The 144,179-nt window shown below is 39.6% G+C and overlaps 2 protein-coding genes across 4 annotated transcripts; both read right to left on the bottom strand.

Annotated features, from left to right (window-relative positions):
- Window positions 1-105: 105 nt before the first annotated feature.
- LOC148032778 (uncharacterized) lies at window positions 106-5,004 on the bottom strand. 3 transcript variants are annotated; one of them, XM_087683451.1, is made up of 6 exons: window positions 4,657-5,004; window positions 3,971-4,064; window positions 3,789-3,855; window positions 3,210-3,577; window positions 2,983-3,105; window positions 106-2,890 (listed from the first exon to the last, which is right to left on the bottom strand). In XM_087683451.1, exons 4-6 carry the CDS (start codon window positions 3,552-3,554, stop codon window positions 932-934), a joined length of 2,427 nt encoding a protein of 808 aa, XP_087539577.1. In that variant the 5' UTR covers window positions 3,555-3,577; window positions 3,789-3,855; window positions 3,971-4,064; window positions 4,657-5,004; the 3' UTR covers window positions 106-931. The 3 variants fall into 3 exon arrangements, with proteins under 3 accessions (XP_087539577.1, XP_087539575.1, XP_087539578.1); XM_087683449.1 differs by having other exon boundaries at window positions 107-2,890; window positions 3,210-3,656; XM_087683452.1 differs by having other exon boundaries at window positions 107-2,890; window positions 3,210-3,855; window positions 3,971-4,052.
- A 70,436-nt stretch (window positions 5,005-75,440) lies between these two features.
- LOC148032777 (uncharacterized) lies at window positions 75,441-126,891 on the bottom strand. Its single transcript, XM_087683448.1, has 5 exons — window positions 126,441-126,891; window positions 119,126-119,308; window positions 118,926-118,995; window positions 118,743-118,814; window positions 75,441-75,903 (listed from the first exon to the last, which is right to left on the bottom strand). Exons 1-5 carry the CDS (start codon window positions 126,714-126,716, stop codon window positions 75,830-75,832), a joined length of 675 nt encoding a protein of 224 aa, XP_087539574.1. The 5' UTR covers window positions 126,717-126,891; the 3' UTR covers window positions 75,441-75,829.
- Between the last annotated feature and the right edge of the window lie 17,288 nt (window positions 126,892-144,179).

Raw genomic sequence — 144,179 nt, 5'->3', positions numbered from 1 at the left:
CTTGTATAAGTCGGTCACACCAGTCAATGCTAGGTGGGGAATAGTTTTAATCCTCTTGATGTGGGAGTTCTATGCTTCTACATATGCAAAAAGTTCTCATTGTTGACCTTGTCCCACATTAATCCTATTGTTTTTATATAGGGTGTAAGAGCCCTTGATCTAAAGTCTTTATTTTATAAATCCTGTTGACAACTGGAATTAGTGATTTAAGAGATTTTGAACACCGGCGAGATTTCTAATGGTCAAGAGAGGTGGCATACTATCTCAAGTGAATTTGCCCCTCAGGTCAATGTATATTTGCATCGATGATACTACTCGATATAAAACTTAAAATTTTCCTTTTCGTCAAAAGGAAAGCTTGAATGTTGTCTCTAGCCTTGGCCTGGCTACTTGCACTACTATTATCATTCATGATATAGCTTTCCTACATGGATTGTCAAAAAAGGAGCAACTTGGCAAACCTTAATAATAGAATTTATCCTAAACAATATCACCATATTTCCATAGCATAACATTATTCCATGCATGATGATTCCCTGATGCCATGATCCATCATTTCAAAGCTCTTGATGATCCAGCTTGTCTCCAAATGCAGGACTGATTGTTCTGACTGAAAGGCAAGGAATAAGTAAGAAGGCAACAAGATAGTTTTGTGTGTGTGTGTGTGTGTGTGTGTGTGTGTGTGTGAGAGAGATGAAATGAAATGAAGTGATTTATTAATGTCTGCAGAAAGCCAAATGGACCTGTGAGACCATAATGAGACCATAATGACCTATAAAAGAGAGAGAGTGAGTGAGAGCACCATTTGTATCAATGGCACACCAGTGCAGCATCGAAGAATGGGATATGCAGAACTACCTTATTCTGCTTGAGTTTCTCATCAATGTGGCCATTGAAGAGGAACAAATGCAGCAGATATTCCCCATTGTCACTACAGACCTCTAGCAATTCTCAACCGAGCTTGACTGTTCAACTTAGCTTCTGCAAGCCTTCCTCTTGTTCCAATCTCTTTGCTGCTTGCTTTAGGGATTTCTTTTGATGCCTTGGTAGCAGACCTTGACACAGGTTGGGCTCCTGAGTCTGGGCCAGACCACTGGCCCCATTGGCGTGTTGGGCTGGACGGCATTTTTGCAGCAGACAAGGCATCTGAGATAGAAGGCGGGTTTGCAGACTTCTGTATGGATGCAACCCCAGAGGCTTCTACTCGATCATCCACACCATCTGCTGTGCTTGGAAGGCCCCAGGTTCCATCTTTCTGATACTTCAAAGCATTGGCTGCTTCTTCAAAGTTCATCTGAGAGTTTTCAAATTCAGTATCACCATTCCTTATGATGTGGTCTATGCTTCCCTGTCTGCCCCTCTCCTTGGTTCTCGCAGCTGCAACATTATTTTGTGTATCCTTGTCAGTCACTCCCTCCCTCAAATCAGCTGATGTTCTTGCATTTGTGACACTTTGTAGGGACTCGTTACCACTTTGCCATGTGTTTGCCCCTTGGGATTCGTTCAACTCAAAGCCCTCCTCTGGGGACTTAACTTCGGCTTTCCAGTTCATCAAATCTCTCCCAACTCTTGATTCAACTGGCAATTCCCTGTCCATTTTCCAGTCTCTCAATTCATCTATATTGTGCTTGTTGTCGAACCACTGAGATTCAGACTTCAGAACCCAAGTTTCATGTATTTCTCTGCATTCCCCACTGGCAGCCTCAGCTTGACTGTTACTAATCTTCTCGTTCAATTGCCCTTGTTTACTTCCTTGGCTTGCCAATACTTCAATAACTGGACTTGCCTTTCCTTGAGGTCGCCTGTCAATATTTTCAGATCCTTGCTGCATAAGAATAGTCCGGCCCCATGGAGAGCCTTTAGCACCATCCAGAAAAGCATCCTTGTTTAACTCTATAGAGTGAAGGTCGTCATCATCTCCAGAGCCTTCCACTGACCCATCATCAACACTTGAACAGCTACCTTCATGATTCACATCCATCATCAAAGAATCAGTGGTATATAGCTTGTTGATCTCATTAGGATTCTCATTCTCAAGCATTTGAGGGTTGGGAAGTCTAGCATCCCTTATGTCTTTGATATCAATTCCAGCCCTTGCTGTGATCGAATCTTTATTGCCTGTTTTGCAGCTAGTTACACCATCATATGCTTCACAAGCCCTCTTTGCTTTGAGAAATGCTTCAAGCTCCGTCTGAAGTTTATCTAGAGCAGTGTTCTTTTCTTCAATTTCCAGCCTGGCTTCTGCAAGTTTCATATGGACTCTCTCCTCTCGCCAGACCTCTGCCACCTGAAGCATTTTTCTTTCTTCTTCTACCTCCTCTCTTACTTTTGCAGACTCTCTTTTCAGCTGCTCCACCTTTGCTTTGTCTTCCCCGATCTCTATTGCTAGCTCATCACAAACATCTTCCACCAGCTGTCGTGCTTTCTGCTCCCTTGCAAGATCCTGCAAAGCTTTCATTAAAGATTTTTTTGCTTCAATAAGCTCCTTAGTAACTTTCTGGTGAATAAGATCCAGTTTACGCTTTGACTTCCTCTCCTCTTCCAGCTCCTTCCTGACAGCCTGTAAAGCCATCTTTATTGCTTCTTGCTCTCGTTCTTGTCCCTTTGATTGCTCATCAGCAAGCTTCTTAGTTAAACTCTCCACAGCTTCATGGTGTAAAACCCTCTCATGAGTTAGCTCTTTTACTCGAGCTCGCGCCCCTTCTAAGTCTGCCTCTAAAGATGCCACCACTGATGCAGTAGCATTGTGCTGCTCTTCTAAAGTCCATACTCGATTCAACACCTTTAGCAACTCATTTGATGTGGTTGATCCATCACTTGTATCAGCTGGAGGGATTTTTGCATCAACAGGTACATCAGAAGCCATACTTGTTCCATTTTCCGCTTTGATCTGCATCTCATACCCCGGAAGCATTCTCATGTAGAACTTTCAGAGTACAAAATTGTGCCTTAGCAAACAATTACAGGGGAAAGCTGCATCACCTCTTGGGTATCAAGATGTGGATCTTGACAATATTGGACTGATCTTGCTCTTTCAAGTAACTTCAGCACTTGCAAATGAGTATGCTTGTTGCCTGGTGGATGCTTGCGATTGCTGTCTCCAAGCTGCAATTTTTGCCAAGGGATAAAAGAGATTTAGGGCAGAAGCCTCGCAAAATCAATTCCTCTTTGCAAATATTACCACGTGTCACTGAGAAACACTCACACACCTTGTACTGTACAGAAGGGCGCCTGGTAGCTCTCATGCTAACATGGCTTGAAGCAGGCGATGGGGCAGTTGGCAACATAACAGTATTCCGCCTTGTAGCACCACCATGAGTCTTGAGAGATTGCAGATGTGGCTGCTGCTCAACCATCTGGGGCTGTTGAGGAGACCCAATAAGAGTGCCAGTATTAGGAACTCGAGATACAGGTATCTCTTGCAGCTCCCACAAAGTGGCAGCAAGCTTGCGAGCAGAGACAGTGAAATGCCGATTCCCAGCTCGACCACCAGGGCGATTTTGCTGTTGCTGTGGAGCACTTGCCATGGAATCATAGATTGAGTTCTCAAACATCCTTTAGTCTGATCTCATTGAAACTGAGCTAGCAAGCATGAGGACATGTGAGTAAGCTACAAGTATGGCACAGTTTGAGCAGAAGATGGAATACGCTTCTTACTGCACACAAAACAAGAAAAGCTAATTTGCAACTACAATATGCTGATCATCGTAAATCACAGAGATTGTGACTCAAAGTCTATGAAACACTAAAACGATGTTCACAATGCCGACCAATGTCAATCTCTACACCTCTTTCACGCTTCTTCTTGTCTAATGATATTGCAGTCCCACTTCTTTTGCCTACCTGGTGTCCTGGCTGCGCATTTCAAATAGTGAACAGATGCCAACATGAGTTTCAATATGATAGCATTTGAGATGCGTCTTCATCGAACAACTGTATGAAGTAAAGCTAAGCCAATTGTTTCACTGACCTTTATGAATTGTGTGGATGACCAATTTTCCTGTTTGCAGATACGATCAGCAACCTAGTCCTTTATCCAGATGATAGTCTTCCTGAAAAGATGACTGCATCCATATTGATGAGGATGCAACTATAATGTAAGAGCACATACGTTCCACGAATACAATTTGAAGCAGCATATTTTTATGATCATAACCCTTCCTTTTGCACCAACCTTGGGACATGCTTGCCACCGCGACACATCCGAAGAGACAAAACTTTGAGACAGGCATGAATGCATCTCTTGGACTCTAACAATGTTATGACAACATGCAAGGAGGCTACCACTTAACGCCCTAGCCCCATTGTAGTGGGGGAGAGGGATCATAGGCACAGGCTAATGATGAGGGGTCCCGTCCAGGAGCTCATGATGTTGACACTACCACATCAGAAGTGGCAACAGTCACGATGCCGACATCACTGCACTAGGACAACATTAGCCTGTGCTGCACCTGCGATCCCTATCCCGCCACTGCAACAGGATAAACATGTGTGCTATTACACCTGCGATTGCCGGTGCCTCACTGCAACAGGCCGCTAGGCATATGATAGCTCCCTTGTAGGAACGTATGATGTTGTTGACAGTACTACTACGTGGAAATAACCATAGAGCTGCACGTTAGCAGTTATTCAGAAGCACAGAAATACTTATTCAACCTGCCATGCTGCCGCTTCTGCTTCTCCGGACTCTCTTTCTTTTCTTCTTCTTCCTCTTCTTCTTCTACTACTTGCAGCGTTTCACGAAATGGCTGATGATGACCTATAAACGGGATGGTCATGGTGGATGCCGAGACGAAGAAGGGAGCAGGAAGAGGGAGAGGAGGCGTAGGCGGAGCTGCCGACATGGCTAGGGACTCACACACGCGCTCGTAGCTCCAAACTCCCAGGAATGGATACCTTTTTTCTGAGACTGTCGACCATAATCTTGATGATGCGTTATCGTCGTCGTCATACAATCAAATCTTGCACGTATCTTGTCCTCATAGCCTCGCACAGTCTTTTAGTTGTTCACCATCACATCACGTAGCCCAACGCCGTCGTTTCAATATATTTCATAGTCGCATGAGAATAATAATCATTATCATTATTATATATATTATATATCTATAAATAAACACACACACACACACACACACACAAGGTGCTCTACGCCTAGTTCGTATTAAGAGCAAATTTGTGAAGCAAAATGCGCTTAGCAACATTCTTCATGGTAAGAGTTGTTGTTGGCCTTTCAATCTTTCTAAACTTTCTTTTACTTGAAACTAATATACGCAAATCACTTAAAGCTCGTCTCTCAAAGAGGAAATGAAATGAAATAGAAAATATAGTTTCAGTCACCTGAAGTAGAAGAAGGTGCGCAAATCTCTTTTCCATTGGATACAATAATGCCAATGTGTGATCTGTGCACCCTAACCAAGCACAGAAGATCCATGAACGCTCCCAACGTCGCAAGATACCAAAGAATGCATTTTCTGAATCAAGAATACTTCCAATGGGGCCAAAACATAGATATCAAATTTCCAAGGAAACTTGATATAATGCATCATGTAGAAACAAAACTTGGTACAATCTTTGTGCGAGATTTATGCAGTATATCAAGTACACCAAACTATTAACATAATATCTAAGAATCTTATTGTACTTAATCAAGTGAAACTACATATTATAACATATCTCTACTCAAACTTGATGCATTGCATCAAATTGGATGAGATATTGATAAAAATCAATATAATCCATCAAGTTGTCTTTAAGAAGTTAGAAGTTTCTCAAAACCTTGATGTAGTACATCAAGTTCTCTATAGTCGTAGAAATTTTTCTTTCTTAAGTGATCAAACATGTTTATTATATTCATTATAATTTGATGCATTGCATCAAGTTGACCTACTTTTATCAATCATTATTCTTAATCAAGTTGTTATCTAAATAGAAGGTCTATAAGATCCAACTATCTATATATCTTACAACTCAATTTCTTGCTTGAAAACTTTTGATAATTTATCATTTCAACAAGACGAATATTTTTGGAATATTTTAGCACTAGCCAAAAATCACTTACATTGGCATTTTTACTTGTTGTTACAAGGTTTATGCTAGATTTATGTGGTTTAGTCTTGCTCCTTCTATAATGCTCCTCTACTCTAGCTTGTTGATCTCTTGCTTGCAAATGAGAGGAATGAAGTATGCATTCCTTCTTATAAACAAACAGTTCCCAACTTAGCAAGTCCCTAATCCTAGGGTACCTTTACATCGAGCCCTATGCCTAACCTAACCCTAAACCCCCTTACCTCAACTACTCTCCTCGTAAAATACCATTGGGCCTATTATTTCACTCTACTTACTAGAATCTACACTATATCTTTTCTCTTGTATGAATGGATACTTTGTCTTTTGATTCATGATGGATCTAATGCTCCATCTTTTGAAATTTACTTTAAGGCACATTGTGAAGTTATGCCAACAACAACAAGGAGGTTGCATCTTGCATATAACTTTACTATAGGACTAAAGTATATACCACCTACAAGCAAGCTATGCTTCAAAATGCAAACAAGTTTGTTAGATGTCCACATTTCACTAGATTGTGGAAGTTGTTCTTTAAGTAATGTATTAATCCCAAGGAAAGTCAGAGTGGAAGTATGTAGCATCTGTGCAAATTTGAAAGCTCAACAAAAGAATGCAAGGGATGATGAGGAGCTTGTGATGGCAAAGGAAGCACTACAGATTCATTGGGAAGAGCAATCAACTAAGAGAAAAAAAGCCATGCACCATAGGTGTAAGTGTTTTGCTATACTAGAAAGATATATTGGACTTATCATTGATCGTGTGGACTAGAAAAAGCCATGTTTCCCTCATTTTTCTTGTCTTCCAAAGGATGTGAGTGAATAAACTCATGTACAAGTGCATTTAGTGGGATACCTTGTATACCATAGAAGAGTTTACCCTAGAGTGTTCTTTACTCATCCAAATGTTCATAATGATCCTAACCTTACGATCACAATTTTGAACATTATATTCTCTAAATGGGAGGGTACTTTACCACATGCTCTTTTATTTGCAGTCGGATAACACAACAAGAGAGAACAAAAATCAGACAGTTTGGGGCTACCTCGATATACTTGTACACATGGGGATATTTCAAAAAGTAAAAGTGAAAATTTTTATGGTGGATCATACACATGATCATATTGATCAAATGGTCAACATATTTGTCAAGCAACTATCTCAAGATAATGCTTTTAGCTTGTGTGAAATGATATGTATCATACATAAATACTTATATACCAAAACCAATTGTCATGCATCTAAGAGAAACATATAACTTCAAGATTTTTGCATATGGCTCAAAGGAGAAAAAGAAAATCTTTGCACAAGTTAAATGACCTTAGCTTCCGACATACACTTCTAATAAAGAGGAAAAAGGAAGGTGGTAGAGTACATCTATATGGATAGCAATTCTCTTTCAATAAGGAGTGGTTGCCTTCAAGGGGACTTAAGTTCTTGAGATATATCCTAGATACTATAATGCTTGCAGTATAACAAGAACCCTTGGATTCCATCAAAGAAGGCAAAGAAGTATCCAAGAAGGGATGAGAGATTGATCATGCCAGACGTATATAAGAACAAAGGTAGTTAATTGAAAAAGTATGGAAGTATGTAGGCACAAAGATGTGACTTGGTGGAAAAAAATTTCCAAGACCAATAGAAAATACTTACAAAAATACAAAATGACAATTGGCATCTATCAAAACCTTTCACATGGCTTAAAAGTTTGAGTACTACAAATCCTCTTGCTAGAAGCAATGTACAAATGCCAAAGGATATCCAAAAGATCTTACATCCTAAGGAGTGAGAAATGTATATTAGTAGTAGTAGATCAAGAACAATAAGAGAGAAGCTACAAGAAATATGGTAGGATGGGTGATATTAATAATATTAAGATAGGCTCACTTGTGGCAACATTGGATGAGAATGATGAGATGGGTCATCTATTTTGGATAGCAAAAGTTTTGAAAGTTAAGAAGGATGATACTTTAGATAAGATATGCTCCATAGAATTATACATGTTTCAAACAAAGCATAAGGATGCACTTGTAGGTCAATACACACTAGCCATGGACTCTATAAGACTTTGCAATAAAAAGAAAGCAAGCAAAGTCAAGCCAGTGCACAAGCATATTGCAACTTGATGAGGTGGATATATTAGTATATGAAATTTCCCTTACAACAACTAAACATCTTAGGAAGTCAATGATTGCAATTCTTAAAGAGAAAATTCTTAGTTTGCAGAATGACGACGATGATGATGATGATCTGATGAACCTAGGAAAACAATACATACTAGAAGTAGAGCTAAAAACTTGGAAAAGAAAGGTCAACATTTAGATGAAAGAAATGCTCTTATTGATAGTAGAGAAGAGGATGCGACATCTAGTTCAAAAGGTGAATGGGTAGAAGGTAGTGATATCGATAGTGCAACACAAGAGGAAGATGAAGAAGAGTGAATGCCTTAAAACAATGAAATTTATCCATGTTTCTTTTACCACTTCTTTTTGAAATATCTATCATTTTTTCAATTGGTATAAATTTAATAAATATTTTAAAATCTCACCAACATGTGTACATAGAGTCTTAGTGTGAATAGTAAGTTTTATATGGATAAAATTTGTGTACTTTTCTTACGGTCCCCTTTTAATTTTTCTTTCAAAATCTAGGTACTTTTCAAGATGACAAATATGATACTATTAAAAATTTTAAGCCATTTTTATATCATTTGTTTAAAATATTGATGTAAAAAAGTGTGTTTTTGAATAATAATCATATAAAAATAGTAAATTTTTATGAAATCTTTGAAAAGATTCCAAATGTTTCTCCTAAGAAAAATTATTATTCAAAACGTTTGCAAGTGTGTTTTTATGAAGAGTCTATTTCATGCCTCATTTTGAATGGAGACATTAACTCATCTATGTTAGCAATCCGTAAATCTAGCAACTAATATTTTTAATGATGCTACTTTATTATTCAAAATAAACACTTGCTCAACATATTTCCCAATGGACAATGTGTTTGTCTCACTTTTTGATCCCCTTGAATCACACCCCTCTTTCTTCAACATGCTATCTACCAATCACCTTATTTCATGCACTCCTCTACTACATCTTTCAATTCATAGTGCAACTCACTAATAATCCTAGGGAGGCAAAGATGTGCACTCCTTATCTTCTACTGCAAAACATCATGTAGGCATATAGATTACATCTGTATTTCTTTCGAAAACATTATATGACTTGGCCAATATGACCTATCAATTTCTCTACCTTTGCTTCAAATTTTCAAAAATCCCAAGATCAAGAAGAACTACTCATCATCTACATAGTTCTTCAATGCTTAGAGATGTGCTTCTCACTTGCCTCATTTATTGGGTGTGGGTATGTCAACCCTTTCCAATGCCATAAAAGACTTGGACCTAAGAGACATGGAAACTCTTGGTACAACAACACATTAACCTCTAGATGACTTTGATTGCAAAAAAACCACTTAGTCAAAAGTTATCTGTTGCATACTGGCATTAGAAACTACTTATCTTATATCATCACAATCATGGAATGTGACCACATTTTCCCTTGGCAAGTGCACATGCAAATGTATGATATCTCACTTCTCGTCGTGCAATTGGTATTCAAAAATCCCTCAACATGCCTCAAATGCAAAAGCATATCAAGCATCAAAGTACATATGTATCTCATCAATAGTTTCAATTGCTCCAAAACCATTTGTTGCAATCGACAGATTCCATCTTATAGATCAAAACCTTACTATCACATTGTTATGCCCTTCATACACATATTTAAAAAGGTATTTAATAGCCAAAATGTTAGAACACACCTCCACATTAATGTGCACTTTGTATCTTTTGGACAAGTAAGGATTGTAAGGCACAAGCCAATGGTTGTCAAGGTAGGCAACTCTAACCAAACCCCATCTTCCATCATGTCTTCTCATATAAACTAGGTAACCATGATAATCTTCTACCTTGGAATTTGCATAGATGTGTGGGTAATGCCTCAAGCATTTGCCATTCATCATGGATGGAATGTTTGTTCCAAGATGGCTACATGGGCCATGCATGTTGCAAGCAACAACTATCTAAAAAACTAGATGAATTTTTCTTGGTCTAGAAGCTTTGCACAAACCATCCTATCATAGTGATCAACATTCTTTGGCTTGAAAGCACCACACAATATTAGGAGTGCATGTGAGTGTGGCAAGCCTCATTTCTAGAACTCAACTACAGTCACATAGGTAGCAATCATGTTCTTTACCAATGTTTCTGGCATCATATCCTTATGTTTTTGAAAGAAGACTCTAGTGGTCAAGTTTGGCATATCATGCACTGTTTGACCAAGTAACAAAGCATTCTTAATATCTACCCACCTTGGATTGCATGTGAAGGTAAAGAAGAGATCAAGTTTACCCCTACTATGAACTATGGCCATAGTATATTTATATAGTTGAGACATGTTCCAAGGGCCTCCTACAAATAAGGATGGAAGAAGAATGTGCTTACCAATAATTTTCCTATAAGGAATATCTTGTCTATCATTAGAAGTAGTTGTATTGGTAAGGCCCAAATAAACCTTAGCACATGAAGTGGATTTATTAAGATGGCACCATGTTAACCTACAATGTTCGCTACTGCAATATGCATCCACCACAAATTGTTGTAGTAGTCTTCCACCTTATAGCATGTATGAAACAATGTCATTTTGGCACATGAAGATAGGCATAGTACTCCATTAGTCTAACACAATTTTTGTCTTGTTCTGGAGGTATACTATCATCCACTATGGAGTGAGGGATTTTCAAGTGCCACCCATCTTCTCCATTTGGAAACAAAAGAACATATAACAACAACATATAGCTTTGATACAAGTTCAACATAATGACACATATGTTGTTTGTTACATTCCTAAGCCTATGCCAAATGCATAACCAAACTGCATTATTGTATGAAGAATTATAGCAAACTATTGTAGGCATTGCAGCAAACTACCCTACTACTTTAGGAAATAAGCACATAAATTAAAGATAACATTATGGAACATGAGAAAAAAACTACACAATGTTCATTATAGCATTAGAGAGACAAGAAATAGAGAATAATATAGAAATAATACCCAAAAATAGAGCATGAAACAGGGTGCAAACTATGAGTGCATGTTGTCATTATCAAATATCATAATCTCATATAGCATGATCAACAAAACAAAGTGTAATCATCTCTCTTTAGGCCATGACTATTCTAACTACATAAAACTACTAATCATATGATTTCTAAAATTTATTCACATGAGAAACTAAATGAACCATCCAAGACTAAGGTAAAGAGACTAAGCCTAATACCCTTAGCTATAGATGAACGCATTATTTGAAATTTAGACAAATCTAGAGAGAGATGGTTTTACTTTACCCAAAGCATTGTGCTTCAAAGTGAGCCATACCTAAAATTTATGAATATAGCCTCTTTAGTAGGATGTTCATATGGTTGCATAACCCACTCTAAAGATAGCCATCAAAACCAAAGCTATACATGTATACTGATGAGATACAAAACCCAATGATAGTCATTTCCCAAGCATTTTAGGAGCTAGAGTGCACATGTACACCATGAGGAATCAAAAAGCAAACCTGTATGACATTACTCATTCCTACGTACCTCATGAACAACCAAAGTTACAACATCCACATCTTATATATTTTTAAAAGTTAGATTCATTATCTTCACTTTCTAATTAATATCCATCAAAATCTCATCTATATCTAATTTAGAACCATCAAAAGTATGTATTTCTTCACTATGTTCGACTAGTTTAACACTTTGCAAGGTAGAAAGTATCTTAACCAATTTATGATACTCTTTCTACAATACATCCATCTTCTCTTGCAAGTTTTCCTTCTCATTAATAAATGACTCTAAATTTTCTAATACAAACCATTGTTGAATAAGAGCATAAGGACAAGAAATAACTTATAACATCCCACCAACAATACACTTTTGTCTAAGGCAACTATAACTTACTAGTACATGCATCATTTGCATGATGAAGGCTTGAAGAAAATCCCTAAATTGACTTATGATATCTTCCAAAATAGCATTAAATGACTAGTTCTGAGAATAGTAGTTCAAAATGAGAAAAGACCACACTTCCCACAATAGAATTGTAGTAATGTTTTGAAAACTTTGCACTTCTTATGGTAGGGCTATAAGTTGTTTTTATAAATCCAAGTCAGTAAATTCAATTTTCACCACCAATGTGTTAACAAACTAAGGACAATTAATTATTTGAAAGTCTTGACAGTTGTTCCCACCAAACTTCTTACATAGTACATAAATATCCATTGAGTCTTGTAATCCTACTTACGGGATTACATTGGTCACTTGAAGGAAATCGAATTTCGCTTCATGTTGAACTTGTGAATTATTCTTGGGATCATCACAATCTAATTGAGTTAATCTCCTCAATCTAGAACCCTTTATCAAAAAGTTTGATAATGTCTCCTTGCATGATCGATAAATTGGGAGTATCCTGTCCCACCTATTTTGTAATCTCAACATGCCAAGGCTGGAAACCTATCAAGTAGAATGATCTCCACAATATATCATAGAGAATAAAGATGTAGAACCATGACTGAATAAGTAGATCACTACTCCAAGGGAAAAGAGTAGTCATATTGATCGCTTTAGCATATATATCATAATCTTCCATGACTTCAATCTACATTAGATCATTCACAAAATCTTTTTGAGCATCAATCCAAACTAGGAAAACCTATGTTTACTTATTTTGAGGTTTTTGAAAGTGTTGATCTTCAAGTTGCTATTGTACTTGTTGTTTTTTAGCTTGCAGTAGCACTTCTTGCTATTGTAGAAATTGTAGGAATTTATATTGCTATTGCAAGAACTATAGGAATGCAAGTTGCTGCTCTATAGGAATTGTACAAATATAGATTGCTCTTCTAGGACCTATAGAAATGCATGTTACTATTGCAAAAATTGTAGGACTGCCAGTTCTCACATGTCTTCTTGCAAAAATGTAGATCCTTGTAGTCCATCTTATAATCTTGACATTTTAAACAAACTAGAAAGCTCCTTAATTATTGAAATCTCCTTCAAACTTGAAAATTTACTTTGCAAGTAAAGGACCTAAAACTTTTTTTATACAAAAAACTATAACATTCTTTTGCTATTAGAATCTAGATGATTCAAAATCATCATTGTATTGCTCTAAAATTGATCAATATGAACAACATCAACAACCATTCTCCTATTATAAGATGAATTGTATTAATATCCACTATAGGCATCTGCATACTTCAAGTCACTCCAACTTTAGTGATAAATTGATTAGAGTTCTCAAATATTAATGAATATTGGTCTAAACTAAAACATCAACAACATCATCAATTGATGCATACAAATCCTCAATAATAACATCCTGACTTGAAATATGAGAAAATGCTAACTACTATGTAAATAAGAAATTTCATTATTCTTGTGCAAAACAAATCCCTCAAGAGTATTAATAACCTCAACATAGTGAGAACCTTCCAAATCCATTACATTATTCATTTCAAGAAACCTCTTATTGTAGCAATATTTTCTCTTTCTAAAGACGATTAGTGACACATAAAGCTTCAATACAATTTTTGTTGCATTCCTTTCCTTTTCAAGCTTTGAAGAAAGCCATTGAATCATCTCAATTGGAGATTGATTCATAGAACAAGCCTCATGAAAAACTTCAAGAAAATCATACAAACTAACTAGATTCTACAATTCTTGCATTTAGCTAACTCTTGCAATGGAAATGTAGTGCCAATCATGTAATCTTGCAATCTCCACATAGAGGAACACTAACTTATTCTTCTAATTGAATAATGCAATGACCTAAAATAGTATCTTGCATGCTAGATCCATGGCTATCTTGAACGAATACATCCAAAGATGGTGCATTTTGCAATATAAGTAGTGGCACTTCAAGTGCTTACAAAGCCTCTTCACTAAATGTGCAACTTACTAGTTGCTTTATCTTTCTCAAAAGAAATAAAAGAACCAATAAAAATTCATGATAATATATGCATTGAGAAAATTATAATGCTCAAGTTTGTAATCCATGAGAATAGCATCTTCTTGAATGCATAATTTATCCTCTTAATCACTTGATATATTATCTTCCTTGTTGACAATTTCATTCCTTCTTTTGTCTTAAGTAAAGTTGATTGGAGATTGATTATAATAGTTTACAAGATACCAAAATATGGAAAATACCATCAAGTTTTTAATGTAAGGCATGTGATGCTCCACTCTCTCATTGGTAAGCTCCTTTGTTGGGTTTGGGACACTTGAGGATCTTTGGCTTCTTCAACTCTTATTCTCGCTTCCTTTGTTTGCATCAACCTTCGATAATACCATGGGTAAAGAGCACCAATCATCATCCTCATCACTTAAACTTGAATTTGAATACAAATTCAAAACATCTTCATATTTTTCCTTGAGCTTTTCAATTTCTCTAAGTAATTTTCTAACGTGCTTAACACTTGAGCAAGACCTAACTTTCTTGCCTTTATGATCATCATGCCATTCATAAGCATCATCAAGAAAATTATTTAAAAAATTAACTCTCCCCATGTTTTACCCATGTTGGAACCTTAATCCTTCTTTGTTGTTGAAAATAACTTCTTGCATATACCATTGAACTCCTTGAAAAAACCCTATAGAAATACTTGTATCTTTTTCGTTCTTCACAAGGCACATATACATAAGGAAAACATTTTGAGGTATACCCATGCTTTGTCTTCTTGGATTTTTCTATTGTATTGAACTCAAAGGTTACATAAACCTCGATGCTTGCTAGGCTTTGCAAAATAAATTTGCTTCCATATGCAGTCTCTCCAAAACATATTGATGAGTGTATTGCATTAAAAACCATCCATAGAAATCATGATCATAAAGAAAACTGAGGTACATACCTTCAAGTACTTGTGAACAAGTAAAAAATTTATCCTTATCTTCTTCTTTCCAAGTTTTCCACTCAACATTGCACATATTCTTTCCACAATGCATTGAGCTATAATATGAGTAGTTGGGAGGTAGCACCATTAGCTAGAAGGCATATTATTTTTGTAGCCAACAATAGCATCATAAGGCGTAGGGATACAAGTTGTTGTTTTTTGCCTTTTTCTTCCCCTTCTTTTTAGATCTTCCTTCTACATCTTCTTTTCCATCATCATGCTTGCAAGATGCCATCTTCAATCTTCCACCTCTACTCCTCCAAGTTCCTTTTTGTAGGCATGAGTCACCATTTCTTTTTCTTCTATAGAAGGACATGTCGACTTTGGAAAGGAAAGAATTGTTGTTATGTGAATAGCTGCTAACAAGGCTAGACAAATAAGAACCTTCCTCATTCAAAATTCTTGAACAAGAAAACCAAATTCTCAAGGAAAATATGATTATTTAGGCAATCCATCAAACTAGTCCAACATTGCATTCCTTCCATTGCACTAATTTGGGCTTCCTATAGAGTAGGAAAAAAGGTTCTCCTTCCTCTTCTCGATTATTCCTGTAAGGATAATCCATTCTGAAAACTCTATGTTTGAAAATCTATCATGTTCCTCATCTAAGAATGAAGATTCTCCTACTTCTTCTCCTTCATTTTGTAGTGATTATTGATGTTGTTGTTGCCTTGCCCATAATTCTATCAATTCTATGGAATCAATTGCTTCAAGATTTGTAGGAAATTCAAAATTTTGCCATGAAATATGGTCATTTTTGTTGGACTTTTGAGCTAGATATACAAGCTAGCAATGATAGGATTGCTAAAGTGTTACAACCCTAAGTTTATGGCAAACGCATAACGGGACCGCATTGTTGTATGAAGAATTACAAAAAACTTTTGTAGGCATTGTAGCAAACTACCCTCGAGGAATAAGCTAATAACAACTTTAGGGAGCAAGCACATAAATTAAAGATAACATAATGGAACATGAGAAGAAACGACATAATGTTCATGATGACAGCATTAGAGAGACAAGAAATAGAGAATGTTATTGAAAGAATACATAGAATAGAGAATGTTGTTGAAAGGATACATAGAAATAGACATGAACAAGTCGCAAACTATCAAGCATGTTTTCATCATCAAATCTCATAATCTCATGAAATGTAATTACCAAATAGAGAATAATCATGTCTCTTCAAGACGCACCTATTCTAACTACATAAAATTACTAATCATATGACTTCTAAAGTCCATTCACATGGGAAAATAAATGGACTATCCAAGACTCAAGTAAAGAGACTAAGGTTAATACAAAGTACTAATGTCATAACTAGTTATGATGTCTAAAGCATTGGCCATCATCGTTCCTCTTATAAAGGTTAATGTCACTGTGCTGCAAGTTGTCATCATTACCTTCACCCATGACCTCTTGATGTTTGTACATCCCTATGTAATTGTCATCCTTATCTCTATTGTGGGATTTTCTAGAATTCTCTCTCCAAATATTTGAAAGGTTCTAGTGTAAACATTGCTAGTATGCATCATTCCTTCATAAGGAACATGATATGCCATAATCAAGGTTATGCATTACTGACATCCTACTTTGAAGTTCATGCTCAGTATCATAAACATACCTTCGACTTGCACAATAGTGAGCATAAGGTACCATTGATCCAATATGATGATAAATAGATCCATGCACTCAAAAGGTTTATCCATTTCCACCACCAAGCAATGACTCATCTACCTCAACACCTAACTATACAAAAGCAAGGGTAGCATTGTAGTCATGTATGTGTTTCTCACACTCCTTATTCTCATGGTTATAGCCAACTAAGAAACCATGCAAGGGATCAAACAGTTCTCGAAGGGGATTCAATGAAACCTTCCCATTCTGCAATGGCCCTTTTTCATTATCAATCCCCAAACAATAGTAGATTCAGAAATCCAAACCTTTGCATGACACTAAGAGCATAGCTTGTTCATTTGTGCAAGATTGTGTAATCTAAGGTCATGGTAACACAACACATGCATCGTAGGATGTACTTCCATTTGTAGTATCTCATGAAGAAGGAAAAGTGCTCCTCCATTATTAAGATAAACAATTGGTTTTGGCATATGCTTGTATCAAATCGTATTTGAGAAATGTAGAAGCCTATGTATTGCACTTCCTCTATTAGACCTGCACACATAGGTTCAAAGAACAATGCAAGATTATGAGCTCCATGAGGCTTTCCATTTCCAAGTATGGAGGGTACTATGAAAACTTGATTTAGTGTATACAATGCAAGATGTGCAGCATTAAAATCATCAAACCTAGCATTTTGATTTGTACCTTGCAATGAAGAAAGACATGATTGGAAGCTTCATAGTTGAGGTTTGTCTTCAACTAACTCTTGTTGAGTTTAACCATACTCTACACAACTATAGAGTTGGCTCCCTTGATAATGGATGTTAAGTTGATGCCACGCTTTAAGAACAATATTATTGAGGGATGTGAACAAAATATATGCAAATCTAAAATGAGAAAGAGAAAAAGATTTGTACATGCATGCATTCATGGGGGGGAATCTTGTACAAGGAGAGAGATGTGTATATAAGTATGCAAATACATATTTACATATATAACCATACTGTAGGAACACACACACACACACACAAGTATGCATCTAAATATATATATATGTATGCATATATAACCATACACTACATACATATGAGAGAGAGAGAGAGAGAGAGAGAGAGAGGGAACTATCTTGAACACTCCAATAATTCATGCAAATAAAAGAAGTTAGAAATGAAAAAAAGCCATAATTAAATATGAAAGGATAAATTACAAAAATAATAAAAATTTAACAAATAATAGTCAAGTAAAAGCATCCCCAAAGTTTACCCTTCAAATAAAAAGCTAATGTGGAAATCTAGATGGCCTATCAATCATGTTACTATTAGGAGCAATAGAATGGCCATTATGAATGATGCCAGGCATACCATTACCGAATATCCTAGTAGCTTTACCATTCTTAATTGTTACAGTAAATGCATGTAAATGCCGTAGATGCAACCTAAGATTCACAACCTCAATCGCACAAATTTATCAAGTTGATGCTTCAAAGATTGGGGCAGCAACCTGCAACCCGTAGGGCACACTATTGATCCTTGAGATCCACCCTATAGTAAGCCCCACATCTCACCATGCACCTTGCTAGTGTCCCTTTGTATGTTAGAAGTGGCATCTAGCCAGCCTTGAAGTGCAACATCAACTCTAGACCAATAATTGACTTGTTGTGCCATATATCGGAGATGAGTTGCATTGCTTTAGCCCATACAACATTGCTCAACCTATTGCTACAAGCATCAAATCTCATGCATGAGGATATGATCCACTCACCACACTTGTGTTATTGCAAAATGCAGTCAAAGCTCTGTTAATTGCTATGTGTAGAAATTACATGGTGCAGTGGATAGAATCTGACCAAGGAGTAAAGAATATACAACAAATACGAGAGGAAGAGAAATTGCTTCAATTTCAAATGAACTAATACAAATATGAATCTGTCCACCTGTGTAGTTCCACTATGAAGCTTAGATGGTGATCCAAATAGATGATAGATGAAGAGCTTAAGGCTAGTTGGAAGAACTTTGACTGGGTGAAAGATAAAATGATGATGGCTTTGGAGGGATCTTCCTTTTATAGCTTAGAAAGCTCGCGAGTCAGCCTATCCACGACCATATTATGAACCTTTCCTAGTCAGTGAGAGGAAATATTTCCTTTACTATTGTTGCCCTCAAACCCTCATCACAGGGAGGCCTTTGGCCCCCTTAAGACCCCCTAGCCAAGGGCCATGGAAAGGGGTCCTTGATAACTCCCACAGCCTACAACTTGATACATTGTGCCTTGAGTTGCTATACCAACATAGCTACTCTATCTTACACAAAGGCTACATCCGCAAATGTCACCTTTTTTTCCATTTATCACATAGACCTTATCTAACATACAAATTTGAACCGAGCTCACACATGGCTTCTCCTCAAATAAAAAAGGGAGCCTTACATTTTATAGCACTATGGATCATTAGTGACCCCTCACAAGGATGGGTCATTGAGCATATCTAACACCCCCCCTCAATGTCCACTCGTAGGTGAACTACATCCTTGGCCCAACATTGAGTCTTTGAAGATGAACTCGAAGCAAATCCTTTGTAAGAGCTCTAATGAAGATATTTGCTCTATTCTCCTCTATTGGAAAATAGACAAGCTCTATTTTCCCATCCTTGATGAGTCCTTGATCAAATCATGCACATAGTGATACTGGATCTTTGTGTGTTTGGTGCATGCATAAAAACTAGATTTTTGTCAATGTTGATGAAACTCTGATTGTCACATCTTAGCAATATTGGATCTTCATCATACCATAGGATTCTCCTTTATCATATTGCTTCACATGTAGCAAAACAAGCTGCCTTGTACTTTGCTTTCGTAGAAGACAATGCCACAATTGATTGCTTCTTACTCATCTAGAAGAATATTTCTAAATCTAAGTTGGAACAATATCCAAAATTGATTTTCTAGAATCATAGTCACCTACCCAATCTGAGTCACAATTTTGTACAAGAGCACTTCTGGGATTGTACGTGTGATACCATAGTCAAGGATTCCCTTCAAGTATTTGAACACCTGCATATTCCACCTTTCCAATGATGTTTGAGACTCATTTGAGAACATGCTCAAAACACCAATAGCAAAACTAATATCTTGCCTAGTGTTACCTCAGTAGATGAGGCTTCCAACCAACATCCTATACCTCCCAATGTCTATTGTGCTAATGTATCCTCAATGGCTAACTTCATATTGACCTCCTTATGTGTAGCTACATCCTTATAATTGGTCATCCCAAATGCTTTTAAGGTCTCCCATACATACTTCTTTTGAGAGATGAAGATTTTTCTACTAGAATTCAATCTCCAAAATAGTTAACAAGCCCAACTCTATCATTTCAAAGTTAGAGTTGAAAGCCTTTCGATTTTGATGGATCATATCTTCATAGTCACCTATAATAAGAAGGTCCTCCATATATAGAACAATCACTACAAACTTTTCACCATCCATGTAAACATATAAGCTAGCATTTGAGATGCATCTTTTGAAATTCAAGCCTGAAAAGAATTTATATATCCATTAGTATCATGCTTTAGGGCTTATTTCAGCCCATATAATGCATTCTTTAGCTTAAAACTTTGTTCTCAAAATGGGGGCCTTAAATCCTAGTGATTGAGCCACACAAATCTTCTCCTTGAGTTCTCCATTCAAGAACATTGATTTAACATCCATTTGGTAAATTAGTCACTTCTTATGAGTGGCCACTGCAAACTATTGTACGAATAGTAGTCATTCTAGTAGTTGGAACAAATGATTCTTGAAAATCAAATCCTTCAACCTATGAGAATCCATGTGCAACTAATCTGGCTTTGTACTTGACCTCCTAGACCCACTTGGTGTCAATAATGTTTCTCTTTTTTGTTCAATCCATTAGCTTCCAAGTATTATTCTTCATTATGTTGTCATACTTAGCTTGCATACATACTCTCCATGTTGGATCGGCAAGTGCTTCTTCCAAGTTTGTTGGCTCCTTTACTTCTCTCATAATCTTAGCCATCAAGGCCATATTAACTATGTGAGCAGAAGCCTTTCTTTTCTCCTCTATTCTCAGAGGCCTCCTTGGTCCATCTAGCTTTTTCTCAATTGTGATAGCTATAGGATTATTGTGATCATAAAGTTGCTTCACCCATTATAGGAATGGCTTTTTCAATGGCATGATTGCAGGTTGGTGAGCTTTTTCCTCATTATCTGAAGATGATGCTTCCTCCTCCTTGAGGGTAGGGATAGCTCTTGGTATAGCTCATAGTGGACTACTTCTTTTTCCAGATAATAAAGTGGAAGAACTTGTATTCTCCTCCTCCAATCTATGTGGCTGCTCCTTGAATACCACATCACAAGTCGCTATGATCTTCTTTGCCTCTCTTGGAGTCTTTTGCTTATCGCTATAATCCAAGAATATATATTTTGAGATTTTTTATTTTAACTTGTTTCTCTTATTCTTTGGAACATGTGCATAACATTTACATCCAAAAGTTTTGAAATGTGAGACAAATGGTTTCTTACTAGAATAGGTATTGTGAGGATTTTTGCCCCTAAGAGCCTTTATGTATTTGATTGAGAATGTAGACTGTAGTATTAATAGCTTTTGCCCAAAACTAGTTAGGCAATCCCTTGCTCTTAAGCATTTACCTTACCATTTTCATAATGATGTGATTTTAGTGTTGAAAAACACCCTTTTATTGAGGTGAATGAGGTGTCGTTGATTGGTAGTTAATCCCTTTGCTCTTGTAAAAGTCTTTAAGCTTCTTTGATTTGAACTTTCCACCACCATTTGCTCTAAACTTTTTCATACTTTGCTCTGTTTCATTCTCAATAAGTTTTAGCTATTCTTCAAACTTACCAAAAGCTTGAGCCTTATCACGAAGGAAGTATACACACATCTTTCTGCTGTAGTCATTGACAACAACATAAAATAAAGAAGATTCACCCAAGGCTTGTGCAGGAATTTTATCGCATAAGTCATCATGTACCAACTCTAGAGGAGCTTTGACCTATTCTTGCTTTCTTGTGGAAATACCTTTCTCTGTTGCTTGCCCATCATCCAAGCTTCGCATGGTTCTTTCCCTTTAATTATTATTATAGGTAGGTGAGCAACCATACATTACTTATGTATCTCCTTTAACACTGCAAAACTGATATAACAAAATATTTCATGCCAAAGTTTACTTGTGCCCACACCAATAGTGGTTGTAAGAACACTTAGCTCATACAAGATGTACCTTCTTTCTCCTTTGTCGACAACTTTGCTAGCACCCTCGACAATTTCTACACCTATCTTGGTGAACTTGACCTCATGGCTACGATTGGTTATAGAAGTAACTAATAATAGATTTCTCTTAATCTTTAGAACATACAACACATTTGAGGGATTTTTTAGCTCACCATTTGCAGTAACAAAGGAAATTGTATGTATGTCCTCAGTACGACATTTTGCATCATTTTCAACAATCATGGTGATGGATTCTTATAGAGGCTTCATAGATTTATATAGATGTTTCTTGTTATCGGAGGTGCCACTATGCAATACCCATGAGTCAGTGGTAGATATTTCTTGCACTAAGTAACATACTTCCTCAATGGTTGTGCCATGAATAACTCCAACTCTGCTTCGACTATATTATTTGTCTCCTTTCCTTTAGTCTTCACGATGCCCATTTTTTTCATTTGTCTTCTTGACATGACAATCTGCATTTGTATATCCTTTCTTCTTACAGTAGAAGTACTCTTCTTGAAACTTTTTCTTACCACCCTTTTTCTTTTTGTCACCATTGATAGAGAAACTACCTTTGCCTTTTGCATTGATGGAGAATGCAGCATCTCTATTGCTGCTACCTTCTCGGGCTTCAAATTGCAACTCCTCCTCCATTAATAGTGTATAAAATTCCTCAAACATCAAAGCTTGGGGCCTCATTGAGTATTTAGGGTAGTTACAAATCCATCAAACTTTGGTGGACAAATTCAAAGACATCTCCAAGCTAGCTCCTCACTAGTCTTTTGTATCCTAGTGCGAGCTGAGTGATGAGTGCTTGTGTGTCTCTCCTTTTGCAAATTTATTTAATACCAGTTGATTCTCCAAGTTTAGAATCTTTGTTTTATTTCATGTATTATATTGACTTCTCAGTATATTCCAAGCCTCTGACGCCTTGGTTGTATGTTGAATCAAGGTCAAAACACTTTCAGAAAAGCTTGTAACTATGGCACACAATTCATCTGCTTTTCTTTGTTTCCAAGCTTGTAGAAGATCTACATTTGGAGGAATCATAACACTCGAATTAGGGTTGTGGTTCTGGGTCACAGTCTTTAGAAGCTCATAAGAATCAAGGATAGTTGTAATTTTAAACTTTCACAAAGTGTAGTTTGTATCATCTTACTTGCCTTCATTGAAGGTTAGTGGATGAATCCTCAATGTTTGAATTGTCAGTACAACACCACCATCTTGTGATGTCTGCACCGTTACTTGATATAGCAGAGGACATTACTCTTTATTATTGAAGCCCTTGTCTCTCACATACTCTTCACTCCTTAGAGCTCTCTAGGCTTTGATACCATGTAGAAGTTATACAATGCAGAGGATAGAATCTGAGCAAGCAATAGTAGAGAATACATAGCAAATATGAGAAGAATAGAATTTGCTTCCATTTCAAACAAACTGGTACAAAGGTGGCTCTGTTCCTATGCACTTCCACTGTGAACCTTGGATGGCAATCCAAACAGATGATTGGCGAATAGCTTAAGGCTAATTGGAAGAACTCCAACAAGATGAAAGATAGATTGACGATGGCTTTGGAGGGGTCTCCTTTTATAGCCTAGGAGGTAGTCTAGCTAGCTTGTTTGACCATATTATGAACCTTCCCTAATCAGCCAAGGAATATTCCATCAAATATTTTCTTTAATGTCCTTGATGATTCCCACACCCCGCAACTCGATGCATTGTGCCTTGAGTTGCTATTAGCATCACTACTCTATCTAACCCAAACGCTAGATCCACAAAGGTCACCATTTTGCCATTTGGTCACATAGACCTCACTTGACATACAAGTTAAGATCCAAGGCTCACACATGGCTTCTCCTCTCATAATGGAGGCCTTACAACTTAGAGCACCATGGATCATTGGTGGCACCTTATGAGGGTGAGGCATTGAACATATCTAACACTTAGCACCTTGTTATTTGCTTAGCTCACGATCCATCTCTATAAAGTAGACAAAACATCTCTAGAGAATCACTATCACATGTCTCAACCATGGCATTAGGGTTTCAAACAATTATATTTGTTAAAAAGGTATACAATTGGACTTTTAAAAAAACCATTTAAACATTTCACAATGAATCATATATTTTTTAAAAAATCAATACTCGTCAAGTATACGAAAAGACTCATACATTACGAAAGATAGCTATACTAAAGCACTTGGATTATAGCCTAATTATAGTGTCCCTTGACTTGACTAAGCTATGCTTAATTTACCAATCGCTACTTGTGTGATTTAGATTCTTTGAAGAGGTTATATTTAAAACATATATTTAATATTTTAAAAGAAGAAAAACCTAATTGCAAGCTTCATACTTGAGTACAAAGCCTAGCATTGTGCTTTTTATCAACTCTTGTTGAGTTTAACATACTCTACATAACTATAGAATTAGTTCCCTTAACAAAGGATGCAAAGTTGGTGCCATCCTTTAAGAATGATACTATCAAGTGCTATGAAAAAAAGATATGCAAAGCTAAAATGAGAAAGAAAAAAGCATCTATATATGCATGAGAGAGAGAGAGAGAACTCTCACATCAATTGATGTGTGAGAGTTCTAGTCACTCTCATTTTATATGAGATTTGTGCCTCTCACGCGCATGCGCGCACGTACACACACACACATTCCCCTATCCCTTTCTTCCCCCCTTTCTTGGTTGGGATCTTTTGTCCCTCTTTCTCTTTGCAACTTTCCCTTGCCTCTAGCCTTTGCGTTGGCCCTAGTCTCATCACATAAACTCCTCCATCACTAAGGTAAGACTTGTGTACTAACTTTATCCACACTTTCTCCTATTGTACTCTGAATCTTAGTGATTTTTCAACCTATTCTCAATCCTATTATTATTCTAGCAAGCTAGGTACAACACATTATTTGGGGAAGCAAAGATAATAGCAATGCCAAGATTTTCAAGTGAAGGAGGAAACCTAATACATCATAAAGTGTAGACTCAAATCAATTCAATTGATAGTAGTGTTGGGCTTCTCTCCCCTTCTCTAGCTTTGAAAATTGGAGCCTTGACGATCATACTTCTTTCTCTCTCTCTCTCTCTCTCTCTCTCTCTCTCTCTCTCTCTCTCTCTCTCTCTCTCTCTCTCTCTCTCTCTCTCTCTCTCTCTCTCTCTCTCTCTCTCTCTCTCTCTCTCTCTCTCTCTCTCTCTCTCTCTCTCTCTCTCTCTCTCTCTCTCTCTCTCTCTCAGTAGCACCATTATACTTCTTGCAAGATAAGAATTTAAAAAAAAATCCTATGAGAGGAAGCCTTATGGGAAACATAACCTCTCTCCCTTTGAGTAAATGGAAGGAGACATGGGATCACATAGAGGGGAGAAAGAGAGTGGTAGTCCTTGTAAGTGGCAATTACATGACCAAAATAAGAGGAGAAGAAGGCTGCGATTTAATTAGAGAGAGCATTGGTGTTCTACATAGTAGGAAAAACAATGAACCTTTGAGAATAGAGATGATGACGATGAAGGAGAGCCGCATGCACATCATAGACCATGATTGATGGTGACAAATTCTCTAATCATTGTTAGGCTTTGATACCAATGTTGGAGAAATACTAGTTGTTGACTTGATTCTTCCAAATCTTCTTGAAGATTTCCCTTGCTGAAGAACATAGAGGCCTAAATGACAAAGATTTCAATAGGATAGGAAGAGTAAGTAAATGATGTGAGAGAGAGAAAGCTTGGTTTGAGACAAGCAAGCAATGGCTGTCTCTACTATCTACGCGATCACTGGTCTATCTGTGCCAAGAATCAATGGGAAGGTAGCTTATATGATAGGCTAAGAAATCCCTATGGTCACATAGTGTTTTCTTTCCATGTTGGATAACTTGACTGTACGACCAATGACAGGCACACATCTACAGATGACAATGAATTTTAGCAATACCAGGTGTTGCGATGGACAATGTCAAGCTTTATCATGCCAGACAGGTGTTCCCTAACCCAAAGGGCCAAATTACATTCTAGAACTCAAAGGAAGAACAAGTAACCACTTAGGGAGAAGCAGGAAATCCTAAGGTTCAGCTAGCTAAAGCCTATCGAATAGTAAAGTGATTGAAGAAAGGATTACCCATCTATCTAATTAAACTCAACAAGATTGAGCATGATAATGAAGCTAATGATCAACCAGCTAAAAGAATATGCTAATGTTTTTTCGGAAGACCTGACAGAGCTCCCACTCACTGCAAGGGAAGTAGATCATGAAATTCAAATCATTCCAAGTGCTGCCCCCATTGTCAAATGACCTTATCGAATGTCAATTCCTGAGGCCATTGAACTGAAAGAACAACTCAAGTAGCTATTAGACCACGGATACATTTGACCAAGTAATTCACCATGGGGAGCCCCAATTTTATTTCAGAAAAATAAAGATGGAACACTGCACCTTTGTATCGATTACCGTGGATTAAACTAGGTGACAGTGAAAAACAAATATCCAATTCCCATGATAGATTAGTTGCTTGACTGACTCCAGGGAGAAAAGGTCTTTTCACAGATCCGATCTCAGATTAGGATATTATCAAATGAGAATTAGGGAGGAAGATATCCCTAAAATTGCTTTTAACAAAAGGTATGGTCATTATGAGTTTATTGTGATGTCATTTGGGCTAACAAATGCTCATGCTACCTTCAACAGGTTGATGCAAGACATTTTCCGGCCCTACCTTGATGACTTTGTTCTCGTCTTCTTTGATGATATCTTGACATATTCCAAGGATAAAGAAGACCATGAACCATAGCTATGAAGAGTTCTTGAAACAATGAGAACCCACAAACTGTATGCTAAAAAGAAGAAATGTGCTTTCTTCAAGAAGCAGATTGAATATCTAGGATTCATAATATCGATAGATGGCATTTCAGTGGATCCTGCCAAGGTCTAAGATGTACAAGAATGGCCACCCCAACAATGGTCAAGGAAGTGCGAAGCTTTCTAAGGATAATGGGTTGGTATATAGTCTTCATTAAAGACTATGCCTCAATCATCGCACCTCTCATCGACATTCTCAAAAAGTAGGTCTCCATTACATGGACATCCACCAAACAATCTAGCTTTGAGAAGCTTAAGTAGAGCTTAGTAATTGCCCCTATCCTAAGGCTACTTGACCTCAACAAAGAATTTGAAGTTATAACTGATGCAAGATCTCTTGCTTTGGGCTGTGTGCTTATGCAAGAATGACATCCAATAGCCTATGCTTCAAGAAAATTAAAGATCCATGAAAGAAAGTATGCCACACATGATCTAGAATTACTTGTTGTAATTCATGCCTTTAAACTACGGAGACACTACCTGCTTGGCAATAAGTTTTCTCTAGTCATTGATCATAAGAGCCTAAAGTGGAATTTTACTCAGCCATATCTCAATATGAGACAACGCCAATGGATTGAGACCTTGTAAGAATTCCTTAATGCTCTAATCCTAGAAGAACCCTCTAGACTTGGAACTCTTGCCACAATGATTTCAATGCCTAGTAACCCTCTCCTAGAAATGGCTAAAGAAGAGGTGGCAAATGATTCAATCTATCAGGACTTGTTAAGAGAAATTTCCATCAAGGATTCAAATCCAAAACTCAAGACTAAGTATCAAGATTTTTCCATAAATGAGGAGCTTGCCTATTACTATGTATTCCTGCAAGTCAGGAACTCAAAAGGAAAACACTCTAGAAAGCTCACGATTCCCTATTTTCAGGTCATCCTGGTTATGCTAAGACTCTTAATACAGTCAGAAAAAGCTTCTACTGGGAAAGACTCAAGGGTAATGTACTCAAGTATGTCCCTGAATGAAGGCCAAGCATGCCAAGATGCCAGGAAAACTCCAGCCACTTGACATTCCTAAAATGAAATGGGAGTATATCAACATGGACTTCATAGTTGGATTACCCCCAGTACAAGGAGGATATAACTCCATAATTGTAGTCATTGATATGATGACAAAATTGGCACGTCTTATTCCTATAAAAACCAATTGCAAGGCTTTCAATATCACCAGGCTTTTCATTAAGGAATTTTTTAGGTTACATGGATTACCCCAAAGAATCATCAGTGACCGCGATTCTCTCTTCACATCAAACTTTTGGAAGAGTTTGTTTGAAGCTCTAGGAACCAGCTTTGCTTCAGTACTGCTTACCATCCCCAAACAGATGGTCAAACAAAGCGGGTCAACCAAGTTATTGAGGACATACCGAGGGCTTATTGTAATAGGGAACCCAAACGATGGATCCAATACCTATCCTTAGTTGAATTTGCCTACAATGCATCATACCATCAAAGTATTCAAATGACTCCTTTTCAGGCACTATATATGCAAGATTGTCTTATCCCATTAAATTTTTCCAATCCTACCCTATGAGTAGAAGCATCTAGGCAAATGGTAGAAGAAATGGATTAATAAGTCAAAGCTATAAGGCAAGATATTCAAGCTGCCAAGGATCAATAGAAGGCATATGCCAATCAATGAAAGCAAGAATGCATCTTCAAAGAATGTGATATGGTTTTTCTACGAGTTCACCTGAAGAAAAGTTCCTTATCTTTGGGGGAATTCAAGAAGCTAAGTCCTAGGTATTGTGGGCCATATAAGGTGCTAAAGTGTATAGGGCTAAATGCCTACAAGATGCAACTCCCTAACAACTTAAAAGTACATAATGTATTTCATGTTAGTCTATTGAAAGTATATGTCCCTAACCTAGACCATGTACTTAATAACCAACAAATTGTAATGCCAAGTTAGGGAGTCCTCGAACTTCAACCAGAAAAGACACTTGACATGTGAGAGAAGACTCTAAGAACCAAAACCCTTAGAGAATATCTTGTCCAATGGAAAGACTACCCTAAAGAGGATGCCACTTGGATTGATTATGAATCCCTATGTAGCCAATATCCCCAGTTTCATTCGAGATGAAGACATCTTGATTTCTCTAAGGGGGAGAGGATGTGATATCCTGACTTTAATTTAAAATTTTTCAAAATTCTTCGCAAATGGACTTTAAAATCATTAAATAGAGAATATCTCAAGCAAAACGACCCGAGAATCATAACTCAACATTTTCTGGATTGACAAGGACTGTAGCCACCTATCACAGAAGTTGTCGTGTGAACAAGAGTTATGAGTCATATTAGCCATTAGTGGTCCAAAAATACTAGATTTTTGGACAAAACCAGTATATTTTTTATCTTTTGGATATTATTTATTGTATTTCATAAACTCCTTAGGCTCCTATGAACTACCAACTACCCTTCGATTTTCAGACTATGTTCTAGGGGTTCCAATACTAGTTAGGGAACGGAACTTGGAGAGAATAATACTTCAAAGAGAAGACATTGTAAAAGTCATTTTTTTGAAAGGAACTATTAAGAAGGAATTGCTTTACTCTATTTTTGTATCATAAATTAAAGCTATGTAACGAATTTGTATCAGGAGATCATTCAAGAAAGCTTATTTTATATGTTGAGCATGAAGTGGTAGGTAATTAAATAACTAAAACTACTCTCTCAAGGGAAGCGGGAGGATGGACCCCCGATGGATCTAGACCTATGGCTGGGTGGTCTCAATAAGCTGAGAGCTTTTCTAAGAAGGAATAAGAATTGCACTTGATGGATCATTAGAAACTAGAAAGACTGTCCCACATCACTCTAGAATCTGCTAATATTAATTAGCCACTAGTAATAGATTTGATTAAAAAAACTCAGGTCGACCCTTGTGGGAGTGGCCTGAACTTCCATTGTGGATAGACTCAAGCAAGCCTAGTTAGCAAACTCTGAGGGTTTATCAAAATCCCGAACGGCACTTCCTATATTCGATTTTTAGCTAATTGACTTTGTAGGGCATTGAGTTCAAGAATAATCTCTCTCTCTTGTTCTTACTCTTGTGGCACTTCTTGAGTAATGGGATACTTTCCATACTACCATGTGTGCTAATATGCATAAGGATGGTTTGAAACTCAAGGATGTTGAGGGTGCTTTACTCACAGAAGAGATCAACAGAAAGAATGTGGATACCACCCATAGTAATTATGCATTGACAGTTAGGATAGACATGATAGTAAGTGCTATAATGACCATCGTGGTAGAGATTCATAGAGGCCTTACCCTAGTGGATAGTCTCACACTAAGCCTTGTAGTTGTATGTCCTCTCTTTCATGTCATTACTATGGAAAGTAGGGTCATATTTGGCCATAGTTTCATAAGATACATGATGATAAGTGTAAAGAAAAAGGCAAGGGCAAAGTGCAATAAAAATCTGATGCTCAGAGCATTGCCCCTAGTAAGTCCAATTAAAGACTAAATAGATAAATATAGTGCTGAGTTAGATGATGAGTGCATCTTGGCAACTTTTTCTATTGATACTTCTCAATTGACTAATGCTTCATCTACGTACTCTCAATGTTGGTTGCTTAATTTGGGGGGACTTGTTTTCATGTTACACTGCATAGGGATTGGTTTCAATCATATCACAATATGATAGGTTCTGTGAGATTGAAAAATGACTTGGCATTGGATATTATTGGCTTTGGGAATTTTACTTTGCATAATGTATGCTATATATTGACATTGACTAAAGCCTTCTATTTACTTAGTTGGATGATGTAGGCTATTATGTACATTTTGGTGAGTTCACATGGAAAATTACATGTGAAAATCTTGTTTTTTTTTCTCGAGGTGCTTAGGTTAGCAGTATCTATCCTTATTTGTATTTGGATCCCTTAACCATATTTTGGTTGTGGTTGATATACCACACATGTATCTTTATACCATCGTTACCTTGGGCACATCTTCTTAAAGGGAATGAAAATGCTTACTCTTTTGCAATATCTTTCACCTCTCGATTACAAATGTTTTGATTCTTATGACCATTATCTTTATGGCAACAAACATGTAGTTCTCATAAGAAGTCTTTATGTGCATGGTGAGCCTTTAGCTCTTATGCATTTTGATGTTTGTGTTTCCATGCTTTGTCGATCATTGGGTGGTGTGAAATACTTTGTTACAATGTGCTGTGTTCTAGCATGATAGACTGGGTTATTTGCCAAGTGTATACTGCTCATGTTGTCACAATAAATGACAATTGGCTCATATGTAGGCTGATGCATATCATAAAGTAGCTTATGCAACCAAGCTACCTCACATGCAGCCATTGCTGCACCCCTGTACTCAGTCTCTGTGCTGCTCGACAAGGCAACTGTAGGCTGTTTCTTGCTGCTCCAAGTGACTGCAGCACTCCCAAAAGAGAACACATATCCACTGGTAGATCGTCTATCAGAAATACTACTAGCCCAATCAGCATCAGTGTATCCATGCAACTGTATCTGAACCCTAGTCTCATAAAGTAGTCCATACTGCAATGTGGACTTCACATACCTGAGTATGCATCTAGCTGCATCCAAATGCGCTTTCCTTGAAGTCTGCATAAACTGACTTACCAATCCAACAGCATAGCTCAAATCTAGCCTGGTAATAGTCATATAAATCAAACTTCCTATGCGTATGTACATAGTAGGGTCTTCTAGAAGCTCACCTGCATCTACACTCAGCTTCACATTCTACTCCAAAGGAACTGATATAGGCTTATAGCCTATCATCCCATATTTGGACATCATGTCCAATCCATACTGCCTCTGCAAGAGCCATATCCCACTTGGTGATCTAATTACCTCAATGCCTAAGAAATAACATAGCTCTCCCAAATCCTTTATCTTAAACTTCTGCTTCAATAGCATTTTCACATGAAGGATATCTTCATCATTGTCACCTGTCATAATCAAATCATCAACATAAATGACAAGCAGCATAATACCTTTCTCTATTTTTCTCACATAAAGTGAGAAATCTGCCTTGGAAATCTGAAAGCCAATAGTGACAAGATACTGTCCTATCTTGTCAGACCATGCTCTAGGTGCTTGCTTTAAGCCATACAAGGCTTTCTTCAACCTGCAAACAAACTCAGGATGAACAGCATGCACATAACCTGGTGGCTGCTCCATATAGACCTCTTCTTGTTGAGATATCGAGCTCCACTCATGATATGCCAGGGTGACCGTTGTGCATTTATGTCACCGACTTGTCAGTTTGTAGATGTGGTTGGTACACCGCCCATGAATAATAGCTACATGATAGCTATCCTTATCTACTCTAGTTTGTGGCTCAGTTAGTATGCCACCTTAGTTAGTTGAGTTTGGTTTAAGACCCATATATAGGGTTCTTCTATTTCCTTATACTTAGGTTCTTTTGGCTTACACAACTAAGAAGAGAAAAACTGTTTTTAGCACAACTAAGAAGATTGGAAAAATTCCCTTGTCTATGCAGGATAGGAAAAAGAAATACCTGTCCGATGTATTTCATGTCCCGAATATCACCAAGAATCTGGTTTCTGTTGGTCAAATGGTTGAGCAGGGCTTGCAGGTCAGATTTAATCCTCATGGATGCTTTGTTGAGGATATGAGAAATAAAGGTCGCTTGATAGCAAAAGGAAAGAAGAAGGGCATAATGTTTACGTTGGATGCAGACATGTCTGAATTGAGTGCAGCAATGTTTGCACATGGGACCGGTGTAGTTGCAGATATTGATATCTGGCATAAACGCATTGGTCATGTTAATGTACAGCGACTTAAATCAATGCAGGCCCAAAATATTGTTGCTGGATTGCCTAAATTCAAGGTTGCAGAAATGCATAAGGTATGTGAAGCCTGTCAATTTGGAAAACAGGCAAGGAAACCATTTCCTAGACATGTTCAAGAGAGTAAGAAGCCATTGGAATTAATCCACTCTGATGTGTGGACTACTAAAGCTGCATCTCTTGGAGGGTGTCATTATTTTGTCACTTTTATTGATGACTATAGCAAAAAAGTTTGGGTGTATTTTATAAAAAAGAAAAGTGAAGTTTTTGGGCATTTCAAAACTCTTAAAGCTATGGTTGAAAAAGAAACAGGCCTGCAAATAAAATGCCTAAGGTCAGATGGAGGGGGAGAGTACCTCTCAAATGAGTTTGCAAGGTTCCTGCAGGAGCATGGCATAAAGCAGCAATATTTATGCAGTCATACCCCACAACAAAATGGAATTGCAGAAAGGAAAAATAGGCATATTGGAGAGGTATCTCGTGCCATGCTCAACGAAAAAGACTTGCTAGATTTTTACTGGGCTGAAGCAGTTGCTACAACAGTCTATATAATGAACAGGACTCCCACTGTAGCAATACATGGGATGACTCCAGAGGAGAGGTATACTGGTAGGAAACCAGATATTTCTCATTTGAAAATTTTTGGTTGCATTGCCTATGTACATGTGCCAGATGAGTTGAGATCCAAGCTAGATCCAAAAGCTAAGAAGTGTATCTTTATTGGTTACTCTCTGCAGCAAAAAGGGTATAGATGCTATAACCCTTCTACTCGTAAGTTTACAGTGAGCAGAGATGTTGTTTTTTATGAGATGAGTAGCTGGTATAAACCAGTAAATGTGATTGATGATGTAGATGCACAAAATGGTAATACTGCACAGAATTCACAGCAGCAGTCACAAAATATTAGTGGACCTGGAGCGTCCTCTAGCAGTGGTTCATATTCTTCGCCATGGACAGGCAGATTGAGATCAGGAGAATCTTCTCAAAGCAATGCAGATAGTGGTATGCAGGTATCACGAAAAGGAAAAGAGAAGGTTGATCAGCCCATGTTTGATGTGAATGCAGGTCACTCTTATGTGGATGGTGAATCGAGTGGCTCAGAGCAGAGTATTTATGATGAGTTGGGTATTCCTTCTATTGTTACACCTGGAGTAAGGAAGACCAGGGATGTTTTGAGAGCACCTGGGAGTGAACCTACTTTGCGCAGGTCTACGAGAGCTAGGTATCCTGTGGATAGGCTAAAATAAGATGGATTTACAGCCATTCACTATGCATATATGGTCAAAGTGATACAGGAACCAGAACCCTCTTCTTTTGAGCAAGCCATGGGAAAAGAAAAATGGGAGAAAGCCATGGATGAAGAAATGGATGCCTTGGAAGCAAATGCTACATGGGAATTGGTACCTTTGCCTAAAGGTAAGAATGCAATTGGCTGTAAGTGGGTTTATAAGGTGAAGCACAATGCAGATGGTTCTGTGAACAGATACAAAGCAAGATTAGTAGTCAAGGGGTATGCACAAACATATGGCATTGACTATGAAGAAACATTCAGTCCGGTTGCAAGGATGGCAACCGTTAGAGCAGTCATTGCTATGGCTGCATCAAAGGGATGGTCTTTACATTAGATGGATGTAAAGAATGCCTTCTTGCATGGTGATTTGCAAGAAGAGGTCTATATGGAGCAGCCACCAGGTTATGTGCATGATGTTCATCCTGAGTTTGTTTGCAGGTTGAAGAAAGCCTTGTATGGCTTGAAGCAAGCACCTAGAGCATGGTCTGACAAGATAGGACAATATCTTGTCACTATTGGCTTTCAGATTTCCAAGGCAGATTTCTCACTTTATGTGAGAAAAACAGAGAAAGGTATTATGCTACTTGTCATTTATGTTGATGATTTGATCATGACAGGTGACAGTGATGAAGATATCCTTCATGTGAAAATGCTATTGAAGCAGAAGTTCGAGATAAAGGATTTGGGAGAGCTGCATTATTTCTTGGGCATTGAGGTGATTAGATCACCAAGTGGGATACAGCTCTTGCAGAGGCAGTATGGATTGGACATGATGTCCAAATATGGAATGACAGGCTGTAAGCCTATATCAGTTCCTTTGGAGCAGAATGTGAAGCTGAGCGCAGATGCAGGTGAGCTTCTGAAAGACCCTACTATGTACAGACGCATGGTAGGAAGTTTGATTTATATGACTATTACCAGGCCAGATTTGAGCTATGCTGTTGGATTGGTAAGTCAGTTTATGCAGGCTCTAAGGAAACCGCATTTGGATGCGGCTAGATGCATACTCAGGTATGTGAAGTCCACATTGCAGTATGGACTGTTTTATGAGACTGGGGTTCAGATACAGTTGCATGGATACACTGATGCTGATTGGGCTGGTAGTATTTCTGATAGACGATCTACCAGTGGATATGTGTTCTCTTATGGGAGTGCTGCAGTCACTTGGAGCAGCAAGAAACAACCTACAGTTGCCTTGTCGAGCATAGAGGCTGAGTACAGGGGTGCAGCAATGGCTGCATGTGAGGTAGCTTGGTTGCATAAGCTACTTTATGATATGCATCAGCCTACAGATGGGCTAGTTGTCATTTATTGTGACAACATGAGCAGTATACACTTGGCAAATAACCCAGTCTATCATGCTAGAACAAAGCACATTGAGGTGCATTATCACTATGTGCGGGAGAGGGTTTTACTAGGTCTTATTGATCTAGTTTATGTCAGCACAGAGGATCAGGTATCTGACATATTTACGAAGGCATTGGGCACAGAGAAGCTGCGCAAGTTCAGAGACCTGCTTGGTGTGCAGGAATTGGGATTGAGCTCGAGGGAGAGTGTTGAGATATCGAGCTCCACTCGTGATATGCTAGGGTGACTGTTGTGCATTTATGTCACCGACTTGTCAGTTTGCAGATGTGGTTGGTACACCGCCCATGAATAATAGCTACATGACAGCTATCCTTATCTACTCTAGTTTGTGGCTCAGTTAGTATGCCACCTTAGTTAGTTGAGTTTGGTTTGAGACCCATATATAGGGTTCTTCTATTTCCATGTATTTAGGTTCTTTTGGCTTACACAACTAAGAAGAGAAAAACTGTTTTCAGCCTCCACCCTTGTGTGTATTCCCCTATTGTGCAAGCAAGAAAGCTACAAGTGAGACTCCTTCCTTCTCTCCCACAATCTTGACACTTCTTGCAAATTACCATGCAAGAAGGCATTCTTTACATCCATCTGATGTAAAGACCATCCCTTTGATGCACCCATAGCAATGACTACTCTTATGGTTGCCATCCTTGCAACCGGACTAAATGTTTCTTCATAATCAATGCCATATATTTGTGCATACCCCTTGACTACTAATCTTGCCTTGTATCTATTCACAGAACCATCTGCATTGTGTTTCACCTTATAAACCCACTTACAACTAATTGCATTCTTATCTTTAGGCAAAGGTACCAATTCCCATGTAGCATTTGCTTCCAAGGCATCCATTTCTTCATCCATGGCTTTCTCCCATTTTTCTTTTCCCATGGCTTGCTCAAAAGAAGTGGGTTCTGGTTCCTGTATCACTTTGACCATATATACATAGTGAATGGCTGTAAATCCATCATATTTCAGCCTATCCACAGGATACCTAGCTCTGGTAGACCTGTGCAAAGTAGATTCACTCCCAGGTGCTCTCAAAACATCCTTGGTCTTCCTTACTCCATGTGTAACAATAGAAGGAATACCCAACTCATCATCAATGCTTTGTTTTGAGCCACTCGATTCACCATCCACATAAGAGTGACCTGCATTCACATGAAACATGGGCTGATCTACCTTCTCTTTTCCTTTTCGTGATACCTGCATACCACTATCTGTATTGCTTTGAGAAGATTCTCCTGATCTCAATCTGCCTGTCCATGGCAAAGAATGTGAACCACAGCTAGAGGATGCTCTAAGTCCACTAATATCTTGTGACTGCTGTTGTGAATTCTGTGCAGCATTACCATTTTGTGCATCTACATTATCAATCACATTTACTGGTTTATACCAGCTTCTCATCTCATAAAAAACAACATCTCTGCTCACTATAAACTTATGAGTAGAAGGGTTATAGCATCTATACCCTTTTTGCTGGAGAGAGTAACCAATAAAGATGCACTTCTCAGATTTTGGATCCAACTTGGATCTCAACTCATCTGGCACATGAACATAGGCAATGCAACAAAAAGTTTTCAAATGAGAAATATCTGGTTTCCTACAAGTATACCTCTCCTCTGGAGTCATACCATGTATTGCTGCACTGGGAGTCCTGTTCATTATGTAGACTGCTGTAGCAACTGCCTCGGCCCAGTAAAAATCTGGCAAGTCTTTTTCGTTGAGCATGGCACGAGATACCTCTCCAATATGCCTATTTTTCCTTTCTGCAATTCCATTTTGTTGTGAGGTATGACTGCATGAATATTGCCGCTTTATGCCATGCTCCTGCAGGAACCTTGCAAACTCATTTGAGAGGTACTCTCCCCCTCCATCTGACCTTAGGCATTTTATTTGCAGGCCTGTTTCTTTTTCAACCATAGCTTTAAGAGTTTTGAAATGCCCAAAAACTTCACTTTTCTTTTTCATAAAATACACCCAAACTTTTTTGCTATAGTCATCAATAAAAGTGACAAAATAATGACACCCTCCAAGAGGTACAGCTTTAGTAGTCCACACATCAGAGTGGATTAATTCCAATGGCTTCTTACTCTCTTGAACATGTCTAGGAAAGGGTTTCCTTGCTTGTTTTTCAAATTGACACGCTTCACATACCTTATGCATTTCTACAACCTTGAATTTAGGCAATCTTGCAACAATATTTTGGGCTTGCATTGATTTAAGTCGATGTACATTAACATGAATAATACATGTGCAAACATTGCTGCACTCAATTCAGTCATGTCTGCATCCAACGTAAACATTCTTCCCTTCTTCTTTCCTTTTGCTATCAAGCAACCTTTATTTTTCATATCCTCAACAAAGCATCCATGAGAATTAAACTTGACTTGCAAGCCCTGCTCAACCATTTGACCAACAGAAACTAGGTTCTTGGTGATATTCGGGACATGAAATACATCCGACGGGTATTTCTTTTTCCCATCCTTCATAGACAAATGAATTTTTCCAATCTGCACAATAGGATGTGCAGTATCATCACCAGTCTCCATAAATCCTGGTTTTTCCATTTTCCTTGCATCCTGCATCCATTCTGCATGACCTGTCATGTGGTTTGATGCACCTGAGTCAACATACCACACATTGTTTCTTTCTTCTGTACTTGTCACAGAATTGGTCATGTGCTGCACCATAAACAAATGCTCATTTCTATTATCACCTTGTCTACTAGAAGATGCATAATTCCCTTATTGCAATTTTCCATTCATGATGTCATTCTGCTTTTTATAGCAATCTTTAGCCATATGACCCATTTTACCACGGTAGCAGCATTCAACATTGTTGTTTGCATTTTGGTCTCTTTGCCATCCACCACGACCTCTTTGGCTCCCCCTGCCTCTAGAGTTACCACGTCCTCCTTCACAGGACTAGTTTTCTTGAGTTTGCTGCATATTCTGATTTCTACCACGACCTCCAGATCGGCCTCCTCTACCTCTACCTCTACCTCTTCCAGCATTTGAGTAGAAGACAGCTTCTTTTGAAGTTCCTCCTGAAGAAGATGCACCACCATTTCTCTGCTCCTCAGAAATTAGAAGAGCAATCAACTCCTCAAAATCAAGAAATCTTTCACGGACAGAAATGGATGTTCGGAACTGTGCATAATCCTTTCCTAGACCATTCAAGGTCACAAAAACTAAATCATCATCTTCCACTGGCGACCCAATGGAAGCAAGTGCATCTGCAATCTTCTTCACCTTCATGTGGTAGTCATTGATGCTCATACTTTCTCTTTCCACATTGTGCAACTCTTGCTTGAGCTGCATTTTCCTAGCTTGCGTATTTGTGCTATATATTTTTAACAAAGTATCCCATGCCTCCTTTGGCGTACTTGCATCTTGAATATGCACAATCATAGAGTCTGAAATGCTGATAGACAGCCAGTACATAACTTTCCTGGATCTCTCATGCCATGCTTTAAATGCCTACATTTGCTGTTGATTGGGAACATCAGGAAGAACTGGTTCTTCTTCATTTCCTGCAACAAATTCCCAATATCCTTTTCCCATAAGGAAATTCGTCATTCTAAACTTCCATGCTTGGAAGTTGTTCTTGTCAAGCTTTTCAGTAACAATCTGTGAAAGAGAATCAGACGCCATTACAGAACATTGCAAAAAATTTTGTCACTGCAAAGAACACAGCTTCAACCTCACAAGGGCAAATCTGCAAAACTGACGAAAGTGGTATTTGACCACACAGTCACTTCCTAGTGACGATTTTGCATCAACAGGCAACAAGGATGATTCTGTAACTCCCAATGTCTCTGCACACAAGCATACGATGCAATTTATACAGTAACTTTTCACCGACCTATAGAACAGTGGTCGCACAGCATAAAACAGGGCCTTTTCCTGAGTGCGTGCAGAAAACTTCTGCCTCCAAAACAGGCCCTGAAATGGCCTCAAATAAAAAAAACAGAGCAACCAAGGGCTAAAGCCCTTGTCCCACAGCATATACTACCCTCTTGCTACACCGCGGAGGGCGTCTCAATCTGAGACAATGCACTCTTGTACTTTTCGGCTGTGCTACCTACAGAGACTTGCTCCCAAAATAGAAAAATGAAAGCAACACTAGTCCTCTTACCAGAACACCGCGAACTTGGTTTGCTTTCTTGAGCTCCTTACCACGAACAAGGCTCTGATACCATGTCAAGATTGTGGGAGAGAAAGAATGAGTCTCACTTGTAGCTTTCTTGCTTGCACAATGGGGGAATACACACACAGGTGGAGGTTGAAAACAGTTTTCCTCTTCTTAGTTGTGTAAGCCAAAAAGAACTCTAGTACATAGAAATAGAAGAACCCTATATATGGGTCTCAAACCAAACTCAACTAACTAAGGTGGCATACTAACTGAGCCACGAACTAGAGTAGATAAGGATAGCTGTCATCTAGCTATTATTCATGGGCGATGTACCAACCGCATCTGCAACTGACAAGTCGGTGACATAAATGCACAATGATCACCCTGGCATATCACGAGTGGAGCTCGATATCTCAACATCAACTACTCTTAGTATGATATATTATACTAAATAAATGTTATAACTACATATGTTTCAACTATTATGTTTTGTTATATTAATATCCATATTAATATGCTTAATGACATAATTAATATATTTGGTTCTTTATAGTACATTTAAAATGTTGACTATTATTAGTATAAAATAAAAAATATTACTAAATATATATTATATTTTAATGTTAAATTTACCCTAAAACCTCATGGCACATGTATGTAGGAGTTCTCCATGAGTGTAAATTCCATGTATAAAGTATTTTGTAGTGTGTGGGCCACAACAAAGTATGATCCTATGAGTGGTATATAACATTGACACATCCGTCATAATGTTCACTGATGAGCCACCATCAATTAGTGCATTTGTAATAAAGCAGCCTTCTATCCACACACCAGTCTCTGGGGTACCCGGATCTAGGAAGGCGTTAGCCACATCCACTTCTTTTACAGGCTCTGGAGCTTTGTTGGACTTTGTTGCTGTTGAGGGAGCAATCCTTAATCCACGTCTTCTTGTCAGTATACTTTTGAACCTTTTTCGGCAACTGGGAGACAACATCAACAATTGTCGGAATGTGAGGTTTGGCTTAAAGGTATCTAGATCTCTGACCAGATCGTATTCCTTAATAGGATCCACTGGCTTCTCTAACCGGTTAGGGAATGGGGTGACACCCATTTTCATTTTCCTTTTTTTATTCCAACAGGGGCATCATGGGGCCTTCTTCTACCACCTGTGGCACTTCCTCCTCATCTATCTCCTGGACCTCTAGTCCTGTCTCTGGAATTGTCTTTGTGACTCTCTGTGGCACTGTACGGCACTGTAAGGCTCTGTTTTGTTTTGTTCTTCTGTTGGAAGATTGAACTTCACTGTTCTGGCAGGAGGATTATTTTCTTTCTGGACAGGTGGTTCCTTCTTCTTTGCATGCGTGATGGCAGCAATTTCCAATTCCACTAAATTTGAGGTAGGCTCTTGGGCCTTGGCCGGACTATCAGTAGCACTGTTTTTCACTGGGGCTGAGCTTGGACAGTCTTTTGCAGTGTGGGCTTCTCCTTTGCATCGACTACATAAGGGCTTGTAATCCATTGAACTTCTGGGATTTGGACAATTTGGTGAAATGTGTCCCTTTTCTCCACATCTGTAACACTCCACTTTTGATCTCTGACCACCGCCAGACTGTCTTCCTCTGTAACTTTGGGATGGAAATCTTCTGGGTCCGAAATTAGGACCAAACTCCCTAGGCTTTGGTCCAATATCCTGTGTTGTCATTTTGGATTCCAGCAAGTTGAATCTTGCGTCTTCTTCCTTCCTTCTCCTATCACGCATCTCCTTCAGAGAGCAAATATCCTCTGTATGGTTCTTTCGCAAGCAGTAGGAACAGAAGGCTCCAGGAATGGTTGGTTTTCGTGTACATTCAGTGGCTAAATGGCCTGCTTGATGACACTTACCACACCAAGTATTTGACCGCATCACATCTCTTCCTGCTCCTGCAACGTTGGATATGCTAGCAGTATTCACTTTCAGCATCTGTAGCTGCTCTGTAATCACATCCATCAACTCCTTTTTTATATTTGCAACTGAGTTAGATAAATAATCCTTCAAGCTTTCTCCTCCTGAGGCACTGACAGTAGGGTTTTGAGGAGTCTTTATAATCACTGCATAAACAGGTTGGGCTGGTGCAGAGGGGTCTCTGTTCTGATTCTGATTCAGAGCTCCTGTTTGAACTGTTGGCTGTTGGCTCCAGTTGGTAGGGTTCCATTGTTGCTGCTGATTTGGCATTGGGGAAATTGGTTGGGACCATTGTTGTTGTGGTTGAACCATCATTTGAGGCATTGATTGTGGCCACTGTGGATTTGTGCACTGTACTGTGATACTGGGGGCATCTGTTGGTAGGGGTAGGGGACAGTCCCTGGGATTGCATTTGGTGGGTACATCATTCCTGACATCAGAGGAGGTAGGACTCCTCTTCCTGGATTCATCGCCAATCTAGCTTCCACTTCATCGTACAGTCTTACACCTTTTGCTGCAGCTTGCAGTGTGGCTGGTCTTTGCAGCTCCACAAACTTACGAACTTCTGGTTGTAATCCTCTGAGAAACACTCCCTTTTGAATGCCATCATCTAGATTATGGTTAGTCCATCTCTTCAAGATGGATTCCATTCGTGAGACATAAGCTTCTACTCTTTCTCCAGAGAACTGACTTAAATTCATGAATTCCTCTCGCATCCTCTCTTCAAAACCTTCACGCCTAAATTTAGTGAGAAAGGCCAACTTCAAGTTGTCCCATGTGCCAAAAGTTCTTGCTGCTTGTCTCTCATACCACTGAAACGCCACGCCCTTGAAAGTGGCGGGAAATATTACTAACCAATGCTTAGGGGTTCTAGCGTTGTTAGCCACACATGCTACAATAAACTCTGCTACATGAACATCGGGGTCTTCATTGTACTCTCCCTTAAAAATTGGCAACGGAACTACATTCGTTGGCATGTCATCAATATTTCTAGGACGGATCTGGCTTAGAAGTGGACCTCCAGCAGGAGGAGGAAGGGCTTGATGTGCCATTGGGACTTCTGTAAAGAGTTCCGCAAGGGCATCAAAGGCGGCTTCTCCTGCTAGCACGTTCTCAGCTTTGATTTTTGCCTTCTCCTTTCTCACGTACCTCTGGACTCGTTCAAACGCTTACCTCTTTATTACGTCATTCATCAGGGGGTTGGCTCCACTATGTTGTTAGTGCTCCATAGAGGGATAACAGAAGGCTTCAGTCTCTGGAGGACTCTCTTGCTAACATTTCTTCTACTTCTTCCTTTTCAACATCTCTGAATTTTGCTTTCATGCCACTGCACAGAGGAAGATATTCGGTTCTGAAGGTGTCAAAATGCATACGTCTAAGCATTGTGATGGTGCCATCATCATAGTAATGCTAGCTTTTGATGGTTTCAATAGTGTATGTTGTAAAGAACACTCTGTCTATCAAATTCCAATGGGTTGCCAATTGGACAAACAAAAGATTGTCAGAACACCAAGCATCCCACGTATCTTGCTGTTGAGCGTCTACGAACAAATTCCAACTCTTTTCCTTCTTGTCTTCGTGAACCTCTACAGACCAAGACTCCTGAAGCTTCTTCACAATCTCCCACTTGATGATGTCTGGAAACTTCTCAATGAATGCCAAATCTTCCATGGATGATCATTCTCTCTGTTTCTGCTCTTCAGTTTGTTCCCAAACAGTTTGCCACCAAAATGCAATTTCCTGTTGCTTCAACAGGAAGAGGAAACAGTCCACTACATAGAGCATGCATCATGATGGTGATGTGTTTCTGCCATTGTGGGATGAACTTCTTGTGGAAAGTGGCTTTGATTATGAGAAATTCCAACTCTTCAGTGGAAGAAAGAACTTTACAAACATCCATTGAATTCTCCTCTTCTTGGCAATGCCATTTCCTTCATTTTTAGCCTCTTCTGGTGCTTGTTGATGGCAAGTTTCCCCGGTTGCGCACCAAAAACATGGAGCCCCAAGAGAGACACCAAGGAAAAGGGAATTTTCTTGCAAGAAAATCTATCTTGTAACATCAACAAGCTTTCATTTCATTCTTTTGATCATCAAAACAAAGAAAACAACAATTCTTCACGCAGCATCATAGTAGAGATCTCCCACGGATTTGATAGAATCAACCACATTCTTCAACATCTTCACAAAATTCATCAATATAACAAAGAACACAAAAGAATACACCATCTTTTAATGGAAATACATCACATAGTATCCATCTTCAATATCTTCATAGTTCTCTATCTCTATCTCTCATATACAATTACACTGTTTTCATAGATTTTGACTATCTCTGACTCTCTCTCTCTCTCTCTCTCTCTCTCTCTCTCTCTCTCTCTCCCCATCAATAATACATCATATCCTCACTACAATCACTCAATAATAACCCTCAATAATGCTTCTTAGGTCATGGATACACCTTCCAAAAGGTATGTCAGATGTGAAGGGGCACCAGAGACTTCATAGTGTCCTGTGAGATCTGTCTTCTATCACTGTCCTTCTGTAACCTTCTGTGAATCTTCATCAGCTACTTTTTCAATTCTTTTGACTTGAATAGAGCTTCCATTCATCCTTTTCCTAAGACAAGAACACTTCCCAAAACATCCATACATCCATCATAACACTCAACAGAAACAAACAGAACAGTCCACAGAACAACAGAGCAACATGACTACAGAGCTACAGAAGCTTACAGAACTTCATAGAAGATCAACAAGACCCATAAAAATCATAAAAACCAAAACAAAACCAATTCAATCTTTCATAAACCTCTTCACACCACTTCAATCATCTCTCAAAACATTCATTCAACCATCTCTACTACCAAAACAGAACCAAAACAGACGAAAATTAGACCTTACAGAACCATACAAAGAGAATTACAGAACTTTTCAGAACAACATATTTCATCAAAAACCAACATAAACCCTTTCAAACCACTCCAAACACTTCAAAACATCTTCAAACTCAAACAATCAACCACAAAAAACAACCATTCAGTAACAAAAACAACAAAAAATCAGCCCAAAAACCAATCATTTCCACACTCAACACTCCCAAGCCTACATGGCCACCATAGATATGTCCTCAAAGTTGATGCTTTTAAAATGAAAATTTAACTTTTAAAATGAAATACCATGCATGCTTTAAAAAGGATGCAACTTCGTCTTTTTGCATTAAGAGAAACAACTTTCCTTTCTCAACTAGATTTTTATTTTCATCAAGGGATTTTAAAAAAGGGATGGCGCCTAAAAAAGGATGTTGATTTGTCTTTACAATTGAAGACAACCAAATGAGCTTAATGAAAGACCACTATATCTAGATGACCTGACTTCTAGAAAACATTAAAAAAATGGATACGAATTTAATGCAACCTAAAGCATGCTTAACCTGAATGGTGACTTCATGAGCCAACACAAGTATGAAACTGGAGGACAACTTCATCCCACCTATAAAATGGAAGAACCATGCATGCTTATGCTTTCATAGTTATTCCTCACCCATCTTCTTTTGATTGAAAAAGGGAGGGGTCTTTAAAGCTTCACCAAGTCTAATAAGGCTTACATTCTACTACCTTAACCCTTTACAAACCAATTTTTAATCACCCTCCTTGTTGCTCAACATGCCTATTGAATGCTTCATGAAGTCTAAGGCCTTTATTGCCCCTCCTTGTTGCTCAATACACCTATCAAGTGATTTATTCATTGTGACGTCTATTTATTCAAGTACAAGAGGACTCAAGAGCTTTGAGTACATGGAAAGTGATCTTTCCCTTCAACAACATAAGTTTGCATCCTAAAATCTCATTAGTTTGTTGATTGTGGCACCACTTCTACTAATTGTAACAAGTTCATTAACAAAAGTTTGTCTATATACTACCAAGCTATGAATCCTAATGACAATGAAAATTGTTTCCCTTTGCCCAAAATTACCTTTCAGCACAACAAGTGAATATACTTCAATATAATTTAGTTGAGCCCATATGTGCCCTACAAAAATACAAACGACAACAAACCTGAGCATCCTAATATGAAGAAGATCATAATCACACATATCCTTCATAGCCTTTTCGATGTGTAGCAAGCACAACAACAAAGTAAAGAATTAGCCACAAGTTCTTTTGATTTACGAAATTTGATGGCCTCAAAGATAAATAATTTATTTTCTCATGGCAAGTTTAATTTGATGATTATGTTACTCAAGAATCCTTCACTGAAAATAACAAAATTAAGTTTGCTACTAACTATTGGTTCAGCAAAGCTTCTCTTTGGCAGGATGTTATTTGCCAAAATTTCAATAAGCCTTACTACATGGGACAACTTCTAGTCCGAAGTAAAAGAATCAGACTTGCCTCCACAATTCCACCTACAAGATAGATGCAACTATGCTAATCTCTTGTGGCAAGACAAAGATACTATCGCCACATTCATATCATGAGAGATTTTGGCAACATCTCCTTTTTCTACACATGTTGAAAGATGTTGCTAGGGATAAACTATAGTAAAAATATAAAGATGGATTGCAACTAGGAATTCAAGCAAAATTGAATACCCTTTAGCCTTCTTCATTTTATGAAGCTATACCCTATGCTCACAACACAAAGAAAGAATTCCAGACCATAACTTACCTTGTCCAAAACAAATGAGGAAAGAATGAATATCTTGTAAGTAATAATTAATTCTTCAAAAGGTCTTTCAAATCTTTTCATAATGGCACATGCACAATTCCACATACATGTAATGTACAAGCTAAAAATGGACCTGAAACTAAACCCTTTGAAGCCAAAGATAAGCCCCAAAGTACTAGTTATTGGTGAACTTAATCATAGATATCATGAGAATGTTTTGCAACATCACATAATTCACTTGATAAGATTAAGCATATTTACTCAAATCACATTTCTATTATTGAAATTTAGACTTTTGGTTAATGATTCCTATAAATGCATTTGACAAATATTTTTTTCATGAATAGCGACAATTTCTTCATACAAGTACCATTTCTTTTAATGGTTATATCTATGTAAATGGATTTTTGTCAAGAGAACTAATGTGGTTTGTGTTGTTGTTGGTGGACAGATTGAGGAATTGAAGAAAGGCATGAAATTTATGAAGCATTGAGTGGATTGCGAATAACTAGTCTTAACATAATAATATATTTGTGTGCATCAAGCACTAAACATTTTATTGTATACCTCTAAAGTTTGACTTTTTTTAAAATATCAAGATATTGTTTAGATATTTGGGAGAATGAAGAAATTCACAAAAAGGAGAATAAAGCATGGATGCAATATGCTATTTTGGGCACAAGATCAATAGAAATTTATACATTATGGGAGGAAGATTGCACCCAATTTGTGTCATGCTTCTCTTGCATTTTTTTTTTCTTTCAATTTCTCACTTCAGTTTCATCAAATTTTAATTCAATTCTATGAGTTTCTAGTTTGATTTCTCCAACACTGTCCCCTACTTCACTTATTCTTTTTCTAATTGCTTCTTATTCTTGAGCTCCTCACATTCTCATTTCTTGCAATTCAAGCTTTGATACCATGACAAGAATATGAAAATAACACAAGATTGAGAAGAGAAGAGATGAGACCATGAAGAAATTGGATGGAGGAAGAATTTTTTTCCTATCTCATTTTTCTTTTTATTATTCTTGAAAGAACATAGATTGGATAATAAAAGACTATACGTATTATGAAAGTATAACCACATATCTCTAAGTGTAAATAGACATGGAAATAAATAGGTTTGCAATATAGCTATGTGAGATGCACTAGTTTTACTTTACTACTAAAATAACAAAGAATCACTAGCAAATAACAACATGATACCCATATTGGATGTAGCTATAATTTTAGGATGGTTAGTCTCGTGGTTCCTTTGTGCATATTGAGCTTATATCGTTTTGAGTTATTATTGACCACATTACTTGTTTTATATCGCTCTCATTGAAAATCTCCCATAGAGAGTGGAAAAGCATGGTGCTTCTTTTCTATTTGATTATGGGTTGGGATGTAATTAACATCATCATATGTATCCAATTGAAGTATATGATTTGTCACCTATTTATGCTCTTGTAAACTATTGAATAAAATGTATTATGAGGTCTCCACGACTTTTGTTAGAAGGTTTTGATAATTCTGGAGACTAGTTTATCCTTGTTGATGGAACTTCTAACAAGTGGTATGATTGGAGTCACTTATAGTAGTTTCCAAGAAAGAAAGGGAAGAAGGGCTCAAGTTCATCCTCATTAATGGAGCTTCTAACAAATGGTATGATTGGAGTCACTAATAGGAGTTTCCAACAAAGAAAGGGAAGAAGGGCTCAAATGCATGTTTACATGTTAGTGTCATTCTTACTTTCCTTCTACAAACTGAAGGAGATAAATCCCAAGTTTGTGTTATTCAACCACTCCCTTCAAAAAAGAAAGGGAAGAAGGTCTTACATGCATGTTCACTTTCCTCTTGCAAAAAGGAGGTGAAACCCAAGCCTATATGGTTCAACTTTTCTTTTATTATATCAATATGAATCTTTAAATTGAAAAAAGCATTGATCATTGCTACAATGTGTGCACTTCTTTTCATTTGTAAACGAGTCATCTCATGTCACAATTTACCTTGCATTCAAAACCTTATGGTTTTCACTTCATGATATACCTAAGTACTTTTATATTGGAAATTTCTTTGGGAGAGGGATTTTTGGGTATTTGTATCAAGAATTTCTTTTTTGGTTTGAGTTACTAAGGTCTTAGTAATTAATTGTATTATTTCCTATCTTCTTTATCTTTTCTTCCATTTTCTAAACTATGCAAGGAATAATTTTGATATATTGCTACACATGGTTGGTAATGATGTTGTCTCATGCCATTGGGTATTGGGCTTCTCTTACTCACTTCCACCCAATAACCATCCTTCAATTATTAAAATCTCTCTCTCTCTCTCTCTCTCTCTCTCTCTCTCTCTCTCTCTCTCTCTCTCTCTCTCTCTCTCTCTCTCTCTCTCTCTCTCTCTCTCTCTCTCTCTCTCTCTCTCTCTCTCTCTCTCTCTCTCTCTCTCTCTCTCTCTCTCTCTCTCTCTCTCTCTCTCTCAATAGCCATTCCTTTATAAAAAGATTGGTGCTAAAAACCTTGAGAGACCTTTATAGTTAGCGATAGTCAAAATGAATAGGTGAAAGTTAGCTAACATTTTTGTTTTTTTACAAACTTTTTGCATATCAAGGCTAGATTGTTCTTTTCTTCATGGCCATCAAAAGGATGTAAGTATTTCTAGTGTAAAGCAAGCTAGCATTTTCTTTTCCAACCAATAGAGTATCATCTATCAATCCCCCGTTATAATTTTCTTTTCCAAGTCACTTACATGAATGTATTTTAACAATAAAGGTATATATACTGAATAGAGATTTTTAAAAGAGAATTTGGGGAGTTTTGATATTTTTTTCAAATAGACCTAATTATAAATTATGAGTTTACAAAAGAATGACAATCAAGGGCCAATCTAGTGACACTCAAGGATGCATTGTCTTAAGGTTTTACAAAATCCAAAATATTTTTTAAAAAATACATTGATCAATAATTTGACTCAAGTTAAGTTTATATGTAATATAAAAAAATTGTATTATAACTTTGAGTGGCTAAAAAACTGCATCATTTTCAAAAAATTGTCACTTAGTTAGCATGGCGTGCATTTTGCTTTTGGGAGGCATCACTTTATTGGCTCCTTCACCCTAAAGAAACTTGGCAAGAGTACCATATGGCAAGCAAGAAACCACCCTTGTTGTTAGAAAACAAATTTGGAATGAAGAGAAAGATATGCCCACGTTAGGTGATGACTTGGAAAGAGTAGCCTTAGAAAGTTGTTATATGATCCATGCATGTGATTTTTATGTAGAGTATTATGCAAAAAGCACAATTGAACAATGACTACAACTTTCTTTAGGTTTCATAAAAAATTCAAGATTAAAGAGAAAGATATATTTCACCTTCTATCATCTATGATTGGAAGACGGAAAGGAACTGTTAGGTAGCACGCAAATATTCGTGAGAAACTTTTAGAAATCCCAATGTAAATATCTTGCTTAAAAATGTGAAGCAATGTTGACATTCAATCCAAAGAAAAGTAGTACAAAGTTCCAAGGATTAACACTCTTATGTGCCTCAAATAGTAAAGACATAATCATATAAATGAAAGTATGATGGTAGTGGATTGTTTATCAATATTATAATAATTTCTTTTTTGCTTGATCTAGTCAAAGAAACAATCTCGAGTTTATATAACATCTTATTTAAAGTCGTGAAAAATCCATTAGTCAAATAAAGATCTAGAAAGTGCTAAAATATAGCTTTAAACATTATAAATATATACAAGATACTGTCCCAAGATGCTTGGTACTATTTCAAAAGCTCATAAAGTTCTCACTTTCAAGCCAATGAGATTGAAGATATTTCAATACTTGGAAGTTGAAAAATCAACCAAACAATCTATTAAACCAAGGCCATTGTATTTTAGTGATACAAAATCATAACCATGAAAGGAAATACAAGACCTCTTTTTTTTAATGTAGGAAAGAATGCCTATGAGGTACCTCTTTCTAGAAAATGCATTATGAGCTTACATGCATGTGGGTTACAAGGGGTAGAAAAAATAAATTGTAATGCGATTTCATTTAATATTATGGTAAAGTATGTACATCACCAAAAGGGATGAATCAAGCTAAATCGAACACTAAGTATTAACAAAAGGGGCCCAGCTCTAGCATCATGCCATGGCCTTTAACTTCTTACAAAATAGCTTGAGGATCCAATGTTTGGGTGCCAAAAGCTTGAACATGGCTAAGCACTCATTTGCTAGAAATGCTAAGCACTCAACAAGGGGTCTTTTGTTTTTTCCACCAAATGCTAGTTCATTTTTCATATTCGAAAAATAACTACCAATATCAAACCAATTAGCTTCCAGGATGCCTAGCAATACAAAATTCTATCCTCAAATTAGCCTCCTTGAACCATTTCCTAACATTGCACCAAACAAGGATCACACATGGGAAATTCCAAAACAAATGCTTCTCATCCTCTTCATGCCTTTTGCAAAATACATAGAGGGGAGAAACGAGGAATTTATAAGACACTTTCCTCTAAGAGGGAGTTTCTCTAGATAATAGTCTATATTTTAGAAAGCTTAGTTTGAGGGATGATGTGACCTTCCAAACCCACTGTAGCCTACATCACCATTTTGCCATCCTAGCAAGAGGGCAGCAACTTCTCCACTTTTCAAATAAGTTGAGACGGATAGCCAAGGATAGGGAATTGAAATCTCTATGCTTACTACATTTGGTTAGCTATTTTCCCGTTGGAATTTCCCAATTACTTCAACAATGCCTTAGACTATGGGATAGTAGAGGTGGGCCAATTGACCGCATATACATTGTGATGCTCTCTAGCTACAAGGCTTCATTGGGGATCAAATTGATGTGAGCACACAAAATTGAGGGGGGGATCCTAAAAGAGGGTTCCCTATCTCACATATACTCCTAGCTCCTCAATCCCTTAGTATGTAGTCTTTTGAAAAAGGCATAATTATTTGCTAGTGTTGTTGCGAGAGGATCAAATGCAAATGGATTTGTCTAGATTTTTAGGCACAAGGCCATGTATCCATTCTTATTGTGAGTAGAAGACCAACTTGATTGGGCAATGATCTACTACTCATTCCTTACCATACCTTGTGCCAAGTTTAACTAGGGGAGTTTGATAGGAAGCTAATAGTTTCCATGTAATGAAAGAAGCTAAGAGGAGAGAGAAGAAGAGCTGAGGAGAGAGAAAGAGAACAAGAAGAAGAGGGAAGAAGTCTAGAAGAAGAGAGAGAAAGAGAGAAGGGAGGAGGAAGCCATGGAAGTTGAAGATAAAGGTGAAGAGTATGATCTTGATAATAATTGGTTGCCCTAATCTAGGGCTCTTACACCTTAAATACCCCGGTCAGTGTGACGAGGTGTCTAAACCCTAGTCGGTGTGTATCCCGCTTGTTACAATCCATCCCCACTCGAAAGGTTTTTGCCCTCAAAAACAAGGAGAAATAGAGAGGCGTGATAGGTGGGCTAAGGGAGGGTTGCAGAGTACTACTCAGAGCCCTTTGACAATGAAGATTAGGTGTGGAGAGACTAGGGACAGCATGCAGTCCGGAACCTATCTGCTGAATTAAACTAGTCATAACTTTTGATAGGATGCTCCAAATAGGGTGCACCATATGTCGAAACGGAGCTTATGACGAGTACTTTCAGCCTATGTAGAATGCACATGCATGTGATTTGAGTAAGTATAAAACTATTCTAAAACAGTGTGCAGTCTGCGGGCAGAGGGTGGGCAATTTGGAGCATGACCGGCTAGTCTTCCAACCGTTGGGGTTCACGGAGCTAGGGAAATTCATTAAGGATGGTTGCTGGGTGCCAAGAGGCTTCTTCCAAGGGTAGGCTTTGCCATTTTATGAGGTACTCTTTGATGGATCCGGATTGTAAGTGCTTATCTCGCTGCCCAATGATTGCTTCAAGGACATATTGATTGATGCCCTCTGCATCTGTGGGGGAAAGTTCTTCCACATAGTCCACTGAAGAGTCTACAAAGGGTTTCAGCTGACTGACATGAAACACATTGTGGATTTTGGTGGTAGGGGGGAGTTCTAAGCGGTAGGCCAAGTCACCAACTCTCTTGAGGATTCGGTATGGGCCATAGAAGCGATGAGCTAGCTTGTTATTGCTGCTCTCTTTGAGAGTTGAGTAGCGGGACCTAGGCACTTTCAAAAGGACCAATTCCCCCTCTTGGAATTCCAAATGCCTTCATTTTTCATCAGCATAGAGTTTCATGTGTGTTTGGGCCTTCTGAATATTCATTTTGCATTGCTGAAGTAAAGCTTGCATGTGATCCAATTTAGCTTGACTTTGAGGGTTGATCTTATTAGTAAACAAGACTGTGGGAAGGGAAACCTTATACCCATATAAGGTCTCAAAAGGGAAAACTCCAATGCTAGAGTGTGTGGAGTTATTATATGCAAACTCAGCCAAGTGAAGCCACATATCCCAACTGTGCTGTACATCATGGCAAAAGTGCCTCAAATATGTCTCAAGCCATTTGTTCACTCTCTCAGTTTGGCCATCAGTCTAAGGGTGGTACGCAGTGGATGGAGCAAGCTTGATCCCCATGGAGGTGAAAACTGTCTGCCAGAAGTTGCTCATAAACTTTGCATCCTGATCATGTACTATGACTTGTGGTAAGCCATGCAGCTTGAAGATATTTTCCATAAACTGAGTGGCCACCTGAGAGGCAATATATTAGATCTTAGTGGGGATAAACTGAGAGGTAGTATATTGGATCTTAGTGGGGATAAAGTGGGTAACTTTGGTGAGGCAATCAACTACCACATAGATATTGTTCCACCCTTTCTTAGTCGCAAGAAGGCCAGTGATAAAGTCCATTGTGATGTGAGTCCATTTCCCTTCAGGGATAGGGAGATGCTGCAAGAGGCTAGCGGGCTTGAGTGTACTACCCTTGTTCTGTTGGCATGGAACACATTTGGTCACAAAGTCCTTGATGTCCCTCCATAAGCCTTTCCAATGAAAGCTCTTGGCGATCCTGTCATACGTTTTGAAAACACCCAAGTGATCAGCAGTGGGGCAAGAATGCATTTCTTCCATGATCTTTTGCATGAAGGGGGAAGTATGCGGGATGACAATCTTGCCATGGGACCAAATAAGGCCATGCTTGAGTTGATATTGGGAGTTTTCAGCCATAACCCCATGCTGTAATTTCTGAAATGTGTGGCTGAAATGATCATCTAACAAGTAAGCCTCTTGGAGCTCTTCAACCCAAACACTGTGCAATTATGAGATAGAGGACACTCTGCATGCTCACATTAGAGAGAGAGAATCAGCCAGAATATTATCCTTGCCCCACGTATGTCAAATGTCAAAGTCATAGTTCTGTAAGGTTGCCACCCATCGCCTTTGCTTAGGAGTCAAAGTAGACTGAGTCAAGAAGTATTGGAGGACTCGGTGATCACTTTTTACTTGGAAGCGGCTGCCCTACAAATAGTGGTGCCATTTCTTGATGGCATGGAGGATGGCCAACATCTCTTGGTCATATACATTCATTTGCATCTCCTTCCCATCAAGCTTGCGACTTTCAAATGCAATCACACCATGCTCTTGCAACAATACTGCACCAATACCCCGGCCACTGGCATCACAATGAATGGTACCTTATTTAATTGCAAAACAAATATTTGTGAGCATTTCTTAAACTCCCGTTTGAGTTGCTTTGCTGTAATGAGATGAAAATCAGCATGATCTCGAACTCCCTCTAGGTGGATAGGTTGTCCATGCATCATAAACTCCATGTAAAGCTGAGAGAAGTCCATAGCAATTTTTCCCAATTGTTTCAGCAAATCACAGCCCAAGACAACATCAATGGGGCCCATATCTAGGGCAATCAGATCAACCATTGCCACATAATTTTCAGCGAGGCATAAGGGAACTGCGGGACATACATGTGTGCTGATTTTTTCTTCTCCATTTGCTACTTGGACCTTCAAGGGGTGGTGTAATGCCATAGAGGTACATTTCAACTGATCAATGGCTGATTTATTGGCAAAACTGTCAGTGCTTCCACTATCCACAAGGATAAAAACATGCTTTCCATTGATACTGCCTTGAATGCGAAGGGTATTGGGGCTGCGGGAACCCATCCAAGCATCCAAGGAGATCAAGCAAAGGAAAGTGGGAGGTGGGTGGGATGTTAAATCAAGTATATGGTGAGGGAGCACCACCCGGGTCAAAGGGAAACCTATCCTCCGGGTCATAGAACTACTCATGATCAACATCCTCCGTGGGCTTAGCCTGGTCAATGGCCAGGTCATCCTCCTCATTATGCCAATCTTCCATGACATACATGCTATGAACTTTGATCTTAGCTATCTTGTATGGGCATTTGGAGGTATGATCAGCAGTGTGCTTATCTCCACATTTAAAGCATAGGCCCTTTTCTTTTTGTTCCTTCACAACATCTGGGGAGATGAACCATTGACTACTGGATCCATGGGAAGGTGATGTAGTGGACTGTTTGTTTTCAGCATACCTATTTTCAACAGTAGAGCCTAATGTTGTCCCAAAAGTGCCCATTTTTCTTTCATCATGGAAGGCGGGGTAAGTGGGTACTTTGGGGCTTATTAGGCATATAAGTGCCTCGAAAACCACCTCCCTATGGGGCTAATCATGAAGGAATGCAGGGAGGTCCAACACCTTGCTAAAAATGCACATTCTTACATTACTTTCTTGCATATCTCTTAGCCAATTCGATTGCATCAAACAATGTGGTAGGTTTTTGGGCCATGACATCAGCCGATAGACTTGATTCCAACCCATAGATGTACTTGTACAATTTAGCATTGTCACTAATGCTCTCCACATACATGGTCAAGTTTATGAACTAATTTGTGTAGTCACGTACATTGAGGTTACGTTGGTCAAGAGTGTACCATTGTCTTGCCAACCATTCTTTTTCCATAGGGGACACAAAAACTTGGACCATATGAATTTTTAAATCTTCCCAATCAATGAACTATTGATTCTCCCAATTGATATAGCACCACCAAGTGTGGGCAAAACCTTCCAAATGAAGAGAAGCAAAAAGTATTTTCTGATCATCAGTGCGGGGATAGATGTTGAAGTAGGACTCCAACTTGGACGTCCATTCTTCCAGGTCAGATGGTGAGGGGGATTGCCCATTGTACTTTGTTAGGATGACCTTGCCACGCAGATCATAGGGGCCATGCTGCCCATGAAATCCTTGTTGTCCATGCAACCCGTGATGGCCATACATGCTCTGCTGTCCATACATCCCGTGTGGTGCATTAAGCCCATGTTGTCCATTATAACCATGCTTTCCAGGATTGCTAGGCTGGCCATTTGTACCATATTTTCCTTGATGGGGCTAATTCATATGGGGTGCATGGGGGCTCCTAGGTAGAGTAGGTGAAATTCGACCCAAGGTGGGAGAAGGCCTCAAGTGGATGTTGCTGGCATGGTGGACGGGGGAATTCAATAGGGGCTCATCATGCGTATGAGAGGGTTCCTCGATCTCATAGGTAGAAGGGGAAATTCCCTTAGCGCCAAGTATACCCTATGGGCCATGCGACGGTTCCTAATGTGGAGGACGCCTAGACTCATGTCTAAAGTCATTGTTCTTCTCTTGGGATGAAGCGGCCGCTAATTTAGCAACAAGAGCAGTGAGCTACTCCAAGGTTTGTTGAGTCTTCGAGTTTGAGATAGCCATGTGCTCGATCGCTTCATCAAACTTGGACATCATTTGGTGGTGATTGGTGACCATATCATTGTGGCATTCCATATGACGGAGCTCATGTTGGCAAAGGGTGTGATTGAGAAGGGTATACGGGTCCGTTTCAGGCATTTCCTCTTATATGTCACTATGGTAATCTTGCGCTGAGCTTGGTTCCTCATTCATGGAGGTCCAGGAATCTCTAATCTCCCTCTAGAGCTCCTCTTGGGCCTTGCTTTTGCCTTTCTGGCCAGCCATCTAGATGCAATCCACATGACCTGCTGTCAGTAAAACGAGCGTAACTCTTTGTAGGAAACTCCAATTGATGAGGTTTTGGGCTCAAGTCGAAGGGGACAACGGCCTCTTCAAGATGAGCTATTAGGCTTTATGACAGAAAATGACCAAAATTTTCTGTAATGGATTTACACTGCCTATCTTGGAGCGGTCTGCATCCTATCCATAGTGACCCTAGTGCACAAAAATGGGCATAACTTTCACACCGTAGCTCCGATTGGGGAGATTTTTTATTCAAATAGGAGGGGGAAAAGCCCTCTTCAAGGTGAGCTATAGGGTTTACCCCCAAATTCAAAATAGAATTTTTTGCAATGGGATCTTTGTGACAGTCTTGCAGGACTGTGACCAAAAACACTGCATGTCCCTTAGTACCAAGGTCTTACGTGAATAGATCATAGTTCAAGGGGCCTAATCTGCCACATCAATAGCATCTTGAGAATGTTGAACATAATCCCGAGCATCATTGCATACCTATCAGCTCTGCCATTAATGCATATGTACATTCACTGCCATACATCTCCTTTGACTGCATGTACTTCAAGTGTCATACATGGGTGCCATTAGCATTATGGGGTATCCAAGAAGGATCATTGGGGCAGGGGAGTGGAGCTCATGGAAGTACCTACACCTGCATACAAGTATTGGGCTCCAGATCACTGGGAGGTGGGCAAAGTTCCCCCGGGCCGGGTTGTGCACCCCTTCAGGGTCTTAAGTGGTAAGGGAGGGTCACCTCTCTTTTGTCTTACCACCTTGCCTGGCATCGGCCTTTTTCCTCAGCTAGCGTATACATGGCAGACATTTTTAATAAGCAATCAGCATGAGATACATTGGAAAGAAGACGTTGGGCCTTTTCATGAGATGCAAGGAATGATAGAGGTTGGGGTAGGGTTTACCTTGGCAGTTCAGTGACTCACTGGCTGCTACTTACCCACTTTACAATGGCTATTATTCATCCAAGATCACAAGACAAGATAGGGGGTTAATGTCAGCCATTACAATGAATTTCAAGAAGAGGTATGATGCTTGTATGCAATCTTGAATCTCTCCAACAATGGATTAAGCTCAGCAAGTGGCTAAATTGAGAGATTAAGATCAGAATGGCATACCTCTTTAATGCTTGGGAAGATCGTTGAAGCATGAATCATCATGATGCTGCTTGCTCCATTGATCAAGTCCGGTTGTTGGTTGGGCATCTGTGGAAGAGTACTTCAGCATTTGAATGCTCCTGCTGATGAAGAAGTCTCCCATGCTTATCCCCTAGATTGAGCTTCAAGAATGGGAAGCTTCAAGTGAAGCTTTCATGGCTGCCCACAAGGCTCCCATGCATGCTGAACTCAATGTCTTCATCCGGACAAGAGAAATCGTTCATGGGTTGAATTTCTTATGGGATATGAGCTCTCAAGGTCAGGGATGGCTTTAGCTTGAAGAATCCATGGTTGCCCCAAACTATGTTAAACAGTCCAGTTGTTGTCCACCCTAAAAGTTGAATCCCAGGATCAAAAGTGCCAAGGGGGAACATAGAGATTAGCTGAATCAATGCCCGGAAGTGGCTAGGTAGCAATGGAAGAGTGGCAAGAGGACTGGGGAGGGGTAGGGCAGCCAGCGCAAAATGCACCAAAAATTGTGGGGCTGTCCTGCAGGCCTTCTGGGCAGCAACTCTCCCCAGTCCACTACTTGATCAATAGCTTGGGGGGTCAGTGAAAGAGTTTCAGGGCTGGTTGATGTTGGGAAGCACCCTCAGGTCAGATCTTGGGTTGGGCTAGTAGCCATGGCAGCTTGCAGGAGAAGAGAGAGAGAGAGAGGGCTGGGGCAAAAAGTGATTGAGGTTTTGCCCTCTTCCAACTCTTGGGACTCTAAACTTGGCCTGGAACCCTTAAAATTTGCATGAAAAGAAGTGACAACCTACTATTTTAACGGTTTTAACTCCAGATATGTCTGAGTCTCTAGCCATAGCTCCTGCTTGCTCCAAAAAGCTGAAGTTAACCGCAGTCCTTCTTGCTGTACCTGTACCTGTAAGCTGAGTAACTAGGGTTTTGGGATTTGAAAAGGGAGAAAGGGGAAAGAGGAAAAGGACCAAAGAGACTGAAGCTCTGATATCACTTGTAATGAAAGAAGTTGAGAGGAGAGAGAAGAAGAGCTGAGGAGAGAGAAAGAGAACAAGAAGAAGAGGGAAGAAGAGTAGAAGAAGAGAGAGAAAGATAGAAGGGAGGAGAGAAGGGAGGAGGAAGCCATGGAAGTTGAAGATGAAGGTGAAGAGTATGATCTTGATAATAACCGGTTGCTCTAATCTGGGGCTCTTACACCTTAAATACCCCGATCAGTGTGACAAGGTGTCCAAACCCTAGTCAGTGTGTATCCCGCTTGTTACATTCCAATCACATCTTGCCAATTGGTACCAACCCAAGCATTGCCCACCTTAACCAACTATGTGGTGCAGGCCTCGAGGATGGTAAACTAAGGCAAGTTTCAATCCATCCAGCTCATTATATGAAATGATATTTTACTTGCCTTATTAAGTAGAGACTCAAGGCTTGCCCCTTATTCCAATTTGTTTGTAGTGAGAAGGTCCCAACTTAACTAGCATGAGTTCTTCTTCAAAAACTCAATTAGCTTCCATGACATCTTACTAAAAGAGAAAAGGGAAGACATGTAGGCTAGTGTTGAGGTTAACATAGTCTTGGGTATTGTTACTTTGCCATCAAGTAGCAAGGGTGCACCCATCCACTTGTCAATTTTAGCCTTGATTGTTTCACAATACCATTGGATTCTCTATCTTAGGGAGAGTCCCACCCCAATTGGTGCACTCAGATACCTTATCGTCATCCCCAGTCTAACAAGCTTGAAGCCACATTTTAACATCTATTCATGGGGATCATCCAAAGAGAGAGGGAAAATCTTAGTCTTCACTTGGTTGATGACTGAGGCTAATAGATGTGCAAACTCTATCAAGGTTTCTAGTAGCCCTTCAACATATGTATCCTACTAGCCCATCAACAAATGTATATCCTACAGCTACTATTGAAGCACTATCAGCAATAAACAATGGCAAAGCCATTAAGGAACCATCAAGTAATGGCAAGCCCTTGATGACACCTTTCTAAAATTTAATATTAATATTATGTAACAAGGGTCAATAAACCAAGGCAAAAAGAAGGGGGGCCAACATGCATCCTTGTCAATTCGACCTTCTAAGAGAAAAGGGATTAGACAAACTATGTTTTATATTGTCAGAAGTAAAAATGTTGGTGAATACAGAGTTGGCCAAACTTGCAAAGACAAGCCCAAATTGAAAGGCGGTGAGGATTCTTCAAAAAATTTCAACTAACTCAATCATATATTTTGTGGAACTCAATGTTGACCAAGACAAACTCAAAATAGCGCTTGAGAGCCAAATCAATTGGGAAGAGAAAGTTGACAACTACATCATATATCTTCCTTCCATTTACAAAGTCGCACTGCTTTGGGTGAACTATCCTTCCCAAGAAGTGCTTGATCCTCATGGCAAGTGTTTTGGAGACTATCTTGTACATAAAATTCAGCATTGTTAGGGGGTGCTAGTTGGCCACTTTGGTGTGCATCGAGGATTTCGGGACCAATTTGGTCATACCCTAATTTTAGCAGTTTCCAGCATCACACTAGACTTTCTCAAAGATCAGTACAACAACTATCCCATAGTTTCTAACAATGTTCAACATGTAGTCCATCAAGACCTAAAGCTTTCCTTGTTTTCATCCTCATCATTGTGAACCAAACCTCATCCACCAGGGTGGAAGGGAAATTGAGGGTAAAGGCTTCGCATGTTGAGATATGTATCACAGTGTCCCCTAAAGTCAAAACACAACTGCCTAATAGTACACTAACCAATCCAAGCTATAAAAACCAAAGCCAAGATTGAAGGTGTATCTAAAAATGAAAAAATCTAAAAATAGCATGAAAGCATCAATCGCTCTGGGACAAATTGGAAAATTAAGTTTAATACCTAGGAATCTTGAATATTTACTATAAAATCATTCTCAAGTGTTGAGCTCATCTCCATGCAATTTATAATTAAAAGATTGCACACACATAAGGGCATCCAAGTTAATGGAAGTAAGAAGAGATGCGCTCAATGGGTCAAAACCTTGAAACTTGCAAGCAACAAAATACGCAAGCATGATGCCTAAGAGTAAGAGGATACCAACCTAGCAAAAACCCAACCATTTTTAAGGTGCAGAAAATTGAAATTGTGTCATTTTTTAGTATGGGTGTTAGGATTAAACTAGAGAGCTGCAGCCAATATTAATTCTTTACATAAATTGTACATTGGTTAGTTGTTCTATGGATCCTAATTATAAATAGCCTATATTATAAATGTTAGGATTAAACTAGAGAGCTGTATCCAATGTTAAATTCTTTGCATAAATTGTACATCGGTTAGTTGTTCTGTGGATTTTATTTATAAATAGCCTATATTGTAAATGCTTTAGAAATGTACTCACCCCCATTGTCAAACCTTAGACATTTCAATCAATATCTAGACTAGTTCTTAACAAGAGTAAGCCGATGCTAAAATGTAGATAAGACATCCAATTTTTCTTTATAGGATATGCCCAGACATTATGTAAATAATATCAATGAACATTATAAAGTACTTCATACCACTCAATGATGACTAATAGGGCATGAGACATACATCAAAATTGCACAAGAGCCAAAGGCTCACCCATACATGTAGTGACATACTTTTTATGAGAAATGCATGTCTACTTGCCATAAAGGCAATGGTCACAAGAATCAAAACATTTACAATCAAGAGACAAAAGATACTACAAACGAGTAAGCATTTTCACTCCCTTTAAGGACATGTGTCCAAGGTGATGATGCCATAAAAATACATGTGGTATGTTGGCCATAGCCAAAACATGATAAGTGTTTTAGTAGTTACCATTTTATAAGATGTGGTTCATCTTAGAATTATGCATGTCAAATTTCATGCTATAATAGATTTACGTATTTATTGATTTAGGGGTAAGAATATGGACAAGTATCGGTCTCTAACAAATTTGGGTCATCAACTACAAGAGTAATTGGAGTTGTTCCCCTAAATGGTTTCAAAAAACAAATATGAAAGGAATTATGTACTTGCCAGTGAGAAGGAATGTCCAATCTAAATGTATTCTCAATAATCTTATGAAGAATTTTGAATGGACCATAATATCTAGGTGTGCTAACTTAATTTTTTGCTCCTTTTCAATGGATTGAAGCATTCTCTTTTCAATTCTTAACAAAATCTAATCATTTTCTTGAAATTCAATAGCCTTGTGCCTTTTGTGAGCCTAGATTGTGTACCTCAATTGAGCTTGCCTAATCTTTCCAGTGACTTAATATATAATAATATTTAATAATTGATTATTAATATGTTAATCAATAACATTAACATATTAATGACTATAACAAATATGTATATTATTGAATTAAAGTACAATTATATCATATCTATTATTATTATTTTTATCATTAATGTCATTGTTACTATTATTATTTATATGTATATATATAATTATGATATTTATTTATGTAATATCATAATTAATATGAATAATAAATTGATGATAATTATATATAAATAAATTATTAATTATAAATATATGTATTAACTATAGGTTAAGTATCATTTATATAATAATATTCAATTATAATAATAATAAAATATATCAATGGGTGAGAGAGAGAGAGAGAGAGAGAGAGAGAGAGAGAGAGAGCACCCCCTTTCTTATTTATCAAGCAGAGAGGAAAAAAAGTAGAAAAAATACATTAAAAATTTAAAAAAAGTTTGGGGGTGATGAGAGGATGCCATGTGGTGCCCTCAAAACCTTTTGTGTGTGTGTGTGTGCGTGTGTGTGTGTGTGTGTGTGTGTGCGTGTGCACGCGCGCATGTGTGTGTGCATGCATGCGTGCGTGAGTGCATGTGTGTTTGGGGGGGGGGTGTATGTGTAGCAAGAAAATGGAATACAATAGGCAAAGGTAGCAATGACCGACCATGTTATTTGTAGTGACCATAATTATGAATTACAAGAAGTCATAGGGCTAAGCACTCCAACAATCAAGTGAATAGCATAAGGCATAAACAAAGTGATTAAGTTCACAAGGGAGGAGTACCAAGTGTTACTTGTAAAATCAAATGGGGAGAATATAAGTAAGGACTAAAAATTATATCCTATGTTGTAGGTGTCGTCAAGTGCCCAGTTGTTGCTATTCGGGTCACCCAAGTTGAACAAGATTACATTGCTCATGTCCATGAAGCTATATGAGGTAGTCCCTCGATCTTGCAATATCATAACACATCCTTTGTGGAAAGAGGTGAAGGACTAAGGGAGGTATACATAGGCCCTTATCATAATGGGTAGTCATATCAAGAGATAGACTCTCTTGTATGTATATGTGATTTAGGTCATGTTGACCAAAGAGGGAAGCAATAACAATGACAAACCAGGAACCATAATTACATCCATTGAGTTTAAGTAAATGAATATCAAAGAGGATGGAGGAGTGAGATAGTTATCTAGTATTTAAGGCATAACTAAAATTTTATACCAAGAAAACCAATATATAGGTATTACTAAAGGATATATATCATATTCTTTCCAAGAACAAACCAACATCATGTCAAAGGTTTTCATGAAGGTATACAAGGACAAGTTAGGTTAATAACATGTAAGGACTTATCCCATATAAGCCAAAGACAATCCAAATGCTTATGTAGTCAAAGACTTATCACATAGGAAGGGTATAAACCCTCTACTTAATATCATCATAAAATTAATGCATAAACTTCAGTAACTAAACCATAGGTTATCCACATGAAAATTAATTAGCTCATTTCAACCATAAAACTAATTATTACATTAACAATAGAACCATAATGTTAAGCTGAATTGAAAGATATTATATCAATAGCAAGGCTCGAGTTGCATGGGAAATTTTGCCAATCCTACACCTTCATTGCCATGGAATCATATTTAGGATAGAAACCTATTCATTAAAGAATAGGAGAAGAGAACTAAGTTATCTTATTTGAAACATCCACAAAACAATCCAAAATTAACCAAAGAGTTAAACATGTTTATAGAAATTTCAAATTATTTGTCTTATGGGTTAAAGATACGCTAGAATACAACTGAGAGTGATCATAGAGTAATACTACTATTTAAAAAATTAAAATCAACAAATTGAGCACCATGCTAAATCCAATTTAGCATAGTATGAATTTCAAATAAATGACAATTCCACCATAGAATAGTGAGTGAAAAAGGGTGCATAGAACAAAAAAAAGTATGGAAATTTTAATACCAACAACATCAATGATATCCAAAATTTGCATGAGGGTGAAATAGAAGCATTGAACAACAAGATAATTGCCAACCTATATATGATAAAGCTGAGAAAGTAGACCGTCAACAACAATAGGGTAAAATTGGCAAGGTTTGCCATATCTTGCATGATAAATAACCGATAATGACTTGAATATATGCAATCCCACCATGTCAATGAATCCATGGCTACTACAGAGGAGGTGCAAAATCAATGACAGTATAGGCATGCTAGTAATACAAATTCTGTACAACACAAAGAACCAAATTACATGCACACAATCATGCTTCTTCAAAGAGCATTTCAGCATATGAATCAAGTAGACTTGCCATACTAGAGCAAGCAATGAGGGTTAAGAAAATGCACGTGTAGGTAGCATCCAAAGTTGTGACCAACAAAGGAGGCTATATCCGTAACTTTTTTCATGTCAATTGTACAATAGCTCAATATAGATTGTGATAGGTCGATATAGACTTCCTAAGTAGAGGAGGCCAACCAAAAGGATGCAACAAGAATATATGGAGACAAGGAATATGTGGTTATTGAGTATGCTCACATATTGCATCATGTAATCCTTGCACGCTTCAAGGATGATGGCAAGGATTAAAGAACAATCAAAGTAAATAGAATTAGCAACATTAATAAGCCATCTAAATTCATTTTTTGTTGAATATCCCCTACTAAGGCTATTAAGTTGAGGTCAATTTGGCAAAAATCTAAACCATTAAACCTTTCTTCTACAAGCAACAAAATTAGCTTTTTACAAAAGGAGGGGTTATTAATGGCCTTGTCATTATTGAAGATGAAGAAGTCCCTGAGAAGAGTATCCAAATATTTTTATCGATCATCAATTGAAAGAAACTGCAGTTCAACAATAGGAATATTATGAAGTTTGTGATCAATGAGGCGTTCAAATTTGTGGATATAACTATCCTTGTCATCGAAGTTGAGGATCTTGAGGAGATCAACAAGACCCAACATCAAAGAATGCATGGCTTCCTCAAGGTTGAAGGCTCTAGTGGGCATATGATTTAACCCTTTCTTAAGACGGCTTCTCAAATACTCATTACTAACAATATCCTATGAGGATGTGCCAACATGACAATAATCAAGAAAGTAAAAGAATCACCATAATTATTACAAGTACATGTCTCATGAGTGGAGCCAAAGATCGTATGAGGCTTATATAAGAGAATCTTTAAAGTAGGAAAGAAACTCCATCCAAAGATTACTTCATTTAGTACAAAAGTTGGCAAAGGTTTTCCAATAAGGAAGAAGGATTTCTTATAGCATCTTTTTGGGGAAATTCTATCAAGTAAACCATTACAAAAGAGTAGATGGATAGCAAGGAAAGAGCTTTTTTCTACTATCAATTTAAGTCCACCATGCTGCTATTGAACTAATACCTACATTAATAAAGAAGGAGTTGCTTAACAATGGAACTATAGTAATCTAGATAAACTCCTTTCCTTTTAAGACTAAGGGAAGTAGATCTATTGGAGGCTTGTGCCAAGAATGATTGTTGTCTATTCCCAAAATGTTTTATCTTGAACTAACCTTGTGGATTCTCCCCCTAAAAGATGAGTCAGAACTTCTAATCAAAGAAGTACTATTGCCAAAAGTATGAGACTTTAGTGGGTTGAAGCATTTTTCAATAAGTTTAACTACTTCACCTTTTTTTATTAGGTACCAAGTTGGAGCCATTCTTAGATATCATGAGCTTTTTAGTTGTCATAAGAACAATCTCCCTAAAAAATGAGAAACTTGATGTTTTTATGGCCTCATATTCTTCTTTAGCAATCCAATTGAAAAAAAGTAGCATAGACTTTTGTGTGTGTCTGTGTGTGTGTGTGTGTGTAACACGCATATGTATGTGGGTATGTGTATATGAATAATGATACACACACTTTTTTCCCCTCTTATTATTTTTTCTATGCTCTATGTCCATACACGTACATGTGTGTATGTGTATATGTATGTATATGTGCATTTAATACATGTGTATCTATTCATGTGGTCTCATAAATGTGCTCTCTCTCTCTCTCTCATCATTTTTATTCTCTCCTCTTTTTCTTCCTTTTGTATCTCATCTTTCTTCATCACATATGTGTGCATGTGTGTATATACATATGCATTGCATGTATATGCACATGTAATATTTGTGTGTGAATGTACCCATACGTCTCATACGGCGACGAGGCATAACACATGTATCTTTATGGTATTATCACCTTGTGCACATATCCTTAAAGGGAGCGAAAATGATTACTCATTTGCAATATCTTTCGTCTGTTTATTACAAATGCTTCAATTCTTGTGATATTGTCTTCATGGGAGGCAGACCCATAGTTCTCATAAGAGATTTGGTATTATGTGCATAGATGAGCCTCTAGCTCTTGTGCATTTTGATGTATGTGATCCTATGCCTTGTCAATCATTGGGTGGTGTGAAGTACTTTGTTGCGTTCATTGATGATTATTCACATAAGGCCTAGGCATATCCTATTAGGCAAAAATCAGATGTCTTATCTACCAGTATTCATTCTCTCCCCTTTGTTCTCTCTCTCTCAATTTTGAATCTCTCATATATGTTTAGATGTGGGTAAGTATATATGTATTTTACACATGTATGTCCATTTGTGTTGTCTCCTAAGTATGTGTACTCTTCTCTCATTTCTTTTCTCTCCTCTTTTTTTCTCTCGTCTCTCTCCTCTCCCATCTCTCTTCTTCTTCTTCTTCTTCTTCTTCTTCTTCTTCTTCACATACATGCATACATACACAAACACAAACACACACTATGTGCATATATCACACACACACATTTTATTTTATTTTGCCACTTCTTGTGATTCTTATGTTGTATATATGTGTACACACATGCATGCATATACATGTGTATGTGTCTATTTATGTGGTCTCCTAAATGTGTCCTCTCTCTCATCATTTTAATTTTATATCATTTATTCTCATCTCTCATCTTTCACCTCATATGTGTACACGTGTACGCATTTATACATATATGTGGGCACATGGATGTATGCATTGCATACATATACATGTATATATTTATGTGTGGATATATATATATATATATATATATATATATATATATATATATATATATATATATTCTCTCTCTCTCTCTCTCTCTCTCTCTCTCACATATATGTTTACCTATGTATGAGCATGTATACATATATGTATGCATGTGTATATATGCATACATGTGCACACGTGTTTGCACATATATGTACATGTGCACATGTATGTGTATATATATTGTTCATGTATTTTTATAGTCCGTGCATTTGTGTGTGATTTTAGAGTATGTATACATTGCACGAATATGTTTGATCATTAAAATTATTCTCTCATCCCATATGTTCCATTTTTTTAAAAAAATCAACACTTTTTAATATTGTATATACATTTGTGGATGTTTTTAGAGTATGTATACAATGCATGCACACATTTAACCATTAAAATATCCTATCATTTATTTATTTACTTACTTACTTCAAAGACTCACCTTTGAGAGAGAGAGAGAGAGAGAGAGAGAGAGATATATATATATATATATATATATATATACTTAATATAACCCCCACTCGCCCTTCAGGAAAAAGCTGTCTCTATTACTTGAATACCAATCTTTTCCTCCTTGTGCCATATAGGCTTGGAAGCCTTATAGTTGGTTCAAAATCCCCAAGGCAAAGCTCTAAATAATATCTACAATAGATATCCAATTATGTCATCTTGAAACTATTAAACTAAGAAAAATAAATTAATCTCGCATCATCTCATTGTTATTTTGGCAATTGTCTACCCATCCACAATATAAGAATGGTAAAATATTGGCTTCCATGGTTTTGTGCAAAGAAAAGAAAATACCATGATAATATTGCATACATACATTTGGCAAAGAATATACCCACTATATAAATGAACTTGTGTTAGATTATGTGTATGGATATTTAGTAAGCATTCAATTCATGCATGTATTACATACTATAATAGATTACACACCATGGCAAAGTTAGGTTTTGGAGGATGTATGAAGATGGCAAAGCTTCTATTTTAGGTGCAAGATTTGTCTAAGGTGTTGCATTTGGAAATGAACACATGGTTTTCTAATAATTACTTTGCTATATTTAGTTTGATGGTCAATACAAACTTGAGTGGACTATAATAACATATGATTCATCTCTCTCAACACAAGGCCCCATCGACATATTTTTCGTGCCTAGAAATGAAGAATGGGATTAGGACACCGACTTCGAAAAGATCTAGTGTTGTTGCTTTGAATGTCAACTTTTGAACCTTCATTAAATGTTAGAGTGAATAGTGTTCATTGAATGAGTCCCTTCGCCATCATTATCCCTAAGCAAACATCTAATTCGATTATGTAAGTTACACCCTAAATGTGACAATTAGAATTTATATATATCACCTTCGTACATGAGGCCTTTGAACAATACAATCAACAATAATAATTTATATCTAGTATATTCTCACTTATGATTTGGCAAAAAACAATTCTCTTATGATTTGACAAAGAGCATTAGCAAGCTCATGTTTAATGAAGCCTTCGGGATTGAACCATTCACACTAGAAAACAGTTTTTAAAATCATACGACAAACAATGATGGATGTCCTTTCTCAACCAAGTAGATAGTTTCTTGAAGATTAGGCAAGTAATGTCAATGCATATCCTTTCTTGACTCGAGTTGATTATTGTTTGCAAGTCCTTGAGCTTACATATGCCATACTTTAGAAATACGTTACAAAACCTATTTGAAGAAGAATCAAAGTACTTATTAAATATTTTGGTCTTGGCATTTCACATGAGGTCCACAACTAGACTTGTTTCAAGTTAGTTAATGGAATTTCTAGACAATCTATCCTGGTTGGGAACTTCATGGCTACGAGTCTCCATAAAACAAAGTTAAGGTAGGATGCAAAGTTAAATTCCACACCCTCTTCAAACTGTTGGGAATAAAGGCCTCGTGCCTTTTAAATGTGCTTGGGTGTGAACACACCCTTAGCACTTGTACTTACACATATATATCTATCTAAAAACCTAAAGGTACACACTCGTCATTGTACCTAAAAACGTGTTCTCTCTCTCTCTCTCTCTCTCTCTCTCTCTCTCTCTCTCTCTCTCTCTCTCTCTCTCTCTCTCTCTCTCTCTCCGCGTAGGACAATCTGTCTCGATCTTCGTGCCTAATCGGCCCCTACAAATTGATATCAGAGCTACAGTTGAGGTGTTTGTGCCTCTCGGAGGACAGGCGAGCAAGCTGTGAGCTGCACAAGGTCCAGTGTGGACCACGGTAACAGCACATGTGTGATAGGCTGGGCGAGTAGGCAATGGCCTGATACAGTAGACAAGAGATGAGTAGCAGTCGGCCAGAACCAGGCGACAATTCCAAGGTTGCACGCAAGTCAAAACATTAGGCGACGACTGCTGCAGGTGGAAGGGAGTCACGAAAGAACTGCATTGCGACGTGCTCAACAAGGCTTCAGTGGGTGTCAAACAAACGTGCAATCAGCAATGGACAACAGCAGTTGGCGCTCGAAGGCTGTTGGTGTGCAATTGGGCGACAAGCGGCGTGCAAGATTGGGCGAGCAAGCACCTTCAGTGTGACGCGACCACCAGACGGCGGCTGCACAGCGGGTCCGTTGACCAATGACCCGCCAACCAACGGACCCGCCGTTCGATTTTTTTTTCTTCTTCAAAATTTTTTTTTTAAGTTTTCCTACCCAACGTTCACGTATGGAGGCACAACTTCCAATTTTCATGCATTATTGGCTGAGAAATTTGGGACTTTTTCCAAATTTGGGAAATTTAATGCAAGACAAGCAAATCTTCTCAAAAGTTGCAGGAATTTGTAACATTTTGTCCCCAACATTTGGGGCTTTTTATGTACATGCATAAATTAGGCTAAAATTTACCCAATTTCTCGACATTGATGCACATTGGACCTTGTGCAATTTGGGGCTTTCGCAGTTTTGACAAAATTTGTGTAGCATTTGTCATTTTATGTACATGCAAGTTGAATATCAACACTTGGTAAAATTTGGGGGTTTTATTGAAATTGCTTTATTTTAGCAAAATTGGACTCACATATGCATAACAGAGAAAATGCATATGTGTGTTTGATGCTTTGAGCACAAAATTTTGGGACTTTTAACCGTTCATGTCAAAATTTATGCCCGTGGGTACATGTACAATAAAAATTGCGGTTGATATTTTGGGATTCCTCATGTAATGTGATACACATGCCCTTGGAACAACTGTAATCAGTTGAATAATGTTGTAGCACATGGTTTGGTGCTTCTGAAAATTTAATTACAGATCTGAAATCTGTGCTTCTATGTGGTCATTTATTACTGATTGATACTTGATTGTACCTTGGTCACTTGGGTGATAGTTTGGGCTTGCATTTGTTGGTTTTTTTGTCACATTTGGGCTGAAAATCATAGCTGACAACCATGACAGCAATAATCTTATGCACATAAAGAAGTTTGAAGGCCCACACAATTTTGCAGTTTGGTAAAAGCATTGCTACAATATCATGTTACAAAAGAAGCAGGCAAAGCCGATCAAAACCAAAGGAACAAAGCCCACAGACATGGATCAAAACGATTGGGATGAGTTAAATGAGCTTACATACTCAACCGTAGAGCGATCGATTTCTGATGCCTTGCTCTTCAACATTGAAGGTTTGGATTCTACATATGCTATATGAACTAGACTGGAAGAACTGCATGCACAAAAGAGTCATGCAAGCAAAGTGTATTGGTTGAAAAAGCTTATGGATTTGCATATGAAAGAGGGTACAACAATGTCTACTCACTTGAGTGAGTTTAACTCCATCTTCAACCAGCTGGTTGCCTTGAAGTTCATAAATAATAAGGAATTTCAGGCTACTTTCTTGCTTTGCACTCTACCAGAGAGTTGGGATACATTCAGGACTGCTATGAGCAATTCTAATGTAATCCTTTTATATGCTAGTGTAGAGAGTGCTCTACTTATGGAAGAGATAAATCGGCAGAACAATGCATCCAGTAAGTCTTCCAATGCTTTGCATACTAGGGACAGATCACAACAAAAGGGCAAATATGATAGCAAGGGACGCAGTAAATCATGTGGCAAAGATGTTGAATGCTATCGTTGTGGCAAGAAGGCCCACTTTAAACGTGACTGCTACAAATGAAATAAAGAGAGAGAAAAAGGCAAGAAGATAGATGATAGTAAGGAAGAGAAGGACAATCAGCCTAAAAATAGCAGTGTAAAAATTGAAGAGGTGAATATAGTCACTCATGACAGTGACAATGGGAGTGATGTACTCTGTCTCTTCACACTTTGGTGCACATGCTTTACTTGCAGATACAGATGATGACATGCATACCTGGATTCTTGATTCAGGTGCTTCTTTTCATGTCACCCCTCATCATGAGTGGTTTTCCGTCTATACAAGGGGTCGACATACTGTTGTCCATCTTGGAGACAACTATGCATGTGAGATTGCAAGTATTGGCAGTGTGCAGTTACAGTTTCAACATGGCTCTGTCTTTACACTTCAGCATGTACGACATATACCTCAGCTCAAGAAGAGCTTGATTAGCACAGGCCAACTAGATGATAATGGTTTTCATACCACCTTTGGTGATGGAAAATGTAAAATCTGTAAGGGATCTAGGGTTATTGCCAGAGGTTGCAAGAGTGATACTTTGTATCCACTTCATATATTTAATGTGCATGACCATGTTGTTGCCGTGATCGAGCAACCAAGTGTTACTTTGTGGCATGGCTAGTTGGGACACATGAGTCAAACAGAAATGAAAATGTTTTCTCGTTTGGGTTACTTGCCTTGTCTTCGTTATGCTGATTTTGAGCATTGTGATCATTGCATTTATGACAAACATGCACAGACGTCTCACAAAAAGTCTCTTTCTTTGAAATCTTCTCCTCTAGAGTTAGTACATTCGGATATATGTCAAATGTCAGGATTATCTTTAGGAAAAAAAATATTTTGACACCTTTGTCGATGATGCTACACGAAAGGTAAATGTTCATTCCATTCGTAGCAAGATGAAGTGCTTGATAAGTTTCAAAAATTCTTGATATTGACTGAAAATCAAACAGATAAGACACTTAAGTATCTTGGCTCTAACAATGGTGGAAAATATGTATCCAAGGCCTTTCAAGCATTTTGTGACAGTAAAGGGATAAAGAGGAAGCTCATTGCCCTCATAATCTGTCCCAAAATGGAGTTGCAAAGCGTATGAATCAGACCATACAGGATAAGGTCCGTACGATGCTATCTCATGCTGCATTACCCCATCGTTTTTGGGCAGAGGCTGTTATAACAATCGTTCACTTAATTGATCGATCACCAAATAGATCTTTAGGGAGGGGGAGGGGGGGAAGGGGAGGGGGGGGGATTTCGAGCAAGCCACCTTCATATGCTCATCTGAAAGTATTTGGCTGCGAGGCTTTTGTGCACATTCGTAAAGAAAAACGCAACAAACTCAAGTCAAAGTCTTGTAAATGCATTTTCCTACGATATGGTGACGAGGGTGAAATGGGGTATAGATTGCGAGATCCCGAGAAAATGAATATATTACGCAACATTGAGGTTATCTTCTGGAAAGATCGCTTGCACAAACAACCCGAAAAGACTGAGGAGGTCCATAGGGTTGCATTCCGAGAAGAAATACCTTTTGGACAACAAAATGTGCCCATTATACAGCAGCAAATACCTGTTGTAAATGAACCTATAAATGCAAAAAACGATGCTGAAAATGATCAGCCAACTATTGCCCATGAAAATAAGTCATAAAATATACAATAACAACCATGACAAGTTGTTAATGTTGATTTGCATGCTAAAATACCAAGACAATATGCTGAAAATGAAAATTTACATAAATAACCAGTAAAAATTGACCATTGGATTAGGAGATCGTCTAGGACTACTAAACGACCTGACAAGTTTTTTCCTGGTGCAATTAATATAGATGATTATGTCATATTGATAGATTGTGGTGAATCATCTTGCTTCAAGAAAGCAATGAACAGACCGGACAACAAGAAATGATATAAAGCCATGCTGTCAGAGATGGAATCTCTTGAAAAAAATGACACTTGGGACTTAGTGCAGTTGCCTAAAGGGCAGAAAACTCTTCCATACAAATGGATTTACAAGATGGTTACTTTTAGTTCCTCACCAAAGTACAAAGCAAGATTGGTTGCAAACGTATACAAGCAAGAGCATGAAATTGACTTTGATGAAATTTTCTCTTATGTAGTCAAGATGACTACATTGAGAACCATTTTGGGCTTGGTTACAATTGAGGATATGGAGCTCATACAAATATATATAAAGACTCTGTTTTTACATGGTGATTTGCATAAAGACGTATATACGCAGCAACCTGAAGGGTGTGTTGAACAAGGAAATGAAAAAATTGTATATAAACTCGAAAGGAGTTTGTATGGGCTAAAACAAGCACCAAGAGAATGGTATCATAAGTTTGATACAATCATACAATCCCAACGCTTTTATAAAAGTCAAGTGGATCACTGCTTATACACCAAGAAGGCAGTAGATGGCAACCTGATTATCTTGGTTTTGTAAATTGATGACATACTGATTACTGACAGGGTTACTCATGCCTTGGATTCATTGAAACAAAGTCTTCATGACAGCTTTAACATGAAGGATCTTGGTGATGCAAATCACATTCTTGACATGCGAATACTCAGAGATGGATTGAAAGGCTTACTTACTCTATCTCAACAGGAGTATATCTCCAAAGTTTTACAGCGTTTCAATATGAAGGGGGGAAAAACAATTGGGATTCCATTGCCTCCATATATGAAACTTAGTGCAAAAAACAACCCTACATCTGATGATAAGAAGGCTGAAATGGCCAAGATACCATATGCTTCAGTTATTGGCAGTTTGATGTATGTTAAGGTTACTACACGTCCTAACATGGCCTTTGCAGTGGGATTGGTTAGCATATACATAACAACCCCTGGCAAAAAGCATTGGAATGCAATGAAAGATATTATAAGATACTCAAAGGCACAAAGGAGTTGTATATCTACTTTGAAAAGCAAAAGGCATATGTTGTTGGCTTTACAGATGCAGATTATGCTGGTCATGCGAACTGCAAGAAATCCACTTCTAGATATGTATTTATTTTCACAGAAGAAGCAGTCTCTTGGATCTCCAAGCTACAAAAGTGAGTTGCATTGTCTACTACAGAGACAGAGTACGTGGCTGTCACTGAGGCATGCAAGGAGGCTTTATGGCTTTCACGTCTAGTGGGAGAGCTTAGCATTACAAAGTTACCTATTCTCCATTGTGATTGTGCTATTATGCTAGCACGGAATCTTGTCTTTTATACAAAACAAAGCACATACAAGTGAAATACCACTTCATTAGAGATATACTTGACAGCAAAAGCATTGAGCTTGTCAAAGTGCATACAGATGATAATCTACAGACCTTCTCAAGAAGGGTCTTCCAACATAACAGTTTGCTCATTGCTGACAAATGATGGGAGTCGAATAGATATATGTATTTCAGCTTTGTACATACCTAGACTTAGCTGATTCTTTTCTCCTCTTAAGGCACATTGCCTTTAAGTTGGAGGTTGTTAGGAATAAAAACCTCGTGCCTTTTAAATGTGCTCAAGTGTGAAAACACCCTTAGCACTTGTACTTACACATATATATCTATCTAAAAACCTCTCTTTGACTCTCACTATGCGCAGGACAGTCTGTCTCGATCTTCGTGCCTAATCGACTTCTACACAAACTCTTTTGACAAGGCATCATTTTAAAAAGGAGAGAGCTTTTTTCACTTTTAAGAGAAACTATGAATCATCTATTCTAAGATTTCATTTGGGTCAAAGCCGAATTGGAACTCACGAAGGTGGTTGGGAGGGGCTAATCTTCAAAGCACTCTCTCTCAAGACTACCTTCTTTAGCGATTGTGGGCATCTTGATGATGAAGTGGTGAATCATAAGGGGGTTTGTCCTAAATCTTATTTGAAAGCAAAGGAACAATGCTAGCTTTTGTAAACATGCTTTCAAGTCATCCATGGATGGCGTCATTGTACTTGGGGATGATATTATTGACATGCTACAAGGTCCATTGGCCCCAATAAGGTTCTACATAAGAAGAAGTCAAAGACAACTTGTACATGACATTTTTAACATATTAAGCAAGCAATAATTTAATAAAAGAGTCAGTCGAATGGAATCCACCATCTTACCACAATCAACTATCTTTGCAAAATGTAGCATCAAGATATTGTATATCCTTGGTTCATTGGTCATGCAAATGCCCTATGGTATTTCACCAAACTACTACATTCAAGAAAAATGCTTTAAGAGGGCATATGAAAAAGTAAACTTCTCCTTAAACTCAAATGTTTCTTATGGCAATTTCCAATTAATGTTCAACCTTTTCATACTCCTCTTGCCAAGATGATTGCAAAGTTACATTTGCAAAATAGGTTGCCCATAATTTATGGTAGTGAACTAGATGAAGTTCTTTGAGGGTGCACCCTCAATCGCATTAACTTCACAAGTACATTCAGTTATTTGAAATCATCAGTAAGCTTGTGTAATATTCTTACTTCATTGCAAGCACTTCCAGCCACATGGTTCATCATACATTTATCAAGAGCTCTCTGCGGAGCTTTTGAGAAGAGTATGCTGTACCATATGGTCAGTTATTGATGATTTCATTAACCAACCATTCTTGTCACGTCGATGCAAAGGACAGAGCACTCTCAAAGAACTGAATATGGCAAACACCATAAAATATGGGGAACCTATTTACAAATTTAACTTTGCGATCCTCTTGGCAAGCAGTGTATCAAAAGGTTGAACACCGACCGGGTTCAGCAGTAAGGGAAAGTTCACTTTTTAAGACACCCTTTTAAATATTATTTCTACCACTTAGAAGTTTTACGAGTGCTTGTACTGATCCTTGCAACAATCAGCACAAGCACTAATGCAACCGCAGCTAGTACTTAGACATGCATGTCAATAACTATATAAAATATGCAGACTTGTCAATGAGAATATGCAGAGAAGCTAACATGCACAAGCTGTTAAACTCTGCAAGCATGCACGACCAGCTTTTTTTTTTGGTTTGATGGTTCTGTTTGTGTTTCTTTTTTCCCCTTGTTTTTCTGTGTTTTGGAGACCCAGGGTGGCCTTTTTTTTGGGGGAGAGAGAGAGAGAGTGTGTGTGTGTGTGTGTGTGTGTGTGTGTGTGTTCATGTCCATTCCAACATGCCACTGTATATAGACTGACACAAAACATGTTTGCTTGGTGACTCCTGAACTGGCTAATGTCAGATGGTATTTCGAATCCATATTATTTCCAGCTTCTCAAGACTGATTTCAAGAGGCTACAATTTCTTAACAGATGCTTTGGTAAGGAGGTGGATGGACTTATTGCTGTGTAACAATTTCTATAAAGCAGTCAGTACTCTGCCTCATCCTGAGATGGTCTGCTTTTCTAAAGGTTTCCCTTCCAATGCAGAGAAAATGTCTGTCCTGGTGACAATACCTGTGGATATGATTTTAAGTTACAAACACTATACAAACAGGGGAAAAATGAAGTAAAATCAAAGTTAAAACTAAGTAAATACTATCACCACAAGACATATTTTATGTTAAGAAATTACTTACAAACAATCATACAAACAAAAAAAAGGATCAAAATCAGCACTAAAACTGAGTAACCAAAACTCACAGTCCATTTCAATTATTTATGGGCCTATCAAAGGACCTCTGTAGAGACTTCACTGGAATCTGAAAGAGTATTGGGAAGAGAGGAGCTACAAGTCATCACTTAAATTGGCACAGCGCAGTCCCAAAGCATTTGGCTTGGTCATGACAAAGCATTTGGCTTGGTCTGTTGAAGTTTCCCCCTGAATCGGCTGTGCATCAAACTGCTAAATGAAAGACAAAGCTTTCAACCTATCTTGTGCATCATTCATGGACTCAAACTTCACTACATTTCTACCCTCATCATAGTCTTTTGCTGCCCATTTGGGTGTCAAGTTGTCATACACTGGCTGTTGCAAAAAGGGTGCATTCGCTAAATTTACATCAAAACCAATACCAAACGGAGCATCAAAACCAACACCAAACGGAGCATTTGCATGACCAGCACTGATTCCTTGAGCCCCATAAGCATTCGGGGGTGTAGATGCATTACCAAACATGCTATTTTGTGCCCCAAGCATCAAGCCAATATTGCTATACATAGGTGTTGGTCGGGAGATGGCAGCAATCAGCTCAGCTCAGCTTGATTGTGTGTAGACAGTAGAGAGAGAGTGAGTGAGTGAGTGAGAGTGGTCACTACTCGACACTTGATTAGTTGGGTAGTGTGTTACTCAAAGTACAAAGTACAAACCTTAGACTTTGGGGTTGTGTAAGTAGCTTAAGGTGCGTTTACATATGAAAGTGTGTAATGTGCAGTAAGTGGCTGAACTATGTAACATAAATACACAAATAAAAATTAATGTGATTGGGAAAAAAAACCTCTCTTATGGTGAGTAAAAAGTGCCCCAATGTCCTACGTGCAGATCACCGACACTCTTGTGTAAGCGTAGGCATGAGTAAAACCCAAAAAATCCCCCTGGAGTGAAAAGTGATCAGCATACAAGGATCATCCACCAAAAAAGATCAAATTTAAAGCATTGCAAAATGTTTCAAATTTGTCGCGAGGAAGAGCTTTGGTGAAGATATCTCCCACATTGTTGGCGGTAAGACAATAGACAAGGCTGATATCCCCTGCATGTAGTCTCTCTCTAACAAAGTGATAATGTATCTCAATGTATTTCGTGTGTGCATGAAATACTGGGTTCCGTGCCACTGCAACGGCACTTTGATTGTCAGTAAACAAAGGAGCAGACTTCATGACAGATACATCAAGATCAACCAACAAATGCCTCAGCCATACACATTCAACTATAGTAGTGAAAGCTGCCTTGTATTTAGCTTTACAAGACAATGTGGCAATAGTGGATTGTTTCTTGCTAAGCCAAAAAATGCAAAAAGAGCCAAGAAAGAAACAATTTCCACTTATAGAGTAGAATCAAAATCCCAGTCCAATCGGAATCATTGTAAGCATGTAACTACAGCAGTCCCCCCCTTGTCATAAAGCAATTTAAGAGTCCCAGTGCCCTACAAGAAAGAAAATACGCTTCACAACTTGCCAATGTGACATGCGTAGGCTGTGCTTATATCTGCTCAAAGCTGAAACTGCAAACTGAATATCTGGCCTTGTGTTGCATAAATAAATGAAGCATCAACTGTTGGAGCATATGTATGAATGTCAAACATGTCACTATCATCATGCAAAGACATCTTAAGTCCAATCTCTATCAGTGTACTTGCTGGCTTGCTCTTGGAAGCCAAATCTCTGAAGGAATTTACCAATATCTGTGGACTGTGACAATCCAATGCCTCTAGTATCATGAATAAAGGCCCCAAATCTGACATTTCAAAAGTTTGCTGCAAATTTTTCTTAAATGCTGAAATCTGACCAACATGCGTCCCTGTGAGTAGAAGATCATCCACATAAAGACAAATGACCAACAAGGATCCCCCCTCTTTGCATACGTAAAGAGAAGACTCTAATGGGTTGTTAATGAACCCTTTGCTGAGTAAGAAGGCATCAATTTTGGTATATCAAGCTCACAGAGCTTGCTTCAAACTATACAAAGCCTTTTTCAGCTTGCATACCAAGTGTTCAAATCCTTCAACTGTAAAACCCATGGGCTATTGAACATACACTTTTTCCTCAAGTTTCCCATGTAAAAATGTAGTTTTAATATCAAGCTAGTACACAATTCAACCATCATGGGCAACCAATGCAATCATGCACATGATAGTAGCCATACAAGATGTAGGAGCAAATGTCTCCTCATAATCAATACCTTCCTTTTGCGCATAGCCTTTTGCCACAAGCATGGCCTTGTAATTATCAATGGATCCATCTCCTTTTCGTTTCAACTTATAGACCCATTTAGTACCAATGGCTTTCTTTCCAACAGGCAATGTAACTAAATCCCATGTTTGATTCTTTCTGATAGAATCATATTCAGCTTGCATTGTTGCCATCCAATGCACGCTTTGATGTGCATTCTCAAAATAATGGGGCTCATCATCATCAAGTGTGTTTGCTGCCATAACAAACTCCATAGCATTAGCATGATCATACAGACGTGTTTATCTTTGAGTATGACCAGTAAGAGGAGCATCCAAATCACTATCTTGTCGGGTTTGCAAATACCATTTAGGTATTTGTCTGGCCTCTTGATTATATACATGCTCTTAATGAACCTCAAGTTCAGCATCTTGCTGAATATTCAGATCAGTCATCGGCTAAATTTCTATATTATTTAATGGAGCAGTTGGCTAAACATTTTGTTCATTTAATGAAGCTCCAACTATATTACCAAAAGAAATAGGCAACAGCCCTTCAAACACATCATTTGCAGCCTGATATGTGTCATAACCAATGAGATAATTCTGATTTTTCATCAAAAATCACATCTCTATTGACAAAAACTTTCTTGGAAATAGGACCATACAATTTGTATAATTTGCTTTCACTATTGCACCCCACAAATATGCACTTGATAGTCTTATTGTCCAACTTTTTTCTCAATATTTTGAAAATATGAGCATATGCAAGACACCCAAAAGTAGGAAAGTCACCAACTGAAGGTTTACGGTTGTTCCAAGCCTCAAAAGGCATTATATTTTTTAGTGTCTTAGTAGGGCACCTGTTCAAAACTTGATAGGCACACGTAACTGCTTCCATCCAAAATCCATATGGCAGTTTTCTAGCTTTTTGCATACATTAGGCCATCTCCATGAGTGGTGGATTCTTCCTTTCTACAACCCTATTTTGCTATGGAGTATATGCAGTAGTATATTGATGTGCAATGCCTTTTTGCTTCAAAAAATTATTCAGCGTGGAAGACATATTCCCCCCATCAATCCGAATGGAGAGTCTTAATCTAACAGCCATATTGATTTTCCACAAGTGAAATAAAAGCCAAAAATACATCATACAATTCTAACTTTTTCACCAATGAACAAACCCAACAAAAACAAGTCATCAATGAAGGTGATGAAATAATAACATCCACCCAATGACTTAGTCTACATGGGTCCACATACATCTAAATGCACAATTTGCAACCTGGCCGTACCTTTAAAAGCAACATCACACGGAAAAGAAAACCGATGCATTTTTCCAAAAATGCATCCCTCACAAATGTGTTCAAGAGGTCTCTCGAAGAGAGATGAGTCTTCCAACATTTGAGTACGCTGCATAAGCACCAAATTGCCATAGTTCACATGCTCCATGCAAGCATATCGTAACTCTGCATGTGACATAGAAGTACCAAAGTCAAGAATTCCTTATCCCTAACCATGCATTTATCATCATTAAATGTGACTTGCATTCCACATTTTGCTAAAGAATAAATGGATAGCAAGTTCTTTATCCCTCGCATATATAAAGCATCCTGCAAACGGAGAGTAGAGCCATCAATAGCTTTCAAGACAATCTCTCCAATACCTCTAACAAGATAAGATGCATTGTTGGCACATTGCACTGATTTGCCAAACAGGAGCTACAACAACAAAGATAAACAAATCCTTGCGCGATGTAATGTGCTTAGAAGCACCACTATCAAAGAACCAAGTGCTGGAAACCTCTGTAGAGTTGAATGCTCCATCTGCCCAAGAAGAATCATAAACTGCAAATGTAAAAACTATAGTCACAATCAATAATAAACGACGCAAACTCTGTAGCGGTAGCAATAGAAGGTACATTTGAAACTAACATCCCAAACTCGTTTTTCTTTTTGGCAACGCATTTCTTGCATTCTATGATATAATGACCTGTCTTTTTACGCTAATGACACTTGCCCTTCATGGCTTGTGTCCCTCCCTGCTTCTTGTTGTTCTATAAAGTTCCTGAACTTCCAGAACTCTGCAGAGCATTCTTGGACTAATTGCCCTTGCCCTTCTATCTTGCCATAAAAGCCTGTTCAAAAGCTACAACATCCACTCCACTATTCTTCATTATTTGCTCTTCTTCCAATAACAAGATAACCAATTAAATAAAGGTAAGTGGCTTCATAGAAATTTGCATTGTAAGATTCCATGCCGTATGAAATGCCAAATAAGATGGTGACAATGAATTCAAGGTTGTAGAGATCATTTGAGCATCAAAATAATACTCATCTACATTCATCAACTACTCACACAAGTCCCAAATTTTATTAAGGTGATATTGCATAGCATCATCTTCTTCCATCTTCACATTTTCAAGCTCCTTCTGCAAAAAAGAAATGTGAGTATCATTTTTTCCAACAAACAAACGTATACTCGAGTGTAAGCCATGCTACTCATGAAGTAGCAGTAGACTGGACATGCGGGATTATAGACCGTTGAGCTACCAATGCAATAAGTGACAATGCTTGGGCATCCCTAGTGTCACAAGCCTTCTATGCATCTATTCTTTGGGGTGGTGGCTGAATGGGAGCTTGCCTTTGACCACAACCTCCTAGTGGAAGAGTTGCAGGAGCCAGATCACCAAGATGGACTTCTTCTCCACTAGCATAATCCCACAGATTTTTTGTTACAAGCACATTCTTCATCATGAAGGACCACAAAGAATAGTTGTTGCCATCCAATCTATCCTTTTTTGATACATAAGTGAAGACATCACTCTATCCTTGATTTGGTATGATAATTGTTACTCTTCCAAATGCACAAGAGCGATAACAAAAGCTGGACTGACCTGGAAATCTGCAAATTTCCAGAAATTACAGCAAATGCCTAGCTGTAATCAACTAAATCGTGTGACACTTGATAACTACTATCTCAAAGCGCTGAAATTTTTCAGATTTCAGCAAACAACATGCTGCCCAATGCAAGAACATTGATCAGCAGCACTAAAAACACAAAAACCCCAAAATTTGACGGTCAAAGGTGCAAGATTTCAGTCAATTTCAAACTGAAACTTCAGTACATAAGCCAATGTTTGCCAAATATACAAAAGCCCCAAATTTCCTGACCCAAATTCCAACAAATTTCTGCAATTTGTGCACTAAAGCACCCACTGAAGTAAAAAATGACCTTTCCCTACAAAAGCCCTTTGCTTTGGCTCTAATATTCTGAATAAAATAATAAGATATACCTATGGCAGCTGAGGACTGTTGGGTATTTCACTTACGCCCACGCTCACATAGGAGTGTCGGTGATCAATAGGACATTGGGGTACTTTTTACTCCCGGTAGGAGAGGTTTTTTCCCCCAGACTTATGGTATTATTTTATATGTGCTTATGACACACACTTACGGGCACTTACCGTGTTCGGGTGTGAACACCCGCTACAACCCTAAGGTTTAAGGGTTGTACCTTGTACTTTCTGTTTACACTCTTCAATCTATTGCATTGGGTGACATGCTTCACTCTCACACTGTCTAATGATTTTCTATGCTGAGCTTCGATCCTGCCTTCTTCTCACGTTTGATATCAGAGCAGCATTAGCTCTATTCAGCTGAAGCTCAGGTTCTCCTCGGCTCCACTCAGTCTTTGGGAGCTTCTGGCTCTGTTCAACTCTGCCCCGTTAGATTCGCCACAACTTGCAACAGCAGCTCGATTGCTTTTTGTGCCACACGCCAGTCTGCTGTACTGGCCACGTCCTGACAACACGCCCGTCAATCACAATATGAAGCGCTAGACGTCAACTGTTGCCCCACCAATCCAATTTGCCACGCCACCCGCTAAGCGTCAAGCCCGCCAATATCCAGCTCGCCAATGCTGCCCGTCAACAGTCGCGAGTGCCGCCTACCTACAGTCGTCACGTCCAAAAGCGTCGTCTATCATACCTCTTGCACCGCCCATCAACAACCTTGTCAACTGCGATGCCTCTACAGACTGGTCCTTTGTGCCACCTGTTCGCCACTACGCTAGCTCGCAATAGCTCAGACGCCGGCTCGCCTGTGACGTCCAGCCTGCCCGACTGTCCTCACGTCACGTCACCCCCCCAACACCCGCCTATCGTCAACGACACCCCGTCATCACTAACAAATTTTTTTTAATTAATCTTTTTATTGCAGACGAATTTCTGGAAGAGGGTTTTCTACGCAGCAGGCACAGCATACAGGATACGTGTCTGGGACAAATTGGATGCAAATTTCTGGACACGTTCATCAAAAATTTTGGGGCTCAGAATTTTCAGATTTCCAATTTGGCCCCGCTTCGACATTGTCTTTTGCCTCTTTTATTAATTGATTATCATGGCAAATCAGGGAGGAGATGTCTTCACCTATGTATCCAAGGAGGAAAAATTGGATGGAAATAACTATTCACTTTGGTTCTTCGTGATAAAGAATGTACTTGTGACGAAAAATCTTTGGGATTATGTCAGTGGAGAAGAAGCTAGACCTGGAGTTGTGGCTCCAGCTACTCCTCCTCCAGGAGGACGTGTACAACGGGCACCTCAGCCACCTCCACTTCAGCCACTTCCACAAAGATCAGCAGCTCAAAAAGCATAGGATACACGGGATGCACAAGCGTTGTCGCTGATTGCATTGGTAGTTCAGCGGTCAATCATTCCCCACATTCGTTCAGTAGCTTCTTCACAAGAAACTTGGCTAACTCTGGAGCAGGTGTTTACAAGCAAGAATGAGACTCGTATCTCTTTCTTAAAGAAAGAGCTAGAGACATTGAAAATGGATGAGGGTGATTCTATTCAGAATCACTTGAACAAAATTCAGGACTTGCGTGCCCATGCAAACTGAGAAAACGTTTTTGGGGGTTGGATCTCAACCATTCAGTTAGTTTACAGCTTGGCGGAGAGAGAGAGGGAGTTGCTGGTCCATTCTCTGATTAGAGAATATCAATTTGTTGCAAAAGATAGTCATCAGGGGGCCTTAGCAAGTAGGGGACAGCATGGAGACACCTTCTAGGGGCTAGCAACAACATTGTTTATCAAGTGATAGCATTTTGGAGGTGCGTGACAGTAGGTGACTGCATTAAACGCAGGTTGGAGCAAGCAGCAAGTAGATTTTAGGGTTTCCTTGCGAGGAAAATCAGATTTCTCTTTCATCTTGGCTCTCTCTCACCTTCTCATATCAACATTTCTCATCCATTTGGAGCATATCTCAGCCATATTTGGTGGACAGCAGGAGGATTTCTATTGTAAACCCTAATTTTTTGCAGAAATTAGGGTTTGTAGCCACCTCGGGTCTTGGGCCATAGGAGAAGGCACCATATGCTGAATTCAGCACTAAAATTTGTGTAATTGTTAGGGAGTTGAGATGCCAGCCCATTCAGTGTAAATTGGGGCAGCATTTGACCCGTTTGTGGTTCCAACTGTGTAAGCCTTGGGTTAAAAGTCAAGGGGCAAATGGCCCGAATTGCTTACTAATTGTTATTACAGCTAGGGGCTTTGGGAACAGCAAAGGAGATTGTGGAATCTCAGCTTGTGATCATTTCATTAGCTATCAAAGTTAAAGAAATATCGAAAGGGGCGCTGGTTTTGGGGCCAACAGGGTGTCCAATGTTTAAGATTATTAAGTTAAGTTATGCATTTGAATTTATGTTTATTTGCTGATTGCTCTAATTAGGTGCTTTATTAGGGATCACCACCCTCTCCAAGAAGGAAGGCTAGTTTCATGGTTCCATTGTCAAGACACCACTCAATCCCTTGATTTGCTAGGCATGAGACACTTGATTGGAAGGCAAAGCTTTGTGCTAGTGCTGATTTTTTCTCTCAGCTGAGAAATTACAGCAATATGTTTTCATATAGTGAAATGCAATCAAGCAATGATGATGCCTCTTGATATGGACACTCACATGGGGAATAAGGAAATGTAATGCCTAATCTTGGACAAGGCTTAGACCATGGACGACAAGCTGAAAATGTTGCTGTTGGGTAAGATGCAAGGCCTTCAAGGCATAACAAGGCTGATGACCAACAAAGTGTTTGATGACCAATTCAAGAATTGGATAAGGACAACAACAAACATCTTTGTTGGATTGGTAAAGGATCCTCAGTTCACCCGATTTTTTAATGATTTGAAGGACAACAAGGGCAAGAAGAAGAAGTCATCTTCTACACCTTCGAGACAACAAGGTGCATCGAAGAAAATGCCAAAGCCTTCATTCGAAGCTCCCAAAGACGTTATATAAGCAAAACCTTTTTTACCTACAGGGCAAGGAATGCAAATGCAAGGCCATCATGGAAGTGCCAATCCAATGGATTTTGGATAGTCAGACATGCATGCTATGATGGGGCAGACAGGATACTTTGGGGGTAGCACGATTTTTCATGCTATGGTTGGGTAGGGACAGCCTACGGGAATGTATGGCGCAAATCCCTATGGTATGCAACAACCAATGCATGGTGTGCAAGACCCAATGTAGTTGGGTATGGCTGGAAATATGCAAACCCTATTGTTGGGTTTTACTCACGCCTATGCTCACACAAGAGTGTCTGTTATTCGAACGTAGGACATTGGGGCACTTTTTACTCTCGGCTAGAGAGGTATTTTTCCCTAGTCACATTTTTTTAAATTTGTGTATTTATGTTACACAATTTGGTCACTTACCACATATTACACACTTTCATGTGTAAACACACCTTATCCTGCTTACGCAACCCTAAAGTCTTAAGGGTTGTACTTTGTACGTTGAGTTACACACTATCCAACTAATCAAGTGTCGAGCAATTACCACACACACTCTCTCTCACTACTGTCTACACACTCTCAAGTTGAGTTGCATTGATCACTATTTTCTCCTGACCAACAAGTAGTGTCAGAGCGAGGTTATCTTGGCAGCCATGCTCACCTCGACCACTCGGTACACCCGTAAGCAGCTGCAGCAGCCACCTCATGTTGCCTGTAGCTTCTACGCCTAGCCAGTTCTCCCACTCCAACGGCCAGCCACCCCATCAGTGAGGGGTGCCTAGCCAGCGGCTCACACCGCTTTGCTAGGTGATGCTAGCTGTGCTGCCTGCCTTTCAGCTTGTCTAGGCTGCTACTGCCACCTTGTCCACCGGGCTGCGCTGCCACCACCCTGTCCAGTGGCCACTTGTAGCTTGTTTGCTGCTAGCTGCCAAGCTACGGTGCTAGTTTTACGAGTCCTACTAGTCCTACCTAAAGTGACGCCAATGGTTCCATTTGCTTGTGAGCAGTTTGACAGCTCCGACTACCACATTAGTATTCAACTGCCTTGTCCTTGTGAGAAGAAGGCAGGATCGAAGCTCAGCACAAAAAATCAGTAGACAGTGTGAGAGTGAAGGACGACACCCAATGCAATAGACTGAAGAGTGTAAACAAAAAGTACAAGGTACAACCCTTAAACCTTAGGGTTGTAGCGGGTGTTCACACCCAAACACGGTAAGTGCCTTTAAGTGTGTGTCATAAGCACATATAAAATAATACCATAAGTCTGGGGGAAAAAACCTCTCCTACTGAGAGTAAAAAGTGTCCTAGTATCCTACTGACATTGACACTCTTATGTGAGCGTGGGCATAAGTGAAATACCCAACAAACCCCCCTGGAGTGAAGGGTGATCAAGGATACAAGGATCATCCGCCACCAAAGGAGATCAAATTTAAAGCATTGCGAAATGCTTCAAATTTATCACGAGGAAGAGCCTTGGCGAAGATGTTTGCCACATTACTGGTGGTAGGACAATAGACAAGGCTGATATCACCTGCATGTAGCCTCTCTCTGACAAAGTGATAATGTATCTCAATGTGTTTCGTGTGTGCATGAAACACATGGTTCCGTGCCATTGCAATGGCACTCTGACTGTCAGTGAACAAAGGAGTAGGCTCCGTAACAGATACATCCAGATCAGCTAGCAAGCATCTAAACCATACACATTCAACTGTGGTAGTGAAAGCTGCCTTGTATTTAGCTTCACATGACAATGTGGCAACAGTGGACTGTCTCTTGCTAAGCCAAGATATGCAAGACGAGCCCAAAAAGAAATAATTGCCACTAGTGGAGTGACGTGAATCATAATCACCAGCCCAATGAGAATCACTATAAGCATGTAATTGCAATGGTCCCTCCTTGGCATAAAGCAATCCAAGAGATCTAGTATCCTACAAGTAATGGAAGACACGCTTAACAGCTTGCCAATGTGACATGCGTGGCTGATGCATATATCTGCTCAGGGCTAAAACTGTAAATTGTACGTCTGGCCTAGTGTTGCATAGGTAAATAAGACATCCAACTGTTGAAGTATATGTGTGTATATCAAACAAGTCACTGTCATCATGTAATGATAACTTTAGTCCAGGTTCCATTGGTGTACAGACTGACTTATAATCCTGTAAACCAAACTTCTCAAGAAGTTTACCAATGTATCTTGATTGTGATTGTTAGCCTGCTCTATTTTCACTCTCAGTCTGTCATCTCCTGGTTGTGAGCTCCTGTCAGAGTCTGGCAGGAGACAGAGGAGCTCTGTCAGCTTTGTATCTGCTGTTTTTGTCTGCATTCCCTTTTCGGGTGTCACACAGCCCAAAATGGGCCTTTTGGTGTGCAATCGGCCCATATTTGGGCAGATCGGCCAGATTTGGCAAGTCGGCCAGTTTTTCTGGCCTGGGGCTATTTATAGCAGCCCCCCAGTCATTCTCAGCACATTCTTCTGCAGGTTCAGTACACTCTCCCTCCTCTCCCACTCCGGCATTGGTGCTGCCATTGCTTTCAGTCTGTTCTGGTGAGGGTGTTCTGGTGCCCTCACTGACGCTCCGGGCTGCGTGCAGGGACTGATCAGTCCACTTTGGTGTATTCAGCATTTAATTTCAGTCAGTGCAGATTTTCTTCCTTCATTCCCTGCTTTCTCTCTCTCCTCCTCTGTGTTCGTGTTCTTCTTCCGTTGCACACTCTCACATGGTATCATCGCCTGACTGAGAGCACGGAGGACCTAACCTTGTGGAGAGATACCTCACCCCTCTTCTGCTGCTGTCACCTCATCTCCAACTGCCTAGGCGGCCCCTCCAAGTGGCCATTCTTCTTGCGTTTGCTGCAAACGTCTCCGCCAGAGGCTGCCACGTCATCCATCGACCCCTCCTGCTTGCATTTTCCATCAGGTGACCCCTCCTTCAGCTGGGCGACACATCATCGGGCTGCATTTTGCAGATCTGATGGTCGTTTCCACTCCTGGCGGCTCATCTCCTGCTGGCGACCCACTTGCAAGCTGCGTTTTGGTGCTGGCGGCTTCTGTTCTGGTGATTTTCATCAACTACCTTTGCGTTTTGCAGATCCAGGTGTTTGTAGGCTATCACAGCCTGCGTCTTGGTGGTTGGTGACCATACTGCTGGTCATACTTCGGCTTCGGCACAGTTTTCTTAGGTGTTTGGTATTTTGCAGATTGGAAGATGTCTTACCAGTTTTCAGGCTTTGATGACTCAGAGGATGAGCTCCTTTCTCATCATTCCTCTGAGCGGAGGCGGAATTATCAGGAGTTTCAACATCGGGAGGAGCCTCCTCGCACTCGTCCCTCTTCAATCCATGCATCTCAGACGGTTCCATCTACCGTGAAGGTGTCTTCCGTGAAGACTGCTTCAGCTTTGCAGATGCCTTCCTTGATTCCCTCTATTCAGGTGCCAATTCTCCCTTCCTTTCCGAAGGAAGATAAGTTGGAAGGTTCCAACTACTCCCTCTAGTCGTGCAAGGTGGAGTGCATCCTCGATACATTGGACCTATGGGAGCTTGTTTCTTCGCCCATCGACCGTCCCCCCGTGGATTCGTCAGATGGCACCTCTATGAACCGTGCAGCCTTGTGGGATAGGCTCAACTCTCGAGCCCATTCCTTTCTTTTTATGAGTCTAAATGATTCCGTTCTTGTACATATTCACAGGTTACAGACCGCAGCGGAAGTGTGGAAGAAGCTTGCATCTTTGTATCAGCACAAGACGTTTGCCCACAAGATTTCCTTGGAGAAGAAGTTGCAGATGCTCAGTCTTGATGATTCTTCTTCCATGAAGGAGCACATCACGAAGATGGAGGACATGCGAGGCGAGCTAGCCTCTCTTGGTCGTATGATATCGTCCGAGGATATGGCGATGATTCTGTTGACTCAGCTGCCATCACCCCACTATAATGTCTTCTACACCAGCCTCATCACCTCGAGAACCCGTGAGAAACTCCTATGGGAGGAACTTTCCCCGCTTGTCTTGGAGCATGACGAGCGACTCAAAGAGGTGGGTGCCAGTGGCTCCACCAAGGCTTTTACGGCAGGTACAGGTGGCGACAAGAAGAAGAAACAACAGAAGGAGAAGGCCAAGGACAAGAAGGAGGAGGACAAGAAGGATGCGAAGGAGAAGAAACCCAAATGTCCCCACTGTGGGAAGGGTACTCATCCCGAGGAGAAGTGTTGGCAGAAGTACCCCCATTTGAAGCCCAAGGAGAAGGACTCGAAGGCGGCTCCAGCCATGACAGAGTCTGCGTTTGTGCATGTCTTTGTTGAGGAGGATACAGCCTTAGCCTCTACCACTCAGGAGAAGCCTTGGCTTGTGGACAATGGAGCATCTTCTTTGGGTGCGATGTTTTTGTCCATTTGGACAAGAAGAAGAGGAAGACGAAGTTCGACTCTAAGTCGAGAAAGCTTATCTTCGTGGGCTATAGCACGACCACGAAGGGATATCGGCTCTACGACCCGACGACACGGAAGGTTGAGGTGAGCAGGGATGTGATCTTTGATGAGGCTTCGGCCTCTGAGGATCCGATTGATGATTCTATTACAGGTGCTTCTTCGACATCGCCGGACCCTCCCCCCCCCCCCCCAACCTTCTCTTCCTTCCAGGATACCCCTTAGCACCCCTCCCATTCCTCCTCCTACTACGGCTTCCCTTTCCCCTTTGGCGGATGTGACTCCTTCTACGAGTTCTTCCACCCCTTTAGACTCCCCTCAGGAGTCTTCTCGGGATACCCAGCCTTCTTCAGGTGAGGAGGATCTATCTTCATTTGGTGAGGGTGAGTCCCTCTCCAATATGGGTGCTTTGCAGGTTCCGAGACTACTCGGTCTCCCTCGCAGCAGGAGTCTCTTAAGATTCCCTTATGGTATCGTCGGCTCATGCAGGATTCAGGTGTTACTCACTTTCCTGCTTCTTCTACAGGTCTACGTAGATCAGCCCGCTTACAGGCCTAGCGAGATAGTTCGCTATGTGTGAACTATGCTCTTATGTCTCACATTCTTCAGGATTTCGAGCCTTCCACTGTGGAGAAGGCTCTTGCACAGGATATTTGGAGACAGGCTATGCAGGCCGAGCTCGATTCCATCGAGCGAAACCATACTTGGGAGCTTGTACCGCGTCCCAAGAAACGGAAGGTGATAGGTGTGAAATGGATCTTTAAGACCAAGTATCTTGCAGATGGCTCCTTGGACAAGCATAAAGCTAGGCTTATTGCCAAGGGTTTTGCACAGCGCGCAGGATTGGACTACTTCGAGACTTTTGCTCCTACAGCTCAGATGTCTACCATTCGAGTTATTTTGGCTCTTGCAGCTCACCACCGTTGGCCTGTTTATCAGATGGACGTCAAGTCAGCCTTTCTAAATGGCGTCCTTGAGGAGGAGATTTATGTTTCACAGCCTCCTGGTTTTCTTGTGCAAGGGAAGGAGGATCATGTCTACAGGCTGCGGAAGGCTCTTTATGGCCTGAAGCAGGCTCCTCGTGCTTGGTACCAGAGGATTGACCGCTTCTTTCTACAGAGTGGCTTTCAGCGCTCCGCTCATGATCCCAACCTCTACTTACGGGTTGTGGATTCTCTTCGTGTTTTCCTTATTTTGTATGTCGATGATCTTGTCATTACAGGAAGCGACACTCCGCAGGTGGAGCATTCTCGGTCCATTCTTCAGCGGGAGTTTGACATGACGGATCTAGGGATCCTTCACTTCTTTCTAGGACTGAAGATCTATCAGATGGCACAGGGCATCTTTATCTCGCAGCACAGGTACATCTCTAAGCTTCTTTCGGAGTTTGATATGGTCTCGTGTCGGCCTATTTCTTGCCCCATGGACCCTGAGTCCAAGCTTTTGGCAGATGGAGTTCCCCCTTACAGATGCCACTCGTTACAGGTGCCTTGTAGGCTCTCTCATCTGGCTGCTTCACACTCGACCGGATATCTCTTTTGTGGTGGCTTTGTTGTCTTCTTTTATGAAGACTCCTACACAGGATCACTGGAAGGCAGCCTTGCGTGTTCTTCGGTATTTACAGGGGACTCGATCCTACGGGATCATGTATGGAGATGGGATCACCCTTTCTAGTTGGAGTGATTCTGATTGGGCAGGTGATGTGGATTTGCGACGATCTACTACAGGTTATGCTTTCACCCTTGGATCCGGTGCTGTCTCTTGGAGCAGCAAGAAGCAACCTACTGCGGCACTTTCTTCTACCGAGGCTGAGTATCGGGCCCTCTGTTCGACCGCTATGGAGGCAGTTTGGCTCCGTCGCTTGCTGGCGGAGATTGGCTTTTCCCAGACCGGACCTACGGAGCTGTGCGTGGACAACCAGAGTGCTCTTGCTCTGGCAAAGAACCCGGTGTTTCATGCTCGCATGAAGCACATTGAGGTTCAGTATCACTTTGTTTGAGAGCGGATCGTGAATTCGGAGCTGGTGGTGACCTATTGTCCCACGGCAGCCAATGCAGCTGATCTCTTCACGAAGCCTTTGCCTCAGGCTTCTTTGCTTCATCACATGCGGTTATTAGGTCTTCAGACCCTCCTAGGATCTGAGAGGGGGTGTTAGCCTGCTCTATTTTCACTCTCAGTCTGTCATCTCCTGGTTGTGAGCTTGTGTCAGAGTTTGGCAGGTGACAGAGGAGCTCTGTCAGCTTTGTATCTGTTGTTTTTGTCTGCATTCCCTTTTCGGGTGTCACACAGCCCAAAATGGGCCTTTTGGTGTGCAATCGGCCAGATTTGGTCAGGTCGGCCAATTTTGGCAGGTCGGCCAGTTTTTCTGGCCTGGGGCTATTTATAGCAGCCCCCCAGTCATTCTCAGCACATTCTTCTGCAGCTTTAGCACACTCTCCCTCCTCTCCCACTCCGGCATTGGTGCTGCCATTGCTTTCAGTCTGTTCTGGTGCCCTCACTGACGCTCCGGGCTGCGTGCAGGGACTGATCAGTTCACTTTGGTGTATTCAGCATTTCATTTCAGTCAGTGCAGATTTTCTTCCTTCATTCCCTGCTTTCTCTCTCTCCTCCTCTGTGTTCGTGTTCTTCTTCCGTTGCGCACTCTCACAGTGATAACCCAATACCTCTAGCATCATGTATGAATTGAATGCCCAAGTAATAATACAAAGACCCCAAGTCTGACACGTCAAAAGTTTGCTGCAAATTTTGTTTAAACGCTGAAATCTGATCAGCATGTGTCCCTGTAAGCAAGAGATCATCAACATATAGACAAATGATCAGCATGGATCCCCCCTCTTTACTTACGCAAAGGGTAGACTCAAATGAGCTGTTTATGAACCCTTGGCTAAGCAAGAAGGCATCTATCTTTGCGTACCAAGCTCTAGGAGCTTGTTTCAAACCATATAAAGCTTTTTTCAGCTTGCAAACCAAGTGTTCAGATCCTTCAACTGCAAAACTAATGGGCTGCTGGACATATACTTCCTCATGAAGTTGCCTATGTAAAAATGCAGTTTTAATATCCAACTAATGCACAATCCATCCATAATGAGCAGCCAAAGCAACCATAGACCTTATGATCGTCATGCGGCAAGTAGGAGCAAATGTCTCCTCTCATAGTCAATGCCTTTCTTATGTGCATAGCCTTTTGCTACAAGCCTTGCCTTGTATTTGTCAATGGATCCATCTGCATTCCATTTCAGCTTGTAGACCCATTTTGTTCCAATGGCTTTCTTCCCAAATGGCGGACAGTAAATCCCATGTTTGATTCTTAGTGATAGAATCCAATTCAACTTTCATTGCTGCCATCCAATGCACACTTTGTTGTGCATCCTCAAAACATTAAGGCTTCTCATCATCAAGGGTGCTTGTTGTCATAACAAACTCCATGTTTTGTGCAGTATCATGCATACGAGCTTGCCTTCTAGTACGACCAGCCATGGGTGTATCCAGATGACTATCTTTCATAGTCTGTAAATACCATCTAGGCATTTGTCTTGCCTCCTGACTCTGCATAAGCTCTTGTTGATTTTCAGCTTCAGCACTTTGCTGAATATTCAGATCAGCTAATGGCTGATTTTCTGCATTTTCCAAAGGAGTAGCTAGCTGAACATTGAGTGCACTTGCTGAAACTCCAGCTGAATCACCAAATGTAATGGGCAGCAGCCCTTCAAATACATCATGGGCAGCCTGATATGTGTCTAAACCAGCCAAGGACAATTCTGATTTTTCATCAAATAGTACATCCCTACTGACAAACGCCTTTTTAGAAATAGGATCATAGAGTCTGTAGCCTTTGCTTTCACTACTATAACCCACAAAAATGCATTTGACAGTCTTGTTATCCAACTTTTTTTTGAGTATCTGTGGAATGTGTACATATCCAAGGCACCCAAAGGTACGAAAGTGTCCAACAGAAGGTTTTCGGCAGGTCCAAGCCTCAAAAGGTGTAATTTTCTTTAAAGCTTTGGTGGGGCATCTATTCAAGACATGGCAAGCACACATGACAGCTTCCATCCAAAAACTGTGTGGTAAGCTATTTGCCTTCAGCATACATCTGGCCATCTCCATGAGTGACCGATTCTTCCTCTCTGTAACCCCATTCTGCTGTGGAGTATAAGCAGTAGTGTACTGATGGACAATACCCTTCTACTTCAAAAAAGAATTTAGCATAGAGGACATGTATTTCCTTTCCCCCCCCCCCCCCGGTCTAAACGAAGAGTCTTAATTTTACAACCAGACTAGTTTTCAACAAGTGTAGTAAAAGCAAAATATGTATCATACACTTCTAACTTTTTGGCCAAAGAGTAGACCCAGCAAAATCGAGTAAAGTCATCAATAAAGGTCACAAAATAGTAACATCCTCCCAATGACTTTGTCTGCATAGGGCCACATATATCTGAATGCACTAACTGCAACCTGGCTGTTGCTCTAAAAGCAATATCACGGGGAAACGAAAAACGTTGCATTTTTCCCAAAATACATCCTTCGCACAAGTGCTCAGGAGGTCTCTCCAGTAGAGGTAATCCATCTAGCATCTGTGTACGTTGTAAGAGCATCAAGCTTCCAAAGTTCACATGCCCCATCCTAGCATGCCATAACTCTACCTGTATCATAGCAGTAGTAAGAGTGGATGCCAAGTACGCTGACTGATTGACTGAAAGAGCATCCAACTCGTATAACCCATGACATAAAGTGCCTGTCAAGACCAAAGTCATGTGTTCTTTGTCTCTCACCATGCATCTGTCATCATCAAATGTGACCTGCAATCCACAACGTGCCAAAGAAGAAATAGAGAGCAGATTCTTATTTATCCTCGGCACGAACAAAGCATCTTGTAAGGAGAGAATAGAGCCATCACTGACTGTGAGCACAATCTCCCTAATACCTCTAACAGGGTATGATGCATTGTTGACACATTGTACAGACTTGCCAATTGGAGCTGCACCAACAGAAGCAAATAAATCTTTGTGAGATGTAATATGTCTAGAAGCACCACTGTCAAAAAACCAAGTGACTGCATCCTCAGTAGAGCTAAATGCTTGATCAGCCCAAGAAGTGTCATAATTGTATGTGTAAAAGCAATAGTCCCTGTCTGCAACAAAGGACGCGAATTCAGTAGCAGTAGAAGGAGCATCAGAAACAGACATTCATGACTCCTCCTTGGCAATGCATTTTCTGCACTCAGTAATGTAGTGGCTTGGTTTCTTGCAATAATGGCATTTGCCCTTTTTCGCTTGCGTGTCCCCTTGTTTTTTACTTGCCTGTGATGTGCCAGAAGTCCCATAACTCTACGAAGCATTCTTTACTTGGCTGCCTTTGCCTTTTTGTCTAGCCATAAAAGCTTGATCAAAGGCTATGGCATCCACACCACTATTTCTTCTTGTTTGCTCCTCCTCTAGAAGCAGACTCACTAATTGAAGAAAAGTGATTGGCAGTTTGGCAATCCTCATGGTGAGGTTCAAGGCCGTATGAAAAGCCAAGTACGAAGGAGGTGATGAGTTCAAAGTGGTAGATATCATCTATGCATCCGAATAGCCTTCTAAACCCATTTTTCAACATTATCCAGCCATTTAATTTAATTTTCAAGATTAAATAATCTTGAAAATTAATTTCAACCCTTCTAATGCTACCCAAAATTGAATGTGCCCATCCATAATTAAATCGGCTAGGCCATTTGCAACCTAGAGTGGTCCCCAACCTCTGTTGACCCTTAGACTCGCATTAATTAATTAATTAATGCTAGTCCCTAGTGTCACCACTGATACTTATTGGCCAAATAATTGTGCTAGGGTCAAAACTAACACCAACCGACCCCCAAAGCCCAACTAGCATAACATATCGCATCTTTTACCTTTGACACCCACTGCATCCTCGGGGTTCCTTGGCTTGTTACCATGGAATAACTATCATGTGTATCAGATGAGCTAAACAACCTTACACATTGTTAATGCAAGGGTTATTATGAGAATTCCACTCACAGCTCTAGCTCTTTTGGGCTTGCGTCTAAGCATTGGAAACACTTGACTAACCACTATGCGGCTAAAGATAGGACCCGTCGTATGGATCTCAATCATGAGCTCCAATAGTTAAGAACTACAAATCGAGATGACCTTAAGGTCAAGTTACCAAAGTACTAACTATTACTCGCCAAGTTTGCCATTACAAGGACTCCTAAATTCCTAGATGACAAAGTTATATTGTTCCTGAAATGTTACCAAGAAAATACTTCAATTTTGTTCAACAAGTCATCTCACAACCAACTATCCCTATCTTTTACGAGTGTTAATTATTGTGTTGCACTCAATGTTCGACCAATTCCATAAAACAATCTCTCTCTCACCTTTAGAGAGGGCTCTTGTTACCACTTCTCAAAAGGGGTATTTAAAACCAAAAGCAAAATCAAAATCAAAACCAAAAGAGTAAGTCGTAAGGGAATACACATTCTCAACATTGAAACGGCAAAATGTACCCAAGAAAAATAAGTACTACCAACAATAACAAAAGGTTGGTCATTGAACGGTGAGGGTCGTCAAAGGCAAAGGGCACCCAACCAAAACTAAACTAAAATCATACTTTCATTCCTCAATCTTAAGGTAGCCCCCAAAATGAGAGGCAAGGTGGTGGCTACCAAAAAAATCAAGGGCAATGGAGATCTCAAAACCACAATACCATCAGTCAACAATCACAATCAACACCTTTCTCAACTCTAGAGGACATGTCTAACTGGTCTGTTGTACCATTGATGGATTTCGGTCCTCGAGCACACCTCATCTCTATAGAGACATCCAAGGTTGAGAGCTTGGTCCATAAATGCTAGTTGTCCAACGAGATGAGGGTACGGGCCTGCCCTACATGACCTAGTGCTCTCCAACTGTTTCGATTGTGCACACTGGAACCATACATCACGTGACCCCCATTAATGACATCATCTCCCAAGCCTCTGCAACCAGAAATGTGCAATATAAAAATAACTCCTCAACCAAGATACAGGGTCTAGTTGCATCAAGTTTAAAACTAGCATACTCACTTAGTTGAATGACGTCTACTATGTTCCTTAGCTCAAGATGAATCTTTTATCCGTTTAGCAACTCTACTGTTTGAGGCAAGCAATTTTCTTTACAGCAATCACAGTCGAGGTACTAGATGCCCAAACTAGTCTAGTGATTGTTTGCAGTGAGGTACAATCTAGTGGCCTCTATATGGTGACATATTTCCTCCCCTAATCAACATCCAAAGGCTCCAAGTTCCATCGGCTTCATACCTTAGTCTCTACTAGGGAGCCTATGAATGATGAGCATCTCTGGCACTTTCCCTTTGAACATCTTGGGTATGACTCTCTTTATGAGTCGTTATGCCATCAGTTGGTTGAAAGCCTTCCACACTTAAAACTATCCAAGGATGTCTCTAAATCTTGTCAACTAGGGAAACAGCATCGCATACCATTTCCTCAACAATCCATTCATAAATCTGAGAGGCCCCTTAGGTTGATTCACGTTGACCTTTGTTGGTTAGTACTCTAGGCTGGTCTGGCATTACTTAGCACTTTTAGTTCCTTAGGCTAATGAGTCCAGCCCATATGTTAATTTATCCTTAAGCTACTTTGCTTTAGGATTCTCTTCTATTTGTCTTTCGATGTATCCACTCGATTTTTTACTATGTTCCTTATTCAATTTAGCTTCTCTTTACTTTTGTTTTGTTTAGCACCAAAGCATCTTACTATTAAACTCTTGTATTTTGGTACTTAAATGCTGTGTTTTGTATTTAAATTTAGGTCTCACATGCAGGTTTGCACCAACCCTTCCTGGGCTAGAGACATGAGATGCTTGACATTCCTTTGTGGTTCCATCTTACTTGAAAGATTGCTCTTTTACCAATGTGGAGGCTTGCCCTGCCAAGGTGGATCTTCAAGGCATCTCTTGATGCATCCACAGCAACTAGCATTGTCTTCGCTATCGACCTTCCTTCTTTGTGTACTCACCCCTTGGATTGCATGATCATTATCATCAAAAGGGCACCTAGGCATGTGAACAATTTTCCCCATGAGGGACACTATCCAAACGACATCTTACTGCATGTGCATTCCCATCATATAGCATTCATCTATACATCTCAATGTGCAAAGCACCCATGAGCTGATTCCAAGTTGTCTCCACTATTGAGCTAACATAAGCATTACATGCTGAATTAACCACTTAAACAGCCCCAAAAATGCTTAGTTAATGAAAACCCTAAATTGGTGCACGGCTTGAGAGAGTTTTAAAACAGAGGGCAATATGAGGTCCCAAAACTTTCTATAAATAAGTAGGCAGCCCTCCATTCAGCCCCATCTCGTTTTTGCAAGTTTCAAGCCCTCTAGGTTCGTTGGCCACAAACCGTTCACAAAGGACATCTAGCTGAAGCTGCCCGTTGCAATCCACATCCATCAAGCGCCTAATACCAGCCTCCCACATTGGTTTTCTGCCTTGTTTGCTACAGACATCTGTCAGCTCACCTCTAGAAGGCTGCGTTCAGCTTAGCAGTCCGATCAAAAGCTGCATTTGCTGTTTACACCCCCAGCAGGCTGCATTTGGGCAGGCCACCTGCTGCCCTACATGCTGATGTCATCATTGCTGCTGCATTTGGTATTTCCAGCTGCCGCTTACAATCCATCTCATCATCAAATCTATGTTTGCTGTTTTCTCTCCTCTCTTTGTATCAACACTAATCCGGCACCACACAATGCTGTGTTTGCTGATGTCTGACATCTAGAGGCTGCCTTGCTGCGTTTCAAGATCCGGCACGAGTATGACACACTCTCCCGCTCAGCAACTCTACCTCAGTCCTTCAGACACGAGAGTTTGGGGTATAGTTTTCATTCATGCACGGTTTGTTTGCTGCATAAGCATTGTATATTCAGCATTCAATCATTGATTCAGATTTCCACTGTGTTCACTGTCTTTGAGTTACCCTAACTATGTTCCGTTGAGTTTATACTTTATCGCACGCTTTTATTTATGCTTCTACATTAGGGTATTTGAAACCGGTCTATGACTCACATAAAGCGGTAGTTCCTTCAATAAACACCTAGTATTTTCACACACACACAAACAGAGACCTCACTCCCTCGCTCAACACCAGATTAGCCCCGAAGACCAGCGCCCCTCTCGGTATTTCTTTATCGATTAAAAGATGGAAAGTTACAAAAAATGAAATGTTCCAAAATACATAACCTCTGAACAGTTGGTTTTCATCTTTTCTGAGTAAATCTCGGCTACATAAGGACAGTACAACATGACCAGATCAACATCCCTTTTAGGAAAGCATTTTCTGTAACCAAAACTCAATGATTCATGTGCAGAATTGCAATCTGCAGAACTCTGTATTCACTGTCCTTACTGTCCAGTATATCCAAAAAAACATCCCTTTTACTCTGGCATCATTCCAACAGTAAAATAGTCCCACAAACAGCACTAAATCAAAGCTAAAAAACCTTGTTCCTGTGTGGCATGGTCATCACTTTCTTTAGTTCCTGCATTGTAGAAGCCAACAGTTGCTCCTGAACCTGGACAGTGAGGCTCTTGCCTCAGCAAAAGTGCAAAGAAAACACAGAACTGTACCTTCAATGGAATCAGCCCATCATCAGAGCATTTCCTCTAAGAATAGAGAGAGAGAGAGTTGACCAAAGGGAGCAAGTTCTACCTCCGTACATGAGTCAGAGACGAAAAGTACTCTCCATGGCTAATGACACTACAGCAATCTGCCCTCAGCTCCTCAAAACTTAATTCTCAGATCTAACCCTTATGCCTATAACGTTTTTTTTTAATGCTCTTCGACGACTGCTACTACATCCCAGGATAGTATATCTCCCTGCATCTGTTACATATACACATCGCACCACTTTATCACAACCGACAGTTGTTCCCCTATCACAGCCGACATTTGTTCCCCTTTTGTAGCCATTATCTGGAGTACCAGAGCTACATACGCACATACACATACACGACACTTATCACACTCACAGCACCGTATTTTCAGTTTCCAGTTTTTAGCTTTTCATTCAGCACTTTTATTTTGGATAGCTGGACCTCATCAGTTGTATCACAGTTTGTCTCATACGCCAGTTTTGGTCTTTAGAAGACGTTAATATAACTTTCTCTCTCTCTCTCTCTCTCTCTCTCTCTCTCTCTCTCTCTCTCTCTCTCTCTCTCTCGGGAATTTGTGCCACATGGCATACATGTAACAATTTTCCTATTTAAGCCTTCCAGTCTAAAATTCTCCATAATCGATGCAAAATTTGACCTCGGCACAAACCAAAGAATTAATCCTCGTGCAAAAACGAAGGTAATGATGAGAACAGATTCTGGGATCCAAAAATAGTAACTCCCTAGATTTTAGGGATGGTGACCCCTACATTCCTCAAGTTGTTCTGAGCAACTTTTATCATTGCAACCACATCAAAAAGTGTAATGTGACTCGGTTACAATGACTTTTATTCCGTGAGCATTCTTACATGTGCATCTTCTGTCTTGGCCAGGCTCACTGTCCTGCACCATCTCCAGTGGCTAAGCACAGAGTCCCAAACCACTAGCATTCTATCCTTCAATGCCCATTCAATATGGAACCAGTCCTAAGGCTCAGACAAACCATTAGTCCAATTTGTCCCACTGGATGACTCTTCTAGCCATGCAAAGATCCCGACTTATTCCAAGAGAACTCTGGGGGGTAAAAGCAACAACAACTAAAGAAAAGAAAAATAAAATATTTATATAAGTAAATAAGGAAGCAACTGCAAAAAGTACCACCACCTGGTGACATACCCCCCTACTGAAAGAAACAAGCGACCTCGATTGCATGCCACACATGCTAACGGATGACACAGGACGATAACAAGATTCTCCATGTTATTAGTATCATCGCATGTATCACTTGCTAACAGATGACACGGGGTATAAACACCCCGAACAACGTAGTATGCTTAACAATTATGATATTCACTTGTTTTCGAGATTTAATATAAAAGAGAATGAACACTTAAAGCTGAAAATGAAAATTACTCACAAAATTACAGCCATGAAAATGTAAAAGTAATGGAGACAAGATTGAGGGTTGAAGATGGGCAAACCCCCCCCCCCCCCCCCCCCCCAAAGGAATGTATTTCTGCTCAACCCAAGTCCCTTAGGGAAGAGCTCAGTTACAATCAACCTAAGAGTGAGGAGACGTAATTCTCACTCTCACAAGATTATGCAAAGATGTACAAACACACATGCATTATCTATTATGCAATGATAAGAACTGATTTCTTTACAGTATGAGAGAAGAAAGAGGGGAAATCAGTCTTTCTTCATCGTTGATCAACAGTACATGGATAGGGCTTGCTTTTTGTTGCTAAAATGGAAGAAAGAGCTCGAGAAGGAGGTGCTGCAATGAATTTACAGGCTTGCTGTCCTGTAAAACAGCAGTGATAGAAGAGGGAATATGGAGGAATTTGATAATGGAGAAGTAGGGGATGATGATGGGGATGGATGGGGCCAGTTTCTGGCTATCTGTGGGTGGGTGCTGTACATGAGTTTACAGCAAAGAAAAATGATGCTGAATGAAGAAAAACAAGCTCTTATTTATAGGAGAGGGAAGAGTTAGTACAAAAGAGGAAAGTGGAGTAGCACAAGACAAGTGTCCAACCAAAGTCATGAGATGTGACAAGTGGTGGGACACTTGGAAACTTGTATGACAAGTGTCTTGATACTTGTCTTTTCTCTATGGCCTTCCTTTTTGGACTGAATACTGTCAAGAATAGGAACAACCAAATTTAGTAAGCACAGTCAGAGTACAGAATTTACTATTTTTAGAATGACATCCCTATTTTTTAGGACTAGCATTTTTAGGCTAATTCGAGGCTCCTAAAATTTAGGGACCTCCTAAAATTTAGGGACCTCCCCTCCCCCCAATATGGGTGTCATATGAAAGCTTTTTCCGTGTACATCGCAAAAACGGTATCAGAATCTTCATGTGACTTTCCTATGCAAAGAAATGTGTATTTCAAGCTTTCAGCCCACACATGTACATTGTACAAGCATTTCATGATCATGCCATCTTGTTGATTGTAACTATCTGTTCTGGCGGATGTAGCCCACACTTCAAGGCATCAATCCTTTCTGTGTGCGAGTCTAACCCTGATATGCGTGAGTTCTGGTCACAGGCGCCCAATCAGGACATATAGGTCGAAGTGTGAACTATCTTTTCTCTAACCCACTGCGTGGGTCCACCATAACCTGTGACCACTCATCAGTGGTCAACTCCAATGCACTTTTCTTTATATCTAATTAGTGCAAAGGAAACAAATTAATAAATCATTACATAGACAAATTAATGAAAAAGGATACAAATTCTGTTTCTATAGAGTTGTGACAGCCCTCTGGCTTTTATTCAGCTGTCCTCAGCTGAAAAGCTTCTTAATATGGCTGAAGAATGTCTAGGTAATCCTTCATAAATTTTTCATCTACCCACTATGCATCTGTTATGGGTAGATTCTTGAATTTTAGTAAGAATTTTCGTGTCACAAGGCCACTTCTCGTGGTTCGATCCTTGTGAAACAAAATCTGTTTAGGTTCCAAGAGTTGCTCTATTTCTTCAACTTCTGGGGGATCTTCAGTAATGGGTTCCTTTGGTTCTGGTCCTATGTAAGGTTTTAGCAAACTTACATGAAAAGCATTGTGTATTTTCCAATGAGCAGGAAGCTCAAGTCGATAAGAAACTTCATTTATTTTCTCAATCACTTTGAAGGGTCCAAAGTATCTACGGGAGAGCTTTGAAAAAGATGAATTTTGACCGGATCCTTGTTTAAGCCTGCTTTTATCAAACTTTAGCAAGACATATTGACCTTTTTCAAAAGCCAAAGGTCTTCTTCGTTTATCTGCTTGCTTCTTTTGTTGCTCTTGGGCAACTTTGATAGTGGCTCGAACTTGATCCATTGTTGTTTTTAAGTCTGAAGCAAACTCATCAGCAACAAAAATCTTATCTTTAGTGCGAATAATTGGAGGAGGAATCACTTTACCCTTTACTATTTCATTTGGAGCTTTCCCTGTGGATGAGTGCACTGTATTGTTGTAAGCAAACTCCAATAATAGAAAATATTTCTCCTATTGTGACTTATGTTCACTAACATAAGCTTTCAACATATCCAAAAGAGTGAGATTCATCACCTCTGTTTGGCCGTCAGTTTGAGGATGAAAAGCTGAGGAGAACTTTAAAGTGGTTCCCAAATTCTCAAATAAAGCACGCCAAAAGTTACTTGTGAATTTGGAGTCTCTATCTGAAATGATCTCAGAAGGCATATCATGTAATCTGAAGATATGTTGAATGAAAAGTCTTGCAGCTTGTGTGGATTTCAATGTTTTATGACATGGAATAAAATGTGATTGCTTGCTGAATCGATCAATTATGACCCAAATCATATCATGACCTTGAGGTGTTCTTGGAATACCTGAGATGAAATCCATTGTGATAGATTCCCATGGATCTTTGGGCACTATAAGAGGTTGCAACAATCCTGGAGTCTTCTGTCTATCATACTTGGATTTTTAGCATACTAGACGCCTCAATGAAGTTATGTGTATCTCTTCGTAATGTTGGCCAATAAAAGTAGCGCTCCATTGCACTTAGAGTGGCTGCCCTCCCTCTATGCCTTGCATAAGGGGGTTCATGACTTTCTTTAAGCACCTTTTGTCGAACAGGAAGAATGACACAAAGGCGATTGTTCATGAGAAGGTAACCGTCTTTGATGGAATAATCTGGATGAGAACCTCCTTGCTGTAAATTTGACCAAATTGCTACAAAATCAGTATATGCATCATAAGTATTCTTCATCGTTTGAAAATCTTCATGATGAGCTACTGTAATAGTTGCAATGCGAGGCACTCTAGAAAGTGCATCAGCAACTACATTTTGTTTCCCTGGAGTGTACATAATTTGAAAATGATACATAGACAAGAAATTTTCCCATCTTGCATGTTTCTCCTGCAAATGCTTTTGAGTCTTGAAATTCTTTAAACTCTGATGGTCAGTTTTAATAAGGAATTCATTGCCTAAAAAATAATGTTTCCATATCTTCAAAGCATGAACCACTTCTAAGAGCTCCTTTTCATAAATGTCATACCTTTTCTCCACATCATTTAGACGGCGACTCTCAAAGGCTACGGCATGGCCTTCTTGATTTAGCACTGCACCAATACAATCACCGCAAGCATCTGCTTCCACCACAAATGGTTTTACTAAATCTAGAATGATAAGAACAGATCCAGAAGTAAGAGCTGTTTTCAACCTTGTGAAGGCTGCCTTCTCTTTTTCCTTCCATTGAAAAGAGGTCTTCTTCTTTGCAAGGTCATGAAGTGGAGAAGCCATATGTGCAAAATGCTTGATGAAGCGGCGGTAATAAGAGCATAAGCCAAGAAACGATCACACCTCATGTACATCATGAAGATGAGGCCATTCTTGGATTATCTTGATCTTTTCAGGATCCATCTGAATCCCTTCAGAAGAGATGACATGCCCAAGGTAATTTATTTTATGCATGAAAAATTCACTCTTTTTACCATTTACCAAGAGTTGATTTTGTTGAAGTAATTGTAGAACAATCTCCAAGTGTTGATGATGCTCCTCTTCATTCTTGCTAAAGACAAGAATATCATCAAAGAAAATACCGATATATTATCGATGCTCTCTAAAGATGTACTCCATCATTCGATTAAAGGTGGCTGGTGTATTGGTTAATCCGAAAGGAACCACCAAGAATTCATAAAGACCGTATGAAGTGCGGAAAGCAGTTTTGTGTACATCTTGTGGTATTACCCTAATTTGATGATAACCACTCTTTAGATCAATAAGGCTGAAAACCTTTGAGCCTTCTAGACGATCCAAAATGTCGTCAATTCTGGGAATAGGAAACCGATTCTTCACAGTGATTTTGTTGAGGGCTCGATAATCAATGCACATCCTGAATGTGCCATCTTTCTTTTTAACAAGAAGAACCGGTGAACAAAATGATGAGCTACTTGGCCTAATTAGCCCACGGTTGAGTAGGTCTTCGACTTGCTTTTTGATTTCTTCTTGTTGAGGACGGCTCACACGGTATGGTGCTATATTAGGAGGAGAACTGCCCGGAATAATATCAATATGATGGTCTTCTGGCCTTTCTGGGGGAAGATGATAAGGAAGATCTTCCGAAAAACAATCTTTATACTTTTTCAAGAGCTGAAGTCGCTCTTGGTTTTTAGCATTCATATTATCTTTTACATTAGTGACATAAAGCAAACAACATTGAACACAATCCTTAATTGCTTTAGAGACTTGCATATGGCTTACCATAGGTATAGTGTCTCCATAAACTCCAGCTTGGATCTCGTACTTCTTGCCTTTGTTGGTGAGTTCTACCTTCTTATTCTGAGAGAAGATGGTTGAATTTACTCTATGATTCCAAGGCATGCCAAGAATCACATCGCAACCATCAAGGTCTCCGATACAGAAGGTATCTTCGTCACTGTAGCCTTGAATTTGAAACTTGAGCTTGCCAATGTAGGGTGTCACAGTCTTCACTGTGTCACCTTCATCGGCATTTAAAGCTTGGCGAACTTCTGCCGAAGTGTCCATCTCTTCATTCTTTAATCCAAGCTCTTTAGCTAATTGTAAGGAAATGACATTTTCATTCGCCCCAAGATCTATCAAGAATAGTACTTGCTTACCTTGCAACTGTCCCCAAGCTTTTAATAATTTGCGCATCTCTGGAGTGTGAGTTGTGTTTGCAACTACATCACTGATAGCATTGATTTTCACTGGTGACTTAGGCTGCTTGTCAGAAACCTTGCTTTGTCCTTTGTTTGGACATTGCTTCGCTATGTGGCCTGTTTGTCCACATTTAAAGCACTTCCCTCCTTTCATGAAGCGCTGCTTTTCTTCTTCGGAAAGTTGCTTTGCTTGTGGATATAGATTGGAGCGAAATTGAGGAGCATTAGGAGGTGCATAGGGCTTCATCTTCTTTTGATTTCATGGCTGCTTTTGCCGTTGTTTTTGTCCTTCATTTGGGGCTGAATACTCCTCATCATCAGCTACTCTCTTCTTATCATTCTTTTGGAATGATTTGTTGCCATTGTGCTCCATTTCCCATGTCTCAACATGGTCAATGAGTTCCCTGAGACTAGAACAATGATAATGATTAAGAGCAGTACGAAGTTTAAAATGCAAACCTCCTTGAAACTTCCTAAGTTTTTCTGAACTGCTGATCTTCTTGAAATGTTGGACCTTCAAAAGTAGCTCCCAAAATCTCTTGGTATAGTCACCAAGTGACTCATTTTTCCTTTGCCAAAGCCGATCCCATTCCATTTTTACATCTCTTTTGAAATGAACAGGAAGAAATTGGCTTTGTATCATGCGAACAAAGGACCGCCATGATTTTGGGGCAGCATGATCATATTCCAATCCCGTCCACCAAGTATGGGCTAAGTCGGTCAAATGTAAAGCTGCAAACTTAATCTTTTCTTTTTCTTTATACTTGTCACGACCATACAAAATTTGAAATTGACGAATAAACTTCAGAAGAAGATCAGGATTTCGGGAACCACCATACATACTGAACTTGATCTTCTTTTCAAGTTGAGATAGTGACTTAGTATTCTTCTTCTTCTTATGCCTTCGTCCATGCCCGGATCTTAAGGTTGAAGATGATGAAGTGCTTGATGGGGATGAAGATGGAGACGAGGGTGAAGAATGTCGACGCCTTTGACGATGATAAGGTCTTCCACGAGAAGGGTGTGACTCTTCGTCACTAGAAGAGGGTCCATCAGAGTAGGCGCCAGATGACTTTGAAGAAGAGGATGAGCTTCGACGCGATCTCTTTCTTTGTCTTGAAGTAGAATGGGACTGCCTCTTAGAAGTAGTTGGGCTTCTTGATCGGCTCCTTTCATTGGTATGGCTTTGTCTCTTCCTCTTAAACCATATCTTCTGGCACTTCACCAATAAAAAGCCTCAATAGGCTCACATGGAATGCACTATGAATTTTCCAATTTTCTGGTAATTTCAGCCTATATGCCACATCATTGATCTTCTCTAAGACTTGAAAAGGGCCATAGTAACACATACTCAACTTTGGAAACAAACGTTCCTCGCCCTTTTGTTTTCTCAAATGTGCCTTTTCAAAACGCAATAAGACCCAATCATCCTTTTTGAACAAGAGTCCCTGACGATGACCATCAATAGCTCTTTTCCGTTTAGTTTGTGACTTTTGTAAGACATACTTGACCTTTTTATATGCTTCTTCCCAATCTTTTACATAACGATCTGCTTCAAAAATATTATCTTTTGTCTGCAAAATGGGAGGCGATTTCTTTTCACCTTCCACAATCTCAAAAGGTGCTTTGCCAATAGATGAGTGCACTGTATTATTATATGCATACTCAACCAATGGCAAGTAGTGTTTCCAAGAAGTCCTATGATCTGAAACATAACACTTCAGTAGATCTAAAACAGTCGAATTCGCTTCTTCTGACTGTCCATCAGTTTGTGGATGGAAAGAAGATGAAAATTTCAGCGTAGTGTCTATGTTTTCAAAAAATGCTTTCCAAAGCAAGCTAATCATTCTTGGGTCTCTATCACTCACAACTGACTATGGAATTCCATGGTACTTAAAGATATTATGCATAAATATATCTATCATGTGTTCTGACTTAACCTTTTTCCTTACAGGAATGAAATGTGCCTATTTGCTGAATCTGCAAATGATAGTCTAAATTCCATCATTTCCCTGAAGAAGTTCTTGGAAGATCAAAAATGAAATCCATGGCAATACTTTCCCATGGCCTTTCTGGAATAGGCAGTGGTTGCAATAACCCTAGTACCTTCTGTCTATCAAATTTGACCTTTTGGCATACGAGGCAAGATTTGACATATACATCACCATTAGATCTCAAGGCTGGCCAATAGAAGAAAGTCTCTACCGCTTTGACTGTAGCATCAATACCACGATGTCCTGCATACGGTGGAGCATGAATTTCTAATAAAACTTTTGGCCTTAGCTCTTTTATAACGCATAGTCTTCCATGTATCATGATAAAGCCTTCTTTGAACACATAATGATCATGATGTTGGCCATTGATCGACTGTTCATAGATTTCAGAGAAATCTTCGTCATTAGCATACTACTCTTTCATATCATCCAATTCATGGTGATAAGAAATTGAAACAATTGACACCTGTGGTTTGCGAGATAAAGCATCTACAACTACATTCTTCTTGCCTTCCACATGCACTATTTGATGATCCATTTGCACTACAAAATCAGCACCAAGCAAATAGTGCTTCCAACTAGAAAGTGCATGGATCACAACTAATAACTCTTTCTCATAAATTTGTTAAGTCCTCTCAACAACAGAAAGTACTCTACTCTCGTATGCCACAACTCGGCCATTTTGCATTAATACAACACCAATGCTATTTCCATATGCATCACACTGCACTACGAATGGCTTAGACAGATCTGGCAAAATAAGTACTAGATCTGTAGTCATTTTCCCCTTCAAATATCTAAATGTTGATTTCTCTTTGTCAGTCCATTGCCATTTGACATCCTTCTTTTCAAGCGCATGTAAAGGAGAAGCAATCTCTGCAAAGTGTCTTACAAATCTTCTGTAGTGGGAGCATAGGCCAAGGAAACTGCGGACATCATGAACGGTTTTCAAGTCTGGCCAGGAGACAATTGCTTCTATCTTTGCAGGATCCATCTTCATACCATCTTTAGAAACTATGTGCCCAAGGAAGTGAATCTCTTCCAAAAAGAATTCACTCTTCTTACCATTAATGAGAAATTTGTTATGCTTAAGCTCATTAAAGACTGTAACTAAGTGTTTTCTATGCTCCTCTTCATTCTTTGAAAAGATAATCATATCATCAAAGAATGTGCCAACAAAACTTCGAAGGGGCGGAAAATTCTATCCATCATCCTGTTAAACATAGCAGGAGCATTGGTCAATCCAAACGGCATGACTAAAAATTCATAGAGACCAAATGTCGTTCTAAAAGCAATCTTATGGATATCCTTTGGCCTAATTCTGATCTAATGGTACCCACTTTTCAAATCCATCTTGCTAAACATTTCTACTCCCTGTAATCGATTAAGAATGTCATCTATTCTCGAAACCGGAAACCTATTCTTGATTGTGTTCTTATTCAAGGCTTTGTAGTCAATACGCATTCGCCAAGACCCGTCCTTTTTTTGAACTAGCAACACAGGTGAACAAAACGAGGAACTACTAGGCTGAATTAGTCCCTTCTCTAAAAGCTCATTAACCTGTGTCATAATCTCTTTCTGTTGCATTGCACTGACCTTGTACGGTGGCCTATTGGGGAGACTAGTCCTTGGAATAAGACCTATGGTATGATCTTCAGGTCTCTCAAGGGGTAACTATCCTGGTAACGAATCTGAGAAACAATCACTGAATTTATCCAAGAAACCCCTTCTACTTTCATCTAGTACAAACACGTTACTGTCAACTTTATTAACTTTGCAAAAACCAAGTATGCAAAAATATGATTTTTCATTACAGAAGTAATTGCAGAAGCGGAAACAACTGGGACAGACTCTCCTTTAAGCTTCACATCTAACACATGAGTCTTGCCCTTATGTACAAGAGTAATCGTTCTGTTGTAAGTATCCAAGATAGCATGCTTCCTGTGGCACCATGGAATACCCAACAGAACATCACAGCCCTCTAAAGGCATAATATGGAACTCCTCTGTGTCCACATAGCTTTGAATATGCATATGGAGTTTGCTAAGAATGGGGATGACAGGTTTAGTACGTCCTGGGCATGCCAAATCAACCTATCCAACTGGTCCCATTTCCTCGGGATGTATACCCAGCTTAGCTACTAATGCCGGTGAGATAAAGTTTGCACGAGCTCCAGGATCAAAGAAAATAAGCACTGTGAAATCTCTGATCTTTCCCCAAGCTTTGCACAATTCTGTAGCATCATCAACTGATTGATGTCCCACCATATCAGACACTAAGCCAATGTTGGGCTTCTTTTTACTTAGCGTATCTTTATCCTCCACATCTTTAGAAGATTGATGTGGGCACTTAGAAGCAATATGGCCTCTTTGTACACATATAAAGCATTTCCCAACCATCATTAAAGCCTTTCTTTCTTCAAATGATTTGCCAAAAAGTGGCCTCTTCACTCCTTTGCCCTGTTTAAAAGAAGTCTGAGGTTGTTGCTAAAATCTTTTCTTCCAAAAAGACTTCTTTGTAAAGCTGGTCTTTTCTGGAAATTGCTTCTTCTTCTTGCCAATATCCTACTTACTAAGAATCCTTCTTTTCAATGCCTTTAAAGCTATCAGTTTTTCCTTTCAACGATGCATTTGCCACACCAACATTTTCAATTAACTGTACCATATTTGTAACCTTAGTCTTGGTACAATAATCCCTGATGGCTTCAGGCCAACAGTACTTTTCAATTTGTTTTGACAGGGGCACTGTCCTATAAGAACTCACGCGCAAAAGTGCTTCCCAAAATTTCTTATTGTACACTTCTAAATCCGCACAATTTGTTGCGTCCAATTTATGCCATGCAATCATGACAGCTACTTCAAACATGTTAGTTAACCATGAGGCTGCAAACAACTGTTTAAAATGGACCCAAGTGGTAGGTGCATATCCTTGCATCAACAATATGTTCCACCACTACAAAGCATTACCTTTCAAAAAAGTTGCAGCCTTCAGCACCGGGGCAAGAAGATAGTACGCAGTCGAGATGTAGTATTTAATGAGGCAAAGTTGCTGAAAAATGCTTCACATGGTGATCTTGACAAAAAGAAGGTCAAATTTCAGCATGAACAGCCGGCCATTCAGCAGCCATTAGCTGAAAATTATGTCCCTTTTGATGCTGAAAATGAGCAGCAACCTATTGTGCTACAACCAGAAGATCATAGATAGCAAATAGATGCATAGAATGAAATAGGACAGCAAGAAGAACATGCTGAAAACAGATTACAGCAACAAGAAAATGCTGAAAATCAGCCACCTAGTGATGGTGTGCACATTCCTCAAGATGTAGGCCCACTGCCTAATAATACAGATCATTGGGTAAGAAGGTCTACACGTGTCAGAAGGCAACCACAGAGGTTTCAGCCATCTTTGAATTACATTTTGCTGACTGATGAGAGTGAGCCTCTGACATTTAAAGAGGCACAATCAGAGAAAGTGGAAGCTTGCTATGCAGGAAAAGATGAAGTCTCTATATGCAAATAACACATGGGAGCTTGTACCTTTGCCTAAGGATAGGAAAGCTATTCCTAATAAATGGGTTTACAAAGTGAAATGTATTGATGGGAAGCCCAAGTACAAGGCACAGCTCCTTGCTAAGGGCTATACATAGAAGGAAGGCATAGACTTCCAAGAGGTCTTTTCACCAGTGGTGAAGATGACTACGCTCCGCGTTTTATTTGCTCTCATTGCATTCTTGGATTTAGAGTTGGATCAGATGGATGTGAAGACTATTTTTCTTCATGGTGACTTGGATGAAGAGCTGTACATGAAGTAGTCGGAAGGATTTGTTATTCCAAGAAAAGAGCATTTGGTTTGTAAGCTGAAACACAGCTTATATGGCCTGAAACAAGCCCTTGGACAATGGTACAAATAATTTGATACCTTTATGCTCAACCATGGATTTAAACGCAGTCATGCAAATCACTGCTTGTACACTAGAAAGGCTGATGATGGAAGCCTTATTGTGCCAGTTTTATATGTGGATGACATGCTGATTGCAGGACAGCACAAGAGTACTTTGAATGCTCTTAAAAGGCAGCTGAGTTCAAAGAGACAAAGGGCAACGTTTGTTGTCTCTCTCACAGGACAAGTACATTAGCAAAGTACTTGGCAGGTTTAATATGGCTGATGCTAAGCCTCTTGGTGTGCCTTTATCGCCACATACAAAGCTTAGCAAAGATGATAGCCCTAAGGATGATGCGGTTGCTAGTGCCATGAAGGGTATACCTTATACATTAGCTTGTGGATCTTTGATGTATGCCATGGTTGCAACTCGCCCTGACATTGCTCATGCAATGGGAGTTGTCAGCAGATTTATGTCTAACCCTGGCAAGCCAAATTGGGAAGCAATGAAATGTATCTTCAAATACTTGAAATGTACACAAGAAAAGTGTATATGCTATGGAAAGGGTACACTAGAGTTGCAAGGATTTTGTGATTCAAACAAGCAAGAGATCTTGACACTAGAAAATCTACCAGTGGGTATGTTTTTACTTTGGTTGGTGGAGCTATCTCTTGGTGTTCAAGATTGCAGAAAATTGTGGCACTGAGTACTATAGAGGCTGAATATATTTCAGCCACAATGGCTTCTAAGAAAGCTATTTGGCTTGGCCGTCTGGTCAAGGATTTTGGTCTTTCTTCATATACTCCAATGCTTGGTTGTGATAGCCAGAGTACAGGTATGTCTAGCTAAGAATGCCATGTTCCATGCACGTACCAAACACATAGATGTTCGATATCACTTTATACGACAGGTCTTGGATGATGATCTTGTCACATTGACTAAGGTCAAAATCCAAGATAACCCTGCAGATGTTCTACTAAGTGTCTTGCAAAGGCTCAACATGAGCATTGCATTCGTTTAGTGGGAGTTGGTTAGCTACCTTGTACCCTAATATATAAATACATTATTTTATTATTTGTGTACCATCACGAACTAGTACACCTATCTCTGCGTTCACTCCCTCTAACTCTCAGCTCTGCTCTGCAACTCACGCCTTGATCTCGCACTCCATTGCGCACTCTCCCCTTCAGATGGGATTGGAACCATACATTTGTGTTTGGACAATGGTCAGGAGCTTGTGCTCAAAGTTGTCACTTTGGACATCAAGGGGAGTTTGGATTGCGAAGGGGATCGGGAGAATCCCATTGTAAATCAACTTCTTCTTCAATAAAGCTAAAGAAATACCGAAAGGGGCACCAATTTTGGGGCCAATCAGGTGTGCATTGTCCAAGATCAGTAGGTAGTTTTGTATTTTCAGATTTGCATTTATTGTTTGCTGCTGTAATTAAGTTGTAATCAAGGATTTACCACCCATCCACAGAAGGAAGGCTGGTTTCATGGTTCCATTGTTGGGATTCCATCAAATCCTTTGAATTGGTGGACCTGTGGTACTTGATTGCAACTTGGGACTATTGCATTATTACTGAAATTGTTCTCAGCAGTTAATTACAGCAAGCATGACTTCACATGGTGATACGGGATCAAGTGGAGAGGATGCATCACTCCTTGGTCAATCACGTGGGGAAGGGGGAAATGCAATGACTAATGTTGGGTATGGTTCTCAGCATGGACAGCATGCTGAAAATGTGGGGAATGACCCAAATGTTGCACTTCAATGCATAAAGAGGCTGATGACCAGCAAGGGGCTGAAGAATTTGATGATAGCTTCAAGGATCGAATGCGTACAGCAGCAAATCTTTTTGCTGAATTGGCATAGGATCCCTAATTTACTCAATTCTTGAATGCCCCGAAGAAGGACAGCAAAGGCAAAGAGAAGAAGACACCTTTTACAACTTCGGCACAGCCACAAGAACCGAAGAAAATGCCTAAGCCTTCTTTAGAAGAGCCCAAAATCCCAGATGAGCACAAACAATTCGTATTCGTGGGGCAGCAAGTGCAAATGCATGGCCAACTTGGTAGTGCCAATCCATGAGAGCATGGGACAGCAAGGATACTTTGGTGGTGGTACCATTTTTCATGCTATGGTTGGACAAGCATCGCATAACGGAATGTATGGCACAAATCCCTATGGTATGCAGCAGCCAATGCATGGCTCACAACACCCAATGTATCCGGGTAATGCAAGTGGAATGCCTAATCCCATGTATGGCAGCATAGGCATGATGCTTGGGGCACAAAGCAGGCCATATGGATATGTATCGGCACCCCCAGGGACTGCACAAGGATTTGGTGCTGGTCATGTAGGTGCTTCAAATAGTGCTGGTTTTTATGAAAATACAGCCAATGCACCCTTTTTGCAGCAACCCATCTATGATAACTTGACTCCCATAGGTCCGCCGAAGGATTATGATGAAGGTGGCAAAAGCATGAAGTTTGAGCCTTTTAGTGGTGCACAAGATAGGCTGAAAGCACTTGTTTATTCAACAATTTGATGCAGCCTATTCTAGAGGCAACTTCACAGAGCCATCTAAGATAAGCAAGACAACCACATTTTTGAAGGGAATAGCATTGCAGTGGTGCAGTGGCGGTCCAATTCAAGCAAATGTTTGCTTCAAATTGGTTGACAAGTACCTTTGAAGTAGACATTATGACAGCTTGGAATCAGTTAAATTCCAAAGACTGCAAGAACTTGGATCAGTATAATAAGAAGTTTTGGGATGCATTGCTGCCAGTTACTTCTTATCACATAGTACCCCTCCATGAGCAAGTGGAGAAGTATATTTGTGGTTTGCCAAAGAGTATTCGGGGATTTTGCATTAAGTCCACTGTTTCCAGCATGTCTCAGCTTATAGAAACTGCTACTATAGCCGACACATTGCTGCGTGGAAAGGATGCAGGATTCCATGATGATGATGCCAAGTCACATGTCAAAGAGGTGAAGGCTAAGAAAAAGGGTAAATCTGAAAATAAAGCTGAAAATCAGGGCAGATCTGAAAATAGGGCTGGAAAGAAGAGCAGATCGCAGAGATAGAGTGGGAAAAGTGATGCACAACGTAAGGAGCTGATGGCTGCAAATAAATGCTATAATTGTGAACAGGAAGGGCATATGGCACGCAGCTGTCCTAATAAACAGCAAGCTGAAAAGGATGATAATAAGGGAAAGAAAGGCAAAAGCATTGTTGGTTTAGTGCTTGATGTAGTGGCAAATCAGCCTAATCAAGATAGTACTGAACTTTGCAGGACATGGGGCAAAATCAAAGATCAGCATGCATTGATTTTTCTTGATCCAGGGGCACGGTCAAATTTCATCTCTTCATATGGCAACCCGTTTAGGCATCAGAGAGGATGAGATGGGGCCCATGGGTGAGATTGGTATAGCATGCAAGGGACATGCAAAGCTGGTCACTCCTATCATTAGAAAGCTTTGTTTGCACATTCAAAGTTATGTGGACAGCGAAGAGTTCTTTATTGCTCCATTGGAAGGATGTGATGTCTTGCTTGATATGCCTTGGTGTCATCATGTGCATACAATGATTGATACTAATGATAAGATTATGATCCTCTTCCATATAGGCAAAGTTCATTCTTTGTTTGTAAAATTGAAAGGGGAATATGTCCTTGTTGTATCCAAAAGGGCGATTATGTAATGTTGTGATTTGAAAAGGCACAGCTGAAAAAGATAAAGGGCAAAGAGCGATTGTATCCAAAGCTGTCTATGAGATACTATGGGTCATTCCAAGTATTGGAGAGGATCAATGATACATGTTATAGGCTGAAATTGCCTCCACACTGGCGGATACACAATGCCTTTCATGTGAGGTTGCTTAGACCTTTTCATGGAGATATGCCAAAGGATATCTCTACTGAAATTCAGCCAGAGGTTGAAGAGCTCGATGAAATACTGGTACCAGAGCTGATTTTGGAACACAAAGAGAGGAAGATCAGGGGTAAGGGTTCCAAAAGGTACTTCGTGAAGTTTCAGAATTATTCACCAATGGATGTCAAATGGATGGAAGAGGATAACTTGGTAGACCATCCTCAGTTGTTGCAGCTTTACCTTGATGCTTTCCAGTTAGAGCCGACTTTAGTTCTTGAGCTCAATCAGGTTTAGTAGAGCAGAGGTCCAGAGTATTACCTAATGCTTGTGAGGGAGCTACCACCTCCGCTCCTCCAGTTATGGACAGATCTCGTATGTAGTGGATCTCGAACGTATTCAACATGCATCCAAGGTACTACGCTGACAGTATGTTTGCCATGAGGTCACTACTTAGTGTACTAGTCACTGTGAGATGTATGCTGATGAGTATGAGTTCTTCACCTGGGCACTAGAACTATACTTTTGCATCAGCTTATGATCAATTTGGCATGAATTTTGCCTCAATTTTGAGCCAAAAATTTTGATCAGTTCCGGCTCAGTTTTTAATCAGCTTGAGAACCGTTTATTGTCACTTTTTGGATCAGTTTTTACTTTGATTGCTGGTCAGTTTTTTCAATGAGTTTGTGATCAATTTGGGGTTATATTTACAACAGTTTGTGATCAGCAAGTGATCAGTTTATGATCAGATTATGCTCAGTTTTCAATGGTTTACATCTAGTTCCATGGACAATAGCATATATTATGATGCTATTGATGTTTTAGCCATGGTTTATACTTGGTTTTCACTATGCTATGGTTTGGTTTTGCTAGATGAGTTGAGCTCATGAGAAATAGACATGTCAGATGATAATCTTGCAATGTTTTTTTTTGTAAGATTCTTTGTGAGTCTTATGGTATGTTATGATTGGCTGGTAATTTTCAGCATATGTTAGGCATATGAAATGGTTGAATAGCAGTGCGCAATGTTGTGTTGACTATGATGCCCTATGGGAATTCCAATATAGTAATTTGCTTTTGATGCATTTGGCAATGCAATCGAGAACGATTGCAAGGATTTTAAGGGGGAGGGTTGTCATGAGGACATGTATTTTTGAAACCTCACTTAACATGTGGATTAATTTTTAATCACATGGTTAAGTAAATGTTGCACATGGAGGTGTAAACGGGATTAGAGTAAATTTACGAGCCTGGGATCCGAGGAAATCACGGAATATCAAAGGCAAAAGTTTCTATAAGTTATGCCGCACAGGTACTTTGTGGTATTTGGTGCCAATTGTTGGCCTAGGTCATTCATTTGGCCATAAGTGTCAATTGGTGGCACTAGAAAAGTGATGTTTAATGGTACCTAACGCCAATCTAATGGTCAAAGATGACACAGAGACACTCGGGAATGGAAGATGCCTAGCCAATTTAATTATTGGCCAATCAGATTATTTTTCAGAGCACTGCAAATAATTATTAGATTAATTTTTAAAATTTAAAGACTGAAAATTAACATTTAATCATGGATAATGCCGGAAAAACCATTTGTGGAGGCTATTTCTTGTCAAAAATGCCATGCAAGACTGAAAAACATCTTTAGAGGCTAGAGAGAGGCCTTTTTAGTGTATTCAGCCTGCAAGATAGAGAGAGCAGATATTGTTGGTTTGATTTGCAGCCATTGGAGGACCTTCCGAGGCAGCCAGGGGCAGAAGAAGACCAATCAACAGTAGGTGACAGCATCTACAGGCTATTGAGACAAGGCAGCAGTAGTAAATGACTAATTTTCTTCAGCTCTTTGCATCTACAAGCTGTTGTGGCAGGCAGCAGCTGCATTTGACTGATTTTCAATCATTCTTTGCGACAAACTCTGAATTTTCTCTCTCTACTTGGAGGCTGAGAAATTGCAATTTTCTCTGCTATAAACCCTAATTTGCAGCAAAAATTAGGATTTAGCAACAACCTTGGGAAGTGTGCCAGAAATTGGAAGCTCTAGGACTTGGATTCAACAAGGTTGAAGCTGTTTTTAGCCTATTCAAGTGGAGGAACCAGCAAATAATTGAATTTGGGGCATTTTCCATCTCCATCAAAGTGGGTGAAGGCCAATTAAGTGTCTGAATCAAGGGGCAAAATAGATTGAAGACTTGCTGGTCACTTTGGACAGTATGGGGAGTTGAAATACCGAAAGGGGTGCCAATTTTGGGGCCAATCAGGTGTGCATTGTCCAAGATCAATAGGTAAATTTGTATTTTCAGATTTGCATTAATTGTTTGTTGCTGTAATTAAGTTGTAATCAAGGATTTACCACCCATCCACAGAAGGAAGGCTGGTTACAGACATCATCGCACCAGCTCAAGATTGAGACAAGATGGTACACACTTAAATCCAAGGATGCATACACTTGCCAATTATGCCACCTAGAGGTTGAGTTTAAGGAGCACTTTATTTATGGATATACTATATATTATGAGATCAGAGGGAGATTTCATTGCCTTTTTCAAGAAGGGTTTAGGCCTCTCCGCAAGGTGATGGAATACAAGGACCAAAGATGCCTAGGACTATTCTTATTGGAGATCTGAGCATACAGAGAGAAGCTTCTAAGGAGCAAGACAAAAGTGAAGGCAAAGTCAACAAGCCAGCAGGCTCTCATAGAGCTCTTCACTACTAGCTCTAGAGCTAGCTCACTACATGCTACTGCTACAGATGCTACCACTACAGCAACGCCACCACACCATCCATGAGTCAAAGGGGTCACAGCAAACCAAGCAACCAAACTCCATAAAGCACGATGCCTACCACCCTGTCACCATGCCCAACATCCTTGCCTCCTACAAATTCGAGCCATAATCGCTCGTGATCAGAGATGAGTAACTCCCTTAGTGGACTCAATGTCCTAGACCACCTCATGACAAATATTATTGCCTTGAGGAGGGTACATTGTTTCTAGAGTGTCATACTGATCACGATGGGATCCTACAGGTTAGTTGAAGGGCCATCAAGAGATCATTTTGCAAATGATGGTAGCCGATACTTGCAGCAGTCATAGTTAGTCATTTTCATTTTCATTATTGTTCTCTAGTTGTTGAGATGACATGGTCAAATGTCTCATAGGCCACTTTCACTGTTGTTCTCTAGTCAAGATGACATGGTTAAATGTATTCATTTATTTGTCTCATAGACCATTTTGGCTTTTTGGAGACGTAAATGTGTGTGTGTGTGTGTGTGTGTGTGTGTGTGTGTGTGTGTGTGTGTCTCATGTGAGATCTTGAGATGAAGTACCCCCAAAGCAAGTCCACATTGTATCTGGTTTAGACATTATTTTGTATTCATCAGCTATGCATTGTTTATTCTCCATTTAGTTAGTCATGGCATTAGATGACAGCTATTTTGAGACTCCGGAAAATTTCCTGACTTTTAGACGTAACATTTTGGTCTCATAGGCTAACTTTGCCTTTTGTAGACGTTAATATAACTTTCTTCTTTCTCTCTCCCTCTCTCTCTCATATCACCATCACTCTCCTCTCTCCAACATCTCTTCGGTCAACATTTTCCTCCAATATTTCTCTTCAGACTTTACAGCGTTTTCTCCAAATTTTCTAGACGTGCATTTACCTCTGGGCTTTAGAATTTCTCCATAGGTTTGTATTTCTTTTTAGATTCTCCCCACATTCCTCTCTAGCACTTCACACAGTACTCCCATTTAGAGGTCAATTTCTTTATAGATCTCCACACCTTTCTGGAGCATTTCTGCAGCATCTTCAGAGACATCTCTGTAGCATTCTAAGAACATCACAGGTTTCCAAAGACATTTGTGTAGTATTTCCAGAGACAGCAGAGCGAGGATACTGCTCTGGGGAACCCACCTGCACTGCACACACCTACTCTACATCTCCCAAGTTCTTTCTCCCAAGACTTAAAGATATTATCTTGAATCTACTTACGCAACTAGTCCATGTTGGTGATTAACCAACAAACCACATGATTCCCAATAGATGTCTCTATCACACCATTAAGAGTATTGTTGAAATTGGCTGGAAGTTCATAATCAATCACGAAGTGTATGTTTTATGTAGAAGCATGCACAATTTAAAACAGTCAAATGATCAAATTGAAACTTCTACCCCACAAAGAGCAACATTCTATCACACAACAAGTACAACAAGTACATACCAACAACTTGATTATTTCCATTTACAATGGGAATCCGGTGGACTTTGTTCTTCAGCATCAACACTGCAGCATCTGTATTAGGCAGCGATAATGGATGTAAGTCAAGTTTCTGCTCAAAACAGTTGTGTCCACATTTTCATTGGCTTCACTAAACCCAGCTTAACGTGTTCCTCAAACCATTACCTGACACAGTTTTATCAGCTGACAATGTGATAGGAGGGGAGGTCATCACTTCCTTAACCCTTGATTTTAGCTGCATTGTAACATCATACATCACCCATGAGGCTCAAAGAAATGATATGTTCAATCTCGGTCAGAAAAGTCATAATAGGCAACATGAACCCAACAAACTTTAAAAGATGCTAACAATGCCAACTTATTACCCCATTTGTGGCTTTGATTTTGTCCTTTTTAGAAAGCACCCCGATGCAGTTCAATTGTTCATTAATGACAGGTAGACCAGATATTTGATTGAAGTGGTGATCAATCTCTTCAAGCAGTTGATGAGGTTTCGCTGTATATACAGTTGTTGACATCACGTCTGCCAAAAGTGTAGATGGCTGAGCCTGCAGGACCAATGACAAAGGCACTTTTCACATAGTACTGAGCCAGATACATTCTTAAATCCTACATCTATTACAGCATTCACACTTGCCACTACAACTTCTCTTGAGACGACACTTCAGTTCTGCTATTTGAACAATAACCATGAAAACAGCAACTCAATGCACTCTACCAACAAGCAAAAAGCACAAGTACCATATCCAACTTTACCAACGTTCACAAAGCTAGAGTAAAATAACCAGACGTAGAAAAAGCTCTCTCTTCAAACACTCAAACTCATGTTCTTGGTTCCTTCTGCAAATGTTTGTCCCCGTCTTAATCTCCCACAGACTCCTGCTCTCTCTCTCTCCTTTTTTTTTTTTACATGCAAATCTGCACCATTTATGGACACAATCATTTCCAACTACTCTCTCATTGATGAACCTATGCTGCATGATTATAGTAACTTTTTGCACTCCATAAGTACAAAGCATCATATATACAGCACTATAATGAGCATTTGTTCGTCCCAACATATTATAACATCAAAATGGCAGAGCAGTAGGCTCATCATTGCTGTGTTTGCACCTCCAGAATCACTTTGTTAGTAGCATTTCTATGAAATATCACCCTCTTTCTAGGGATTTTTCCTTCACAAGGATATTAGGTGAACATCCATTCAGGCGATAGTTAACCTCAGCTTTAGAAACTTCACTGATTTAGATGACTTTCATTGGCAGCAAATTATTAATATATTGTTTGCACTATGGTGAACAAAACTAATTTTAGATAAACACTTTCAAATGGGGATTTACTTTTAAAGGAAGGCAGTGTGCCAGTGTAAGCAAACTCTAGCGCTAACAAGAAATTCTCTCATTTGGCGTTTTTGTGTTGCAAAAGCATAATCTCACTCTGCCCATATTGGGTGACACAAGGATGAAGAGTCCAGCATTGTCCCAACACTCTCTTCAAAACAAGCTTTTTATCATTGGATCCTCAGTCTTCTACTATTCTTTAACCATACAACCTGAAAACTTTTGAGCTAAAATCATCTATGGCAGTGTAATCTGCATGATAACCAAGCATCTGTTTGAAGTAAGTAATGTGGCCCTGGAAGGATATGCTGCAGTTGAAAAGCCACCTTACCCACTTCATCCCAGCCTACAAACTGCAAAAGCACATTTATTACGTGCCTAGACTGCTGGAAACACAAGCATTCAATGCTGTTTGTCTAGGGTTATCCTACCTTTGGCCTGCTTGTTTTAAACCTGCATGAGAGGGTGGAAACTTGGGAGAGGGCTGTAAGGTTGCAAACTGGCTCTGATACCAACTGTAACTGTTGCCCATGTGGCAAAAGTTGCAACTCCTCTTTTTCTAGACATACTTAATCGTATCTCCTTGCTTCTCGCACTTGAAATATCTAACTTCTTTTGCATATTGTTTAATTTAGTGAGGCATGAGTAACTCCTATAAACATTAATCTTTCCCTACACTTTGTTATAAATGAAACTCAACTTAGTAGAAGGTGGTGGCTTTCACTTTTCTAGCTGGAGCTGAACACTTTCTCTTTTCCTAGGAAAAGATGAGGCACCTTGTTCGACTGCTCCTCTGAAAGATAAAGCTCCACTTTATATCCGTTTGCCCAGCCATGAATGCTCTTTCCATGTAATCCTCTAGGTATCCTTATGAAAACTTCAACTTGAAGTCAAATAATGGATATGGCACAACCTCAAAATTTGACACTTCAAATAACTCTTGCCAAGGGGACACTCCAACCAGAATTGAAATATTACACTTCTTTATTAGTATTTGCCCAGCTTGCACCAGTTCAGGCATGAACCCTCCATAGAAAAATTAGTCAAAATCTGTACAATTCCTTCCAAGTTCTAAATATAGTGCCTGCAATCATCTTTGGCATATACCATTTGCTTGCAATGGCAAATCATATTGCATGATATTTTAGTTTTGGCTCCCATAATGCAAACATATTCTTGACATGTTTTTGGTTCCAAAAAAATATTTATTGGCTGAATGGTCTGGGGGCTTTTTTTCAGGTGGGAGGGGCAGAGGGAGTATGTAAGGGGAAGAAATTTGCAGCTGCATGTTCCCAATTTGGCTGATGTGTCTCATGAGTCCACCTTATTCCTAGCCCATCTTCTTCCACTTAAAGCTTGTTTCTTGTCATGTTTGCTTTATGTCCCTTTCTTCAGCCTGTTTGTCATCAACCATGGTGAGAGAGTGTGGAAAAAAACTAGTACAATCCAAATCTAAGATTTCTATGTAAAAATATGTGCATTCAAAACTTTTCGTCAATACACATTGCCCAAACTTTTCATGATTATGCTTTCTTGTTGATTGTAACTCTCTATCGGTGGAACTTGCTAGCACTCAAGGGCATCAATCCTTATGTAACCTTGGCCTTGATATGCTTGATTTGGCCACGGTGCACCCAATCAAGTCATATAGGTGGGAGTTTGCTTTGCACTATTTGTGTGGATCCTAACATAACTTGTGACCACTCATCAATGGCCAGCTTTAATGCACTATTCTATATCTCTTCAAATTTCAAGGAAAACAAATCAACCTAATCAAATATGCAACTGTTATCAAAATATCATTTTCTAGTTGTCATAGCCCTCCAACTTTATTCGGCTACCCTCAACTGAAAGCTCTTTCATGATTCTTCCACTTTTGGTGGATCTTCAATAATAAGCTTTTTGGGTTCTAGTCCCACATTAACACTTAATTAAGCTTACATGGAGGGCATCATGTATTTTTCAATAAGTAGGAACTCAGACCTATCAATTACTTTTAAAGGCTCCAAAGTATCTATTGGGAATAGCTTGAAACCTATTTTGATCTACTTATATCAACAAAACATGTTAACCCTTTTCAAAAGCCAAATGCCCCCTTCATTTGCAATAAAAAGATGTATTAAATAAAAAGTCTGGACTTTTGAGAATTTAAATGTTTTATGGCAAGAAATAAATGTGATTGCTTGTAAGTTGTTAATGGTGGTCATGACATTGAACCTTGAGACCTTAGATGAAATCCATTGTAATAGATTTCCTAGGAGTATCAAGTCCTAGGAAACATTACAACTCATAGTTACCTGGAACAGGGAACGGGAACGAGAACATGCCTTAAGTGCCCCAAATATGCCCTGCATGACCCAAATTGCCTAAAAGAATGTCCCTCTAATTACCCCAATACCCTTCAATGCTCCAAATTGTCCCAAATGTCCCAAAATTGACTTGATTATCCCCATGGCTCCAAATGGCCTTGAATTGCCCCAATTATCCCAATTTCCCTTGAAATTAGACAATATAAATGGATGATTGCCTTGGAATTGAGGATAGGCTGAAATTTGATTGTGATTTGTAAGAGTTGATAATGCATCAAATTTGAACTTTCCATGGACTCCTGATTGGCTTGTGGGTTGTCTTGACACTTTGAATCTTCAACCACAAAGAGAGAGAGAGAGAGAGAGAGAGAGAGAGAGAGAGAGAGAGTACTGTGTGCACATTGGGCAATGGAGATGGGTGAACATGTGGTAGAAGGAGTGTGACACAAGCAAAAAGAAAAAACTGAAAAAAACGTCATTTTTTGGGTCAACTGGCTTGGAATGGCCATTTCAAATAGAGAACAGCAAGGGGAACAGCAAGGAACGGCAGGGAACGGTGGGGAACGTTCCCTAGCCATTTCACCTCCTCGAAGGGTCCCTATTTCTATGCTACAACTAGAGCCATTTGCATATCATACTTGGATGTAACAAGCTAGGCAACCCTAACAATCTTATGTGGATCTCCTTACATTGTTGGCCAATAAAACACTCAATTGCACTTGAAGTGACTAGCTAAAACTAGACTTCAATATTAAGGGCAGAGATGCTAACATTGTTGCCTTTAATGAACAAATATAGTAGATTGCTCCTACATGATAACAGAATTGCATGGATTCACCTAGACATAACAACAAATCAGCCCAAAACCTATATGCCCCTTGTGGTATTTCTTCAATTTTTTGCCAAGGGGATCAACTACAACAAACAACTAAATATGTTCTTTGACCTCTCTCAAGAACAAGCACTATAAGTCAATTGATCTCTAAGCATGGTGTCGTCCAACAACCCTCCCCCCTGAAGCCCAAAGATCCTGAATTGCCCCTTACTAGTGCCTAGAAGAGTGCCCAATAGCTCTTTCCCCCAAAGCAAAGAGATCCCCAACTGCCACTTGTTGCCTTGCCAATCTAGAATAAATAAAGTTCTTGGAATTTCTACTCTAATAACAACACACCTATGCCTCCAATGTGAACAATGCATTAATTCTAAAACCTTGTTGTACATCTGAGATCTAGCTCAAATCTCTTAGAAGTGTTAGGCCTTACCACAAACTCAAGAGACTTGCTTGGCCCCTCTTCCTCAATTGACCAAGTCAATTCTCCTACGTCGTTCAGAATATCTTTCTATTCTCTATAGCGAGCAATCACAAAATTCAATTTGTCCCTATCAAGGAAGCTCAATTTGATTCCAATCACATGTAAATCAGACATGCAATAGACCTTTAGAAACCCACCAAATCTACTAATACCATAAGGGGCACCAATGTTTTGGGGCCAATCATGTATCGACTCGCCTCAATTTCATGGGCCGATATAGTCTAAGGTGGTAAAGTGCTAAATTTTCCATTTATCAAGGTCCTTGATACCAAGACTAGTTTACCAATTGCTTGCAGTGCAGTACAACCTAATGGCTTATATTTCAAATCATAATCTCTCTCCTAGCTGATGGCTAAAGACTCAATTCCACAAAATCTATGGCTTGGTTATGGCTAAGAATCCTACGAATGAGGAGCAACTTTGGCACTTTTTAACCATATACTTTCCTCGATATTACCTAGCCTTGTAGAAGTTCATGGGCTTTTTCCATTCAATTCATTAACCTTCTCAACTCTTTCTAGTTTAAGAAGTCGCTTACAATGCGCTCAAACAACCATGCACGGGCTAGAAATAGATGAAATTATAATTGTAACTAGTACTAGGACAAAGGTGAAGGATTGAGCCAAAGCTCAAATAGCATACACACACCCGCTACATTGTAAACAATCCACCTATAATTTACAACGTAGACACCTGTGAACATGGGAAATGACCACTTCTAACAATATCTAATATGCAATAAAGCAACTAGTTCTTTATAAATTGGAGAGTAGGAAATGATAAACCTTTTTTCATGGTTGTTGAATTGTACATTGGCATGCTTCCTTCAAGATCCCAAAGTGGAAGAAAATAAGTTTTGAAAACTTCAAAATGGTGTTAAAATATATTTGCAGATCTATTGTTTTGAAAAATAGCAATTGAATTAAAAAAGGGAATTAAGAAATTTGATAAAAAATAAAGAAAAAGATCATAGACACCAACTTTGAACCACCTTTACTTGTCATATGCAAGATTTAGAACAAAGAATCTCGACGTAAAATAAAACAAAGAGAGACATGTTGTAAGAAAAAGAAAATTCAAGTGCCAAGAGGGAAAGTTAAAAAGTGCAAGACAAGTGTCTGACCACATGTTATGAAATAGAACAAACAAAGAAACTGATGGAAGCTTACATGAAAGTGTCATGATATTTGTCTCCTCTTAAAGGATTTGTTTCTTTGGCTAAGAACTGTCAATAATAGAAATGACCAAATTTAGCAAAAAGATTGTAAGAACAAACACTTATTATATTTTAGCACTATCCCTTCTTTTTTTGTTAGCACTTTTACATCGATCTAAGGCTCTTAAAATTTAGGCCCTCACCTAAAATTTAGAGATCTCCCAATGTGGTATCATATAAAAGCTCTTTACAAATACATTACATGAAAGTACTAGAGTCCCAATCTAATATTTGCACACACCCCAGCCCCACAAGCCACACACACACACCCCTTAAAAAAAAGGCCCAATATCTTTGTTCTAACCTACTACATGGATCCACCATAGCTTGTCCATAACCAGCTCTATCCTGTTGTTTACTATATCTTCCAATTTCAAAATAAAATCAATTAAGCTACTTAAATATTTCATTGGAATGGTCCTAATTCTAACTTGTGTATATACATACCTAAAACAATCAAGATTGCCATTATTGTTCAGCTATTTCAATCAAGCTTGACAATATCTTTACATGGAAACATGCTTCCATTGACAATTTTCAAATATCCATGCAACAATGCAGCAAATGCAAAATTACATGGTGAATCATAGCCTCTTCAACAAGGCTACTGCCCTTAAGCCAATTCATACTGCCTAACACAAGATAATTGTTTCTCGGTATTCTCTCTTCCACAAAAGTATGACAATTTCACGTTTTTGGTTTCATACTTAGCACAATTGTTATCTCATATGCTCTCTCCGATACCTTATCCCTAAGCATCTTCTAACACAATGATAACATTAACTCCAAATGGACAAATGCTAACCAAAGCAATTTGCCTCCACATTCTATATAAATAACACTTGGAATAAAATGTCTTGAAACAGTATCATATTTTTCCTTTTTTCCACTCCATATCATTAAATGGTGCTGGTAGCATCTGAGATATTCTATGAGCATGTGCATTGACTATTTTTGCATAATCAACATCATCCCCTCTTTTGTTTTTGGCATCAACTTGTCATGGGCACAAGCATACTCCTTGTTTCCAATTATTCTATTTGCTCAAGTGAACTGAATTTTGATTCCATCGTGAAATTTGCATGTAGAAGGTGACAACTTATAAATGATCAGTTGCACATCAGGTCACATCCCAGTCTGAATGTGCCCATGAATCCTGAATCAATCAAATTGCTAAAAATGCTATTACACTGGTGCTTGCCTCCTAGAATATTCCCATCTCCGATCTACGCCAGTAGCAAATGTACTTATAATTCATCACTGAAAGGTCAATTCCTAGAATGGAATATGTGCATTAACAAAATATTTGGAAGGCTGTTTTAGGGAGGCTCTAAGCTGAAGCTTAAATGCTTCGACTTCCATCAGCACAATAATCGATTGCCAAAGACGGCGACCTTGTGTCACAAACCGATTCCGTAAGAACTAGAAGAAATATTAAACAGCCTCAAAGACATTTGGCATTGATTACGCCTATTCACGAAGGTTCAGTGTTAATGACCTACCTCTTCTTTGAAAAGGACAGACTCGTAGTGCTTGGAGAGGTCCTCAAAGTTCAGGATGGAGAAATTCTCAGGCCATTCACCAGAAGGGATCGCGGGCGCCCCTGGGCCATCGCCGGCAAGAGCGGAGCGGATCTGCGGCGAGGTGCGTGCAGTAAACCCTACTCTGACGGGAGAGGAACGAACAGAGGGACAGCATGAAGCAGGAGAATGGCGGAGGGACGGCGAACGGACGAAACTGCAGGCGGAAGCAGCGGCTGTGGAAGTGGCTGCGGCCATGGCGAGAGCTAGGGTTGGAAGCAAACGGCCTGTCGAGTTGGCGGAGAAGCCTGGTAGAGAGCAGCAACAGCGGCTCTTGCGCTGAGTTGTTGCATGGAAAACCAAAAACAGGGAACCGCCTTTCCAAAACCACCGAACCGCCTTGCCAAAACCAGGCTTCGCGTCACGAGCATCGTTTACTATACACGTGAAAGTTGTCACGGCTTATACTCCTTGAAAGTAGGTCACGCTGCCTAGAGAAGCCCGGGTCCATGTCCCCACGGGGGCTTGTCCAAAACATGTTCGAAGAATACTTGAAGAGCACGCAAGTGGGGCACCAGTGAGGTGCACCACTAGGCTTCATTGCAGTTGACAGCACCTCACAAGCTTCATTGTTGCAATCACACTAGCCTCCAACTACTTAAGCATCTCTACTTGCTCTACAATAAAAGCAAGTCTCATCAAGGTTATGCGTGTTCACTTACGATGGAAATTAAATTGGTGACTAACAAGCCGAAGCTCTACTTCCCCCCACTAAACCTTACTTTTCCCTCAGTGTTAACAGGGGTTGTGAGGGTTTTGACAAACCCTACTACCCCCATGCCTCTCCTCAACTCCCCTAAGACCTTTGGATAATGGGTCCCAAACATCGAGCTGCCTTTGCATTCTTTTCTAGTATGAGTGGTAGAATTTAGCATTCTTCCTTATTCGACATATCCATCTTCATATGCTGCATCCTACAACCACAAGACATGTTGCAGGGAATTACCTCATTGTCTTTTGGCTTCCTCAAACTAGTGCAATCCCTACAAGTCTACCTCTATGCATCCCTAAGGGACTATTGCAACACTCAATGGTTTGATCTTAACATTAAACCCCTTAGAAATAACCATGTTAAACCTTCTCATTTGCCACCTAGGATAGATACTATTGAAATTTGCTTCCTCATCACCACAGCCTTTTGATATAGCCATCCTAGGCTAGCACTCCCTTCATGCCTTATTGTTTGTTGTTTGCTCCCATGGCACCGCATGCCACTTGCTTATGTTAGTAAATAACCACAAAATCATCAGAATCACTTTCCAAGCTAGGACCAATTCACTTCAATGAAAAGCAAAATTGACTCTACAAAGATCATCATAGCCATCAATAAGCCTTTAATTGTTATCATCCTTCATGCTAAACCCACCTAAATTCAAGTCTTTACTTTAATTTTGCTTCTAACCTCGTGAAGTACCATGAAAATCTCTTGCATGGTAAATTTGAGCCTAATGGGATAGCCAATATTTTTGCAAAAGGACCCTTTTTGGATTTCTCTAAATTTGAGCCTAATGGGAAAGGACCCTTTTTGGACTTCTCTAAATCTATGATCATTTACTGACTCAAGATTATCACCCCATTCAATACACAAGAGTTTAATTTTATTGGCACTTAGCAACAATGAGATGCCCACTCAAAAGCATCCTAGATCCATATATACAAGAGTTCGCTTTTATTGGCACTTATGAACAAGCCAAAGAGATATGCAAGTCATCATAAGTATTTAATAGATTGGTCAATTCATTCCCAACAAAAGATGACGTTAGGATTTTCATCAACAAGCATTTGAGCACATAATAGATTTCCATCTAGGAGAGGGGAACCCTTAATCATAGTCCTTGCTAAACTTTATTCTCTATTGACCAAGAAGAGGTTGTGTAACCAAGGCAAAGGTTGTGGGACCAAACAGTAGCCTTGCCTCATTGATCACTTCATATCAAAATAGTTTGTGAAATAAACATTGATTGAGATTATAATTGATGCTTTAGAAAAGATTGGCAATGTCATTTTAAAAAAGCACAGTGTAAATCCTTATTATTAAACCATATTTATGATAAATTGCTTACTCTTCTTGTCATACACTTTATCTTAGACCATGTTCACAAGGAGGTAGCCTCCATCCCATTTCAAACCATAGTCATTCCAAGCAATATATTTATCCTATAACTTCCTATTGAAGATAGATCCATACTTTTGTTTGTGTGTCTTGTAGAATAAATTTAATTATGAGAGTAATGATATTTTCCATGACCTTATATAAGGGGCATTTAACATCATTAGTAGGCACCAATAATTATGTTTGGTTTGTCTTGGCTCTTGGGCACTAGGTTGACAACTCCATGATCTACAAGCTTACACATGCTCCCTATTTTTCTAAACTTATTGAGAATCCTACACAAATTCTAAGCACGCACAACCCACATTTTGACATAAATTTCATGTCGAAAGACTTAGAGACTTTGTTAACCTTCACAAAAGAAAAGTTGATGAAGACAAGTCAGAAGCTCAATCAAGGTGCAAAAGAGGACTAATTAAGGGTGTCAAAAAGTAAATTTCCAAATTTTGTTAAATTTCAAAGAGTCGGGAGACTTTGTTAACCCTCACAAAAGAAAAGTTATTGAAGACAAGTTGGAGGCTGAATCCAGGTGCAAAAGAGGACTAATGCAGGGTACCACAAAAAGTAAATTTCCAAAATTTGTTAAATATCAAAGAGCTCAATGTGTTATTTTAGGCACCCTTCATCCCTAAGGTGCTCATGTAATGTTTCCAACCCATCACACAAGTGAAGACCATAAGAATTGTAAATTTTTTTCAAAGTTACACTAGAAGACCCATAATATATTCGAAGGTTGTGGGCAATCTCTATTTGCTTCTATATTAGTAGTGTCCACAATAACTTAATCTATACACAAAAGAAGAGGACCAATCATAAGCCTAATGGTAAAATGCAACCAAAAAGTGGAAACCATAACCATGATGAATATAGTGTGTTAGAGCAGGAACAAAGAGATCATTCTTGTGTGTGTAATTTTTTTGAGTTCCTACTCTCCTACCTTCTTGTTTATCATCCTACTATACCATTGCTTGAGAGCAAGAGGGAAAGAAAGAGCAAGAGTGTGGGTCTTAGTGAAGGAGGGTAAACCTCATCTCTTCCTTTCCATTTCTTTTATATTTCTTCCATGGCTTTAAGGGCAAGAAGTTGAGTCAAAGGTAGTGTGTGAGGGAGAGTATGTAGATAGAGTGAGTCACCATCGACATAAGCTCTTCAACATCCTCTTCTTCTCTATTTTGATATCTTGATATTGGAGCTGTGTAGTATGGATGCAAAGGAGTAGAGGTGGTGGCTTGGAGTGCAATATATGAATCATTAGGCTTTCAACAAACCTTTTATTCTTCAAGACTACAATGCAATGAAGGTAAGTAGGTGAGTATGCTACATCCTTTAAATTTATTGTTTTATTACTTACATGTAGAGTGCAGGAGGAAGCTTAGATGGTTTGGCATAACAATATAAGCTCACTAAGAGATTGGTAGTTGAGCCATTGTTGTATTAAGTTATTGAAAGAATAAGAGTCTATATCTGATATCCCATTGTTGAGCTTTTGTAGAGCCTAACATATTGGTTCCATTGCCAATACTAGAATAGAATCAATTTGACTAGGGCACTTTGTGTTCTTATTGTGTAGCAAAATAGGAAGCTTATAAGCTTGAGACAGATGGAATAGTGAGGAATCGATCCCCCACTCTCACACCTTGCTCGCTTTGAAACACACATGACTATCTAAGAGATCAATTTGAAAAGGAATCAATTTGTGGAATCGAAGTATATTTGAGTAGATTAAGAGCCACTAAGTAAGATAAATATTCATAAAAAATCTCAACTTCTCAATCTTTGTGAGCAATGAGTACATTATTGATTGTTAGATGCTAGCAGGAGATTGGTTGATCTTAATGCTTAATGTGCTTTGAGAGCTTGACTAATTGTTGAAGTGGATAAAGCTACTATAGTAGCACATGACCACATGACAAAGAGACACCTTGTCAACTTGACTAGGCCACGATTGGTTCTAAGGCAAGGGAGTATTCTTAAATGCCACTTTCTTTCTCTTACTCTTTCATAAGTCCATCCCAAGGCGACCACGCACACTTGAACTATTGAAGCAAGAGCCACAAAGTGCTACCTACCAACACTTGAACCTTCCCACTAAAGGAAATTTGACTCTATCTACATTAGCTACCCACGACTAAAAAGGTACAAGCAAGAATTGCTCTAAAGAGCTTGTTGCCTAAAAATCTTTTTTTTTTTAAGCCTATTGCATAAAAAGTAACACCATCATCAGGAAGGGTGACAATAAGCTTCTCCTTACTTACATACAACCATCTTCTACCCGTGACTACATTAATGATGCAACCATAATTGATCCTCTCCTATTGGAACAAGGGTCATGAGTGGACATGGTTTATAGAAAAGCTCAATTGCAATGCCAATAGCAACCAACATGCTAGCATACTAAGGAATTGATGTGATTAGGGGGCAAGGGATAGCCTACATTAGGGCATATGATTCCAAGAGATGAGTACAAGGGCATATGGACCAACAAACGTTGAATGATGGGAGATCAATGTGAATGGAATTACTAGTTAATCTAAATAGAGTCCATAGATCTACTTGAAGATATCAATGTGATGCTAAAAGAGACTATTATCTTGACTAGTTGGGAGGTTAGCTGATATTTTCTTAACATTTGTTTTGATTTTCATAGCCAAGCTACCTCACATGTGTGCATGATACTAGTATTAAAGTGAGGTTGTAGCAAAAGATCAAAGAGTACATGTGTGAGAGACTCACAACCAATTAAGACCCAAATTGCACCAATCTTGATGATAAAGCACTAAAACCATCAATATCCAAACCAAGACTAGACCACATAACACTATCTTATGGCCCAAGACCAAGGAAGTGACTAAGATATATACTTTGGCATACTTGGCAACAAAGGCTTGGTTGGCATTGTTGGCTAAACATGAGGACAATAGACAAGAGAAGAGAGAGGTGAAGCAACCAAGAGCACACACGCAATTGAGTTTCAAGAACACAAAGAAGTAGGGCTAATATATTCTATAGTCTATAACATGATAAAAGACTAATATGAAAGTACTAAAACATATGTAGTGTGAATTTACCAAAGGATAAATGAGGCAACACAATGAGTAGGCCATAACCAAGAGTGGACCATGTGGATATAGTCCAACTATAGAGTCAATGGTATATCCTCCGTGTCGATCACCTAACATGCCAGTGAGTATACCCTAGCACCAAGACATGTAGTGGATGCCAACTCATGTGGAGCTCAACATCTCAATACTCCCCCTCAAGCTCAACATAAGCGTATATACTTCAAGCATAGTCTTGAAGCAACAGTGGTTCTTAGCTTCCATGGTCATGGCAAAAATATTTGTAGCTTGATCTTGTGTATTGACACAAAGCAAGTCAATATCACTCACTATAACTCGCTCTCAAATGAAATGGTAATGGTTTCCAATGCATTTGGTCCACACATGATACATTGGGTTCTTTTTGGTCAGCTGAATGCTACTAAGGTTATCACATTAGATGATAATCTTCTTCTCCACCCCTGCAACCACAAATCACCAAGTAGCTTGCATAGCCAAGTTACCTTACATGCTAAAGCCATATAACCCATATACTCTACCTTAGTACTAGATAGTGTAGACTATTTCTTGCTACTCTAAGTAACAACAACACTCCCAAAGGAAAGTATAAACCCATGAGTAAACCTTCTAATCTAAAATATTATAATTCCAAAATTACATCTCTATAGCCATTCAAGTCCAAAGGTACACCTACTCCGTAGAACAAGGCATAGTCAAGTGTAGACTTGGTATAGCACAAGGTATACCACAACCACAATACATCCAAATGTGGCTTATGAAAGCTGCATAAATTGACTTCCCAAACCAACTAGGTAATTTATATCTAGTCTACTGATGATCACCAAATAAATAATGGTACCCACAAATCTAGACTTGTTAATATTTGTGAGCAATGAGTACATTATTAATCGTTAGATTGCTAGCAAGAGATCGGTTGAGCTTAATGTTTAATGTTATCCGAGAGCTTGACTGATTGTTGAAGTGGATAAAGCTACTATAGTAGCACATGACGACATGACAAAGACACACCTTGTGAACTTGACTAGGCCACGATTGGTTCTAAGGCAAGGGAGTATTGTTAAATGCCACTTTCTTTCTCTTACTCTTTCATAAGTCTATCCCAAGGCTAATGTGAAAGTACTAAAACATGTGTACGTACAATCACTAAGTGTGAATTTACCAAAGGATAGATGAGGCAACATAATGAGTAGGCCATAACCAAGAGTGGACCATGTAGATATAGTCCAACCATAGAGTCAATGGTATATCCTCCGTGTCGATCACCTAGCATGCCAGTGAGCATACCCCAGCACTAAGGTATGTAGTGGATGCCAACTCATGTGGAGCTCAACATGAGCTTATATACTCCAAGCATAGCCTTGAAGCAACAATGGTTCTTAGCTCCCAAGGCCATGGCACTAATATTTTTAACCTGATCTTGTGTATTGACACAAAGCAAGTCAATATCACTCGTTATAACTCGCTCTCAAATGAAATGGTAATGGATTCCAATGTAGTTGGTCCACGCATGATACATTGGGTTCTTCTTGGTCAGCTGAATGCTACTAAGGTTATCACATTAGATGATAATCTTCTTATCCACCCATGCAACCCCAAATCACCAAGTAGCTTGCATAGCCAAGCTACCTTACATACTAAACTACCCACGACTAAAAAGTTACAAGCAAGAATTGCTCTAAAGAGCTTGTTGCATATAAATCTTTTTTTTTAAAGCCTATTGCATAAAAAGTAATAGCATCATCAAGAATGGTAACAATAAGCTTCTCCTTACTTACATATGACCATCTTCTACCCATGACTACATTAATGATGCAACCATAAGTGATCCTCTCCTATTGGAACAAGGGTAATGAGTGGACATGGTTTATAGAAAAGCTCAATTGTAATGCCAATAGCAACCAACATGCTAGCATACTAAGGAATTGATGTGATTAGGGGGCAAGGGATAGCCTACGTTAGGGCATATGCTGCCAAGAGATTAGTACAAGGACATATGGACCAACAAAGGTTTGAATAATGGGAGATCAATGTGAATGGAATTACTAGTTAATCTAAATAGAGTCCATAGATCTACTTGAAGATATCACAGTGGTGCTAAAAGAGACTATTATCTTGACTAGCCGGGAGGTTAGCCAAGCTTTTCTTAACTTTTGTTTTGATTTGCATAGCCATATTCTAGTGATGATCACCAAATAAATAAGGGTAGACACAATCTTTCTATACACAGTGGCATTCTCAATCACATTGCTCTCATGTGCACTAAGCCTAGCATTGATATCCAAGGTATCGAGATTGGTTTACATTTAGCTATACCAAACTAATAGTGCAACTCTCCCAAATGCTTTATTTCAAGCCTAGCCTTGAGAACACTCTTTACATGGGTCACTCTTTGTCGTCTCACTATTACCCATGATAATCAAGTCTTCTATATATATAGTAATGACCACAATACCCACATCACTCTCACTTTGTTTTACAATCTTGCATACTCAAGGGAACATTTCCAATGGGATGGCTTGTCTCATGCATTGTCTCCACATAGCTATAAGACTCTAGATTGTGCATCTCTTTAAACCACTCTCCACAAAAAAGTCATGTGATTAGAGGCACCTGAGTCTAAATACCATACATCATTCTTATATGAACCATTAGTAGTTATAACATTCATAAAATGCTACATGAGAAGGAGCTACTCACTTTTGTCATTATTGTTTTTGCTGGTGGAAGCATAATTGCCTTGTTGCTTTTTTCCATTTCTAATTTCAATCTTTTTTTGAAATAAGTAACTAGAAATACGATCTTTCTTACCACAATAATGCGAGCATTTTCTCTTATCACCAGAATGGTATTGCTATCAAGTAAAGCTTGCAACTTGCCCTTTGAGGCTTCCTCTTCCTTGGAACCATCTTTCTCTATTTTGATGTGCACCATAACTTTGACCACAACCACCACCCTGGGCTTGGTCATGACCTCCACATCTACTAGTAGAGTAAAACACCTATTCTTCTTCTCAAGTATTAGCATAGAGATCAGATCTACAAATTCAGGAATATCATCCTTACTACATTGATAGATCTAAGAGCATCCACAATACTCTTGATCTTTAATGCATAATCATGGATGGATAGATTCCCTCTTTTAACTTGATTTAGCTTTAACTTGAGCTACAACTTTTTTGAAGGGAGATGAGCCTTGAAGTGGAAGTACAAAGCAAAAGTAAGAGCTACGGTGGAAGAAGCAAGAGAGAGAGAGAGAGAGAGAGAGAGAGAGAGAGAGAGAGAGAGCGTGTGTGTGTGTGGGGGGGAACTATAATAGTCACAATGTGTAACCAATTGTCCCTTCATTCAAATGTCACTAAAAGAATAAAGAATGAAACGACAATGATGTGCACCTGCCACCTGTAGTATACAGGTGTGTGGGTATGCGAGTACTATTAGTGTAACTAATACACAAGTGGCTAGGCACAATGCCTTTACCCCCAATAACCTTCTAGTTAAAGGCAAATGTGCTCCCAGTGAGGAGAAAACAAGAAAAAAAGGGAAAAAGTACAAATGTATACAAGTACAACAACATGAGGAAAGACATCATCTCATCCGATGCCCATCAACTTCCTAAGGAAGGCAAAACACTCCACTAAGAGACTTTGACTGAGTAGATCTGTAGGATTTTAGTCAATTGAGATCTTGACAAGCTTAATGGGCTTGTCCTCAATGACCTCTCGAATAAAGTGGTAATGCACCTCAATGTGCTTTGTCTTCACATGGAAGATCGGATTCTTAGCCAATTGAATAGCACTCATAGAATCCGAATGTAGTGTAGGGACCACATCAGTAATGCCAAGGTCTACCACTAGATGACCTAACTAGAGAGCCTCCTTGCAAGCTTTAGTACCTACAACATACTCTATGTTTATAGCAGCTAGAGCCATGCATTTCTACACCATGGACATCCAAGAAATAGCACTTCTAGCAAAGGTGAAGACATAGCTAGAGGTGGACTTTCCACTTTCTGCATGTCCTACTAATCAGAGTCAGTGTATCCCATGACTCTTGTATCTTGGCCACCATAATAGATGCACATAATTGTTGTGCTCTCCTTTAGGCATTGCATGATTCCCTTTACGATATCCCAATGTCGTCTACCAGGTGTAGCCACATAGCATGCCACAACTCCCACTGTACATGCTATGTCACGACAAGTGGCTATCATGGCATACATCAAACTACCCACTACGGATACATAAGAAATCTTGGCTCTCTCAACCTCCTACTCATCAATTTGTGGACGATTGGCTTAACTAATCTTTACATGAGAAGGTAAAGGATAGCCAATAGGCTTAATCATGTAGATGAAACTACTCAAGAACCTTTTGGGAATACTCCTATAACAAGTAGAGGAGCCCCTTAGAGCAATCGCGCATAATGCATACCCCAAGAATATGTGAGGCCTATCCCATGTCCTTCATTTTAAAGCTCTTCTTGAGATGACCTTTTAAGGCATCTAGCTCATCACATGAGTACTCTCAACAACAATCAACATATCATCCATGTAGAGGATTAAAATCATAAGGGTCACAAGCCTTCTTCATATATAAACATGGATCCATGTCACTACAGGAATATCCCTGTGAATGCATAAAAGCATCAAAGTTGTGATAACATTCCCTAGGTGCTTGCTTAAGGCCATAAAGCTTCTTTTGCTATATGTATACTAGGTGTTCCTTACTAAGGTCTGTAAAGCCCTTAGGCTACTCCATGTAAATCTCATCATGTAAGTCCCCATGAAGCAATGCTATCTTGGCATCCATCTCATAAAGATCCAAGTCAAGCTAAGCAACCAAAGCCAGTACCAAGCACAGGGTAGTCGTCTTCATAACAGGAGAAAAGACTTCATCAAAGTCCACACAATGCTCTTGCTTGAAACCCTTAGCAACCAATTTGGCCTTATATGTTGGCTTGAAGTGTCCAAGGGTACTTTTCAACTTGTATACCCACTTGTATGGCAAAGAATGCTCTCCGCTAGGCAAAGGAACCAAATCCCATGTATGATTTTTCTATAGTGAGCCATACTCTGACTGCATGGCCCTTTTCCAAGAGTGGATATTACCTCTGCCCATGGCCTCATCATAAGTAAGAGGCTCACCAACATCTGTCACCATAACATAATCCATTGAGGACTCAAAAGATGCAAGCTAGCGTCTATCTCTAGTAGACTACCTCAAAGTTGGCTATCGGGCCTATACATCCTGTGGAGCATCAAGGACCTGGGCTATTGGCGCATCAGATGTGTTGCTATAGGCTATTTAGCTAGTTGTATAGTAGTAGGAGGTTCCTCCTAAAAGATCACCCTACGTACCTCAACGATATGCTCAAGCTACTTATGCATTTTCTCCTCATGAAAAACAACATCATGGCTACAAATAACATTTCAAGCTTGTGGATCCCATACGCAATAGCCTATCTTATCTACATCACCATAATTAAGAAAGATGCATTTCCTAGACTTGGGATCCAGCTTATTGTGCTTGTCCTTGGATACATGGTACAAAGCCTCACAACCAAACACATGCAAATGCATATGAGGGAGGTTTTCTAGATCATACCTCCTCACAACTTGATAGTCAAGAGTAGTACATGGGGACCAATTTATCAAGTGTACAACAGTAGTAATTGACTCAACCCAAAAATGCTGTGGTAAGCCTACCTAGCGAAGTATATTATGGACTTGCTCTCCTGAATCATCCTATTCATGTGCTCAACCATACCATTCTGGGGTGGGGTGTACGAGGTAGTCAACTAATGCTTAATACCCCTCTCATCACAAAACTGCTCAAAGGCTTTAGAGACATACTCACCCCCATTATTTGACCTTATGCATTTCAGCCTATTACCAGACTAGTTTTCAACCAAAGTAAGCCAACATTGAAATGTAGCCAAGACTTAATAGGATATTCCTAGACCTTATGCATATAGTCATCAATGAAAGTAACAAAATACTTCACGTCACCTAATGACTGGTAGGGCATGGGACCACATACATCCAAATGAATAAGCCAATGGCTTACCCATGCATGTCATACTAGACTTTTAATGCGTATTATGTGTCTGCCAGTCATATAAACAATGATCACAAGACTCAAAGCACTTATATAGTCAAGAGACAGAAGATACTCCAAAAAAGTAAGGATTTTTATTTCTTTCAAGGGCATGTGCCCAAGAAGATAACGATGCGAAAGAGATACATGTAGAACTGCATCCATTGCCAAAATATGGTCAATTGACCTAGATACAAGCAAGGGGTAGAGAGTATTGGACTTAGCACCACATGAATAATTTTCCATGAGGAATCACCAAAAGAAACTACATAACCTACATCATCCAAAGTGCCAGCAAAGATAAAGCTCTATGAGAATCGGTACATGATATACGTCATGAAGAGTAAATATGCAACTTGAGCCAAACTACAATTGGACATCACTAATACCAACTATCTCCAATGCAGGTCATTACCCAAATGGATAGATCTAGTCATAATATGATAGGAGTGAGATTTCTCTCTCTATGGTCACATAAAAGGAAGCCCCTGAATCTATAAGCCAACACTGAGTATATCCTAACAAAGCATTAATTAGATGTAAAATATCAAGAGAAGAAGCTGTAAGTATGAAATCATTATCAAAATCAGTTTGCACAATATTAATCTCTTCAATCTTAACACTGGACTTGCTAGGGACAATGCTGTGATCATCAATTTTGTTATGTACTTTACCCTTGACCTTTCCTTTGTGCTTGTCCTCACACATCTTATGGCATTGTGGCCGAATATGCCCTACTTTCCCACAATAATGACAAGTCAATGAGGATTTATGGCCATGGGACTTAGTATGAGACTATCAGCATGACTAAGAGAGAGTGAGACTATTGAGAGTCTCTCCCATGGTGGTCATTACCGCTCCTACCATTTTTGCCTCTAACTATCAAAGCATGAGAGGTGCGTGAAGCATAAATATTTTTTTGTTAACCTCTTATGTCAACTATAACCCATTATTAGGTATGTTGGCACACATAGCAACATGAAAGGTATTCCATGATTTAGGTAGTGTAACTAAGAGGAATAGGGGAAGAAGAGTGCCATTGAATTCAATCCCTTGCAAAAACAAATGTTTGATAATGGAATGAAACTCATTTAAGTGAGCCGACATAGAAGTACCCTCCTTCATGCAAAGGTCCACGAGTTGCTTTACCCAATACATTTGAGAAGTAGGGCTTTGCTTGCCATAGCCATTGCGAATCTTTTCTCATACTTTCCATGTGGACTGCCCATTAGAGACAACATTATAGAACATTTGTTTAGAAAGGGATAATATGATGGTGTACTTACATATAGCTCATCTAATTCAATCCAATCCTCTACATCAATAAGTTCAAACTTGATACCCTTATGTTTCAAAGGCCTAATCTAGATTTTCTGCATTAAATTTTGCCAGATTTGGGCCTTCTAGTAGTTGTAACTGGTTCCATCCAACTTGTCAATTTTAAAGATAGCTCTATCACTTGAGCCACTAGCCATAATGAAGGTAAACAAGTGCACAAATTGTCAAAGCAAGCTGCTGTAATTATTGTTGACAGCCTAAAACCACTGGTAAATCAAGTTGAAAACAAGGGATACTAACCAAGTAATGAATTGTCCACAAACTCGATGCAAAGAACTGTCAATTAAAGGAGACTGCTCATAACATTGCAATAAACTACAATTAAAGCATGTTGAAGATGAAGTACAATAGTAAGAAATCAATGCAAAAGAGGGGCACCATCACTGAAATAAGACAAAATGCAATTGCCAGGAAATAGCTCCAACTAACAATGAGTGAATATGAAATTGGCACCGAGAATTGTCAAGGAATCAGTGTGTCAGACTGAGATACATCCCATAGGCATAATCATCATGCATAGAGAGTGGGTCTCATGGGTAATAGAAGAGACCAACCAAAGGCACGAAAAATTGAGCAATGTAATGGAAGTTCAATACATAAGCAACCAACATGCATACATCATTGACAACATTGTGACAGAGATAGGTGCCGGCCCAAGAGGAATGTCAAATCATCCCACTAAGCATCAACTACATACATAAAGCATGACAACATCATGTACATGTCACCAAGTCCCACAGTCTTAGTGTAAGACCCTGAAGCTCAACTGCATAACCAAATGCTCGATGTAACATCCAAGTGTCAAGTAGTGGCTCCCATTGGAATAAAAGTCGAATGCTAAATGAGCAAACAAAGCTTAAAACATCATGTGGAAGGCATGCATACATCTAAGATCCAAGTAGCATATATTAGGGAGCATAAAGCCTAATAAGTACTCTTCAAGCCCATAATAGTAATGGAAGCATTTATTTAAAAAAATCAAGGTGTCAAAAGCATCCAATGTGGCTCAAAACAGAGCCTCAAAGATCACCATAGACATGTCCAATCCCATACATTACTGCCAAGTATGTATTTTAGCATTTGTTTGACCCAAGAGGCATACGAGTCTTCAATGCATAAATCTTTCAAGAAAATACTTATTGTCCATTGTATATTTAGCAAAGAACCTTGCTTTAAATGGAGCAAAGAAAGCTCAAATCTATCCAACAAGCATCTCAAGACATGTACCAAGCATCCCAACATCAATGTATAGGTGTATGAGCATTAGTGAAGCCCAAATAGTGAAGTAATGGGTGTCCCTGTCATATGATAGCATGCTATCCTATTGAAATAATAAATGGCTAAAGCATTCAAGCTCAAACCAATACTCCAAACTTAGTACCAATATCGAGGAGGAAGGAAAACAATGTTTACTTAATGCCAAGTATCACAAGAGGCACAATAGAGCTACCAATGCCTAGAGGAGAAGGGAGGAAGACTAGTTTAGGAATAGGCACAAATCACGCTAATGTTGGTGTTGTCCTACTAGTGGTAATGATTTCCATTGAGCACTTTGTGAGGCTTGGGCAATGGTCTTGAAGCTCTAGAACAAGCCTGAAGTGGAGGGAGCAATTGAGAAAGAAGTGGGAGCAAGATTCATACCTTGGGAAGAAGTGGGCTAAATTGCCATGAAGCCTTCAAGCTGAAGCTTTTCTCAAATTGAAGGGGAAGAGCTCCTCAATGCAAGTGCAATGGCTCTGATACTAGTTGAAGGGAGGCAAGCTTTGAAGTGGAAGCATGGAGTAGAAGCAATAGCTATGGTGGAGGGAGGGAGGGAGGGAGAGAGAGAGAGAGAGAGAGAGAATGTGGAAACTCCAACAATCACAATGTTAGCAGCACATCGAGAGATCAATCTAGAGGACGCCGCCCGGCACTCCCAAGGAATGACACGGGGTTTGCCAACAGGGTCTCTTGAGTCTGCCTCGCAACGGAACTTATCCGACCATTCCCACTAGGATCCACCCGAAGTCCAGGTTCCTAGTAGTCGAGTCTTCCTAATAGCCTTCTAGCGTCGGTTGACAGCCGCTCCACTTTGCGTAGATACAACTGGACCCAAGCAGACTCATACCGCACTTGGTTCAAAGAGAATGGGAAACGAGAGGAAGGCATCGCTCGACCTCTCTGCCTGTAGGGCATAGTCCCATTCCGGTCCCCTAAAACGGTGTGAATCCAGGTTTCAACTTACAAGTTCTAAGGTCCTTGTCTAACTAACATTCGCATCAAATAAATTCCATTGAGGAAAGCTCTCGGCTAACTGAGACCACCCTGCCATAGGATGGACCCGACGGTCACATCCACCACGCTTCCGTCGAGGGTTGTTTTAGTTATCTAATTACCTGCCACATTATGTTTGACACATAAAAGTTGCTTTCTTAATTAACCTGTTAATCACAGGTTCCTTTATGTAATTTAGGGCACAGACACGAAGACGAGATAAAACAAGATCAAACACTTCCTTAACTTATCTTCAGATTAATGTTTATCTCCTACCCATACAGGAGAATTAAGTGTCTCTTTCTGCCTCCGCAGAAATAATCCTTCTCTATCCCGGAATACATCAAGTATCATGCGCGAAGGCTATCCCAACAATCTACAGGATTGCTGCTCCAAGTTCCGTCCATAGACTAGTACACGGGCCTTAAGATCCCATCTCGAGTCACGTCGTCCTCTTGTACGGGATCTGGAGGCAAGGAATTTAGGGCTAGAGCCTCCCTTGGCACCCAAGTATCCTCCCGCTCCAAGCAACACCCACGGAGAGACCTCTCGCGACGGGTTAGGTCCATATACCCGGTGCGGCTAACAACCCCCTTGGATAGGGCCAGGCAGACAGTCGAAAGTAATTGATCTTGCCTCTCCCTCCAGGCTTTTAACCTGAAGCATTAAGTGTTTTGCCTTGAATTAGTTCCTTGAGCAAAGAAGTTCAAACAATGTACCTAACTGTACAATCATGATCATCTCAAAGGTCGTTTGTACGACCAACTGTTAAGGTGTGGTTCCTTTTTCCTGAATGCTCCCAACATTCAATCCTGGATTGCTCGCGACTTGGCGAGATCCCATTAATCTCAAACAAGATCATGCAGGGAAATGTTCTTGGTAGGTTAACTTATTTTGACTTGCTCTTTCCCTTGGGTTTTACCTTATGGTATCTTAACCCTAACTCAAAGCATTAACTGGTCAACCAAGGCAATGGACAAGCCTTATTCGCAACCCAACCAAGGGTCTTTTATTCTTCCAGTTCTTTACATCATCTCCCTCTAACCAAGTTCAGTTAATACACTTGGCAATGCAAGACTTTTCATCTAGTCCCTTAGGATACAGTCTAGATGTATGCATCCCTTCCATCTCTCTTAGTGCGGTACTATGTAGAATTTTTCGATCAGACTCATCTTACTCGCACTTGGGATTCTTAATGCATTAATAAAATCCGCGATCTTTAACTCTTTTCACATTTAGTCAATGAGTAATTAACCCTAATGTGCAGGTACTTGTATGGCGTAAGTTTCCTTACATCAGTGCAAATGCATCCTGCGAATAGAAACTATCATTTCATGTGTTTAGTTTAATCACAGATGCAAATCGTGATTTTTATTGGTTAATTTAAGCATTGCTCTATGCGAAGGTCTATCATTTTATGTAAAAATTTAGGAAAACTGTATCATTTCATGTGCATCAATCCATGCAGAATCCATTCTATTTGTCCACTTGACTCCCATGCAATCATCCCGTATTTGCAATATTTCGTGCAACAGTATTTCATGTACTAGGCTAGTCAATATTTCATGCAACTCATGCACTTGACTTTTCCTAATCATGCACTTTAAGTACGGAGGAAAAACCATGAACAATAAGCAGTAAGAATAGCGGGAAGGGTTAGAGGACACCATTTTCAAGGGGATTTCTTGATGGCCGCGAACGAGTCTTCGTGTTTGGCCTTCTGATTTCTCTTCGAGCTCCCTTCTTTCTCACCTTCTTCTTCTCCTTCTCCTCTCTCTCCCTCTTCTTCGCCTTCTTCTTCTTCTTCTTCTTCTCTCTCTCCCTCTTCTTGTCTTCTTCTTCTCCCTCTCCTCTTCCTCCTCTCTCTCCTTCTCTTCCTTCTTCCTCCTCTTCTTCTTCTTCTCTTCTTCCTCTCCTTCTCTCTTTCCTCTCCTTCTTCCTCTCCTTCTTCTTCTTCTCTTCTTCCTCTCCTTCTCTTTCTCCTCTCCTTCTTCCTCTTCTTCTCCTTCTCTCTCCCCCTTCCTCTTCTTCTTCTTCTTCTACCCTTCTTCTCCTTCTCCTTCTCTCCCTCCCTTCCTCTTCTTCTTCCTCCTCCTCCTCCTCTTCTTCTTCTTCTTCTTTTCTTCTCTTCTTCTCCTTCTCTCTTCTCTCTCTCTCTCTCTCTCTCTCTCTCTCTCTCCTCTTCTCTCTCTTCCCACTTCTTCTCCTTCTTCTTCTTTTCTTCTCCTTCTCTCTCTTCCCTCTTCTTCTCCTTCTTCTTCATCTTCTTCTTCTCTTCTTCTCTTCTTCTCCTTCTCTCTTCTCTCCCTCTCTCCCTCTTCCTCTCCTTCCCTCTCTCCCTCTCTTCTTTTCTCCCTATCCTCTTCCTCTTCTCTCTCTTCTCTCTTCTTCTCTCTCTTCTCTCTCTTCTCTCCCTCTTCTCTCTCTTCCCACTTCTTCTCCTTCTTCTTCGCATGGTGATCACACAAGGGGGGAGGGGGGGGGGGGGGTTGCCGATCAGGATGCTAGGGGGGGTGTGGGTTGACACGGAGGGGGGAAAGCTTTTGCCCGTGGACTAGTTGGAGGGGGGGGGGGGGGGGCGCCTATTCCGAATGAATGAGGAGGGGGGGAGTCTACTGACGAAGGCCCCAGGGGATTGCTGCAGTCCGTCCGGAGGGTGACAAAGCACAGGGGGGAAGAAGTCTTCTGTTCCACGTAGGGAGGAGGGGGCGATGCTCTACTGCTGTTGTCGACGGAGAGGACCCACCTTATATGGTGGTGGGGGAGGGGGTAAGGGGGGGAAA

The sequence above is a fragment of the Lygodium microphyllum genome, chromosome 8, assembly GCF_053477565.2.
Source record: "Lygodium microphyllum isolate KBCC chromosome 8, Lygodium_microphyllum_v1.1.10, whole genome shotgun sequence".
NCBI lineage: Eukaryota > Viridiplantae > Streptophyta > Polypodiopsida > Schizaeales > Lygodiaceae > Lygodium > Lygodium microphyllum.
This window is presented reverse-complemented; position numbering and strand designations above follow the sequence as displayed.

Excerpts from the sequence above, each read along its gene's own strand:
- LOC148032778 (XM_087683451.1), bottom strand. The coding sequence starts at position 3,554 with ATGTTTGAGAACTCAATCTATGATTCCATGGCAAGTGCTCCACAGCAA. Across the intron at positions 3,106-3,209 it reads GCCCTTCTGTACAGTACAAG|CTTGGAGACAGCAATCGCAA; the intron begins GTGTGTGAGTGT and ends CAAAAATTGCAG. Across the intron at positions 2,891-2,982 it reads CACATCTTGATACCCAAGAG|ATCAAAGCGGAAAATGGAAC; the intron begins GTGATGCAGCTT and ends TATGAGATGCAG.
- LOC148032777 (XM_087683448.1), bottom strand. The coding sequence starts at position 126,716 with ATGGCCGCAGCCACTTCCACAGCCGCTGCTTCCGCCTGCAGTTTCGTC. Across the intron at positions 119,309-126,440 it reads CTGTCCTTTTCAAAGAAGAG|GCTCAGCCATCTACACTTTT; the intron begins GTAGGTCATTAA and ends TTGGTCCTGCAG. Across the intron at positions 118,815-118,925 it reads AGCTGATAAAACTGTGTCAG|ATGCTGCAGTGTTGATGCTG; the intron begins GTAATGGTTTGA and ends TGCCTAATACAG.